The sequence below is a fragment of the Myotis nattereri genome, assembly GCF_964212035.1.
Source record: "Myotis nattereri genome assembly, chromosome: 3".
In the NCBI taxonomy this organism is placed as follows: Eukaryota; Metazoa; Chordata; class Mammalia; order Chiroptera; family Vespertilionidae; genus Myotis; species Myotis nattereri.
Window position 1 is genome coordinate 131,256,378 of NC_138077.1, and position 133,702 is coordinate 131,390,079.

Sequence of the window (133,702 nt, forward strand, 5' to 3'; positions counted from 1 at the left end):
AGGCAGGCGGGGAAGCTTTGGCTTCCTCAGTCACTAAAGCAAGCAAGCCTCATGTTAGATTCCAGCTGCCTGGCTGCTGGCCGCCATCTTGGCTGTCAGTTAATTTGCAAATCTCGCTGATTAGCCAATGGGAAGGGTAGCGGTCGTACTCCAATTACCATGTTTCTGTTTTATTAGATAGGATTATGCATATGTATATGAGCAGGTATTGTCTACAGATATTTTTAATCAACAACTTTATTTCTATTTGTTCCAAAGTGTTTCATTTAATGGTATATAATTCATTTACTAGAAACTATTGTTTTTGGCTATTATACATATACTGTTGGGGTGTATTCCTCTTATTTGTCTATATATTTAGGATAATTGCTTAGAATTTTTAAGACAGAAAAAAATAAGGTTCAAAAAGACGCCTCCATGACGACTTCAGGTACAGCTTCATGCCTGGCCAGGCCAGGGAGAGGCCTCTGGCTGGACCAGGCGCTGGCCCCTGAGCAGGCCCTTCCTCTGGCTCTGGAGTGCTCTGGAGCCCTGGAGGTGGACCTGGAGCAGGAGAAATGGACAGATTCACACACAGACCTGACGTTCCGTGCCTTGCCAAAGACAGGAAAGATGCCACTGCCTATAAGGGCACTGCGGCCCATGAATCTCCCCTCCCCAGATCACCTTCTCAGAATGCGTTTCCCTCACCTTCCAGCATGGCCTTGGTGGGCTCCAGATGCTCCAGCTCCATCCAAAGGAGCTGGGCGTGGCCCGCGTGGTGTGGGGCAGGGAAGTTGGCCTGCACTGAGGCTTGCTTCAGCTGGAACCAGGGGAAGCGGAGAGCCCGGCCAAAACCCTGCACCTGGTCGGGCCAGGTTCCCACCGTAGAAGCAATGGCTCTGGGGAGAGGTGGGTAGGCAGCCGAGTCAGAATCTTGGTCTTTGCTTACACACAGCCCTCCCAGGGCACCCTTGTTTGGGACCAGACCTCTGTGCCTGCCCCTGCCCATCTAGGGGACAGCTTCATGCCAGCCCCGACCCCTAAGTGGCTGTTCTGAGAGCAGCAGGCCTGGTGATTAAGCAACTTTCACACGGCACCTGTGTGAGTCTTTTCTTCCCACCGACAGTTCTGAATGTCCTGTCCCCTGCCCAGCCCTCCATACGCCTGGGCATCTGCACTGAGGGTTGGGACAGATGTGTGAGCAGGCCATTTTGAGCCTGGTGTTGGTGGTCAGGAGAGATGATTGTGGAGAGGGGCAGGCAGAGCAGGATGGGACTGGGGTAGGTTTGGATCTCTGGGGGACAATTCAGCCCACCCCTCTTCTTAGGTCCTGTGAGGCCAGGGGCCCATCCACAGTCCTCTTGGACCCCTGTCCTCCCAGAATAGAAGCCATCAGGGCTCAAGGATCCCTTGGGAATGAGAAGATGTGTAAGATCGTGGTTCTGCCAGGCCCTCCCCATGCATTGCCTTCATCCTGTGGACTCAAGAGGCCCTCCTTCTGGACCCAAAGACCACTCGCTTTTTGACTTGGTCCTGTGGTGTGTCACCCTGGTCATTATGAGGAGGTATGCCTCCAGATGTGGAGAAGACCTTGATGGCATCAGATCTGATGGGTGGGGGACAGGACCTGAGAATGATGGACAGTGTCACTGTCTGATTCACCGAGTGGAACTGGGGCCCAGGGATTGTGTCTCCTTGATTCTCCGAGTTATGCTAAGTGTCTCCAAAAGTGCCTACTTGTGGTAGGTGTTTAATACACATTGTCGAATACATGAACTCCAACGAGAACCATCCCAGATATATGAGTGGGCCTGTGGCCCCCTGCTCTCCCTAGTCTGCCAACACCAATGATGAGGACAGGGATCAGCTAAGTGGATTCCTGAACTCCTTGACTGGCTGTCTTCCATGTGCTTTTGCAAACTCAGAAATGTCACAGGCCAAGGAAAATATAAAAACTAACAGAATAAAATAAAATGAAAAAACAGAAATGCCACAGGCCACTGATGGGTCAGGCAGATGACTTTTCATGGGGGACAGAGAAATAATGGGCATGAACAACTATAGCCCATCCAGCAGCCCTTTCAGCAGAGCCAGGCAGCAGGTTGGCACCTGCCATGGCTCATCCCTACAGTAGTCTCTGCAAGAACCTTATGAGGTTTATCCTCCACCCCCCACCCCACTTTTCAGAAGAGCAAGCTGAGGCTCACAGAGATATGGTGACATTTTTAAGACACAGAGCTAGCAGTGCTCAGAATCACCACTGTGCCCAAGAAGGGGGAGTGTGCTCACCTATTATACAGCAGGTCCAGGAACTCTTGGGCTCTGGATAAGGCCGGGTGGATGGATATGAACGTGGTGGTGCGGGAGATGTTTCCACCCGGAAGAGCTGGTACCACCGACGCTGCCACCTTCCTCAGTGTGCCTTCCTGTAGGGCCCGCATCCTGTTAGCCTCACTCAGGTTGCGTGTTAATTCAGCTGCACACTGGGCGGGTCAAGGAGGGATCCGTCAGTGGCATCCCCGTGAATCATGAGGAGGATGAGGTCTGGAGCTCAGGCAGGAACTCTCAGACCCTTAGGGACGTGTGCCAGAGGAAGGACCAGGTTCTAGGTTTTAAAGGTACCACTTAAGTTTGGTGGACCGGGGATATTTATACAATTGTTACCTTCTAGTCATGTTGTTTTAGCTAAGGAGCAACAGACCTCCTTGTCTAAATAGTCTTTATGAATGAAGACCATTGTTCCAATGAGTTCTCTAGAAACATCTCCATTATATAGAGATGCGAGCCCAGAGGCTTAGGGATGGCAAATGGCAGCTCCAGGGCATGCTGGTCAGAACTGAAAACTGTCCCAAGCTAGGACTGCATGACATTCCCTCTTAGCTGCCTGAGACTTCTCTGCTTCTGACCTGGATGGAAAGGGCCTTGGGAACCTTATCCCTCCACGTTGGAGGACAGGGTACAGGGTAGACCCAGCCTACGAAAACCATTGTCTTCCAAAATGACAGTTCTGTTTCTTCCTTTTACATTAAAGGACATTTTTGGACCCTCATTATGGAGATCCCAGATTCAGCCAAGGGGCAAAGGCTTGATGAGTACAGACTGGAGAAAGTTGGAGTGCGAGCACATGACTCAGGAAGTAGCTAATCCATGTGGCTAGTGGAAAGCCGATGGGTAAGTCAAAGTACCCATGAGGCAATTGCCAGTAAAGGAACACTGTGATTGCCTTGAACAACCTGGTTTTGGATTGGTCAAAATTTAAATGAGTGAGAGATCCTTGGGCCAGATTGGGTGCTAGTCAGTGGCCATCATCACAAAACTGATGTTGGCAACATCACTGCTCCAGCCTTTTCCATTTGTAATCAGGCTGCAGCTCCTAAAATGTTACATGTGCACATCCTTCCATCTGGACTGGACGTCTATCTACAGCCGTATATCACAATATTATATCCATTGTGGTGTTAATTGTATTACCCAAATTCCATGACCTTGGAACTGCTAGAACTTGAGAATGTGCCTGTCCTTGAGTTCTAGTCTCTAAGCAAGCCATTCAGGTAAAGGGAATTCAGTGGTCTTGGTCTTAATCCAATATGACTAGTATACTTCGAAGAGAAGGGGAGGATATACGGAAGCAAAGAGGGGACTCTTTGTGGCACAGAGATAGAAGACACCCATCCACAAGCCCAGGAGAGACCCCCTCAGGAGGAACCAGCCCTGGTGACACTCTCATCTCTAACCTGTAGCCTCTGGAATTGTGAGAAAATGAATGTCTGCTGTTTATACCAACCAGTCTAGTTTGATGTTACAGCACCAGGAGGAAACTCATACAGTACATTTGGACAAACTTAAGTGTTTCTCACAGCACTGCCGGTGTGGTGCCTGAATTTAATTATGCCACTGTCTCACAGCACTGAAAGTCTGCATGGCAGTGGCAGAGGACCTCTGTGATTGGAGAAGGTCTGCAAGGACAGGATACCTGGGGCAGGTAGTTTAAACAACATAAAAAGGAAAATGTAAATGTGCTTGTGGCCTACTGTGAAATGAAACAACATATTTTTTCTCTCTAATATTCCTGCAAATATGTGTGGAGTGTCCTCCCATGTAGCTGGAGGGAGAAGCAGAACTCTAGATTCCTTTGTGCATGGGACTATGGGACACTCTAGGGCAGTGATTCTCAACCTTCTGGCCCTTTAAATACAGTTCCTCACATTGTGACCCAAGCATAAAATTATTTTCGTGGCTACTTCATAACTGTAATGTTGCTACTGTTATGAATCGTAATGTAAATATCTGATATGCAGGATGGTCTTAGGCGACCCCTGTGAAAGGGTCGTTCGACCACCAAAGGGGTCGCGACCCACAGGTTGAGAGCCACTGCTCTAGGGGCAGCCCAAGGAGGATCCTGGGGAGTCCTGATTTGAGTCTGGGTTCTGAGCACTACCAGGTCATCTCAGGGTGGTGGGTGAGGAGACACACTCCTCCCCCGCAACCACCACTGGCCAGCTCTTACCTCAGTCTGGCACCGGATGGTGTCTGTGGCCTGACGCACCTTCCCCTTGTCTAGGGAGATAGAAGAGTTGAACCCACCGATGAGCTCTTCCACAATGTCCTCTTTGGAGCTCTACAGAGACAGAGCCCGTCCCGGGCCAGTAGGCATTAGGAACCCTCCACCCAATCTGCGGTTCTATCTTACAGCAGCCCTGGCAACTCAGTCTGTTAGGACTCAATGAGGATGTTCCTGGCAGCCCTGCTGAACTAGCAGCAGAATTGTTCATAAGTTCCAACAGCACTGAAAGGCTGAATCACTGAGGAAAATTATGTCCTTTCTGAGGTGATACGGAGATGCAGAAGGTCATGACTGCTGACGTGGCCAGCCTGCAATGGTTTGCTGTGCTCTGTGAGATGACAAGTTGCACAGAAGTGTATCCAGTTCTTGTTCTTACCACCCAATCAAGTGTGATGATGTATAAGGCTCTGAGAAGGTCTCTGAAGACAGTTGTGCTGACTACACCACAGGATACCAGGGTCAGGTAATTCAAACCACTAAAGAGCAACATGCAGATGTGCTCATGTTCTACTGTGAAGTGAAACAACATACTTTTTTTCCCTAATATTCCTAAACTATGGGAGGAGAGTCTCTCCTACCATGTAGCTGGAAGGAGAAGAGGTCCAGAATCCTTTATACATAAACCTGTGGACACTCTAGTGGGAACACACTGGAGGAGTTCCCAGATTTGAGTCTGGGTTCTTGACCCTCCCTGGTCATCTTGGGTTCTGGGGTGTGGAGACCCCCCGAGGCCAATTCTCACCTCAGACCAGCACTGGCTGCTGTTGTTGGCCTGGTGCACCTGCACCCTGACCCGGCAGATGGTATAGTGGGGTCCATGGACCACCTCCTCAATGACATCCTCATTGGAGTTCTGCAAAAATAGAGCTGGGTATTGAGCCAGTAGGCATCCAGAACCTTCCATCTGTGGTCTCCTGTTATGGCAGACCTAGCAAACTGATACATTCTGTTAGGACACGGTGAGGATATTCCTGGAAGCCCTGTTGAACTGACAGAAGGATTGAATCATGTCAAGGTCCAACAGCACCAAAATGCTGGTGGGTAAGGCCACAGCTCCTAACTTGGCTGGCATACAATGGTTTGTCGTGCTCTGTGAGATGACAGGTTGCAGAGAAATGTGTCCGATACCTTCATTCCTCCCCATGCTTTTTTCTTTTTCCTTTCTTGTGTTTTTGTACAAACCACCCTGTCATGTATGATGATATGTAAGGGTTGGAAAAGTCATTCAAGGACAGTCGAGCTGACTGCTCCACAGGATACGTGGGGCAGGTAGTTAGACAATCATAATGAGCCAAATGCAAAGACAGCAATAATTTTTCTCTCTACCATTTCAATAAATATGTGAAGACTGTATTCCTACCCTACCAGGAACCTGGATGGGAGTATTGGAGGTATAGATGTCTTTGGGAGTGGGCCTCAGATTTGAGTCTGGGTTCTGGTCCCACCCAGTCATCCCAGGTCCTATTTGTGGAGCAGCTCTCACCTCAGCCTGGCACTGGATGGTGTTCCTGGCCTGACGTTCTTGTCCTTTGTACCGGTTGACAGCATAACTGAATGCCTCAACCAGCTCCTCTATGACATCCTCGTTGGAGCTCTACAAAGACAGAGCCCGGTGCCAGGCAAGGAGGCATCAGTGGCCTGCCTGGGCGTTGCCAGCTTAGGGAGATGCCCACCACAAATTCTGCTCCCCAGATCAGGCACAGAGGGGCATCTGCAAAGACCTCAGCCAGGGAAGGCATGAGATGACACCTTGTGGGCTCAAGATTAACAAGTGTGTGAGGAGCTTGGTACCCAGTGTTCATATTTCCATCCCACCAGCTATGAGTTGGGTATGAACATGATAGACCCACCAGGCTTCCAACCGCCAACAACCAGCTCCTGCCCAGGAAGAGTGCCCTTCATCCCCCACTTTCCCTCACCAGGCCCAACACACACAGGTATGTGGGATGAGGGGTCAGAGGCTGGGGCTGGCCTGGTAGGATCCCAGTTGGGGCCTGGCATGGATGGGCCAGCCATTGGTTACCTGAGGGCGCCTCCTGCCAGAGGGCGGGAGGTGTCCATGGTGATGCTTGCGCCAGACTCTACAGCAGAAATATCTCTCACTCTGGGCTTTCTTCTGCCCAGAGCCTCGGCACGAAGTCGGGAAGCAACAGAGAAACATCCTCCTCTCCTGACTGTCTGCAGTCAAGTGAACTAGACTTCTCTTTTCTGTTGGGATTCTGTCACCGAGGAAGTGAGGTCACTCTTTCTAGGTTCCATGACCTACGCCCCTTCCTCCAATCAGAGCAACCAAAAGCCCCCTCTGGGCTGTTGACCGTTGCCCCTCCTGGCCCATGTCATCTCCACACATGTGCATCAATACCCAACACAGCCCTTCCCACAGTTCCCTGGGCATGTCCCAGGTCCCCAGCTTGGAGGAGAAAGCTGAGTTCACACCTCCCTTTTCTTATGAGTTCTGTGCCCTAGGGAAGCCTTTGTGCCTCTCAGAGCCTCCCCAGTCTCCCTACCTGCACAATCAGAGTGATGCTAGACACCATGTCCTAAGGACCTCATCAGGTATGGATGAGATAATGCCTCTATCACAGCCTGTGGGCTGGCGTCCCATGAATCTGGTACACAGACATAGAAGTGGAAGCATTACAAGAAGGGGGGGGGGGTGGGTTGTAGCACGGAACATCTACCTAAACATGCCGGGGGGCGGGGGGGGCAGTGTGTGATCTTGGGGAAGTCACTGCCTATCTTGGCCTCATGTCTGCACCTTGAAGGGGTTAAAATGACAGGAAATTCAGATATTGTCATTTACTGACCTAAAACCTCCCAGTGGTCTCTTGTTAAATTTAGAATCAGACCCAGTGCCTCATGTCAGTCCATGTGGTGGGAGCCTTCACAGTGGCTTCTAGTGATTCCTGCCTCCTGGTGGGAACATCCTGTGCGTCCGCTGAGTGCTTAGCCCAGCCGTGGGCAAACTGCGGCCCGCGGGCCGGATCCGGCCCGTTTGAAATGAATAAAACTATTGAAAAAAAAGACCGTACCTTTTATGTAATGATGTTTACTTTGAATTTATATTAGTTCACACAAACACTCCATCCATGCTTTTGTTCCGGCCCTCCGGTCCAGTTTAAGAACCCATTGTGGCCCTCGAGTCAAAAAGTTTGCCCACCCCTGGCTTAGGAACTGGCTTTTGAACAGTTGAAAATACAGCCCAGGTGATGGGGTGTCATGTCCTATCATTCCTCTGTCATTCTTAAGTTTCCTTCCTTCCTCTAAGCCTCTGTTTCATTTTCTCTACGTATATCTCTGTTTGTCTGCCTGCCTGCCTGTCTGTCTGTCTTATCCGTAGAAGTAGGAGAGCAAGCACCCACGTTTTGAGCTGCCCTATGCAGAGACCTTATTGGAGAGAACTGAGGGAGTGCCCAGGACAACAGGCAGGAGCTAGAGCTCTCCTCGGGCTAACCTGCGTCCTGACACAAACCAGGCTGGTGACCTTGGGGCGAAATGTGTTCCTAGTTCAGCCTCAGTGGAAACATACTTCCTGCTTCACAGAGACCTTGGGGCAGAGGCACCCAGCCCAACCGTGCCCAGATGCCCGGTCCACAGAAGTTGTGAGGTGTTAGTAGTGTACAGGTGTAAGAGCATGTTGTTTTGCCTTAGTATGCCCATTTGACACGTGGCAATAATAAAAACATACCCTCTCTGAGGTCCTGGAGAATGTAAAAGAATTAATGTTTCAAAAATGCTGAGAACACGTGGCCTATCCCAAGGGTTGTGTCTACATGTTATAAGTCAGTTTAAAAATTCTTGTTACAGTGTCTAGAACAGTGGTTCTCAACCTTCCTAATGCCGCACCCTTTAATTCAGTTCCTCATGTTGTGGTGACCCCCAATTTCATTGTTACAAATTGAACATAATTAAAGCATAGCGATTAATCACAAAACAATATGTCATTATATATGTGTTTTCCGATGGTCTTAGGCGACCCCTGTGAAAGGGTCGTTCGACCACCAAAGGGGTTGCGACCCACAGGTTGAGAACCTCTGGTCTAGAAGGTCCTGAGGGTGTGAGCGAGCCAAGCCTTTTGCCTGTTAGGATGTAGGGACTGTTAACTATTAGACAACAGGCCCATAATGGAATCGTATGTGCTAACCCCTATGTCACCAACCCGAGACTTGATGACAGTTTTGGCTCTCTGAGGAATGGAATCTTCACCCAGTCCGTCAGCCTGATGTCCCTGCCATCCCTTAAAGCAGAGGGAGAGAATTTCCAACTTTCTTCAGACTTTTAACAAAGTCTCTGAGTGGCTGACAATAGTGATCTAATACAGTGAGGCCTTGACTTATGAGTGTCCTGTCCGCCGCGCTGAGACGCCTTGCACACTCCATGGACGCTGCCGGTGCCCCGCCCCACCCGCCGTGAGAGTCTTTGCTCATTTGGTCATGACACCGTAATGATATAGATATGTGGAAGAGTGCTTCTATACATCTCTCTATTCTATGCAATGTGACTTTAATAGGCAAGAATTTGTTAAATGAGAAAAAATATAGAGTCAAATTTAAAAATAGAATGATAATTAAAGTTATATGAAAATCCAGTATCTATATTGAGAAGGCTTTTTTTCTTACAGACAAAAAAGAAGTTATTTCAGGGAATTCTGGTGAAGATGGCTGAGTCGATGGATACTGTATTCACCTCCTGCCATGATCACATAAAAATTACAATTCAATTATAGAGCAACCAACCTAGAGAACTATCTGCAGACTAGCCGCACAGAAGTCCTATACCTAAGATTATAAAGAAGTCACATCAAGAATGTTAAAAGGGGCGGAGACTCAGAATGGGCTGGCTCCACTCCCACACGTGGCATTTGAGAAAACAGGGCTGTCTCAGTCGCAAAGGTCCCCTGTGAGAGCAAGGGGGCTCAGCTCCACCGCCTAGCCTGGAACCAGTGCCAGGAAGAGAGCCCCCAAAACATCTGGCTGTGAAAACCAGTGGGGATTCCATCTGTCCAGGTGGGATGGAGGGTGCTAGAAGCCCCAGGCATCCTCTGAAAGCAGCCGTGGGCAAACTACGGCCCCGCGGGGGTTTGAAATGAATAAAACTATTGAAAAAAAAAGACCGTACCCTTTTATGTAATGATGTTTACTTTGAATTTATATTAGTTCACACAAACACTCCATCCATGCTTTTGTTCCGGCCCTCCGGTCCAGTTTAAGAACTCATTGTGGCCCTCGAGTCAAAAAGTTTGCCCACCCCTGTCTTAAAGGATGCTTGAACAGACTCTAACTTACAGGCATTCACCCTGCATTTGGGCACAGGGCCAGCAACTCGGGGGCCACCAGAGACATACATAGAGAAACTGAGTTGTGTGGCTTCAGGGTAAGGGCTGGAGGGATATCTGCCATTGCCCGTGTTAAGCCCTCCCTCCACACAGCCAGATCTGAATCTACATTAGCCTGGTAAACTTCACTAGCTCCATCTTGATGACTCCCTGAGGCTCTGCCACACTGCAAAAACCCACAGGCCTGAGACAGGTGGCACTGAGGCTGATGCTGAGGGACCTCAGTCTCAGTACTAGTGCCAAATCTAAACATTAAGCTGATGAACAACATTCACCCCACCCTGGTGACCCCCTGGGACCCTGCCTACCCAACTTGCCAAGGATCCTTCAGTGGCTGAGCCTTAAAGGGAATCGATAGGCAGTGGCCGGCGTGGAGTGCCTGTGACTTTCGCTCACCTACCCCAGGCTCAGTATTGGTGGTAGTGGCTGTAGTTAGCAGCATGACCTCTCTCACATGCATCCAGGCCCAGAACAAGCAGTTACCAACCATGGATCACTCTGTAGCTCCTACCAGGTGGCCCCAAGTCAGTCACAGGCAGCTGCTGGTCCAGGCCTGCACCGTCTCCCAAGCAGCCCCAAACCAACACACCTTGCAGCTGGCCTTAGACCAAAACAGAGCACCACCCAATTAGCTCCATAAGCGACATACCACAAGCGACTGGGGCGAATCCTGATCCATGGGTCAGCACCTGCACAGAAGCTCATATATTGTTGGTTGTAGGCATTTCTCAAAATGAGTCCGCCTGAGGGTCAAACCCATCTGCTGATGTTCCAGCAACAAGACTCAACTAAAAAAGGGGGCAGCCCTGGCTGGTTTGGCTAAGTGGGTAGAGTGTCGGCCTGTGGACTGAAGGGTCCTAGGTTCGATTCCAATCAAGGGCACATTGAGCCCAGGTTGCAGGCTCAATCCCCAGTGGCGGGGGTTGTGGGGGGGGGGGGGGGCGGATAGGATGTGTGTGCAGGAGGCAGCCAATCAATGATTTTCTTCCATCATTGATGCTTCTATTTCTCCCTCTCTGAAATAAAAAATATAAAAATAAAAAAAAAACCCACACAAGGGATATCCCAGGGGCACCTGGCTCAGGTGACCAGGGAGAACATGCCACTGGATCCCATAGAACACCTACTACATAAGGCCTCCCTGCCAGGACTGGGAGACATAGCAGATTTATCTAATGCATAGAAACAAACACACAGAGGCAGTCAAAATGGGGAGACAAGGAAACATCCCAAATAAAAAGAGAAATCTCCAAAAAGAACTAAATAAAATGGAGACAAGCAATCTACCAGATATGGAGCTCAAAACACTGGTTATGCCCTAGCTGGTTTGGCTTAGTGGATAGAGCATCGGCCTGTGAACTGAAGGGCCCGGGGTTCAATTCCAGTTAAGGGCACATGCCTGGGTTGTGGGCTCAATCCCCAGTGGGGGACCTGCAGGAGGCAGCAAATCAGTGATTCTCTCTCATCATTGATGTTTCTATCTCTCTCCTCCCTCTTTGGAATCAATAATATATATACTAGAAGCCTGATGCATGAAATTTGTGCAAGGAGCTCAGCCCTCGCAGCCGCGGCAGCTTGCCTCGGCCCTTGCAGACCTGGCTTTGTCTGGAAGGTCCTCTGGAAGGTTGTTTGGCTGTCTGGTCTAATTAGCATATTATGCTTTTATTATTATAGATATAAAGATCACTTAAAAACACTGGTTACAAGGATGCTCAAGGAACTTAGCACTTCAACAAAGACACAGCAAGCATTTAAAAAGGGATATGGAAACCATAAATAAAACCAATCAGAAATGGAGAATACAAAACTGAAGTGAAGAATATCCTAGAAGGAATCAACAGCAGATGAAGCAGAGGTGATTTGGAAGACATGGTAGCAGAAAATACCAAATCAGAACAGCAAAAAGAAAAGGAGGATTTAAAACAGGCAATAATTTAGGGGTCCTCTGGGACAACATCAACCATAACAACATAGGCATCATAGGGGTGCTGGAAGGAGAAGAGAAGTGAAAGCAAGGGATTGAGAACCTGTTTGGAGAAATAATGACTGAAAGCTTTCCTAAACTGGTGAAGAAAATAGATATGTAAGTCCACAAAGCACAGAGAGTCCCAAATAAGATGAACCTACAGAGGCCCACATGAAGACACATCATAATTAAAATGCAAAGGTTAAAGACAAAGAGAAATTCTTAAAAGCAGCAAGGAAAAAATAGGAATGCAGCCTTCCCAGAGCTCACCTGAGGCGCAGGGCACTGCATTTCATGTGGGAGGGGCATCTTGTTCGGTGTCCTTGAGCACACGGAATGTGACCATCCATGGGCTTCATCTCTAAGGAGAGCATGGGGAGCTATTCAGTTAGGTGACCATGACTGAACACCATCAGAAGAGCTGTTGCCAGTGGCCCCTGGTCTCATCGGGAAGGGGCAAGGCCCTGGCCAGGCTGCACGCAAGGTCTCTTCCAGGAGAGGGGGCACATTTCCTTTCATAGTTGGTGAAGCAGCCAGGCCCTGAGAGGTTGATAGATGGTCCTCCTGCAGTTGGGAAGGTGGAGAACATGTGAACAGTACATGCACGTTCCCACATGGGTCCTGAGGTACCACCCAAACTTGAGTGCTCTTCCCTGTGGCTCCATGTCACAGCTGGGGGTGGGGCAAGACCTGGGAGAGTGGAGTGATCTCATGTTGGGGCTACTTACGGGTGTGGATGTGAATTCAGTTTTTCAAGCTCAAGACACCAGAGGATACTAATGTGGAAGTTAAAGGGAGGTGGATTTTAGTTTAATAAGAAAGCAACCCTTTGGTCCTGTGATGCTTGGTAGGAGGGTGCCCTGTGATGTGTGTACACGTGGATGGGCCGGGTCTTCTGAGCTGTGCATCGGCAGGTTCCTGTGTGGGGTGGGAGTCCACAGCTCTGGATCTACAGCCAGCATGGTGGTCAGTGGCCAGGGTCCCTCCTGGTTTCACTGCTGTGTTCTCCCTGAGTTTTCTCTGCATTGAACCCATCTGCATTCCCCACTCTCCATCCCATTTCTCCTGGGAGGGACTCTCTGTGATCACGACACACTGGTCTCTGAGTTATGGCCAGGTGCTGGTAGACACTTAAGAGCTCATGGGCCAGCCCCTCATGTCACACTGGGGAGGGGACATGGGTGGTGTGGGTTGCACAGCTAACTAGCTGTAGAGTTAGGCCTGTGTTGGAACCCAGGACCCCACGCCCTGCACCTGAGGCAGAAGGAATGCATCCTGCCTCCTCTGTGTCTAGGTTCAGTACCAACTGTACAGGACTGTGTCTGTGGTGGCGCCTGAGTTCACTGTGGATTTGGACTTCATTGTTCATGTGTTAAATTTAAAGCAGGTACCTCATTTCTTGGCTGATATTCAAAGGTTTGAGACCAAAACATGAGAGAAGACAAGTTGCTTTATGTTCACCTTTATTCATTTGCTTTGTTCAACCACTTAATTGAGGTACAACATGTAAAAAGATGTATATGTTAAATGTATACACTCATTGGATTGGGGAGAAACCATTGCCACCCCATCAAGGCCATAAACATCTCATTTCTTCCCAGAGTTCCTCCCACCCTCACTGTTATTTGAGTCTGTGACAAGAACACAACACAAGAGCAGGCTTCAAGTATATACAACACAGTATTGTTAGCGGTGGCATTAAGCCATATGGCAGGTTTCTAGAATTTCTTCATCCTGTTGATTTGTGTTACTTCTGTGCTTAATTTTTTTGAGAGTTTTATTATGAAACAATGTTAAATTTCTTCAAATGCTTTTTCTGCACCTATGGAGATAATCCTGTGATTTTATCATTATTTTGTTAATGTGTGTGTCCCATATATTGATTTGCACATCCAGGGAAAAATCCCAGCTACTGTGGTGTGTGATCTTTCTAACATGTTGTAGAATTGATTTCTAGCATTTTGTTGAGGATTTTTACATCAAAATTCATCAGGGATATTGGTGCGTCATTTTCTTTTCTTGTCGAGTCCTTTTCTTGCTGTGGTATCAGGGTGATGCTGACCTCCTATGAGTTTGGGAAAGTTCTGTTTTCTTCATTTTTTGTTGTTGTTGGTAATCCTCACCTGAGGATATTTTTGACATTGATTTTTAGAGAGTGTATAAGGGAGGGAGGAGAGAGAGAGAAACCACTTTTTTTTCAGCTAGAAAGATCAGGGGTTTACTGTGCCCCAGGGATACACAGAGAGTCCCACCTATATGTCTTAGATAGATACTAAAAGCTGATTTCAATGGTGTTGAATTACCCAGAGATTCTACTCTAATTCTATGTAGATGATTTACTTTTGTGCTCCAGAACATATTAACTCCCAACAGTACATGATTTACAACAGCTAGCCATAAAGGGACATAGGGTCTCAAAGGACAAGCTTTGATTCTGTTTATCTCAGGTAAAATCCCTTGTTTATCTAAAGATGGGCTGCTAATTAACCCGGAAAGACTCAGAAGAATAATATCCTTTCCTCTTCTAAAAATAATGAACAAACAATAGCAACAATAAAATAGCTTAGAGGGTTCCTGGATATGAGTAGAAACTGTCACAATTGTATTCCAAAATTTTTTATTAAAGGCCCAGCCTCTGTGTGTCTTCTTAAATCAAACTGACCTGATCCAATTCAGTGGAACCAAGAAGAAAAACATGCTGTAAAATCTCTAAAGAATTATCTTAAGCTCCTACTCTGGGACACCTTAATTATAAGCTTTCTAACTTTTTATACATGAATATAAAGGAAATGCTTTAGAAGCTTTAACTCAGAAACATAGAGATCATCATAGACCTATAGGATATTATGGTCAGTCAGCAATTAGACTCAGTAGTAGCCAAAGGGCTTCCCCCTGTAAGGCAGCCATGTTGTATAAACAAACAAAAAGTTGGTGTGGGCTCTCCTTTATCTTCCTCATTCTATTGAATCTCCACTGAATTCTCATCACACTCAACACTTCTGTGAATTGGCTCTTGCCTTCTGCACCTAATATTACTTTAACTCGATGTAACAGTCTTAACCCAGCAACTTTGCTACCTTCTTTGCAGGATGAAGACATCCACAGTCGTGTTTTGCTTACTGACCACCTTCTTGTTTCGATGAATGGCTTACAGGAAACCCTTATTGATAATATCGATGTAATTTGGTTTACAGATGAATTATTGAAACCTGAACATGGACATCACTGAGCTGGATATACAATAACTTCTGTGGTGGACATAATTGAAAGTTCTTATCTATGTGAAATAAGATCTGCCTAGCAAGCTGAATTAATAGCTCTAACTCAGGGTTGCCAATTGGCCAAAGATCCAATAGCCATTTCTTAAACCTCATTAGGACATCCCAAATAAGTTCACGAGTAGGAAACTAAGGCCCTGAGAGAAGACACATGGGCAGTCAGGGGGAAGAGAACTCAGAATTCACATTTCTCAATACTTACCCCAAATCACCAACTTCCTTATTGTAAAATGATGGTGACCTGATATTTCTAAAGCTCCTCAAATCAGTCAATCAATCTATCATCTATCATCTATCCATCCATCTATGATCTATCTCAACCGGGAGCTACATTGTAGTTTTTAGTTGGGGGCATACATTCATATAAGGAAGCATATTCCTTTGCTGATCCAGGAAGCACTTTTTAAATACTTTAAAAACCCATCCATGGTGTACACTCATTCACACACACCTTCCTCCCCACTCCCTATATTGTCAGGCAGGGAGTGAGAGTTATTTCCCAAATACATCATCCTGTAACACTCTGAACACCAACAAGCACCATGCTCGAATTTTCATGGCGTGGTCATGTTACTCCACTCCCTACAGAGTTTCACCCCCTAAATTGACTGGTGCAGGGACTCGGGGTGGGAGTGATGAGTGGGAGTACAGAACCGGACAGGGTCCCTAGTAGATGCCTTTCATCTCCAAGGAAGCAGAAACAGATGGTCTTCTCATCTCCTTGCTCCCTCCCCCTTACAGCCCCACAGGGGCTGATGGAATGCGTCTAAAGTCACACTTCTGACCTGACCGGTATGCCAAGTGGTTAAAGTGCCGACCTGCACAATAAAGGGTCATGGGTTTGATTCCCGGTCAAGGACAGGTACCTGGGTTGCAGGTTTGATCCCCGGTCACTGTAGGGGCACGGGTGGGAGGCATAACACTCTGGAAAGTATTTTGGCACACTACTTTAGTTAAAAACTAAACATGCAACTACAATATGATCCAGAAAATGGAAACTTATTTCCACACAAAACTTTGTGTAAATGTTTATAAAAGCTTTACTTGTAATAATGAAAACTGGAAACAACTAAGATGTCCTTCAGTGGGTAAATGACTAAACAAATTGTGGTATATCCATTCCATGGAACTTGGCTCATCAATAAAAAAGAATGAACTATTGATACACATAGCAAAATGATGGACCTCAGAGCATTATACTGAGTGAAATAAAAGGCAATCTCAAAAGACCACATACTGTATGATTCCAGTTATATAACACTGTCAAATAACACTGTAGAGATGGAGAACCGATGAATGGCCACCCGTGTTTAGGAATAGTGGAAGAGACAGGTGTGGGTGTGTATAATATAAGTACCTGATAATTAATTTTTTAAATTTTAATGTCAGCGGCTGACATTAAATTTTTTGTTGCTAAGGCATTCACTTCAAATCTGGAATAAACACTTCACCAGCTACACAACTAGATGAAGAGCTTCCCCCGCCATGAAGTTCCCCTTGTAGAAAGCCCTGGTTGACCTAATTGACAACTTGAGTGGCCCTATTTTTCCCTTTTGTCCCGTTAATTCCTGAAAGAGTGAACCTGAGAAAACCTAGGCACCACACCCTCAACCCCAGTGAAGGCAGAACCCCAGGTCTGCTCTCTCTCTCCCTTCCTCTTTCCCTCCCTCCCTGTGACCTCATCGTGTGGCCCTGGGTGTGCCTTGCAGCCGCCAGGGCTAGTCGGTAATAAGCCTTGTCTTTTCAGTTTCCTGATGGTTGTTGCTGAGCTGTGGTGTCTTATAATCACAGTAATAACCACAGGGCCAGTTCAGTCACAACACTGGCTCTGAGAGGAGAAATGTCTGGGGTTCACACCAGTAGTACAGGCCCCAGGGAGTGCCCCAGGCATTTCCAGCTCACAGCATCACTGTCCATGGGCTGAGACCAACACAGAGCAGTGTGACTGTAAAGGGGATCTTTGTGGTGATGGAACACTTCTGCCTTTTGATTGTAGTAGTGGTTACATGAATTTAAACATGTGATGAAGAGTATACACCGACACTACCCATATTAATTCCCTGGTTTTGTCATTGTACTGTAGTTGTGTAAGATGTTAAATGTTTGTAACTTCCTATTAAAATGTCAAAAACAAATATATTGTATGCAAACTATACTGCAATAAAGTTTATTTTTAAAAGTGATTTGTTAAATGTTTGGCAAAGTGCTATATAACAGTCTGAGTTCATGCTTTTGAACCAGAAAAAAAGTGCATCCGACCCTTTTATTTTCTTGCTTAATGTCAGAAAAATGTCTTAACCTCTCTGATTATCTGTTTTATCATATGTAAAATAGATATAATACTATCCATATTACAAGGTTGTTGTGAGGAAAATAATTTATATAGAGTACCTGGTTCCAGTAAGCATTCCACAGTTTTTACTTTTTCCTTTCCCTTACCCCATTATGAGATTTCTCATATAAAAGAATTCACAAATTATTTAACATATTCTTGTCAGGGTTCTCTATACTAGTGTTTAGAAATATAGCTATAGCAGACATTTCTCCTCTCAGATTCTCCCAGCCCTTACCCATTAAATTCACCTACCCCAGGAATTAATTGTGGTTTACCAGGGGTAATGCTAAGAGTTACCACCAGGTGGCAGGCCATCCTCAATTGAAGGATTAATTTGGTCACAGAAGTAATGAATGGTGAGCAACTATATTTACTAGTAGTTTATGAAGTCTTTCTGTTTCCTGCTGTGAGGAATTTCTGGAACAACCCAGTTTCTTCAGATCTTCTGCCCCTGAGGTTTTGGATGTGATTCAATAATGTATTCAGTTACATTTGGTTCAAGAGTTTATCAAACATTTATCAAACTCATATGACAGATACTGTGCAAAGGGCTAGGGCTAGAGCCATATTCAGTGTTCAGGATGGATGACACATTTACTTTTAGGTTATGTGTGTGTTTACTGCAAGGTGTGTTCCTATCAACTCCTCTTACATAAATTTATACAAGGTACTACAATACAAGGTATTGCAAAAAGTATGTTTTTCTTTGGTACCTAACTTCTACGACCTGGGCAAAGCTAAAATAGGTAGATGATGATAGATAGATAGATAGATAGATAGATAGATAGATAGATAGATAGATAATAGATAGAGAGAACCAAGTGAGCAAATGTAATTCAGTTGGATTTCAAGCCAACTGTTGCACCTTCTCAAGACAGCTGGGGTCATAGGGTAACCAACTGGTCTTTCCCAGTTTTAGTTATAAAGATCCCACATCAGTGAGACCCCTCAGTCCCAGGCACATGGGGATGGTTGGTCCCCCGACCTAGGGATGGCATTTCTCTTCCAGTCTGTGGGGATTTCAGGCTGGGAAATGGGAGTGGATTTCAGAATGACCTCTCATGGGTTGTCACTAAGCCTGTCTTGTCATGGGGCCTGCCAGCCAGGGCTTCAAGTCTAGCTGTCAAGCAGACCTAAAGCCACCATTAGAATCCTGGGACAGTGCCCACAATAAATCTGAGGCAGAAAAGCCTGGGAAAGTGCAGGAAGGTCAGAGGAAGGCCACTGAGGAAGTGGCATCTGAGCCTTCAAGTCCTGGGCAAGTTGCGGACGGAGGGACTAGCAAATCCCATGGCTCTGAGACAGGGAGGCGCCCAGTGCAGGGAACCACGCCTCGCTCAGTGTGGAGAACACGGGGAAGAAGGGTGGGGGTGCGTCTGGGAGGGTCGGCAGGGGCCAGTTAGGGTGTGGTCCTGTGGGTCTCTGCAAAAGAGTTTGGAATTTGTTCTCAGCAAAGAGAAGCCATAAGAGGGGGAAGGACACCGTCCACTTTGTGTTGTAACCGATTGCCCTGGCTGCTGTGGGGAGAATGGGCTAAGAGGGAGCAAGTGTGGAATGAAGAAGCCATTAGGAAGTGCCTGCTGTGTGAGTCAAGCTGCTAGTCCTGGGGGAGGCGGCCCAGGTGAGCATGGTGCCTGGTGCCGGGGACTACCCAGGTGCTTGCTGCACTCCCATACAGGTGCCCCCGAAATCTCAGGGCACGGCCCCTCTCCCTGCTTGAATTCCGACCTGGAGTTCAAGCCCCTGGCCACTCTGGTCTCCCTCCACCCAAGCATTTCCTCAGAGAGGCCTGTTTTCCTGGCCACCCCACTGGATAGGAACCTCTGTGCACCCATTCGGGCTCCCTCTGCTGCCACCCTTGTTTGCCTGCACCTTGTGGAAGCAATGACGTGAGGCTGGCCCCTGTGGGGGCCCGGAGGGCCATCTGCAGCACATGGCATCGCCCCGTGGGGCTCTCAAAGCCTGAACACAGCCTTCATTAGTGTGTGCTCCCTTAATGCATCAACCTCCCTCCCTGTCTCCTTTCCCTGCCCCTGTTTTCAGTAAACCTCCTCTTTTCAATCTGTTTTACTTCTTCTCTTGATTTCTGTATTGGGGCTGTGGGGGCAAGAACCCCATTTGCCAGTGATACAAACAGCTAACAAACACATATTCCAGGAACACTCTGCCTTAATCTGTTCAGTCTGCTAGACCAAAACACCACAGACCTGGCGACACAAACAACGGAAACTAAATTCTCACAGTTCTGGAGGCTAGAAGTCCCAGGTCAGGGTGCCAGCATGGCTGGGTGAGGGCCGTCTTCTTGGTTCATAGCCATCTCCTTCTCTCTGAGTCCTCACACGGTGGAAGGGCTAGAGCTCGCTGGGCATTAATCCTGTTCATCAGGGTACCATTCTCATGACCTAATCAGCTCTCAGAAGCCCACCTTTAATATCATAACATCGGTCATTAGGATTTCCACACATGAATGTTAGGGTGATACAAACATTCAGCTCACAGCAATAGGCTGTAGAGGGCCGCCTGGGAGGCACCTAGGCATTTTCTTATAATTATTGTCAGCTGAACTCAGAGCATAGGCAGAGCCACGCCCTGGGAACATGCTTCCCCAATAAGGCTGGACATGTTAATCAGGCAGGGGCGGAACTAGATATGTAAATCTAGGCCTTTAAAATAAACCTGCTGTGTGGCTCAGCCCGCCTTTTGCCGCCTCTCCACCAGAGAGGATGGCGCCCACCTGGCCCCAGCTTAAACTCTATTTCTGCGTCTTGGTCTTTCTTTAATTTCTTAATCCCCAGCTCCTCCACTCAGCAAATGGACTGTTTCCTTTTCCATGCGGGACATGGAAAAGAGAGAAAAAGCCCCCCACAATAGGCCGCCTGCATGGCAGGAGGAGCCTCTCCTTATTCCAAGGATCACCTCAACTGAGGTTCATCTCTCAACAGAGCTTAACAGATCATAAGGGAAACTCTCTTGTCCACAGCAGGACCAGCAAACTTCAAAGATGAGCAATAAGTGAGAAAGGCCACTTTGAAGGCCCCGAGAATGGAAGGCCAGAAATGGAAGACAGTGGAGGAAATAAGTCGTCCCTACATCCACTTTGGTTCTAAAATTAAAGGAATTCTGGTGTCTAGTAATAAGACTTGAAACCAATTTAAATTTATGCCAGGGAAATCATGTGGGGTTAGTTGCACAGAAGGTTGTACTTCAGAATAATCTCAGATGTGTAACAAGAACTGCTTTGGCTGAGGCAATTGGCATAAGTTGTGGCCATAGCTAGGTGCATTGCACTCAAACATCTGGAATACCAGTCCAGGCCCACCCTTTTTCCTATTCTTTGAGAATGAATTGAACAGTTAGTTTCTTTGATAAGAAACATATTGACTCAGAGTTTCATTTGTTTGCACTGTCTGTTAGGGAACCCAACACAGACCTCTCCTTCCTTACCACCCACGGGACTCAGAGAAACTGGCTGGGAAGTGGAACTTGCAGTAGACAAGTAAATCAGTAGACAGCAGGCTCCGAGAGAAAGCAAAGTGGTGGATTTCCCACAGCACTTGAGAAAGAAATGGGAGTCAGTTTTGCTTCCATATTCCAGGATGGGTGACCGCCAAGGAGACATCTGGGTTACACTTATTTCTAAGTCCTTCTCTTCATAAGCCCTCCATTGAGTTCAGATGATAAGGGATGTTTTATATTTCTGCCAATAAGGCTTCCAGATTAAGACCATAAAAACATTTTTACATAAATTGTTCTCAAATCATTCCCAGTTCCATATTGTCTTAGCTCCATCGTCTCAACTGAGGTGCATCATGTCAACTACCTGAGACTGTGGGAGACTATCACCCGCTGTGAAACGGGCCATCACTGTGCTTCTGAGGGTCCACATACAATTAGGCACTAATCGTGTCTCTTTGGTGACTATGAAGCTGGGTTCTTGGAATCTTGGCACTATTTTCCTCCTATGTAGCCCCAGGTTTGTCTTCTTCAGGGAATGAGGGCAGTGGTGCTATCGGCCCATTCTGTGTTTTGGGGTGAATATAAAGAGCAGACATTCAGAGGAGCTGACGGGAATTGTAACAAGGACTCTCTGACTTTTATTCTCATTACCGCTTCCTGCCCTAGTTCCTGTCTTTCCTCTACTTCAAGAGTCACCTACCTGCTGATGAAGATAATGTCAAAGCCACTGGCAGAAAGGTGAGCAGCCTCGTGCTTCACTCCACATCTCTTTGATGTTTCTTACGATGAGCACGCTCTGGTCTGAACCACTGGTCAGTGTCTTTGATGGCCCTCCTACCACACAGGTCTTCTCCATTTGAACTGTATCTCGAAGAGCCAAGCTGTGAGTGGATTCTCAGCTGCTCCCTGAAAACCAAGCATTCAAGAGAGAAATTCCCTGACCTGAATTTCCATAAATACATTCTGATCCACACTGTAGTTATTCTCATTTCCACTTCACAGTAAAACAACAACAACACATAGCCAGACTTCTAATTGGAGAGAAGACAGACCACCTAACGTGGAGAGAAGACAGACCACCCAAGGACCTCAGAACTCTAAACAAATGACAGAGTGGTGAATTTCCTCAGCTTTCTTTTTGCCTCACATATGCCAAACTTAGTAGAAGAAGCCAGCAACCTGGAAATACCATCAGGTATGAACAGCAGGAACAAAAGCCCAAACAAAAGCATGGACAGAAAACTAGCCTGGCCAGACAGAAGACTTTTACACAATAGCTGCTTTGCTCCAGCTGAATGCCACAGATCCTGTCTATAGCCTCCTCCCCAGTCATGCAAGCAAAGGTGGAGTGAGAAGCCTAGACTTCCACCTACACAAATATCTAATGGGGGTCCCAACATCAACCTCCCCAACTGCCTGGTGTGAGAGAGAGTTGAGTAGAGCGAGGACTTTCATCTTGGTTGGTAATGAGGCCTCCCGTCCACACAGTGTCAGTGAGACCATGTGGAGAGCCTCTAGTTACACCCCCATTGGCAGGAAAGAGACGCTTTCTCCCTCTCTGCCATGGTGGCTAGAGGAAGACGAATGAGAGCCAATGACTTTCATCAGCACCTAGCGCTAACAAAGCCTTTCCGTTTTCCACTGGGCCACTGGATTGATTTCCTTTGTGGCTCAGGCATTTTCTATTGTTATAACAGAATATGGTGGCTTTGTAGTGTGTCAACTTGGCTAGACTGAGCTACATTTCTCCGAATCCCTGCTCCTCTATGTTTCTTTTAGAGTGGGCCACAGAGAGTCCAGTGGGAGATTTGGAGGGCAGAGTAATGAGACTGCCACTTGGTAGTGAATTTGAGTTGTTGCCCCTCTGCCAACTAGGCTCCATGCTGGGGGGCAGCACCTAAGCCTGGGGCGGCTCCGCCCTTCTCTTATCCTCCCTGAGCTCCCCCTCCTGGTCAGGTGTGTGTGTAGCTCTGTGGCAAAGGCCAGGGGTGTGGGTAGCTCTGTGACACAGACCCTGGCTTCTGCAGCACACTCTCATCACCAAGGTGGAAGGCAATGACACTGCTGGGTTTCAGTCTGTCTTCCTGGGCTCCGGCTCATGCTGTGGTTCTGGTTTGCTCTTGATCTCCCCCACTCTACATCCATCCTCCCTTCCCAACTGCCTCCCCTGTGGACTTCAGTTTCAACATCAGACACGATGACGACAGCCTTCAGAGGCTGCTCAATCACTCCCACAACCACAATGTCAAATCCCTGCACATCCATATGCATCTCCCCTAGACCCTCTGCTTCTCCGAGTCTGGACCCTAAGACAGGGCAATATAGTCTTTTGTTACCACAAGGAGAAAGAACTTAAAATATACTTCAAAAGTATAATTATTCACACTTAACGATGTCATTTCAATTGTTGTTATTTTTTCTCAAGCCAGAAACAGTAGTAGATTGATGTTATGAGCTGATTGAGGAATAACTAGTGGTCTCAGCATTCACATTCAGTCTCCATGTAAACGATGTGAGCCTGTATAACAGTTATCATACATAGCGCTTTCTTATTGACTGTGATGGCTGTGTTTTCCCACTAGGAGGTGTCCACTATACCCAAGCTCCAAACCCTGGGGCAATGCATGGCACATGGGAGGCACTCAAGAATACTTGTTGAAAGAATGGCCACTCCCATTAGAATTGTGTTTACCTCTGGAATTTCCTTGAACAAAGTTCGTGCCTTGGCTATTTGGAGAATTGCTCACCCATCAAAACTAAGTTCAGGCATTACCTTCTTTAGGAAGTTTTCTTGGTAAGCTCTTTTCAATATTTCTATTATTTTATAACTAAAGTAGAGGCCTGGTGCACAAAATTCCTGCACTTGGGGGGGGGGGGGGCCTCAGCCCGGCCTATGTCCCCTGGGAGCCCTCAGAGGATGTCTGACTGACGGCTTAGGCCCGCTCCCCACAGGAAGTGTGCCTAAGCTGTCAGTTGAACATCCTTAGCATTGCTGTGGAGGCAGGAGAGGCTCCCGCCACCGCTGCTGCACTCACCAGCCACGAGCCAGGCTTTTGGCTGAGTGGTGCTCCCCCTGTGGGAGTGCACTGACCACCAGGGGGCAGCTCCTGTGTTGAGTGTCTGTCCCCTGGTGGTCAGTGTGCGTCATAGTGACCGATCATTCCACTGTTCGGTTGATTTGCATATTAGTCTTTTATCATATAGGACTAGAGGCCCGGTGCACAAAAATTTGTGCACTCAGCATTGGGGGGAGGGGGGTCCCTCAGCCCGGTCTGCACCCATTCACAGTCCAGGACCCCTTGGGGGATGTCCACCTGTCGATTTAGGCCCACTCCCTGGGGGATCAGGCCTGAGCTTGCAGTCAGACACCCTTCTGGCAGCCAGGGAGCCCTCGGGGGATGTCCAACTAAAGGCTTAGGCCCCCAAGGGGTCAGGTCTAAACCGTTAGTTGGACATTCTTAGTGCTGCCACAGAGGTGGGAGAGGCTCCTGCCACAACCTCTGCACTGGCCAGCCATGAGCCAGCTTCTGACTGAGTGGCACTCCCCATATGGAAGTGCACTGACCACCAGGGGGCAGCTCCTGCATTGAGGGTCTGCCCCCTGGTGGCCAGTGCGCATCATAGCAACCGGTCATTCTACCGTTCAGTCAATGTGCACATTAGCCTTTTATTATTATTATATAGGATGTCCCTATTTCCCCCCTTTTGCCCCCTCTACCCAGCTCTTGCCCCCCACTTCTCTCTGGCCATCACCATACTATTGTCTGTGTCCATGGGTTGTGCATATATTTTCTTTGGCTAATCCCTTCTTTAAATTCACTTCTTTAAATTTTTATTTTCAGATAAGTGCTTATAACTGCACTATTATATATTTTCTATTATATCATTTAGAATTAAGATAGTTTTTAATTGAACACTTGTAAATTTTAGCACAATTTAATAAATTATGCTAGAAGCAATCAGAAGAGTTTTCATGTAATGCAGATACATTTCAATTAATATTTTTTTAATTTTTAATTTTTTAATACTTTAATTTGAAATAATCTCATACATGTAAAATAAACTATAAAATACTACAGCATATTATATGTACCCTTCACCCAATTTCTTAGGTGTTAATAATGTAAACATAACCATTATACAACTAACAAAATTTGGAATATATTTTTCTTATAATCTCTTTAATGTTACTTAATCCATTTACTTTGTTTTTGTTAATCTTCACCCAAGGATATTTTTCCATTGAATTTTAGAGAGAGTGAAGGAAAAGGGAGAGACACACTGATTGGTTGCCTCCTGCACATGCTCTGATAGGGACTGGGGATCAAGCCAGCAACTGAGGTACATGCCCTTGACTGGAATCGAACCTGGGACCCTTCAGTCCACGGGCTAATGCTCTATCCACTGAGCAAAACAGGCTGAAGCTTAATTCATTTACTTTTAATCGATATGTGTCTTTATATTTAAAGTGGGTTTTGTTTTTGATTCACCCTCATAATCTGTCTTTTAATTGGTGCATTTATGCCACTGACTTTCAGGGTGCTTACTGATAGAGTTACTGCCATATCAGGCGGCTTCTGGGGCTTCTGGGGCCGGGCTGCCTCCCCGCCCGGGGTCTTAAGAGCATTTTTTTTTTTTTTTTTACAAATGAACACAGTGAGAAGTCACACACCTTGTTTTTTTTTTCTTTTAACTTTTTAACATGAGGCACAAAAGAAGATTCTCTTTGCATGCGCTGTTTTACAGCTACAGGCTGAGGGGAGAATGGCTTCCAGGGAGCAGCCTCGAGGCAGTCACGGCCCCCACCACCTGGGACGGAGGAAGGGGAGGCTGCAAAACGGCCTCGTCCGAGCTCAGCCGGACGCCTGCTCCAGGGTCTGCCCTGGACGTTCCCTGTGCCTACAGCCCGAAAGCGGGCTGAGCCCTCGAGGGAACCGTCTGCCCCAAGCCTTCCGTCTTGTCAGGGCTAAAGTCTCACTCTTCCTATCGTCCAAGTGTAGCAGCCGCTTAAAATCTAAGGGGTGACCCCAGAACCAAACCTCATCTGTATGAGGCCTGGCTGCCAGGGGGTGGGCATGACTTTAACAGCCAAGATGAGGGGAGGGGAATAAACTACGTGCAACTACAACATCTGAAGTAATATTTACATTTGCAAACCTGGGCCGGGAAGCTGGGAATGGCGTTGCAGCTGGGCGACCTGCCCTTTTCCTTCACTTGCCTGAAGCCGCACCTCCTCTGCCTTGCGCTCCTCTCCCACCGCTCGCATCCTGAGGTGAACACCCGGCCTCAGCACCTGTCTCTCCGGACGTAGCACCGCCCCCCGCTCTGAGCCACGCCCCTCTCCATATGCAAACATGGCACCGCCTTGTGCTTACCCACGCCCCCTGCCTTTTGGTACAGAAAATGGCGCCTCCCACCTTGGGCTTAAGCCTCCAGGCGAAGAGCTGCCTCCTGCTTCCCGACACGAGGCCGGATTGGGTCCCCAGGCGGCGATGCAGCCCGGCTTCTGGCTGGTCTTCTGGGGCCAGGCTGCGTCGCCACCTGGGGACCAGATCAGGTCCCTGGACAGTGACGCAGGCCGGCTTCTGGGTCTTCTCCGATCACCGATCACTGGCCGGTGATCGGTGATCGGAGAAGCCGGGCAGGGCAGGGAAGAGGCGGCTGCTGGCGTCCACCTCTTCCCTACCCCGCCCGGCTTCTCCAATCACTGGCCGGGGGGGGGGGGGGGGGGCAAAGGGGGCCCGGTTCTCTGACCATGGGCGGGGGGGCAGGGCAAACTGCCCAGGGCCGCCTTTGCCCTGCCACCCAGTTCTTGGCTGCTGCCTGGGTTTCCGATCACCGTCAGCAGCAGGCGACTTCTTCTGTCCTTCCCCTTTTGCCTCCCAGCATTGCGCCTATGTATGCAAATTAACCGCCATCTTTGTTGGCAGTTAATTTGCATATCACCCTGACTAGCCAATGGGAAGTGTAGCAAAGGTACGGTCAATTACCATGCTTGTCTATTATTAGATTAGATGTTTCTCCATCTACTTTACCAGACTATGGACTCTAAGGGCAGATATTTCATCTGGGTCACTTCTGTTCCCTAGTGTAATATACAGCACTAGACAAGGTAGATTCAATGAAATTTTCTTATTTACTTATATATTTTTAAATTGATTTGAGAGAGAAAAAGGAAGAAACATTGATGTGAGAGAGAAACATTGATTGGTTGCCTCCTGTATGAGCCCTGACCAGGGATTGAACCTGCAACCTGGGCATGTGCCCTGATGGGGAATCAAACCCTCAACCCTTTGGTGCACAGGACGATGCTCTAACCAACTGAGCCACACCAACCATGGCTCAGTGAATTTTTCAATTAAACATTACTACTTCCAGAATTTATCAAAGCCCCTTGGACTAAGTAGCTTTTAAAAAAAAAAGGCTAGTTGTATATGAAGTATGTTAGGTAGAGTGGTTAAGTCTTTCAGATAAATTTGCAACTACTAATATTTGTTACTAGGGTCATAGCCAACAGGAATGTTAAGTTCATTTCCCTCTTAGCATATGACATCAGCCTGGGCAAAACTGTGCAGTTTCTCCTTCTGATGTTCAGTGCTCAGGAGTCACAGATTAGGGGTCAGCTAGGTCAATGGCTGAAGGCAAAAGGCTTAGTGGTATCTGGGGCAAATACAAGAGCATAGGCACCATCTCAAGACTGTGTGCCCAGAGCTTGGAGGGCCCCTACCATGGTTGGGCTTCGCCTGAACACCAAACGGGACTTGGCCTCAGACTCAGTCATAATGGGCTCCCATGGGTTGCTTCCTAAGAGCCATAATGACTGCGTTTACAAACTGCTCAGTGAGCGCGTGGGTTTTAGATTTACTTGTCCTCCTGGTGTCACTCCAATGTTCTCTCAGCCCAGTTTCCCAAGACAGAAAATTGACATACAAATCAATAGCTTTTTTCCCCTCCATGACCGAGTCATGCTCACTGAAGGTCAAGGGATATCTTAGGCCTTAGGGGACTGTAGTTAGTCTTGGAAGAGTGATTAATTTGTGTGCCCTGGAGTGGAAATCTTCCTTAAATACACGAATGTAATTTAACTTGATTTTGAAGAAAGCCTGCTGAAATAAAAACACATACTGAATTTTTCCTTATATAAAGAAACTATGGAACTTATCTAGGTGAACATTTATCATGTATAAACAGCTTTTAATTTGCAATGATGGTTATTAGGCCTTGCCATTGAGACATAGAATTTATCTTTTATTCTTAAGCACAAAGTTTTAATGACTCGGTTCCACCCTGTTTAAAATAATGAAAGCCTACTCTGGCCAGGTGGCTCAACTGGTTGGAGTGTCATTCCGAGACACCAAGGTTGCAGGTTCAATCTCTGGTCGGGGCACATACAAGAAGCAACCAATGCATGCATAAAGTGGAACGATATTTCACTTTCTTCCTTCCCCTCTCTAAAATCAATAAATTAAAAAATATAATGAAAGCCCTTTAGGTTAAGAGAAGGCTCTTGAAAGTGTCCACTCTTGACTCCCATACCCTAGCTGCTATTCAGATCGTTAGCATGAAATTTTCCTTAATATATCCTGCCCACCATGCCTACTATTCAGGAATTTAAGCAACTTCATAAGCAGACTTTGAACACATCTTTTATAGCTATTTTTGGATTTGTGTCTTGTTCTCCTTAACATCACATTGAAAACTCTACTCTCTGCATTGACACTGCCAATCTTTGATCCTGCCCACAACCTTGACTTCAGTCTCTCCCAAGCTCCACCACGGTCAAGTCTCAGCTCATGTCCACTCCTGAATGCCTGTCTAGGCTCTAGCCCTGGGCTCCAGTATCATACAGTGTTGTCTGTGCCTAATACAGTCTCCTTAACCAACCTAGTGCTCCTTCCAGGTTGTTCTGTATAGCGGATTGTTTGTTATACCTTTACTAGTAGCCCTGCACATGAATCTGTGTGCCAGTAGCTCGCTGCCGCCTCCAGTAGCTCTCTGCCCAGCCCTCCTGTAGCTCCCCCTGCCCCACCTCACAGCTTGCTGCCCTGCCCCCTCCTGTAGCTCTGCGCCTGATGCCCTGCCCCCTCCTGTAGCTCTCTCCACCCACTTGTAGCTCGCTGCCCCACCCTCCTGCTGATCCGTCATCAGGTCCTTACAGGGTCAGTCGTTATGCTTCATGGCTTAACGACCATTTGCATATTACATCTTTATTATATCCTCTGCTTATCTAACTGGTCTTAGATTTTCCTTGCGAATGACTACTTTCTGAAATAGTTTAACTTGATGAGTACTATGTAATGGCAGTAATGTCACATAAAGAAAAGCTCATTGCTTATTGAAACGAAGGAGAAATTAAATGCCTAAAATGAATTGCTAAAATATTACTTTATTGTTTAAAAAATCCTGAAGAATAGGTCATTTGAAATCCCATGCAGACACACATTTTAACCAGGTAAGAAAAACCACAATATGCTTTACTTTAGTGTAAAAATCAATTTATTATACAACAATCATACAGAATGCTTTTTATCTATCTACAAAGAAAAATGGCTTCTCCTGCCTCCCTGGACACCCCAATCATGATACTATGTTCTTACGATATAAGTACCTTTAAAAGAAAACAACGAAGTGATAGTCTTATTTTCCAAATAAGGAACCCCCCCCCCCCCGAAACATCATGAGATGACATGGAAATATTAGAAAGAACCAGATGGTCTCTTACAAAGTGCTGCTCTGCCCGTCGCAGTGTATGCCATTCTGCCTTAAAATAAAAATATCTTTCCCATGGGAGTGGGGAGGACTTTGTCCCCCAATATGACAAGTAATACAACATATAATTTTGAAGGGAAGAAATGTCTATATGTAATTCCATTAAGTAAATGTTTTATTCTGTTAGTTTAAAAACTGGGTGAATTAACAGATATGCCTATAAGTGTTTTCATTCCTAGAAGAGGAAATTCATTTAGGAAAATCAGTTTTCCTTTTTTTTTTTTAAACAGATGACACAGATTTTTAAAAATAGTTTTGTTTTTAGGAAAATCACATTAAAAGTAAACGTGTTTTTTTTAAAGTTGTAACACTTCAATGACTCAATTTTTGTGGCTAAGATTTCATAGCTCTGTGTAATTTAATTGGCCCTTGAATGGTTTAAGGCTACAGGTGTTTATCAAGCTTTTCTAGGGCTAAAGGCCAATGGGAAATAAGCATCCTGAAACCTCCAACTAAACTGAGCTTGAAAGTGTCAACTACCCAAGCTCTCCCTTTGATCCGAGAGGTTCCCGCACCCTGCCCAGGGAGCACCTTGGCTGTGTCACTGCTGAACAGTGGCTGCTCCTTGCTCTGCACGTATGAGAGCACCTAGAACTGCAGCTATGGCAGAATAACAAGCTGAGTATGAATGACCAGTGCTGCCTTCTCTCATCTTCACCTGGAATGTACTTTGAGAGCAGATGTTAGCCCACGTCTGAGACCTAAAACTGATCTTGAGCTCAGTTGCTCAAGGGCTGTCTCCTTGGTCCAACTTGTGCTAGTCAGAGAGGAGCAGTAACAGTCATGCTCGAAGTTAGCCCTTGTTTTAAAATGAGATTTTAGGAGAGAACAATCTTTAACAAACACAGTTATAATGTGATGGAAGTGGGATTAAGCACCCTGGAGCAAGTCAGTATTAGAAAACTATTTAGAAAAATAAAGCTAAGGTAGGTGGGCATCAGCTTGAGATGTCTGTTCAACAGAAATGGGTCAACAAGTAGAGAAGGGAATGTTACAGTCCAACCCTTTCCCGGGGACCCTCATCTAAGCTCAGTCCCTGTCCACCAAGGGCCGGGATCCCAAGTGGGTAGTTTACATGAAAGGGAAGATAGGAAAGTCAGCACGACGTCAGTGTACAATGTCAGTACAAAAGTTAGTGCTTTTATTTTTTAAACAGGAAAAACACTTTAAAAACTAGAGCTCAGAAAAAAAAAAAAAAAAGGCCAAAAAGGGCAGCAAGGCACTCCCAGACAGGCTGGAGTGCGCTGGGGCAATGGTGACAATGCCTTCCTGGCACTAAAGCATTTGATGTCAACGTTATGACCTAAAACATTTCAAAAAGTAGGTGTAGGGGATAACAACACGTTCACAGGGTATAAATCATCATCAAGTCTTCAAAAAATACCCCTTTTCCGGTCTTGGTACAATGGACAGTGAGTAACTGCCCACACTGGAGCAGGACGGAACTGTCCAGTAACGACTTCTGTGCTTTTGTGCCGGGTTCTTGGTCCAGATTGCATTGCAGAGCCGGGAAAGGAGGGCTGAGTTTGCCAAATCGGCACTTTTTGGCCTGGCTCTTTACCAGCCCATGGCTCAGTGTTGAAATCTTTCTATCATCCTCCGATTTTTAGTTACCATTTTCAAAAATTTAACCTGCATAAGACTGATAGCAGGTATTAAGGAATAATATTCACAAACGGGTTCAATGTCTCTTCCCCCCAGAGCTCTGAGTTCTGATGTATGTACGTCCCAGTGGCGTATCCTTCTAAGGAAAAGGCAGACTGGACGTGAGCCCTTGCTCAGAAAGCAACAGGCAGCCAGGTCTAGCTCCTGCTTTTGAACACTGGGCACTGTGTCTGTCTATATCCTTACCGAGGCCACTGAACATGAGAGGTAGACACGAATAATCAAGGAAACCAAATTAAAACTGAGGAACAACTATTCAAAGCCCCTGAGCTATGAGGATTTGGCAGAGGATTTTTTTCTCAAGTTTCATTACCACATCACTATGTTGAAAGTTAGGAGTGGCTGTGGGAATCTGACAGGCACAGCCTAAAAGTTTTGTTAGATTTTCCATTTACAATCCTCTTTTAATATCTTCTGGGGTTGACCCCTAAAGGAACAGAGGTACTAATTCCTTTATGCACTGACAATTATTGCTTCATGTAGATTAGAACACACCCTGTATCTGGGAGAGAACTAACATTTTCTTTTAAACATTTTCATGAGAACAAACTGTTAACTTTTTATTTGAAGGCCTGCTGTGACAAACAGTGCCCTGCTCTCTGGCTGTGTGTGAGGCAGCGGAAGAGCTCCTGTGAGGGGCAGGCCTGGGGGAGGAGAGAAGGGGCGCCAGTGGGAGGGCTGCAGAGCTCACCTCAATGCTGACAGAAGCACTCAATTAACAGATTAACCTCATAGCAAGATATTAATACATTCTGGGTACAAATGATTTATAAACGCAAAGGAAGTTAGTGTATGCTAAAGCATATATAATGTTCAATTCAGTCCTTGCCTGAGAGCAAGCGGATCTGTTAGGCCATTATATATGCTGTGTCTGCTGTTGATATTACTGAGCCTTCTTGTTCATCACTCCGTTAGCTGCAGTGAAGTAGGCTTTGGAGAATCCATTCTTCACTTCTTTCCCTGCTGGTAACTCTTCTGTCTCTTTCTTCATTGGCTTTTTTCGGTATGTCTGTAGGATGTGTACATTTTGAAGAGAAAAGGAAAAGAAAAAGGATTCTTTAATAAGATGTCTCTATAGTGGCATATAGTCTAAAACAGTGTATGATTTTCTTGGGTACTGGGCTTCGTAATAAGAATTCTTATCTTTACTATGACTTTTAATTTTAAAGCTTCTGGATCTATAGTAGCAGGGACATAAGGTAGTGACAGCTCAGAAGTGCTGAGCTTCCCTGGGGCATGGGCAGCCCAGACAGCCTGCCTAGGGACGAGGAGCAGCAAGTGATGGCGCTGCAGCCATAAGAAAGGGCCCAAGAACAAATGTGGGGACTATAGTGAAGCTGTGAGAAACAGAGGGCTTATATTCTGCATGAAATGACTTCATGCATCAGTCAAAATCCATAGAATGTACAACACAAAGAGGGAATGTAAACCCTGGACTATCCTATCTAATAAAGAGGGAATATGCTAATTGACCCTCACACTATCACAAAGATGGCGGCACCCACAGCCAATAAGGAGGGAATATGCTAATTGACTGCCCCACCCCCAAAGATGGTGGTGCCCACAGCCAATAAGGAGGGAATATGCTAATTGACTGCCCCGCCCTCAAAGATGGCGACGCCCACAGCCACAAGATGGTGTGCCCAGTCCCTTCAGCCCCCCAGCTCCCCAGGGCCACCGAGGCGCAGGTAACCAGGGCTGGCCGAGGCTAGCGCTGTTGGCAGTGGCAGCAGCAGAGGTGTGATGGGAGCGTTGCCTTCCCATAATCGAAGGGTTGCCTCCCACCCCTGAGGGCTCCCGGACTGTGAGAGGGGGCAGGCTGGGCTGAGGGACCCCCGCTCCAGTGCATGAATTTTCATGCACTGGGCCTCTAGTAGTTAATAATGTATCAATATTGGCTCATCAATTGTAACAAATGCAACACAATACTAAATGTTAATAGGGGGAACTCAAGGGGTAGAGGGGTACGTAGGAATTCCGTACTATCTGCTCAGTTCTATAACCCTAAAACTACTAAAAGTAAGTCTATCAATTATTTTTTAAAAAAGCTTTTGGTTAAAAATAAAAATAGGGTGAAAATAGGACATTTGTATGAATTCTAATGAAAGGTTGTTTCTTTCACCTTATGAGCATAGTATTTATGTATTCTTGGATTAGCATTTAATTTATTCTGCATTAGTTGCTTACATAGAAAGCATATATATTTAATTGAGGTATAATTGATATACATTATCTTAGTTTATAGGTGTACAACATGATTCAATATTTGTTTATATTGTGAAATTATCACCACAATAAGTCTAGTTCACATCTATCACCACACAACTTTTTTCTTGTGATGAGAACATATATTTTTTAATCCTCACCTGAGGATATTTTTTCCATTGCTTTTTAGAGAGTGGAAGGGAGGGATGGAGGGTGAAGGAGAGAGAGAGAGAGAGAGAGAGAGAGAGAGAGAGAGAGAGAGAGAGAGAGAGAAGAGAAAGAGAGAGAGAGATCACAATGTGAGAGCGACACATCAATTGGTTGCCCCTGATCGAAACTGCAACTGAGGCATATGCCCTTGACCAGGAATCGAACCCAAGACCTTTCGGTGCTCAGGCCGACACTCTAACCACTGAGAACCACTGGCCAAGGCCTGTGATGAGAGCTTTTAAGATCTACCATCTTAGCAACTTACAAATATGCAACACAGTATTATTAACCATAGTCACCATGCTATACATCACATCCCCATGACTTAAGGACATAATTAAACAAAAATACAATTCAAGTGAAAAAGTAGTTATTTTAAAGTACTAGTACCTGGGACTTTGCTTAATTTGGGTTTTGGCATATCTTTGCTATTCTGACAAAATATCTAATCTCATCTCATTTTTATCTTTTTTATTTTTTAAAACAATGGTATTAAGGGTTAAGACTAAAAAAAATATACTCAGCTTTAAAAGACTAAGATTCAATTGAATCAAGTAGAGTTAAAGCTCTGAGTGCCATTGGCGACCCCTGCTGGGCTCTATGCTTCTCTTCAAATTTCAACATTCAGCCCCTTACTCCACCCCCCCCCCCGCTACCCCCCCCCCCCATGGCTTTGTTTGGTTCTATCAATGCCTATTTCTTTAGAAATTCTCAAAGGAAACTTTTATCTCTTATAACAGACAAAGCCTAGCCAGTCTACTTTCAGAAACACAAGAGCTGAAAAACTGTCCAAAGTTCAGTTCCCACAGTTGTACTTTGTATAAAACACTACGGGTTGACTTTCAGCAAATGCAAATTAAAAAATCAGAAAACACTTGTATGTCTGAAGAAGAAGAAAATATAAGCTGAATACAATTTCAAAAGTACTGTTTTGAATATAAATGTATGTTCTCATTTTTTTCATGAAGTTTTCTATTTCTCCAGCCCACAAAGGAGAGCAAATTAAACTTAAACCAGTCCGGCCAGTGTGTCTGAGTGGTTGAGCGTGAACCTATAAATCAGGAGGTCACAGTTGGATTCCCCATCAGGGCACATGCCCCGATAGTGGGCTCAATCCCAGTAGGGGGTGTGCAGGAGGCAGCCAAACAATGATTCTCATCACTGATGTTTCTATCTCTCTCTCCCTATCCCTTCCTCTCTGAAATAAAAATATATTAAAAAAATAAAAAACAAACAAACCTACAACCACCTGAGGCCTGTGCGGTTACCACTTTATCAGTTCTTGTATCACAGAGGTGCTTTGAAATTGCATTTTGAAGCTCTCCTCCCTTTAAATTGTTAATTAAAAAGAAAATAACACTTGTCCTGCCTGGGTAGCTCGTTGGATGGAGCGTCATCTGTGGACCAGGTGACGGTTCTGTGTAAGGTCGACGGTTCTATTCCTGGTCAGGGCACATACCTAGGTTGCGGGTCTGTCCGGGTCGGGATGTTTATGGAAGCAACCAATCGATGTTTCTCTTTCATATCAATGCCTCTCTCTCTCTCTCCTCTCTCCTCTCTCCTCTCCCCCCCTCTCTCCCCCTCTTCTTCAGTCTCTAAAAAAAAAAAAAATCAGTAAAAAACAAAAACATATCCTCAGGTGAAGATTAAAAAAAAAGAAAATGATACTCAAAAAAAGTCAATGTGACCTTTGCACACTCGTTGCCTGAAAATAATGCTTTCCAAGGGAACAGTGAGTCTATTCATCACAGTAGCTGATATGGAAACAACTTTTTAATATTAAACGCATTTAGCCCATGATTTTCTTCATTCACATAAATTTCCTGGATCCGTCTTATTGTATACAGTGTTTAACTTTTTGACTTCAGGCTTTGATAGCACAGTGCAACTGTAGGATACAAATGTATAATATCTGATAAAACTTTATATGTATACATTGAAAAATGTCTACAGAATGCCCACTCAACTGACACTGGATAAGTTCTCCTCTGAGGAGGACTTCCTCCGTTGGGAGGGAAGTTAGGGATGCAGGTTTCATTTTTACTTTGTGCATCTCTGTTATTTGGATTTATCAACAAACATGTGCTGCTATAATATTTAATCAGTGAAATGAAACAAATGTATAATGCAGAGGTGCACAGTCTCTTAGGCTTTACCACTGAACACTTACATTTAACTTACCTGGAAATAAAAATTTAAGAACAGGATGACTAGTGTAAGCATGTAAGAAGATTGGAAGATCAGACACCCGAAGGGGAAGCCACAGGGTTTCACGACAGCACTCATGGTGTGGGTGATGGTGAGCACGAACTGCACCTGGGAAGGGCAGGAAGGGCACCACGTGAGGGAGCCAGCCGAGCCACACACGGACCGCCGTGAAGTTTTGTACATCTAGAGATCAATTACTTTGACTCCTTAAATTGTGTAAGAATAAAACAAAAAACCGCTAAAGCAGCCTGCTATCCTATCCAGAAATGTTATTAGTAAGTAACTATAATTGCTCACTTAATTGCTCATTACTTTTCTCATGGAAAAGTAGCAGCTGAAATGATTTAACAACAACATTAATTTTAAAAGTATTGTCTACATTTCAAAGCAAGGAATAAGCTAATGACATACGCAAAGGACGTTTTAGCCTGCAAGGTTTCATTCTTAATAGGCCCTCTTTAGAGAAAAATAGGCATCTCTGTCACCTGTGGCAAAGCCGCTGACTTCTAGGAAGGCTGGGATTGCTGTGACCTTTCCCCAACCCATGCGAATATGTAGGAACTTCACATGAAAGGAGGGAGGGAGGACATACCAGTTGAGCCTGGGTGAGGTATTTCTTCCACCACAGATACTTGTGCATCGACGGAAACACAGACAGTCCGTAGTAGGAATACATAAGAATGTGGATAAAACTGTTCAGAGTGGGTCCAAAGAAACCTATGAAAGTACCACACAGGAATTACTGCTCTTCTAGAAAGCAGGACTGTTCATTCTTTGTCAAGTGAGATCCTTCCTGCTCATCATGAAGATGAATAACAATATGACACTAACATTCACACTGACAAACTCCCTGATTACTGTGCCATCACTCCAGGATTCAGCAAGTCACCTAATAGGACTAAGCTGCATAGTGCTTGGAGTGCCAACCAAACCGGTAATTCCTGTTGTGCAAAGGTTTTACTGTCCCTTTAACTCATTGCTGTCAGCTAATCAGGGAGAGAAAAAAATGTTAGCTTAAAGCCAATGACAGAAGTATCTGCTTTAGCTAAATCTTCGATAAGCCATCCTGATTGGAGAAAGAGAGCCTTCAGCCCTGGCCGGTTTGGCCCTAGGACTGAAACATCAGCGGGTTCGATTCCCGGACAAGGGCACACACCTCGGTTGCAGGCTCCATCCCTGGGCCTGGTCCAGGGCACTTGTGCGAGGCAAGGGAGGCAACCAATTGATTGTCTCTCTCACATTGATGAATGTTTGTTTCTCTCTCTCTCTCTTCCCCCTTCTCCCTTCTCTCCACTCTCTCTAAAAAAAAAAAAAAAAAAAAAAATCAATGGAAAAAATATCCTCGGGTAAGGATAAAAAAAGAAAAGAAAGAGAGCCTTCAGGACATGGTTGAAGAAGCTGCTCAAGAATCAAGGAAAATATGTTGCTCTTCATAATTAAGTTAATAAAATCTACCTGAAAGGAACCTAGGAACCAGGAGACGGTGGGGAAGGTGAGCGAATATGGGGGAGAAAGAAGAGCCAGCAGGATGGGGAAAGGCTGGGACTAAGAAGAGATGGATCAACTCATAACTCATGGACTAAAGGACAAAGACTATGTAAAATCCGATTTTAGGGCACCCGCTGTGCTAGCTGTGCTGAAGCACTCCCCCAGCCCCTGCCACAATCTTCACGACATCCTCCTACACTGCCACCAGCGTGGTGAATGGTGTTTCAGGACACCAAGGGAGAGGAACAGTTCTATGTTGGTCAACTAAGGGTCGAAAGGATGTAGCTGTAAGAGGGAAGATGTCAGAAGGGATTATTTGCTGGAAACAGGGAACTCACTATTTATTATGAGGCTTAACTCAATCAATATGTGTACAGTGTTTACTAGTGTTCACTTTGGGCTGGGTACTGTTCTGTGTGTGAGCTTGGGGTCCAGAGGGCTGGTCTGCGAGCCATCAATCCTATTAAAAGATACTGTGGAGCTACACGACCCCCTATTAGCTAAGTTCCCTTGGATATGCTACTTTGACTTGGTAAATTTTTATTTTTCTCACCTGGAAAATGGGTATAATAATAATTATCTCTTAAGGCTTGTGGTAGGATTGAGATGTTATAATACTATATAAACTAAAAGGCACTGGTTAATTAATTTAAATTCTCTAGCCTGGTTTCCCAGTCCTGGGTTAGAGATCTGGATAGATAAATGCAAAGCAACGAGTAAGGAACAAGAGGAGTAACACCATGCATCTAGTGCGTCAAGAAACACTGGCTGGAATAATTTGGTAGGGCACTTGAATTATATGAAAACACAAATACAGTTTCAGAGTACCAGGTACTCTGAGCTATATTAGTGATATTTTTTAGCCACCTGAGTTTTCATTTTCATCAATTAAAAATTTATTGCTGCTTATAATTTTTATAATATTCTAGATTGAAGAGAAATTGTCTCACACGTAGTATTTTATTCATAGGAATTCTATGTCTTTATACAGTGATTATTTGAGACTCGCTTTATTTTTTTTTTAATATATTTTATTGATTTTTTACAGAGAGGAAGGGAGACAGAGAGTCAGAAACATCGATGAGAGAGAAACATCAATCAGCCGCCTCCTGCACATCCCCCACTGGAGATGTGCCTGCAACCCAGGTACATGCCCCTGACTGGAATCGAACCCGGGACCTTCCAGTCCACAGGCTGACGCTCTATCCACTGAGCCAAACCAGTTTCGGCGAGACTCGCTTTATATGCTTAGTGATTTGTAATGAAACTGCTGACAATCATAAAAATAACCTGATCACTGTTCTTTGGTGTTGATTATAGTCTATATATTGATTACAGTGTAAGTCAATTATGGTCTCAATCACTGAACTCAAGAAACCAGATTCTGTCAGGCCAGGAGAGGTGGGGCAGCATCTCTCTCTGCTCATGGTACCCCAGCAACTCCCTTCTTCAGACTGTGGGGTGAGTTTGCATCTTCACAGTCACTGATGTAGCCCAAATATCCTTGGTGTTTTAAAAATTTCATCTCCACAAGATCCTAAATCCTAGCACAAGATAATTTTGACTTAAGTTTTAGCAATTCTGATTTTTCATAGAATATCCTTTAATTCTTGGGTATAAGACAATATCAGATACAAAGTACTGCTCTCTCTAACTCAGGGTTTCTCCAACTGCAGGTCATAACTGACCCATTAGTAAGTCAATGCAGTAAGATTGTCACCAACTTTTTGAAAAAGTGAAATAGAATTTGAAATAAAGGGACAGAAACAGGCTAAATATTGTCTCATGAAATTTTTGTTTCATTCAAAATATATAGATATGAATGAGTGCGTAAAACATATTATTGTAGTTCTTAGTAAACAAAACAAGCCAATACTCTGGTGGGTCAGCAACGTGGCTTTCATCTTTTTCAAAATGGAAAAACAAGCCCTAAAAGCTGAAATGACTCAATCTATACCACAGCCAAGCGGTGACTGAAAGGTGCCATTTCCTAGCATTTCTTCAGCCCCGGGTATTGGAGTAAAACCGCTCCAGCCAGGATATGTGCTTCTGGCCATTGGGCATTTGGTGCACGAAAAAGAAAACATTTTTAAAATTTAAGGTAACACCCAGACTTTGCCAGTATCAGAGACCAGAAACGAAGGGCCGCTGGCAAACATGCGCATTGCTGTGTGACAAAGCGGGCTATGCCATGGCCCCTCGTCCTCTCCTGACCTGCACGCAATGCTCAACACAGGAGACACGCTAGAGGCCTTGCAAGATCCATTACATAGAACTGAAAAAGTTAACAAAATCACTTACTTTGCCCACAAGGTATCCAGTTCAAAACACACCACCAGATGTTAAACATAGAGGCATGATGATATACATGAAGAAAAGTAATCTGACTGGTTTTTTTCCGCAAAACAAAGAAAATCGTGTCCAGGAACTCTATTAATTTGGAGAAGTAGTACCACCACAACACCTTGGCTACCTGTAAAAAATGTAAATGGGAAAAATAAAAGGTGAGCAATGAAAACGTGCCCGTGCTGCCCTCCCGCTCAGCATTCTGTGTCCTGCGCCCCACAGCATGCATTTCTGTCAGACTACCGAGAGAGCGTCTGCCTGGAGTCTCTGCCTCCATTGTTCCTTATTCCCAGCATTCCAACCTGCTCTAGTATCATCTTTCCAAAATTCGTGTCTGATCAAGCTACTTTCCTGCACCTACAGAACCAATGCATACTCTTTAAAAAAAAAATATTTTATTGATTTTTTACAGAGAGGAAGGGAGAGGGATAGAGAGTTAGAAACATCGATGAGAGAGAAACATCTATCAGCTGCCTCCTGCACACCTGCTACTGGGGATGTGCCCACAACCAAGGTACATGCCCTTGACCGGAATCGAATCTGGGACCCTTCAGTCTGCAGGCCGTCGCTCTATCCACTGAGCCAAACCGGATAGGGCTTCATACTCCTCTCAAAACCACCCTTCTCTGGAGCTCTACCTCTTTCCTTTCTCAGGCTGAATCAACTGCTTCTTCAAGTTTCCCCAACTATTTTATGCCTCTTTTAATAACCACATAAAGTATAGTCAGTGTTATGAATCTATCTTTCCCAAAAGACTGCCAATCACTTGAAGACAGAAACTGTCTTGCCTTTGCTCAGGGCCTCACACTCAACAGATCACTACTGTTGGTTACGGCTAGATTTCACTTGTTATCTATTCCTCTAATGTACATTTGTGTCTGCTAACATTATACTACCCGGGAGCAGCCCACGACTATTCCTTCCTTGCCTCTTCCTTAAACTAAAAGGTTCAAAATCAAGATGCTTTTCTTCCTCACTGGCAGTAGGTCGTGAGCACCACTTCCCTTCCCTCTGAGCCCCTCAGCACTCACATGCCAACATGAAAGGAGACGCTATATAACAGGAACTTTGAAATTAGGATACATGCTATCTATTCTCAGGAAGATAAGGTGCGGTGGCTTCTTATGTTTGAGGTAACAATAAATCTTCAAAATATTAATCCAAAAAAATTAAACCATAAATATAAATAATACATACATGCAACAATGACCTTTGGAGGACTGTAAAGTATCCCAATGTGTATTGGTCTGTGATGAGATATCAGAAATAAAATGGGTGTAGAGATATCGATATATCTTCCTTTTTTCTTTTTTGCATTTTTGCTTTGAAGGTGCTTTAAAAATGTACATGTTAAAGATTTTAATTAAAAGGATTTCCACCATCTCCCTCATTAATAACCCATGTTTTTTATTATGGAAATTTTCAAACATTCACAAGTGCAGGAAGAACAAGTATAATAAAATTTGTGGCATCTATCACTGAATTTCAATATGATTCCAAATTTGTTGAATCAATTCTATTTCCCACCACTTTTTTGGGGGGGAGGGGAGGATGAGTGCAGCATATAAGAAAATTCAAAGTATTATTTTATCTATAGAAACTACTGGTAGTGAGTTTTTTAGACATAACCACAGTGACATTATCTAATAAAATTAATATTTCCTTACTATCTTCTAATAGCCTTGTCCATGTTCAAACCTATCTCAAAAATGTCTCTTTATAAATGATCTGTTTAAATCAGGGTCCAAACAAGGTCCAGCTGCATTTGTTTGCTATGGTTCTTAAGTCTCTTCTAACCAATCACTCTCCCTTTCCTTGCTCTCCCCTTTTCTTTCATGTCTTTTATTCTTAAAAAAGTTAGATCAGCTGTTGTAGAGAATTCTAATAATATTATTATGGATTTGGATGACTGTTTTTTCCTGGTGTTATTTAACCTGTTTCTCCATCCCCCACATTTTCTGTAACTAGCTCTTAGAGGTTTGACTGGACTCAGGTTAAGTTGGGGGCAAGGTTCCTTCAAAGGTGGTTCTGTAAACTTCCTATCACATCAAGAGGGACATTATTTCTTTTTTTTCCTCTCTCTCTTTTTTAAAGTTTGTTCTTATTTATTACTCTTAGAAAATCCCATTTTTGACTGGACTCTGCCTTAGAGGTAGAAGCTCTCAGAGAAGGTAGCCCATGCCTCTTGGCAATCTGTTCCTGGAGTTTTTCTTTGGTCTCTTTCACTCGCTTGGCCAGAAATTTAGCATATTCTGCAGCCTCTTATTTTTCTTAGTACATTGTTTCTTCAGAGCCGACGTTGAAGGACACGTAGGGTAACAGGAAACTGAATCTCCGGTGCTTTGGTCTGAGGTTTCTAACCTTTTTTCTCACAACATATTGGTGGACATCATCTTCCTCAGAGAGACTGAAAAGTCTGCAGATTTCACTAGCTCTTTTGGGACCCAGGCGATGAGGCACAGTAGTATCAGAACAACCAGGAATAAATCTTTCTCCAGGAATATTTCTTTTGGTCATGTTTTACGATGATCAAGTTGAGAATTCAGATTGGCATCCATAAGGCAACCCTGAACAGATCTGCTCTCTCCCCCCAGTTCTTGGTCTATGACAGGAATGCCCCTTACTCGGCAGCCAGCAGACATGGCCAAAAGACACCTGCTTAATGGGGAAACCTTGTTTTTTCATCCCCACCACTAATTCACACCACATGCCCTTCCATTCTTCATCCAGAGTGTCAGCAGCAACTTCTGTGGCCATACGCTTCTGAGTTTGCGTTCATCGTCCACCTCAATGAGTCTCTGGCAGCCAGATGCTGGAAAAGAGGTGTTCAGCTTCATCCTGAAGCAGCGACCGCCTCTGAAGTCCACGAAAAAGAGGGGTATCATTTCTGGTTCTCCTGTACAGTGAGCTCAGGTGTTAACAGCCTAATCCAATCCTTACAAAGTTTCCATTCAACTTTCACCCAACAGTTTTATCATTTCCTCATCACTGCTGTCTGATCCATGACTTCAGGAGGTGTTCCAAATTGATGATTTCAATTCTCTTGCTCCTCATGCCTTTGCTCTTCTAGGAAGAACTCTTCCTCTTTGGAGATGCACACATGAAAGGCAAGAAAACTTGATTCTTTCCCTTTAATTTTTTTTCTACAATGAGTTGGTGTTTTGCAACCTTCAAAAAACAATGAGGGTTTTTTAGCATCATTTTAAGCTTGTGGTTTTTAAAATAAATTTAATATGTTTCAATCCACTGCAGTCGGTGTTCCTTTGGATACTCACCCTGCCCACATTCAGCAGAGGGAGTCCTGTCCAGGAGGTGCCTGGATCTTTGGTCGACCAGCAGCCTTGGCTATTCCCTGGCTCTCCGCCATGAGAGCTCCTGGATTCTCCCCATACACATTTCCCACCCAACCCAAAAGCTGTCTGATTCGCGAAGAACCCATCCCTTCTGGTGGAAAAGTATAGTATTTACAGAACACACTCTGGGGATTCTCTGCTCATTGTTCCTCACAGACTAACTAGGCCTTTTCTACAGAAAAATAAAAACATGTTTGTTTTAGAAAGAATCAAGTTAGTTCTGATAGTTCCAATTTGAATCTATGATTATGGTGTTTCATTTAAATTTCTTACTGATCTCTCCTTTCTTTTACGTTTAAATATTAGTTGTAATGATATTAACATTATTGTATAATTACTTTATCCTACTATGTACCTATAATAGTCTCAAAAAAGCAATACCAATATTTTTATTAATAGCAATAAAAAATTACTGAATACTGATAAGATATATCTTACTAGTGATGCCCAGTCAAAACACTGGATTTTAATGTTACTTGAAATAATTCTTCTTTGGCTGATTATGTCACCAACTTAATATATGGTATATTCATTTATTTTATTTTATTTCCAAATAAAATTTGGGAAGTTTCTTTTGGGAAGCTGCCCTGCTTTTTCATTTTTTTAGATTTAATTTTGTTTCATAATTATGTAAAACAGTTAATGGTTCCAAAGTCAAATGTAAGACAATGCACATTAAGAGAAGTCCAGCTTCTATCTTGTCCCCTCTTCATTGTTCCCTGCCCCAAAGGAAACCACTTTGTTCGCTTTTGGTTTATTCTGCCATTGTTTCCTTTAAAGACATGAGCAATACACACATGTATTCATATCATTGCTTGCACAAAAGGTACTACGCTGTACACAAGGGCTACACGGGCTGCTTGTCTTCATGTAGCCACACCCTGGAGGAGGTTCTGTAACCCTGCAGAGCCCCCTCACTCCATGACGAAAGAGGGCCATTTCGCGGGCATGGCACAATGTGTTCAGTCTGTCTCCCACGGTTGGCCATTTGAAAAGCATTTTTGCTAGCAAACATTTCTATTAGAACAGGCGTTCCTTTCTCATCTACCCCAGACCCCACTCCCATAGCTACGAGGAGGGAGCCTTCAGTTCTTTTTAGCAAGAAAGGTTGCAGGTGGCGAGCTGCTCCTCATGACTCACCCGGACATCGGCTTCCCCGGCACTGGCAAGATCCTGACACTGCAGGTTGTAGCCTCCTTCCCAACTGGAGAGAATAAGCTGCCAAAGAAACAAGAAAGGTGAGGGATCAACACAGGAATTTGGATAAAAACAATTTCCCATTCATGTTCCTAGTTGGCATCTACTTAAGGTTTGAGTAAAACTTCCCAGAACTTGACTTTGCTTTAGATCCTGTCCTTAAACACTTATTGTCAAAGAGTTTAATTCTTGCTGTGAACTGATACCAATGGTTACAGTCCTTACAGAAGTTAATGTAATCTACTTCTAACATTTTTTGTTTTTAAATTAAATCTAAAAAAGAAACAGAATTTAGCTATCATTTGAGTAAAAAAATATTTTGTGTAAGGAATTACCTGGTCATATATTTCCACAAATGAAATGTAGAATTAAATATAAATAAATGTGAGGAAACTACACCATCCTATCTAATAAAAGAGAAACATGGTAATTGGCGTACGACCACTACCCTTCCCATTGGCTAATCAGGGCTATATGCAAATTAACTGCCAGCCAAGATGGCCGCCGGCAGCCAGGCAGCTTGAAACTAACATGAGGCTTGCTTGCTTCAGTGACGGAGGACTCCAACATTCCCTGCTTGCCTTGCTGGCCTCTGACCTGCAGTTTGAAACATTGTAACAAATATAGAAGCTAAACAAAACCCCAGAAACCTGCTTTCAGCGAGCCGGGATCTCAGAGCTGGAGTTATACATTGTTTTGATTATAGAACCCAAACAAACCAGGTACCTGCTTTCAGCAGCAGAGGCCTCAGAGCTGGAGCCAGAGCTAGAGCTGGCCCAGAACAAAACAAAAAAAGAAAAAAAGGACAGGTTGGGAGCTTCAGTCACTCGCCAGACTGAAAACAGCCCTCAGCCCCTCACCCAGGCTGGCCAGGCACCCCAGTGGGGACCCCCACCCTGAAGGGTGTGTGACCAGCTGCAAACAGCCATCATTACCTCATCCAGGTGGCCAGGCACCCCAGTGGGGACCCCCACCCTGATCCAGGACACCCTTCAGGGCAAACCAGTCAGCCCCACCCATGCACCAGGCCTCTATCCTATATAGTAAAAGGGTAATATGCCTCCCAGCACTGGGATCAGCAGAGCCGCGAGGCCTCCCAGCACCGGGATCAGCCTGACAGGGGGCAGGGCCACAACCTCCCTATCCGCCCTGCTCTGTTCGTGACAGGGGAAGACGCCCCATCTCCTGATCAGCCCTGCTCTGTGCCTGATACGGGGGAGCTCCCCAACCCCCTGCGGCTCTGTGTATGACAGGGGGTGGGGCCACAACCTCCCTATCTGCCCTGCTCTGTTCATAACAGGGGAAGGTGCCCCAACCTCCTGATCAGCCCTGCTCTGTGCCTGACACAGGGGAGCTCCCCAACCCCCTGACCACCCTGCAGCTCTGTGTGTGACAGGGTTCGGCGCCCCAATCTGCTCCCCCCCCCCCCGCCACGGGCCCTGCTCTGTGTGTGACAGGGTAGAGCCATAACCTCCCCATCGGCCCTGCCTTGAGTGTGAGAGTGGCAGCGCCCCAACACCCTGATCGGCCCTGCTCTGTGGGTGATAGAGGGCGGCGCCCCAACCCCCTGATCCGCCCTGCTCTGTGTGTGACAGGGGGCGGTGCGCCAACTCCCCTATCGCCCCTACTCTGTGAGTGACAGGGGGGAGCTCCTCAACCCCCTGATCGACCATGCTCTGTGCATGACAGGGTAAGGAGCCCCAATCCCCTGATGGGCCCTGCTCTGTGCATGATGGGGGTGGCGCCGTAACCTCCCCATCGACCCTGCCTTGAGTGTGACAGGGGGCGGTGCCCCAACCCCCGAATCGGCCCTACCCTGAGCGTGACTGAGGGTGGCATCGCAACCTCCCGATCCGCCCTGCTCTGTGCATGACAGGGGGCGGCGCCCCAACTTCCCAATCGGCCCTGCTCTGAGCCCGACCAGGGGCTGCACCTAGGGATTGGGCCTGCCCTCTGCCACCTGGGAGCAGGCCTAAGCCAGCAGGTCGTTATCTCCCGAGGGGTCCCAGACTGCGAGAGGGCACAGGCCAGGCTGAGGGACCCCCTCTTCGCCCCGAGTGCACAAATTTTTGTGCACCGGGCCTCTAGTAATTTTAATAATACTCTAAATTGGTATAGAACATTTATCTTAATTGATCATCTCAATAATTTTATGAAGTACGTATTTAGAATCATTTTACAGATATGAAAACCAGGGCTCAGGAGAGTTCTTATGCCACTTCTTCATTAATCTATGCTACGTGGTAATCAAGCATTTGTGTGACTATAATTGATTAATGTCCATATTTCCCTAGCTCAAAATAAAAAAAGCTCCATGAAATCTATGCTTTTTTTTCATTCATCTTTGTATCTATAGTCCCCTGTTAAATGCCTACCACATAAAAAATCCTCAGTAAATACACAAGTAAATTACATAACTAGAAAGTAGAACAATGCTTGGAATTCAGGCCTTTTAATTCCTTATCTAGTGTTCTTTCCACAAAAAAGGTTTTTTATTCTTTGTGGAAAATTCTACAGAAGAGTTTTTCTCCCTTCTTTCCACTATTACCAAAGAAAGTTAAAATTCTAAAATATTGCCCTAACCGGTTTGGCTCAGTGGATAGAGCGCCGGCCTGTGGACTGAAGGGTCCCAGGTTCGATTCCGGTCAAGGGCATGTACCTTGGTTGTGGGCACATCCCCTGTAGGAGGTGTGCAGGAGGCAGCTGATCGATGTTTCTCTCATTGATGTTTCTAACTCTCTATTCCTTTCCCTTCCTCTCTGTGAAAAATCAATAAAATACATATTTTCAATAAAAAAATTCTAAAATATAAGGCATTTGGCTTTGATTTACACAAGGTATTATATACAAAAGCTTTCTCTCTGCTGCTTATTAGAAATGTGTAAAGGCAGAGAAATGTCAAACTATATACACAGAGCAGGAGGGACAAGATATTAATGAACTGAATATTTAAAAGAGATGAGCACTAAAAACATATATATATTAGTATATAAAAGTCTAAGCGACTGTCCGATTGACCCTTCGACTGGTAGCTATGCTGCACAATGACCACCAGGGGGCAGACGCTCTGACTGGTAGCTATGACATGCACTGACCACCAGGGTGCAGATGCTCAAAATGCAGGAGCTGCCGAGCTGCGGCGATGGCAGTGGCGGTTCTCGGGTGATGTACCTGGAACCAGAAAGGAGGGAGCCTGATTCTGGGGTGCATCACCTGAGAACCACCCTCTTGCAATCTGGGACCCCTGGGGGATGTCAGAGAGCCAGTTTCGGCCCGATCCCCGCAGGCCAGAATGAGGGGCCCCACCAGTGCATGAATCCGTGCATCGACCCTAGTTTATAATATTTTAGAATCTTTGTTTTTATTCTACTATCTTGACTTACCGCTTTCCCTCTAATCAAAGCACTTTTCAGTTAACATCATAATTACAGATTACCAGGATAAATAGATCCAGTGAAAGGAAAAAAAGACTGAATTTTCCTGATGGGATCTATTTATTACAAATCACCCTCCACAGTCCCTAAAGTTTTATGCACTTGGTGCTCAAGTGGAAACCAGTGACGGGCTACAGAAGATCTAAGGATACTTAAAAGTATAGGTGAATTTTTGTGTATTAGTGCATTTTTCAAACAGGAAAGCTGTTTAACACTGTGCAGAAAGGCTAATTAATATCCTCTATTCATATCCTCTACAGGCTACAGTTCTGTAGAAAGGAGCTCTAGTCTCTCCACTGTACCCTAACAAGATAGCAGTGGAGAGGACACACCATATCCTGTACCCTGCGACATTTCCTGCTTCAGTTAGATTTATCCAGGCCACCCCCATCCCTGTATCACCTCTGTAGAACTACCTGACAATTTAAGAGCTAACAGCAGAATTAAGCAGCCAAGCTACAGGAGGCTCTGCCTCGCCCTGAACCATTCCTAACCCACAAGCTGGGTTGGTGTGCAGGAGCCATCCAACCTATGTGCTGAAGAAAACCAGGCTGTCAAACAGGTTTAGCCTTCAGGAGGCGAGGGCCACTCCAAAGTACGGCTAGAATCCACGGGCTTCTCCCCACCTCCATCACCTTAATCCAAGCCACTAGCACCTGTTGACTGTTGTACTGCAATCGTATCCGAACTGGACTCTGCTTCTATTCTTGCCCCACAACTCACTCTCATGTCCATTTTCCAAGTAGCAACCAGAATAATCTATTTTAAAAGGGAGATCATATCGTTCCCTTCATTAAAATCCCCCAGTGGCTTTCCATTATACTTAGAATAAAAGTCAAATGCCTTACAAGGCCCTATTTGATATGTCACATCCCACCTCATCTTGAATCATTCTCTCCTGTCTCCTGTGTCCTTGCTACATTGTTTATTTTTATGGTCCTTGAACACCAAGCCTGTCACCGCCTCAAGAACTTGACACTTGCTGTTCCTCCTACATGAACATACTCTCCCCAGATCTTTAGATGCCTGGCTTACGTTCATCAGTTAGTCTCAGCCCAAATATCACCTCCTCCCAGAGGCATTCTTGCCTACCACCGGCCATCACCCTTCAATGCACTAGGGCAGTGACTGTCAACCTTTCTCATCTCATGGCACACATACATTACTAAAATTCTGCAACACACCAAAAAATAGATATTTTTTGCTGATTGACAAAAAATAGGTATAATTTTGAATCATTCACACCAGATGGCTATTGTTGTCTTGGTTGTTACAATTTTTTTATTTGACAATCTTTATTTCAAATCTTTTATTTGAAAAGAGGCCAGTGCCCCTCACTAAATAGTTGGGTACGGCATTTTTAAAAAATATATTTTTATTGATATCAGAGAGGAAGGGAGAGGGCGAGAGAGATAGAAACATCAATGATGAAAATCATTGATTGGCTGCCTCCTGCACATCCCCCACTGGGGACCAAGCCCGCACCTAGAATGTGCCCGTGATCGGAATTGAACCTGGGACCCTTTGATCCATAGGCCGACACTCTATCCACTGAGCCAAGCCAGCTAGGGTGGTACTGCATGTTTTAAAAATTCTCTCGGCACACCAGTTGAAACTCGCTGCAATAGGCAAAGGCTCTATTCTAGAATCAAGAATAGAATCTGACACAGGGAAGGAACTCAATACATATTTGTTGAAAGAATTAATAATTTTAGCAATAATTTCCTAGACTAAGCAAACATCTGGTCTGGGCATAACAAATCAGCAAGGTTAATGCAACTTATCATTCGACTGGTATCTATTAAATGTATCCCAAACTTATCAAAGAAAAGACCTTATGCCCATCCTGAAAGAGGTTATAATCGGAGGAGTTGAGGAGGTGGCAACTGATAGTAGAGATACAAAAGTGTGAGAAGAGAAAATGGATAAAATTTGTAGCAGGAAACTAGCTCCGTGCAGAAGTTCTCCCTAAGAAACCATTTACTTGGTTGTTCTTGTTTCTGTTGATGGTGACTGATGTTCACTTTAAAATGTACACAGCCTTTTCACACTTACTGACTCCTGCTGTTCTCCTCTGTGAGCACTTGTGTGCAGAACCCATCTCTATCCGCTCCATCTCTATCCCCCCCCCGGCTAGTACACTTTGCACCATGTGCTCACTGAACGAACTGATAACCATCTCACTCATGAGCACCCTTGGACAAGTACCACATCTCCATTTCAGAGAGAAATTGCCTAAAGTCCAGAAGGCCTGAGGGCTTCCTCTAAATGATAGCGGAAGTGACAGATGACATGAATTCCGATCTCCTGACTCCACCACAGGAGCTCCGGGAGGTGTTGGAGCTGCCCTTCTAATACAGCTGCACCCTGTGACAACAATCCAATTGGAGTATCTTCCCCTTGGTTATACAGGGGTAAACTACTACCTCACAAGCTCATCCCTGAACTAAAATTCACCTAGCAGAGAACCTAAAACAAAACTTCCCCTTTTAGGGTTAGGTAAATCGGTAAGCACCTACGTATGTAATTTTAGATCTGTCAGCATGGCTTTCCTCACCCCAAACCCCACCCATCTTCTGCTCTCTGACTGATGCCCCAAACTCCATTATTAGTTTTATTACAGTCATTTTAGGTAATGGTTGTTTACCATTATTAGAATGGTGAATTTCAGACTAATGTACATACTAAAATCCATAGGTGAGACAACCTGTTTTTTAGCAAGGATTTATTATTATTATTTTTTAGTTCAAGGATACAAGGAAGGCAGCTATACTTGTGCCATAAACAGCCATTTATAATTTATATGAATGATTTTATCCTAACTTTTCCTTAAAAAAATATTTTATGTTTATCTCTGTCCCTCCTCCTGTCTCTCTCCCTCCCCCTCCCTCTGTTGGTCAGGACTTAGGTTGTATAGGCAGGACAAATGTTTTGTTTTGTTTTTTGTAAAATACCTGGGTTTGGCACTTTACAAAGGCATGGGAAGCACATGCTGTAATGAGGGCAGCTAGAGCTGAGCCGAGAAGAAGTCAGTTCTGAGAAACAGCTATCCCAGGGTCAGCAGACCTAAGATGTGGGAAGTATTCTTTAGGGGACGATGTACTTGTATTTCAGTCAAACTAACTGCATTTGGTATTTAATTTAAAAAATGCTCTGTTACTCAATAGCTGTCTATTCTCAGGCAAATCATGTAACTTTCCTAAGTCACAGTATCATCTATATATACAAAGAGCCAGGGGCTGTCACATCTGAAACAACCGAACTTGGACGACCGAACAGGCTGTATGGGGAGACCAGGCCGGCAGGGGGGTTAGTGAGGGACAACCAAACAACTGAGCAGCAGGCTGCGTGGGGGAGCAGTGAGGGATGACCAGGCCAGCAGCGGGCCCAGTTGGTGGCAACCAGGCCGGCAGGGGGGGCAGTGAGGGGCAACCAGGCCAGAAGAGGGGGGCAGTGAGGGGTGACCAAGCCGGTGGGGGAGGGGGCAGTTGGGGGCAACCAGGCCAGCAGAGAGGGCTTAAAGGGGTGACTAGGCAAGCAGGCAGGTGAGTGATTAGGAGCCAGCAGTCCAGGATTGTGAGAGGGATGGCCAACTGCCAGTTTATTTTTATTATTTTTATTTTTTTTAATTCCCGTTTTTATTTTTTTAATTAAATTTTTATTGTTCAGATTATTACAGTCGTTCGTCTTTTTTCTCCCCATAGCTCCCCTCTACCCAGTTCCCATCCCACCCTCTGCCCTTACCTCCATTCCACTGTCCTCATCCATAGGTGTACGATTTTTGTCCAGTCTCTTCCCACACCCCTCCCCCCCCCCCCCCCCCCACGAGAATAGTCAGTCCACTCCCTATCTTTCTTTTCTTAATATATTTTATTTCTTTAAATATATTTTATTGATTTTTTACAGAGAGGACGGGAGAGAGATAGAGATTTAGAAACATCGATGAGAGAGAAACATCGATCAGCTGCCTCCTGCACACTTCCTACTGCAACCAAGGTACATGCCCTTGATGGGAATCGGACCCACGACCCCCCAGTCGGTAGGCCGACGCTCTATCCACTGAGCCAAACAGACCAGGGCAGTCCACTCCCTTTCTATGCCCCTGATTCTATTATATTCACCAGTTTATTCTGTTCATCAGATTATTTATTCACTTGATTTTTAGATTCACTTGTTGATAGATGTGTATTTGTTGTTCATAATTTGTATCTTTACCTTTTTCTTCTTCTTTCTCTTCTTAAAGGATACCTTTCAGCATTTCATATAATACTGGTTTGGTGGTGATGAACTCCTTTAGCTTTTCCTTATCTGTGAAGCTCTTTATCTGACCTTCAATTCTGAATGATAGCTTTGCTAGATAAAGTAATCTTGGTTGTAGGTTCTTGGCACTCATCACTTTGAAAATTTCTTGCCACTCCCTTCTGGCCTGCATAGTTTCTGTTGAGAAATCAGCTGACAGTCGTATGGGTACTCCCTTGTAGGTAACTGACTGTTTTTCTCTTGCTGCTTTTAAGATTCTCTCTTTGTCTTTTGCTCTTGGCATTTTAATTATGATGTGTCTTGGTGTGGTCCTCTTTGGATTCCTTTTGTTTGGGGTTCTATGCACTTCCTGGACTTGTAAGTCTATTTCTTTCACCAGGTGGGGGAAGTTTTCTGTCATTATTTCTTCAAATAGGTTTTTAATATCTTGTTCTCTCTCTTCTCCTGGCACCCCCATAATTCGGATGTTGGTACGCTTGAAGTTATCCCAGAGGCTCCATACACCATCTTCATATTTTTGAATTCTTTTTTCTTTTTGTTTTTCTGGTTGGGTGTTTTTTGCTTCTTCGTATTTCAAATCTTTGACTTGATTCTTGAGATCCTCCAGTCTGCTGTTGGAACTCTATATAATATTCTTTATTTCAGTCAGTGTATGCTTAATTTCTAGTTGGTCCTTTTTCATAACCTCGAGGGTCTCACTAGATTTCTTGAGGGTTTCACTAAATTTATCGGCAGTTTCTAGAAAATTCTTGAAAAACGTTATAAGTGTGGTTTTGAACTCTATATCCAGTAGTTTGCTTTCCTCCATTTCTGTCATTTGTGACCTGTGTCTTTGTCTCCGCATTTGTTATGCTTCCCTGTGTTGGTAGAGTGGCTTTGTGTGCTAGGTGTCCTATAGGGCCCAGTGGCTCAGCCTCCCCAATTACCTGAGGTGGACACTCTTGGTGCACCCCTTTGTGGGCTTTGTGCACAGTCTTCTTGTAGTTAAGCCTTTATTGTTGTAGGTATCACTGGGAGGAATAGACCTCCAGGCCAATTGGCTGTGAGAATCAGCTGTGTCTACAGTGGGAGAACTTCTGTGTTGGAGACACCCTTCTGGGGCAAGACTTGCTTCAGTGGGGCTTTGGTGCTCACTGAGTCTTCCCCCTGAGTGTGTCCCTTTTGGATGTGAGGAGTTGTAATCTGGATGGTCCCACTCTGACCACTGGGTACACTGGCTCTTGGAACTAAGGAGGTGCTAATTTAGCCTCTGCCTGAGGCTACCCAGCAGGAGTTATGGAGAGATCTGCAGATTCCTCTTCTTTGTTTGGGGTTTGGAGGTGCCCAGATGAGGCCCAGCTGTGAAGCAATGCAAGCTGCTGTGGGGCCTTGGGCCTTCTTTTGGAAGTTCAGGGTCTCTCTGACCCAGCTGCAGTTTGTTAGGTAATTTTCAGATTGCAAATGGCCAGGCCTTTCATATGCAAAAGCCTCTTTGCACAGCTTGGGTGGGACAGGGTCTCAGGGGATCAACAGGGTGGAGCAAAAAGCTATGGCTGCTCCTCAGTCCTACCCTAAGAGGCCCCGAGTCTAAGTGTCCCGGTAATCGCTGCAAGCACCTCTGAGAGAAAGCTGCCCTCGAATTCCGACCAATGCCAGACAGTCCAGTTTCTCCCCGTATGAGTCTGGGTCCCCAGAGACTCACCTGGAACTGGAGTTCAGAGCAGTCAGGAGCTTGTGTCTCCCCCTCGATTGAAAAAGACAACCGTGTCCTCAGTTTCCAGCCCTTTCCATGTGCACCATGTCCTCAGCTGACAGCCCTTTCCATGTGGGCCTTCGTACCTCTGCACTTTACTTCTGCACCTTCTTTGAGTCTCAGTGTGCTTTTCTCTTTCCTTCTAGTTGTAGAATTTCCACTCAGCCAGCCTTCCTGTGGTTCTGGATGATGTCCGTTTTATCTTTTAGTTGTATTTTTGAAGTAGTTGTGTGAGGCAGCAATTTCCGGTGTTTACCTATGCTGTCATCTTGGTTTCTCTCCCAACTGCCAGTTTAAACCAGCAGCCAGACATCCCCTGAGGGGTCCCGGATTGAGAGAGTGCATGCCTGAATTTTGTGCACTGGGCCTCTAATAATCCATAAAAGGAGAAAATTATTACATATGATTTTTAAACACCCATTCAGATCTAAACTGTGATTTTAAATTACAATGGAAGAGTAAGGACTAAAGAAATAGGCCTAAATTTGGATAAGAAAAGTTCAAGTCAGAAACAAGACTTAGGGGCTTTTGGTAGGAATGCTATCAGGTGCAGGAACAGGTACCTGGGACCTGAAAGCAGCCTGAGAAGCTCTGGGAGGCTGGGTGGGCTTGCCCTTAAATGCCTCCCAATGACGGGAATAGTGGTGGGACAGGGCCAGGTTAGGTGCCCCGGCACTTACCTCCACCAGCATGTACATGGAGAGAAGTGTGATGCCGAGGTTGTACAAGGTGAGGATGCTCCTCAGGGAGAGAGCAGGCCTGTTCTTCATGCATTTGTTACCCAGCCATATTGAAAGCAGATACATGACAGTAAGAGAGAAGGTAGGGAGGTAAGAGTCCAACATGAACCATCCTCTGACTCGAGAATCTGAAAAGAAACAGACAGTGAGAATCCTGCAGAGAAACACCGCTCAGTTATAAGGTACTAGTGTCCTGGTGCATGGATTCACGCACATTGAAAGGAAATTAATTAGAAGAAATATTTTAATATCGCTATTCACATCTTGCTAATGAAAAGAAAATAGGATTCTACCGAGTCTCCTATCTACCTGCTCCAGGACTTCTGTGAGGATCAAATGAGGGGAATGGGAAAATGCTTCACAGACATTTGGTTAAACTGTAAAATGTTTGTACCTGGCTATAAAGCAAGACAGGTTCGTGGACTGAAGAAACTCCAAGGATGTTAGTCGCTAGGAAAAGGAATCTGATCGTTGCTATGTGACATCAATACCCGGTGCCCACAGTGATTATTTCCGGGCTGGGCTGTGGGCCACATTTTGTGCCATGTGGTCTTGGCAGCATTGGCTACGATTTGGTGGGGTGTCGCTCCAAGGTGATGGTGGGGCCTGTGTCCCACTTGGGGAAAGCCTAGTGTTGGTTTGCCAGTGCCAGGTCGGTGGTGCTGTTTATTTTTAACTAGAGGCCCGGTGCACGAATTTGGGCACAGGTGGGGGCAGCCCAGCCCGCCCCAATGGGGGACAATAGGTCAGGCCAGCTGGAGGAGGGGCAGTGAGCAGTTGGCTGGCTAGCTCCGCCCCCTGGTTGAACTCCTGGTTGAGGGGAAAATTTGCATATTAGCCTTTTATTATATAGGTCTAGAGGCCCGGTGCAAAAAAATTTGTGCACTCGGGAGGGGGAAGAGGGGGTCCCTCAGCCTGGCCTGTGCCCTCTCGCAGTCTGGGACCCCTCGGGAGATAACGACCTGCTGGCTTAGGCCTGCTCCCGGATGGCAGAGGGTAGGCCCAATCCCTAGGTGCAGCCCCTGGTCGGGCTCAGAGCAGGGCCGATTGCGGAGTTGGGGCGCCGCCCCCTGTCATGCACAGAGCAGGGCGGATCGGGAGGTTGCAATGCCACCCCCAGTCATGCTCAGGGTGGGGCCGATTGGGGGGTTGGGGCACCGCCCCCTGTCACACTCAAGACAGGGTCGATGGGGAGGTTGCGGCGCCACCCCGTCACGCACAGAGAAGGGCCAATCTGGGGGTTGGGGCACTGCCCCCTGTCATGCACAGAGCAGGGACCATCAGGGGGTTGAGGAGCTCCCCCCTGTCACTCAGAGAGTAGGGCTGATAGGGGAGTTGGGACACCGCCTCCTGTCATACACAGAGCAGGGCGGATCAGGGGGTTGGGGCGCCGCCCTCTATCACCCACAGAGCAGGGCCGATCAGGGGGTTGGGGCGCCGCCACTCTCACACTCAGGGCAAGGCCGATGGGGAGGTTATGGCTCTACCCCATCACACACAGAGCAGGGCCCATGGTGGGGGGGGGGGGTTGGGGCGCCGCACCCTGTCACACACAGTACAGGGCCGATCAGGGGGTTGGGGCGCCGCACCCTGTCACACACAGAGCCGCAGGGCGATCAGAGGTTGGGGAGCTCCCCCGTATCAGGCACAGAGCAGGGCTGATCAGGAGGTTGTGGCGCCTTCCCCTGTCAGGAACAGAGCAGGGCCGATAGGGAGGTTGTGGCTCCGCCCCCTGTCACACACAGAGCTGCAGGGTGATCAGGGGGTTTGGGCGCTGCCCCCTGTCATGCTGATCCTGGTGCCGGGAGGCCTCTCGGCTCCCCTGATCCCGGTGCTGGGAGGCATATTACCCTTTTACTATATAGGGTAGAGGCCTGGTGCATGGGTGGGGCCGGCTGGTTTGCCCTGAAGGGTGTCCCGGATCAGGGTGGGGGTCCCCACTGGGGTGCCTGGCCAGCCTGGGTGAGGGGCTGAGGGCTGTTTGCAGCTGGTCACACACCCTTCAGGGTGGGGGTCCCTACTGGGGTGCCTGGCCAGCCTGGGTGAGGGGCTGAGGGCTGTTTGCAGCTGGTCACACACCCTTCAGGGTGGGGGTCCCCACTGGGGTGCCTGGCCAGCCTGGGTGAGGGGCTGAGGGCTGTTTGCAGCTGGTCACACACCCTTCAGGGTGGGGGTCCCCACTGGGGTGCCTGGCCAGTCTGGGTGAGGGGCTGAGGGCTGTTTTCAGGCTGGCGGGTGACGGAAACTCCCAACCGCTCCTTTTTTTCTTTCTTTTTTTTTTAATTCTGGGCCAGCTTTAGCTCTGAGGCTCCAGCTCTTAGGCCTCTGCTGCTGAAAGTAGGTATCTGGTTTGTTTCGTTTCGAAACAATGTATAACTCCAGCTCTGACTCCGGCTCTGAGATCCCAGCTCGCTGAAAGCAGGTTTCTGGGGTTTTTTTTAGCTTCTATATTTGTTACAATGTTTCAAACTGCAGGCTCAGAGGCCGGCAAGGCAGGGGGGAACGTTGGAATCCTCCGTCACTGAAGCAAGCAAGCCTCATGCTAGTTTCAAGCTGCCTGGCTGCCGGCCGCCATCTTCGCTGACAGTTAATTTGCATATCTCCCTGATTAGCCAATGGGAAGGGTAGCGGTCGCACGCCAATTACCATGTTTCTCTTTTATTAGGTTAGATGGCCAGTGCACGTCATGGCAGCTCCTGCATTGAGCGTCTGTCCCCTGGTGGTCAGTGTGCATCATGGCCACTGGTCGGATGGATAGACACTTAGCCTTTTATATATAAACACGAGAGGCCCGGTGCACAAAAATTTGTGCACTCGGGGGGGAGGAGGGGGTACTTCAGCCCGGCCTGTGCCCTCTCGCAGTCTGGGACCCCTCGGGAGATAACGACCTGCTGGCTTAGGCCTGCTCCTGGGTGGCAGAGGGCAGGCCCAATCCCTAGGTGCAGCCCCTGGTCGGGCTCAGAGCAGGGCCGATTGCGGAGTTGGGGTGCCGCCCCCTGTCATGCACAGAGCAGGGTGGATTGGGAGGTTCCAATGCCACCCTCAGTCACACTCAGGGTAGGGCCGATTGGGGGGTTGGGGCACCGCCCCGTCACACTCAAGACAGGGTCGATGGGGAGGTTGTGGCACCACCCCCTGTCACGCACAGAGCAGGGCCCATCAGGGGGTTGAGGAGCTCCCCCCTGTCACTCACAGAGTAGGGGCGATAGGGGAGTTGGCGCACCACCCCCTGTCATACACAGAGCAGGGCGGATCAGGGGGTTGGGGCACCGCCCTCTATCACCCACAGAGCAGGGCCGATCAGGGGGTTGGGGTGCCGCCACTCTCACACTCAGGGCAGGGCCGATGGGGAGGTTATGGCTCTACCCCGTCACACACAGAGCAGGGCCTGTGGGGTGGGGGGGTTGGGGCGCCGCACCCTGTCACACACAGAGCCGCAGGGTGATCAGGGGGTTGGGGAGCTCCCCCCTATCAGGCACAGAGCAGGGCTGATCAGGGGCTTGGAGCATCTTCCCCTGTCACGAACAGAGCAGGGTGGATAGGGAGGTTGTGGCCCTGCCCCCTGTCACACACAGAGCCGCAGGGCAATCAGGGGGTTTGGGTGCTGCCCCCTGTCATGCTGATCCCGGTGCTGGGAGGCATATTATCCTTTTACTATATAGAATAGAGGCCTGGTGCATGGGTGGGGGCCAGCTGGTTTGCCCTGAAGGGTGTCCTGGATCAGTTTGGGGGTCCCCACTGGGGTGCCTGGCCAGTCTGGGTGAGGGGCTGAGGGCTGTTTTCAGGCTGGGACTGAAGCTCCCAACTGCTCCTTTTTTCCTTTTTTTTTTTTTTTTATTCTGGGCCAGCTTTCGCTCTGAGGCTTGGCTCCAGCTCTGAGGCCTCAGCTGCTGAAAACAGGTATCTGGTTTGTTTCGGTTCTATAATCGAAACTCTGTATCAACTCCAGCTCTGAGATCCCAGCTCTCTGAAAGCTGGTTTCTGGGGTTTTGTTTAGCTTCTATATTTGTTACAATGTTTTTTAAACTGCAAGCTCAGAGGCCGGCAAGGCAGGTGGGGAACGTTGCAGTCCTCTGTCACTGAAGCAAGCAAGCCTCATGTTAGTTTCAAGCTGCCTGGCTGCTGGCTGCCATCTTGGCTGGCAGTTAATTTGCATATCACCCTGATTAGCCAATGGGAAGGGTAGCGGTTGTACGCCAATTACCATGTTTCTCTTTTATTAGATAGGACTAGAGGCCCAGTGCATGAAATTCGTGCACTGGGGGTGGGCGGGGCAGGTGTCCCTCAGCCCAGTCTGCACCTTCTCCAATCTGGGACCCCTTGGAGGATGTCCAACTGCTGGTTTAGGCCCAATCCCACAGGCATTTGGACATCCCTCTCACAATCCTGGACTGCTGGCTCCTACCCACTCACCTGCCTGCCTGACTGATTGCCCCTAACCACTTCTGTGCCAGCCTGATCACCCCATATCCACTCCCCTGCCAGCTTCATTGACACTGAACTGCTCCCCTGCCAGCCCAATTGTCCCCAACTGCCCTCCCCTGCAGGCCTGGTCACCTCCAACTGCCCTTCCCTGCCGGCCATCTTGTGACAATGAGGGGGTGGCCATCTTGTGACAACATGGGGGTAGCTATCTTGTGATGATGTGGGAGCGGCCATCTTGTGATGTGAGGGTGTGAGGGTCAATTTGCACATTACCTCTTTATTATATAGGATATACTGGCACAGACATTCCGGTGGTACATACCAAATACAGCAGGAGACACTGTGATGCAGCATTAAGGAACTGAAGGACAGGAAAATTAACAAATGTGAGAAGTAACAGTCCTTGAATGTCTACTTTGAAATAATTACTATGTTTATTTAATCAGTAAATATGAAGTATGTTTGCCACTTTATGGGTAAAAACACAGCTCAGAAAGCTTTATTAACCTGCCAAAGGCCATACAATAGTCGGCAGCAGAGTCAGAATTTGAATTCACGCCTGATGCCCAGCCCGCCATACCTTGCTGCTGCCTCCTAGGGAGAAGTCTGGAGGGGACAGGAGAGAAAGCTTATTGACACTGTGTCCTATTTCCTAAAACCCATGCTGGCCAGAACTTGCCCTGGATCACTGTGCAGCAACCAAGAGTGGGTTTAAGTTCAGCTGATCCAAAGAGATCAATGAGATTTCAGAATGACAAGCATGAGAGCTGAGCTAATGAAGGCAAAACCTTGGAGCTGATGATTCAGAACTGAGAGCAGAAAATAAAGCAAGCACCCAAAGCTTGACCAGGGACTAGGAGTACAAACAGCCAGGAGGCAAGAACCTAGGTACATCAAGTGTCCCTTACTCTGGAGAGTGAAAATTTAAAAACCTAAATAAAACATACATAATAGCCCTGGCCAGTGTGGCCGAGTTGTTTGGAGCATCTTCCCGTACACCAGAATGTTTCAGGTTTGATTCCAGGTCAGGGCTTGTAGGGGAGGCAACTGACTGATGTTTCAGTCTCACATCAAGGTTTTTCTCTCTCTCTCTCCCTCTCCCTTCCTCTTTCTCTAAAATACATAAAAACATATCCTCTGGTGAGGATTAAAAAAACAACACACACATATAATAGAGCTATAATATAATGAGTAACACCTGAAAATAATTATGGACATAAAATGATTTTTGTTCTTTATATTGTTCTTTTTTGTTGTTTAAATAAAGAAAATTATTTAGCCCATGATTATAAAAATGGCCTGCTGTAAAGAGTTGTAAGGAGCTGGTTTCTCCAGAGATAATGCCCTTTTCTTGATCTCTGTGGTTCCCTCAGCCTCAGTCTCTCTTTCTGTGCTACCCACCCTGTCCACCAGCCCCTCTTTAAACCACCACCCTCCAGAGTGCCACTTCTAAGGAAAGTGTCTTTTCAAGCTCTGTCCCATCACTTATCCTGCAAACTTTCCCCTTTTGTAGTAAGGATAAAAGGTAAGAAAGGGGCATGCAGGTGACGAACAGGCAGTACCTTTCCGAGACTAGCTCGTCATTATTGGTCATAAAAGGCTTTGCTCTGCGCCACTTTCTAACTTGTATCTCAGCATCTAAGGCCCTGACTTCTGAAGGAAGCTACTTCCTACTGCTCTTTCATAACACAGCTCCTCATCAGCATCAAATAATCACCACTTCATAATTCAGGTTAGTATGGCTATAATACTATTATAACTAACATGTACTGAGCACTAATTCTGTGGCAGACACTGTTCTAAAAGCCTTTTACATGCATTAACTTAACTCTCTATCCATCTTATTATATAGGTGATAATATTTGTGTGGGAAACTGTTTATTGCCTTCACTATCTGATAAGCATAGACAGAGAACTCCCCGAACCCCCCCGAAGGCTGGGTGCCTTTGAAGCCCTAGCAAAGCTCCGAGCTAGGCGCCACCTCTGTTTGTCCAGACAGTGGTAGCTGAAACTACTCCCCCATTTATTATTATGTAAATCCTTGCTGATGGGCTAGTCTGCTTGTTACTAGGGGGTCACCTGCCTAAGGGCTATGCTATGGGTGCATCCCAGTTCAATAAAAGCTTGGTGAGGCCTGAGCACAGAGGAAGTCCTTCGGGACTTGCCGCCTGGTCCCCCAATATTGCAAAATTATCTCGTGTCTTTTTCTCTCATTTGCTCCTCTTTCAGATACTGAACCCTACTCCACGCAGAACGTGGAAGGAGTCTCACTCAACAATTTGTAATAGCTTTACTGAGATATAATTCTGACACAGAATCCTATAAATATTTAATATGTACAATGTGATGAGTTTGGACACACGCACACACTGGTGATGCCATTATCATAATCAGGATAACAGACACAAGGTGACATTGTTACCCCCAGTTTACACCTGAGAAAAATTGAGCTATAGAGGGTAAAAAATTAACTTGCACTAAACTGCTACCCTTCCTCCTACTATGGTTGAATTGTGGTCCCTAAAAAGACATGCTCCAAGTCCTAACTCCTCATATCTGTGATTGTGAGCTTATTTGGAAATTAGGTCTTTGCAGATGTAATCAAGTTAAGATGAGGCCACAGTGGATTAGGGTGGGCCCTGACCAGGTGACTGGTGTCTTTAAAAGAGGAGGTTTGGATTCAGGGACACTCTGAAGATGAAGCAGAAATTGGAGCGATGCAGCTACAAGCCATGGAAGGCCAAGTATTGCTGGCAATCCCCAGAAGTGAGGAGAGAGGTGGAACAGATCCTTCCCTAGAACCTCGGAGGGAACACAGCCATGCCAACATCTTGATTTGAAACCTGTAGCATCCAGAACTGGGAGAGAATAAACTGCTGTGTGGTAAGCCATGCAGTCTGTGGTACTTTGTTACTGCAGCCATAGAAAACTAATACCCATGGTTTACTTTATGGCTCTCCAATGGTTTCAGATGTGCTTTTACCTTCTCAACTACAGTATATGCTCCACGAGACAAAGACTAGATCTTATATTTCAATTGTCTCATAACTTACATCCATGTAGTGCTGAGTTGAGAGGAAATATCCTATATAATAAAAGGCTAATATGCAAAATGACCATCACACCCTCACACAAGATGGCTGCCCCATGTGGTCAAAGATGGCCAGCAGGGGCGGGCAGTTGGGAGCGATTGGGCCAGCAGGGGAGCAGTTAGGCATCGATCAGGCTGGCAGGGGAGTGGTTAGGGGGTGATCAGGCTGGCAGGCAGAAGTGGTTAGGGACAATCAGGCAGGCAGGTAGGTGAGCGGTTGGGAGCCAGCAGTCCAGGATTGTGAAAGGGATCCCAGATTGGAGAGGGTGCAGGCTGGGCTGAGGGACACCACTCCCACGCGCCCCCCCCCCCCCGGCCCAATGCACAAATTTCATGCGCCGGGCCTCTAGTACTAATATATAATTAAATGTATACTAATTGGCATACTGAGTCAAGAACATATTGCAAACCTAATACAGCACCTGAAGTTTTTGTTTCCTTATGTCATAGTCCTAGAAATATTTGTCAAAATTGTGACAGAAGATCATAACTGATCTAACTAAAATATGGGAGCAAATACCTGTTGGAATATTAGTATCTTTGGGACTTGAGAGGTGTTAGCTCTTCATCTGTGTCAGGTATTTGCCCAACATCTTCTGACGGTACTGATATGGTGTAGGTAAACTGAGAGAAGACCTGGGGATACTTCGAAGCTTACCAGGTGGCTGTCAGCCAACTTAAATTTGTGCCACCTTTAGGAAGGCGACAGGGATTCATGATGGTCTAGATGTCATTGTGGGGGTCAACTGATCCAGTTGTCAAATGCCAATCTTAAGTCTCTTTGCTACAAAGGAAACTTCCATAAAAATAACCACAGCTGAGTAAATGACTGTAATACTATCCTTAACTGATCCCACAGTCATATAATTCCAGATCACCATGATCTTACCAATGGCAAAGTTCAGTGTGAAGCTGGCTCAGAGAGACTGTTATTTAACTCTCCAGTGGGAGTGTCAACTACTAGTAGAAAGCCACTGTCACCAAGAAGCCTGCATGTGTAAGTTAGGCATCATGCCCTCTACACTACCCACTATAGCTGTAAGCAGAGACATATTAACTGAGTAGGTTGCAGACACGGTGTCCCACCCTGCCTGTCCCACGGGGTCATGACAAGGATGAAAAGGAAAAAGCAAAACAGAACCAAAGACTATGGGAAAGTATTTTTTAATGTTCTATACAATCACAGGGTATCAATTCAATAAAACTATATAGTCATTCACTTAGAACAGAAACTGGAGAGTGGTCTAAATAATCTCTAAGTGATTCTGTTTAAAGATTTTGAGAAACAGAAAATCTCTTTATCCCCTCTCCCCTCACCAATAGTGCTGAGGAAAAAATTTGCAGATTTTTTTCACAGCTTTGTGATACAGCAAGGCTCAAGTGAAACAAAACATGTTGTTTAAAATTTGTTCATTTATTTGCAAAATAGATAGTGCCTACTGTGTTCTTGGAGCTGCAATAAGCACTGGAGAGAACAGTCATAGTTCCTGACCTCATGGGAGAAAGAGCTATTAATAACAATAAGGCTGTTTATGAAGGAAATAAACAGACTGAAATAGAGTATAATAAGAAGCCTACTTTAGATTGGCAAATTCCCTGACATCTTTGTTAGAGAAAAAGGGAGCATTTAAGCTGATAACCCGAAGTATGAGAAGGAGCTCACTATATTAGAGGAGGAATGAGGAGGAATTCTAGGCTCAAGGAACAGCGTATGAAAGAATTTTATATATTTGAGAAAGTAAAAGACTTCAGAGGTCAAAGTGATGGGGAAGTAGCACTGAGTGCTGGAGAGAGCTGGGGCTAGATATACAAGGGTGTGCAGTCCATGCAAGAAAGCTGGCTTTTACCTGAAAGGGCCCTGAGTGTTAAGCTAGAGCGCCACATCCTAGGACTTAGGCTTTTAAAGTAGTATTCCAGCTGATACTTAAAAAGTGATTGGAAGGGGGAGACTAGTTAGGATAACTTACAACCACTCAGTGCTGAACTGAGAGGGAAGAGTCAGTAAGGATACATCGACTGGCACGTTGCAGCAGTCATAGAGACTGGTGACGGAGGCATGACTGAGCGTTTAGAAGCTCAACCTAAGGGGCCTGGGCAGAGAACGCTCAGAGAGCAAGGGCAGAAAGACTATCTATGACCGCATGTGAGGAAGGTAGAAGGTGAGTGGACAGTACAGCCAGGAGAGAAGCAGCATACATTTAGAAGGAAAGCTACTACCTACTTTGGTAGCCAGAGAGACACCAAAGGAAAACATTGCACGCACTCCAGTTCTGCTTCCTGCTCCCAGAACTTTAATCCCAGGAGAAAGGGGGCCTTTGGATGTTCTGGGAGAAGGATGTCAAAGGTGAGAGAGGTTAAGTCTCTAAACAATAGGTACCCTACTATTTTCAAGACACTGGAACTGACATAATCCTCTTCTATAACAAAATACTGTGTTCCTTCCCCATTAAGTTCTCGAGTAACTCACTCACCTCGAGGTCCAAACATATTGACCAAAAAAGCATTGATTTCATCATCAAAGGCCTTTAGAAGCTCCTGAAAAGATAAAGAAAACAATGATTAAAGTGGGGTTTTTTTGGTTGTTTTTTTTTTTTTTTTTGGAAACTCAAAACAAACCACTATTAACAATGTGCAGTTAGGAGAATCTCCAAGGGTCCTGGGCTCAAGGACGTTTGACTGCAAAGATTTCGGGAAACTGAACCAGTAAATGTAGCCACATTTCTCACATGCTTCGAAAGATGTAGAAGCAAGCAATTCCTCTTTCATTTCCTTAGGCAAGAATAATTCTGAAAAACAGGCATGGTACATTTAAACATTGTAGGGTTGTTGGCCTTAATTCCACTTGCCTCTACAATGCTTAGAGGTATAAGCAGTTCCATAAGTAACTTCCATTGTTGCAGTTAACGGAAGTTGTGTGCAAGCAACAGGGAAGTCTACACCTACAGGATACAGTGTAATTTCTAAATGAAAATTCAGTTGAATTGTATTTCACGTAGCTGATTCTAAAGCTTTAAAGGGCACTTCCTTTCCAAATAAGGAAATTAAGCATTACAGTGATTTTTTCTATTATCTTTACATTTTGTTTTCAAAACTTTTTCATACATTAACATCTATTTAATATTACAATAAACAGTGTCACTAGGGTACAAAGATTAATTATTGCCACTTTAACTGGATTCAGATTGGGACTAGAGAATTTCTGCTAAGAATCTTAAGGTTGATAAACCAGTTTCTGGCACTAGATTCAGCTCCTATTCATGCTGGTCTGCTATAATACCGTTCAAAATATCTGCTGAGGTGTCCTCTACCCCTCTCAAGCGAAGCAAACTAGAGACAGAGTACTCCCCAACGTTCCTAGGAAAGGGATCTTTGATGAGGACTCTGGGCCCATGGGTTGGCCCCTGACTATATGTGAGTTGAGTGTGAAGGCCTTCAGTTCATATAGAACATTCTCTATTATCAATAGCTGGACTGCAGTCAAGAGCATGTCATTCTCAAAGAAAATGTAAGTGCCAGAGAGGAAAATTAATTTACTGGTATCTGAAGAGAAGGTGTACATGTTTAGTGACTGGCACATACCATTTGGGTCTATTCCTTATTCAGATCCTGAGAGAAATTTCAAGGAAACTTAGGTTGTTGGAAATTTAGGAAGAAGGATGAGGATTAGAGACTAACATTCATTAGTACCTACGACTTCTGGCCAGTGTATTAGGAACTTCATTATTCCCTGGTATCGATATAAAGAGTATCTGGGATAAACAAAGCTTGTAGGTTTTTTTTTTTGTTTCTTTTGTATGTGTGTGTTTTTGTTGTTGTTGTTAATCGTTATCCGAGGACACTTTTTCACTGATTTTTAGGGAGAATGGAAGGAAAGGTTGGAGGGGGAGAGAGAAACATCAATGTGAGAGAAACATGTCAATTGGTTGCCTCCTGCACGAACCCTGACCAGGGCCGTGGCTGGGGAGGAGCCTGCAGCTAAGGTACGTGCCCTTGGCCAGAATTGAACCCAGGACCCCTTTGGTCCACAAGCCGACACTCTATCCACTGAGCCAAACTGGCTAGGACAAAGCTTGAAGTTTTTTTTCTCTCTCTCTCTTTTTTTTTTTAAAGCTTGAAGTTTTTAAAGTGTTTTTATCTTTGGCTTCTATGAAGGGCATCTCAGGAGACCTCTAGGCTTGAAGATCAGTTACCTAACATAGTGTGACAGAGTAACTTTTGTTGCCCTTAGAATAGGGCAACTCTGTCTAGATGACTAATTCTTGAGCAAAACCTTACTGACGTACCCACCTTCATAACAAATACCAATGAAATCTCTCTTTCATTGCCACACCTACCCACAAATATTTAAACATTTTCAGTTTGTTTGCTAAGGTTCAAAATCCATTTTCCAACATCTGTAAATCTAAGAACACTCTAATTAAAGGTCACAAAGATTTTATTCTTTCTATAATCTTGCAAAAACGTATTCACAGCAGAAGAAGAGCGGAAACAAAAGTAAATGAGGGGAACCATGAAGAGAGAGCAGAGTGAAGAAAACGAATGAGAAGGGGCATTCCATTCTTTCAGTCATTAATTCACTGACTCACTGACCAGTTATTTAAACATTACTGTGCTGCCAGCTCCATGTTAGATGCTGAAATACAAAGTCAGATGAGATGGGTCCTTATCTTTACACAGGATAATAGATAATAAAATCTACAATTACCTTGTGTCTTAAGTATGATGAGAAAGGTTTAAAGGAATGTGCTGTAAGAACCCAGAGGAAGGAAATACCATTCAGTCATAGAAAAGAAGGAAATCTTGTCATTTTGACAACATGAATAGACCTTGAGGGCATTATGCTAAGTGAAAAAAATAAGTCAGAGAAAGACAAATACTGTATGGTCTTACTTACATATGAAAAAAAAAAAACACCTCAGAGGACAGGCTGGTGGTTGCCAGAGGTGGGGCAGTGGTGGGGGTCATAATGGGTGAAGGTGGCCTTAAGGTACACATGTCCAGTTATAAAATACATAAATCATGAAGATGTACAGTAGAGTGACTAAGGTCATACCCTGTGGTATATCTGCAAGTTGCTAAGAGCAGATCTTCAAAGTTCTCATCACAAGAAACAATATTTGTAACTATGTATATAACTAGACTTATTGCGGTGGTCATTTCGCAATATAGAAAAATATCAAATCATTATGTTGTACACATGAAACAAAAAAGAGAACATAGCGGCAGGACATTTAATTCAGATCTCTTAAAAGGAGAAGCCTCCCAGGAAAATTGCTGCTGCTGCCGCGTTCGGAAAGAGCCCAGCATCATCCAGATGGAGAGGAAACGGAGCAGCTGAGGGCGAAGGGTCAGCGCATGCGCACACACGGAGACGGGGCTGGGGAAACGCTTATGGCCAGGTCTCTGGGGGCCTGTATGACAGAAACAAAGCCAATGCTGGGAAAATCAGAAACCTGACAACATTACTTCTTTATTTCTGGGTTACTTAATACAGTTAGTAAGAATGTAATGTAAAAAGACAATGGTGAGATGAGATCGGATCAAAATTTACCCTGGCTTGGTAAAACGTAAGTATGAGTATGGAGTTTGGGTAGTGGTAGTCAGCTAAGGATGAATGCTTAGCAAAGATGATGAGACGAGCTTGGGTAATGCATTAGTAGCTACACACTGGATTCTATAGTATTTGTAAATGCAAAAGCATGCAGGGCAAGCTCTCAAGTCTAACCCCATAACCTAGGAGCTAAGCAAAACCAATGAACCACCTGCAGCACTTCCTTCAACCAGCATCTTTAACAGTTGTTGTGTACATAGTACTTCGCTGGACATATGACGAAAAAAAGAACACAGTGGTTGATTCTAAAGCTTATAGACAAATTGGGAAAGTGATAAATACAAACAAAATAGAAAACAGTCGAGAAGAAAGAGACATACAGAACTGCCACAATGATGGAAGATGCAGTAGGAGGGATGACTTACAATGGGTTTTGAAGATGGTCAGAATTTGGATAGATTAGAAGGGAGAGGAATAGTACTGCCCTTGGACCTTGGCAAGGGGTGATCTCCTGAGCTCCATACTTTAGATGGCCCCACTCTGGTCATCCTTTGGCCATCCCCCTCCACAAAGGGAAACATCCTTTGAACCCAGGGAAATGCCTGCGTATGGCCACAGCTTCCCACCTCCAGACTATGTTCCAAGTACCCCGGGTCACAGAATTCTCTGCCAAACAACTCTCTGAGCCCACTTCCAGAACAACTTTAGTGATTTCTCCTTGCCCACTTGGTGAAGTAAGTCCATGTCCTATGACTGTGGATTCAATTTGTGACTATGTACAGCAATAGGTGAAGGAGAGAAAGATTGGAAGCCAGTTGGGCCTTAGTTGTGTATCCCTGATTGTCTACCACATTTGGTGATAATGTAAAATGGTACGTCTACTTGGAAAATAGTTGAGCAGTTTTGTGAAAATAAACATTCCACTTTTGGGTGTTTACCCAAGAGAAAATAAAGCATCTACCCATGCAAAGACCTGTTTACAAATATTCATGGCAGCTTTCTTTGTAATATCTAAAAATGGAAACCTCCCAATTACCCATAAACAGGTGAATGGATAAACAAATTGTGGTACAGTCATACAAAGAAATACTACTCAGTAACAGACAGGAATGAACTATTGATGCACATGAATAGATCTCAAAATTTGATGTTGCATTAAAGAAGCCAGACAGAAAAAAAGAATACATATTATGTTTCCATTTACATTAAATTCTAGAAAATACAAAGTTATCTACATGACAGAAAGCAAATCCTGGTGGCTGGGGATCTCCAGGGGAGGGGAACAGAATATCCTTCAAAAGTGATGGTGAGATAAGGATATTTTCACATATGCACAAGCCAGCAGAACTGCACCACAAAGTATGCTATAGATGTTCTTCATGCCCAAGGGAAATGATTCTACAGAAAATAATCAAGAGCACCAGAAATGGCTCTCTATCATTGAAGAGTCATAATTCAGAGCAAGCTGGCCTCCAGCCACCTTATCACATCAGCCGTAAATGCGATCATCTCTTCCTCCATGCTCATCCTATTCAGTAGCAGCGATCCATAACATCTGGGTGATGTCCTATACCTGCTCCTTCTACCTGGCCATGTGACATGCAACTTCCAACACCGATAGATTGGATCTACAGGTACTCCCCGCCTCAGAGAATACTCGGGAAACAGGACAGCCATGAAGGTTTTGGTTGGGACTTCCAACCAGCTCTAAGTGGAGTGCAACATAAAGCAGAGGCATTTAATCGGAGGCCATTTCCTGGTCTGTTCTTGAAGGTACAAACTCTGTAATCACTGTGGGGGCGGCCTCATCCTGAACATCTTGATAACCCACGATTTTCTTTAGCAAAGGCAGTCTCTCAATCAGAATCCTTAGCATTGTGATTAAATAAATTCCACCATGCTTTCTCTGATCTTTAAATGACAGGACTCCAGATTCAGTTTTTTCCCTTTCCTCCTTCCCTTCCTCTCTTCTGTTACTTTCCTTGTTCCCTTTCTTACCTCCTTCCACTCCTTTCTTTCCTCCCTTTCTTCCTTCATTCCACCTTTCCCTTCCTCTTTTCACTTCCCTTACTTCCTTCCTTTCCTCCCTCCTTCACTCACTCATCCTTCTTGGCATTCCTTCTTTTATTTATGTTTTAAGTATTTTGTGGTTTTTAGTATTTATCTACCATGGGCATTTAAAAATCCAGTGATTAGATATCTTGTCCTATTTTGTTGATGTCGTTTTATAGACTATTTAAAAAATATTTTTCAATCAAAACAGTTATTTCCCACCACCAACTCCCCTTTTCACTGCTTTTTAAAATGAGCAAAAGCCATTAAGATGACAAAACTGAGTTAAGTTTGGAAGAAGTCATAGTATCAAAATCCTTAACATTCTTTTTTAGAAATCTATTTCAGAGAAAACGAAATCTGAAGTGCTCAATGACAGCAGCTCAGGAAATGGGATCTGACCAGCTCTGTAATATATCATATTTCACACTCACCAGACATAGCTCTGAAAATCTCCCAGGAACTCCAGGGTCAAGACTGAGACACAAGAACATGGAATCTCCCCTCGGGGCAAGGGCCACAGACTAGAGAGCCATCCCTCAGTGGGTCTCCACGCTATTCCCAGGGCTCGGGATGGATGTCCGCTACTGAAAGCTCTCTGGTAGACTCCTGAGGGGCTGTTCCCAGCCAGTCTCTCATGAATCTGAAATGTGTTCACAATTGTGAGTGCAACTAGGTGTACAGAATGACTAAATGTGGGCATAAAAAATTCTTTGCTTTCTTGCAGCTGACTTTACACAATGTATTCATTCACATTTAACAGATACCCCTAAACTGCCTTTGTGAGGTCTACCCACTCAACATCTCGACCTCTCACTACTGTACTCTAGAGGGAGCAAGAGACTAAGTTAGACAGAGTGTAGGCAATAGGGAATTATTATTCATTTATGGAAACTCTAAATCTTATAGAGTAATTTTCATAAGATTGAAAGTAAGGTATTGAAGAATCTGTGGGAACATTTATACTTGGTTACCACATCTTCAGACAGATATAAACTGAAGAAGAACAATATGCTACCCCCGAAATGCCACTTTTTAAATTAAAGTTACTTAAGAAACAGCAGGTGCAGGAAGAACACACTGACCCTCCTTCTCCCCTGAAGGCAGGAAACAAATCTCTTCCTGTACTAGGAGGGTAGCTGGCATCCTTATTGCCAGAGACAGGGAATTCAGGGCAAGAAGGCAGTATAAACAAACCTTGTTACTTCTTCACCAATTTACTACCGCAAGCCCAAACTCTTTGTCTTGCCAATTCTTCACAAATTTATTGTTTCCTTGTCTAAAGGGTATAAAAGCTGCCTGCTTTGGATACTTTTTTGAGTCTCATAATTTTTGTAATTTTTATGGCGCTCCCATTCAATTAATTTTTTTTCTTCCTGTTCATTTCTGTTATGTCAATTTAATTATTAGGACAGCCAAAGAACCTAGAAAGAAAAAAAAAAGGAAAAGTTTTCTGACCCTACAAAATGAACTAACCACAATGTTGGGTAATAATAGCTCCTGTTTATCAAGGTAATATGTGCCAGGCATTTGAGATATATTTGCTATGATTTTTACAACAGCTTTGCAAATTGGGTATTGTTCCCAGTTTACAGATGTGAAAATTGAGACTGCAAGCTCCAGTGGCACCACTGTGTGAAATGTGAACTAAATAAAGTTCAGTAACAATTAATCAGTGTTTTTATGACTGCATATTGAAAGGTTTCAGGGCTGGACAGCAGAGGAAGGGCACATGTATATATTTCTTGTGCTATAGTCCATCTCAGGATCCTCAGCTGATGAAGAAAGTGGGGCTGCTTATATTTGCACTCTGGGTAATGCTGACACTGTAGGACAACATAGTCATTATAATTAATACTATATTGTATATTTGAAAGTTGCTAAAGTCTTAAAAGTTCTCATAACAAGAAAACATCCATAATCACACATAGTTAGTTAACTAGACTTACTGGGGTTATTGTTCCCCAGTACATAGAAATATTGAATCATTATGGTGTACATCTGAAACCGATATAATGTTATATCTCAATTTAAAAAAACACCTCAGAGCAAATTCTGACTAGAAGGACATGTCTTTAACTTGGTAAAGATACCAAAAACTGACAGCAAACATTTTATTTAATGTCAAAACTTCAGCTGCATTCTCTAAAAAAACTGAAAATAAGGCAAGGATGTGGACTTTCATTGCTATGTCTAATGTGTACTGAAGATACTGGCCAATACTATGAAGAATGAAAAACAAAAGATACAGGTATTGGAAGGGGAGAGATAATATATTTCTTTTTGCTAACAATAGAATCATCAACTTAAAACAACCAAGAGAATCAACAAATAAACTGTCAGACCTAATAAGAATTCAGCGAGATTACTAGACACAGGACTAAAAAACCCATTATCATCTTTCTACGTTAGCAATAACCAATTAAAAACCAATAGTAACAAAACTGTAAAAATCTAGAAGTTAACCAATAATGCATAAATTCTTCATAGAGAAAACTTTAAAATTCTATAAAAGACATAGACAATGGTATAAATAAATGCAAAGACATTTTGTATTTTTTTCTGAATAAAGATGTCAATTCTCTTCAAGTTAATCTATACATTTAATATAATTCCTATCAAAATTTTAGTGAGCCTCTTAAATAACTTTATCTACTTACTCTAAAAAAAATTTTAAATTTAAATTCTTTATTGTTGAAAGTATTACATATATCTCCTTTTTCCCCCACTGACCTCTCCCTGGCCAATCCCAACCCCCAGCACTCTAAAATTTTTTGAAATGATCCAGCAATTCCACTTCTGGGTATATGTTCAAAGAAAATGAAATCTGGAAGAGATATCCGCACCTCATGTTCACTGCAGCATTGTTTACAACAGCCAAGACATGGATAGGACCTAAGTGTCCACTGACAGATGAATGGGTAAAGAAACTATAGTATGTCTATACAATGGAAGATCATTCAGCAATCAAAAAAGAAGGAAATCCTTCAATTTCCAACAAATCGGATGAGCCTTGAGGAAATTATGCTAAGTGAAGTAAGTCAGAGAAAGACAAATATGTGGGCTGGAAAAAAGTCAAAGTCAGAGAAGGAGAGAGTAGAGTGCCCTGCAGATGTTCTTCCTTTTGTCTGGATGGTTCCTAATCATTTTTTGGTTTTCCCTGACAACTCTCCTTTTCCCAAACTTGTCAAGATCCTCTATACCTGGCACACACTAGACTGTAACTCAATAAAGCATTTGGAGAATGCATTTAGTAATGAATAAATTTGCCAAAATCATACTAATACCAGGAATGGGGCTAGCAAACTTCAGGTGTCCACTTTTGACCTCTTTTTCCTTTGATACTTTGATAGTATTTGTCTTTATATATACACACTAGTGGCCCCGCGAATTCATGCACACTGAAAAGAAATTAATTAGAAGAAATATTTCATGCACTAGAGGCCCAGTGCATGAAATTCATGCGGGGGGGAGGGGATCCCTCAACCCAGCCTGCACCCTCTCCAATCCAGGACCCCTCGGGGGATATCGGACATCCCTCTCACAACCCAGGACCACTGGCTCCTAACTGCTCAACTGCCTGATCGCCCCTAACTGCCTCCCCCTGCTGGCCTGGTCACCCCCAACTGCCCCCCTGATGGCCTGGTTGCCCCACGCAGCCTGCTGTTCGGTCATTTGGTTGCCCCTCACTGTCCCCCCGCCAGCCTGGTTGCCCTACGCAGCCTGTTCAGTAGTCTGGTCGCCTCTCACTGCCCCCCCCCCCACCGCTGGCCTGCACCCCCTGCCAGCCTGGTCGCCCCACGCAGCCCGCTGCTCAGTCATTTGGTCATCCCTCACTAACCCCCATGCTGGCCTGGTCGCCCCACGCAGCCTGTTCGATCATCCATTTGGTTGTTTCAGTTGCAATGGTCACTTAGGCTTTTATATATATAGACTGCTATTTGTCCTTTCTCTATAATAGAAGTATCAACCAAATTCATGATTGACAATGACAGACATGACAGGTGGAAACACATGCATGCGACTGGTGCCAGCGAGAGTTTTATGTGTATCACGCATATGTGAGTCAACTTAGCCTTTAATAGATATAGAATAAACTTGCTTAATTAGACCTGCTTTCTGATTTAGCTAAACTTTTTACAGCCCAGTGAAGCACCCCAACTTCTTTTTCAGGTAATTGTCAGCAACACAGCAGTAAATATTAACACGAAGCAGATTATTATTGTAGATCACGCAGGGAGAACAAAAGGTAAAATATTGAACTGCAGCAGTGTTTGACTATTTTCTGTGCAGTGAGAAAACCTGAAGTCATTTTTAAGGTCCACCATTTCTTCTTTTCAGTCAGGTCAAGTTTCTAAGCTTTCTAAATCTCCATTTTCTGGCTAATGAAAAGAAAATAGGATTCTACTGAGTCTCCTATCTACCTACTCCAGGACTTCTGAGAAGATCAAACGAGATGAGGCATGTGAAAATGCTTCAGACATTTGGTTACAGTGTGAAATGTTTCCACCTGGCTATAAAGTAAGTCGTGTTCCTGGGCTGAAGAAACTGCAAGGAGGCTAGTCGCTAGGGAGAGGAAGCTGGGCATTGCTACGTGATGTCATTACCTGGATGGTCGGACACTTAGCATATTATCCTTTTCTACACACACTCACACACAAACACACACACAATCTTTTTATTGATTTCAGAAAGAAAGAGAGGGAGAGAGAGATAGAAACATCAATGGGAGAGAATCATTGATCAGTTGACTTCTGCAAACCCTACACGGGGCCAAGCCCGGGTTGTGGGAATATAACCACGACCTCCTGGTTCATAGGCTGACACTCAACTACTGAGCCACACCGGCCGAGCTGATACTCATCTTTGACAGGTTTAGAGTGCTTCCAGGATTATGTATATATGAATATATACATGGCAAATAAAGAGCATTGGGGAGTAGGAAGAGAGGACAGAGACACTAAAGAGCTTTGTTAAATTATAACTGTACTTTAAAGAAGAGGGATAATGAGACAGCAGTAATTCCAAAAATGGAGAGCCTTGGCTCAGCAGAAACCAACTAGTAGAACACTTAAAATATCTTTTTTTTTTAGATTTTAAGAGAAAAATACCAATGTTTAAAATTACCAATTTCAATCATGTATTTTATTTTTTTTCAATCATGTATTTTAAATAGTTTTCTAATATGCCAGAGGGAGTGCACACATTCAGCCACCTGCTATAACTATACAGCATGAGATGTCTTCAGAATTTTCTGCAAAATGGTGGGGCAGTCTACTAGTACTTCATGCTAGAGCCTGAGCAACATCTTGGGAGGGAGCCCACCTAAGGAGATGCACTGATGCAGTGGTCAGATACTGACAAGGATGTCTCAGTAACAAAGCTTTGGACATGAGAGGAATAACGTTCAGAGGGTAAAAAGCTTATTGCTTGACATTCTTCATGGCTAGTGATACCTGTGAGTAGTGATGAAAAAGAATGGGATGCACTTAAATTGATATGATACTAGAGGCCCGGTGCACAAAAATTTGTGCACTCGGGGGGGGGGGGGTTCTCAGCCTGGCCTGTGCCCTCTCACAGTCTGGGACCCCTTGGGGGATGACCACCTGCTGGTTTAGGCCCGCTCCCTGGGGAATTGGGCCTAAGCTGGCAGTCAGACATCAATCTGGCAGCCCGGGAGCCCTCGGGGGATGTCCACTTGCCAGCGGGGAGCAGGCCTAAGCTGCAGTCTGACATCCTTAGCACTGATGAGGAGGTGGGAGAGGCTCCCACCACCACCGCTGTACTGGCAGCTGTCAGCTTGGCTTGTGGCTGAGCAGAGCTCTCCCTGTGGGAGCGCACTGATCACCAGGGGGCAGCCCCTGCATTGAGCGTCTGCCCCCTGGTGGTCAGTGTGTGTCATAGTGACCAGTCATTCCCAGTCTTTCTGCTGTTAAGGTCAGTTTGCATATTACCCTTTTATTATATAGGATAGAGGCCTGGTGCATGGGTGGGGGCTGGCTGGTTTGCCCTGAAGGGTGTCCCAGATCAGGGTGGGGGTCCCGCTGGGGTGCCTGGCCAGCCTGGGTGAGGGGCTTATGGGTGTTTGCAGGCTGGTCACACCCCCTTCAGGATGGGGGTCCCCACTGGGGTGCCTGGCCAGCCTGGGTGAGGGGCTGATGGCTGTTTTCAGGCTGGTCAAGCCCCCCCCAGTGGGGACCCTCACTCCATGGAGGTTTGGCCAGCCTGGGTGAGGGGCTGATGGCTGTTTTCAGGCTGGCCACACCCCCTTTAGGGTGGGGGGTCCCCACTGGGGTGCCTGGACAGTCTGGGTGAGGGGCTGAGGGCCGTTTTCAGGCTGGCCAAACCCCCTGGCAACAGAAGCTCCCAGCCTCTCCTTTTTTTCTTTTTATTCTGGGATTTATTTACCTTCTATAATTGAAACTTTGTTGCCTTCAGTGGAGCTCAGAGCTGGCCGGGAAGCTTGGCTTCCTCCATCACTGGAGCAATCAAGCCTTCTGCTCGCTTCAGCTCTGTGGCTGCTGGCTGCCATCTTGGTTGGGTTAATTTGCATATAGTTGCTCTGATTGGCTGGTGGGCGTGGCTTAAGGCATAGCAAAGGTACAGTCAATTTACATGTTTGTCTTTTATTAGTGTAGATTGGGGTTGCAAGAGAAGCTTTATGTGATCTCAACAGAAAAGAAGAGACAGGTATTCTCCTCAACTTTTGCACAAAATCCTGTGTGGAATCTGGTTCCTGCATGCTCCTCTGCATCCACAGTGGTGCCCAGCACAGTCCAGGATACCTGATAAAAGCAACTGTGACCCTCTGCCAAGCAGCAGTGCTCAGCAGGCTATCAGCACTCCACACGTATACTGCAACATCAGCCTCACCCAGCGAGAGGGTATCTGAACAAGAGAAAAGAACTATCTGCACAAATGTATGAACTAACCGACCAGTTATTCATGAACAACCCATAAGAAGTCCTGAAAAGACTGTCTGGGTATGAGTATATGTTATGGGTAGAGCATAGTGCAGGGAATTTGTGAGGAGGTAGGGAAAGAACCTCCCTGACACACAAAACGTATACTAGTATATACAAAGTACAGTGAGCTACTGCTTAGATCTGTCCCCGGTTAACAAAGATATGAGTCAAGTATATCTGACTTAAGTCTCAAAAACAGATTTTAAACACTTTAAAATGTATCCACATAGCTTAAATGATTTGTAAATCTATTAGTTACATAGAAATTTATTAAGTTTAAGGAAACTGAAATCTTACTAAACAAATACGTATTCTTAATAATGAGTATTAGTTTCTTCCCAATCATTTTGCAAGTTATGGCCTTCTCTCCAAGAGTATGGAAATAAAATCCAAAAACATTTCTTTATAACATTCTGTTCTCATTAAAAGATATTAAATAACTTGCCTTAATTCCATGTGAGTAAAAATGAAATCCGCTGTACAGAAAAACAAAACGTGTCCATTTCAAAATTAGAAAATAAAGTCATTCAGTGACTCAATACTAAATATTTGAGGAACAAAAAAGGCTAACAAGGCTGCTAAGGGCGCAATTCAAGATATTTGTAATGATCATTACAACTTCTACTTCCACAGGAAGTAGGGAGTGAATACAAAACTCCTTGGAGATTTAATCCAAAGCCAGATAGCTCTATTCAGGACACACTGGAACTGTACCAGTTTTTGAATTTGGGGACATGGCGGAGAATAAAGCTCTTTCACAATTAACCACAGTGATGAAAGGAGATTCTGTTTGTATGTGCTTTGGTTATCAAGTACTGACCAGAGGGGAAGCAGGTTGGCTATTCTGCATGTACAAGTGGTATCCTTTTCAATGGGAAAACAAAGGAAAGCTTTTAATGATTTCTTGGAAAAAAACATGTGCCAGGTTTTATTTCTAACCTTTTAAGCAATTATCATACCTATCTAGTCTATTTCTATATATTCTAGTTTACCTATTCTAAAATATTTACAGTATTTTAGTATATTCATGGTAAAATAAAAAATATTCTTTTACTGCTAATACAAAGCAAGAGACAATCTGTGAGTCATACGGATAGGCTATTTTATATTTTCTTTCTTTCAAGTTAATAAGCCATCCAACATAGGGATTCACTGAGCAGTCCAGATTATTTCCCTGGTGAATGAAATTATCACATACTTTTTTTTTTTCGACAGCGCATTATCATAAAGTGACAGTTGATCTATACTTCACTGCTTAGTCTTAAGAGGTAAAAGAAAATCATACCTTTCCCTTAGCATTTTAATCCAGATAATGTCAAATCAGATTGAACATCCTTAGCAGGCTCTAAGAGGAAAAGAAATCATCAAATGGCGAAATGCAGCCTGAGCTGTGTAAAGTGGCCTTTTTTGATGGCCACTTGAATTTTATGAGTTTTGGTATTTGGATATCATGTTATTTTTAAATATCTTCTGGGATATCACCATAATTCATGTTAATTAATTCATCAACACTCAATCATCAGCCCAAGTGGTCTCCCAATATACTGGACTGATAGAAAAAAAACAAATTTATGGGAGGGAAGGAGCGGAAAGAAAGAGCTGACAAGTATTATCTATTTTACAGATAGGAAGAGGCAGAGACAAAAACAATTTATTACCATTATACACCACTTGTGACTAAGCCCATTGCCTTTGCCAAAATATTGCATCAAAAGACAATAATGTAAATGTAAGTCTCTGACCCCCATTTTTTTAAAAAATTATCATTGCATGTCACAATCTGCTCTGGGTTCCTCTTGACTACTGTTTTGAATTCTGCTAAATGAGCACTTTTATGAAGTACTACTATCCTTTTTTCTTATTGATAAATCATTTCTACACGATGGAAAATAGAAAGCATTCTGTTGTATTCTCTCAATTTTCTTTCAAGTGCTAAATAATAGAGGTTTCAAGCCCTTCCCCCTTCATCCCTTCCAACCAGACAGCTGTTTCATTCTTTGCCTATATAAAACTTTTGAAGCTACTACTGGAAATAAATATAAAACAATAATAAAGTGATAACTAAATTAACAATTTTTAGCTTAATACATGGTGCCAATATCTGAAGTATGTAGAGCTGATGCATAATTTGGAAATGAACTGGGCAGATAGAACTGAAATCAGTGAAACTGAAATCTTCAGCCTTTTAAATTAACACAGTAATTTCTGTTTGGTAAGTTAGGTTACTTCAGTGATTTCATTGTTCAATGATTTTTTAGTTCAACTGCATGTAAGCAAGTTATTCTTTTGAATGCTTATCTTCAGTGTAATTCTTAGCAGGGTATAAGAAACATGTTAAAGTGAATAAATGTCTACTTAAAACAATATAAATAAAAATTAAAATGGACTTAGAACACAACCATTTTGTCATATAAATAATTTAAGAGAATATTAGCAAATTTTCTTTTAAAAGCAAGTATGGGAGGTAGCCAACCAATGTTGCTCACATGGCTGTTTCTCTCTCTCTTCTCTCTTTCTCCACTCCACCTCCCCTCCCTCTAAAAAAAGTCAATGGAAAAAATATCCTCGGGTGAGGATTAACAACAAAAAGTGTGTACATCAATCTATCCTTCTGTTAGAAACTAGTTGACTTCTAGAAAATAAAGAACCATACACAAAGTGTATTAATTGTTCTTTTCATGATCTAATAATTGTAAAATATTTTCTTGGAAGAAGTCTTTACCTAGTTTTAGCCTTTCAGCACTCAAAGATAATTTTTTTTCTTTTAAATATAGATTTTAGAATTGTATCATTATAGAGAATGTTAACTACTATAGCTAATGCATCTATAAACCATTTATAGTGTTTTCTCTCCTAACCTCTAAAAAAGAAAGGATAATTCAGTAACACTATTGGGCAGTGACTCTGGGCAGGAGAAGGAGTGGGTGAGAAACACTTCTGAGTTTTAAGATACAGATGTTTTCAGGAAGATACAGTGGAAAGAGAAATTGCAATAGTTATGAGAGCATGGCTTCCACTTTGTTAGTGATCTCACTTGATTAGTGGAATTTATCGTTTCTCAAATAATGGCCGAAATTAGTCTCAGAAAATAAAGACTTAAATTTTACTGGTCTGATCATGTGAAAATACATGTGTGTTGAATTTAAAACATATTACAAAAGTTAAAGGAGATGTTAGACTATGAGTTTTTTGTTTGTTTTTCAAAGGAGAAAGTCTCATTTGCGTAACTTTAACATAACCCTTCGGATGAAAATGTAAATGACTCCTGAGGCCCATAGCAATCTGGGCAAGAAGGTCAGATAATGCTGAGCAGGGCTCCCAAGATCCAACTGGGCAGCATGTGGCAGGAAATCCTTTGTGATCCTTCTTGGCTGTAACAGGAGGGACAAGGCAACTCATACATTAATCCTGAACTTGGGAAAGAAGTATTATATTACAGATCTCTGGGACAACCACCAAGAAACTGATTCTTAAATAGAGAGCCTCCTTTGTTTCACTAGACAAACTAGGAATTGTGGGGAAATGGAAGCTCTTTATTAGTATTTCTTTATGTCCACTGTCTCATTAGTATACACTCTTAAGTCCACCAAGAGACTTATTAGGTAGCAGCTGGTAAAAATCAGAGGGGAAAACCTTACAATAATAAATTATATATTTTTAATTCACTACTTTCCCTAACTCTTCCCTTTGAAGGACTGGAGTGAGGATCAGTCTTATTTTCACCTTCTTGTTCATTCCAGCTTGCTATTCCTTTAGCCTCTGAAATACTCTAATTCAGGAGTCACTTAAACATATTCACAGAGAAAGCTATATAACTCAATGACAACGATGGTTATTTTAGCTTTTAGAATAAAACATATTCATGTCACACCCATATGGGTAGCTTGCGTGAACTTACCAGGATGACTGAAAAGAAACTCAGTATTATATGGGGGGCAGAAGTAGCTTTCCATCTATGAGTATGCAAAACAGAGTTTATTCTTGTATTATTATTTATAAACTAGAGGCCCGATGCACAAAATTCGTGCAAGAGTAGGCCTTCCATCCCCCAGCACCTGGGACCTGGGCTTCCCTTGCAGCCCAGCCTTCGTCTGGAAGGTAGTCCAGTCTAATTAGTATATTATGCTTTTATTATAGATTACTGTATTCTTTTCCATACAAACTGTAAACCTACTTTTGCCCCACTCTGTATATTAATTAAAAACCCTTTTTAACCAAAATGGACTTTCCCAATTCCCTGGAATCTCTAGAAGGGAATGCCAGTACATTTAGCCACTGTAAAGATTACTACTTCACTACCAAGTCACTAATCATCATAGTAAGGCTGAAAGCACCAGAATGTAAATTAAGAAACTCAGGTGCATCTTGACTCTGAAACAAGTTTTGTGGCTTAGAACCTTATTTACGAGGGTGGGGTGGGGGATGGGGATGACAAGCTCTCTTCTTATGATGACTGAATTAACTGCTGTTGACTTGTCATTTACCTAGAAACAAAGATTTTTATAAGACAAGTATTATAAATATGACATTAATACGCTCAGGATGATCAACTATGTTTTAGAATCAGTAAAATAAATATACTTTGGTGCTGTTATTTATGTGATTCCAGCATGATCACTGGATTAATATGAAATTTTGTCATTGGCCATACTCTTCACTCATACAAAAGCCTCTATATGTACTCAGCTTATGAAAAATTGAAGAAGTAACAGGATTTATTGACAGTTTACACGCTGTAGTCTAGTGGACAAAAAAAGGGACCACATATTACACCTGATAAGCTCAGGAGGGGCCCGCATGGCAGGCTTACAAACCTAGAGTCCAAAGTAACCATACAGAGTGGTCTGAATGTAAAAATTCTTCACTAAGAGATGGTCACAGTTATGTCCTAGGCCTATAGCTTCCTTGACAAAGGTCAATCTTTAATTTTGGAATTGTCTATTGTCTTTGTGTATCTAAGATAACATACCTTTGCAATGTCAGAGTAATCTTTTCCAGATCTCTTGAAGGCACATTGCAGGCACCAGAGCATGAGACCACACTGTTGTTGCTCATATACCATCTTATATGCTGCAAATGTTAATTATTAACAATCCTGTACCCACCAATGTAAAAGAAGAATTGATGGGGAATTCAAGAAGTTAAAATTTTTAGCTTTATTTATAGTTAACTAGAGGCCTGGTGCATGAGATTCGTGCATTGGGGGGGGGGGGGGGTTCCTCAGCCCTGCCTGTGCCCTCTTACAGTCCAGGACCCCTCGGAGGATGTCCGCCTGCCAGCTTAGATTATTTACTCTAAGCTGGCAGTTAGACATCACTCTCACAGTCCGGGCCTCTCACAGTTCGGGACCCCTCGCTCCTTACCGCCCACCTGCAGCGGAGGCGGGAGAGGCTCCTGCCAACACTGCTGTGCTCGCCAGCCGTGAGCCCGGCTTCTGGTTCAGCGGTGCTCGCTCAGCCAGAAGCCGGGCTCACTGCTCCTTAGAGTGCACTGACCACCAGGGGGAAGCTCCTGTGTTGAGCGTCTGCCCCCTGGTGGTCAGTGTGCTTCCTAGTGACCAGTCGTCCTGCCATTCAGTCGATTTGCATATTAGCCTTTTATTATATAGGATAGGCTTGGTAATTAATGCATTTAGAAAGTTAGTATTCCAGGAACCTTTGTGTCTGTCCCAAGAAGACTGGAAATGATCAAAATGGTATCTGAGCTCTTGGTTGATGTGGCTCAGTTGGTTGAACACTGTCCCACGCACCAGAAGGTCACTGGTTTGATTCCTGATCGGGCACATGCACCTGGTTGTGGATGTGATCCTCAGTAGGGGGCATGAAGGAGGCAGCTGATGTGCTTCTCCCTCCCTCCCTCTCCCTCTCCCTTCCTCTTTCTCTAAAATCAATAAAACATATATTTTTTTAAAATGGTATCTGAGCCATTGTGCTCCAGGGAGAGAATGTCTGCTACCCAGGATGCAGATAAAGGGATGCTAGGAAAATCACCAGACTGCAGCTTTTATCTGATTATCCTGTTTCCCTGAATTCCAAATTCTTTACCTACTCTTCTTCTCCTTATAAAAATGGTCGGCTTGAGATAAAATGTAAGACTGTCCTTAGAGCACATAACCCACCATCTTCTTAGATCTCTGCCATCTGAATAAAGTGCCCATTAAGATTCAGTTCTTATCTCACTTATTGGTTCTGGTAGTGACAGGTACCATGAATGCCAACTTTTCTCGTTTCATATTCTGGCCACTCTGGTGGGATAGCTTCAGGACTCTCCAGTGTTTGGCAGAGAGTCCCATTGGTTGCCTGGACTGGGGGGCCCTGGAGTGTGGATTCGGAGACTCCCCAGCATCTGCCAAGTGATTTCATTTGGGAACTCTCTCCAACCCTTCACCTTCAATAAAAGATGTTTTTATTGATTTCAGAGAGGAAAGGAAAGGGAGAGAAAGACAGAAAGATTGATCAGGAGATACACCAATCAACTGCCTCCCACAAGAGGGGGATTGAACTGGCAACCAGGGCATGTGCCGTGGCCGGGAATCAAATGGGTGACCTCCTGGTGCATGGGACACTGCTCAACCATGTGAACCACACCGGCAGGGCTGCCTTCACTTTCAGTTGAATTGCTGTGCTTTCTGGTTCAGGATTACAGTCCCGGGTTATGACTTAGGTCAGTCAGCAGGAATTAAGGTCCCTTCTGGTTTGGTTTGTGTGATCTTACAGAGCTCCATCAGGTAGGATGGGGGGAAGAGCCTCCATTCCGGGAAATAGCCCTTTCGGGCATGTTTTGGCTTATAAAACTATGACTACAAAGAAAATGATTTTTACCAGATGTGGTGTGTTTTCTGCCTCCAGATGGTATAACTAGGGTGTAATATTTTATTGGCCTAAAGAAATTAAATACTTACATAGATTAATAAGCAGGACCCTGTGGTCTGCACAAAATATTAATATTAAAACCAGTTTAAGTTTTATTGACATCTTTTAAAGTCACTGCCATAAAATATGTGTTTGTTTTACCCAGGTTTACAATAAGTTTATGTTATGATCTTTTGGTTAAGTTTGGCAACCTTCCCAAAGTTTAAATTTTAAGAGACTTTTTTAAACTGAGAAATAACTTTGAAGTATTCCAATGGGGGCCTGGAATACCTTAAAGATTTGTTCTTTCTCCTTAAAAAAGAGAGGCGTTGTTTTTTGTTTTTGTTTTGTTTTGTTTTGTTTTTTGTTTTTTGTTTTTTTTTTCAAAAAACCCCACAAAACTAATTAGGCCTATTTAATATGCTTGAAATCGCATGGGAAGTTTTGCCCAATGAAATAATAATAACTATGTTCTATTTGGATACATATATTTTTCATGAAAATGGATATTCTAGAAATTCCAGTCTGCTCTAGGAAAGAACTTGCAAAGATTCAGAGACAAGTTCAAACACCAGGCAAGCCAAGAGTGATGGTTATTGTCATACTGCTTGGTTTATGTATAATCTGGACTCAGGAAAGTGCTGGCTGCTGAATGGCTCTTTAAATTACTATACTATACTATACTATACTATACTATACTATACTATACTATACTATACTATACTATACTCAATCAGAGTTGTTTGGTCAAAGATTAGGGAAATAGGATGAAATACCTATGTGCAAGCTTTAATGGCTTTACATAATCAAGATGCAGGATTAAAAGGAAATAGATTAATGGCCCAGAGAAAAGGGAATTTGCCTGTGGTAGAGAGCAGAAGCCCAGAAGACAGGGACCAGGAAGATCTGGATGTTATGACTACTGTGAGCATGGTCAGGGTTCCCACGGCCCCTCCAGCCCTGGGGCTGGGGGGTCTTCTTCCTTACTCAGCTACGAGAGCCAGAGGAGGTGAGCCTGAACTGGTCTCTCTGTCCTAAACCCACCAGGGAACCAAATTCGGCAGAGGACAAGCCCCTACTGGACAGGGCAAAACCCTCTGTGAAGACTTCCAATGGAGGAGGCTAGAGGGCCGGCCTGCAGGATATTATTTTCTACATTAGATCTGTTAAACAGAAGTCTTTTTTTTAAAAAATATTTTTTATTGATTAAGATATTACATATGTGTACCCTCTACCCCCCCTCCCCCCCGCTCATCCCCTCACCCCCCCGTTGTCCGTGTCCATTGGTTAGGCCTATATGCTTGCATATAAGTCCTTTGGTTGATCTTTCCCCCTTGCCCCCACCCTCCCCTACCTTCCCTCCAAGGCCCGACCGTCCAATCAAAGCCTCTCCGTCTCTGGATCAGTCCTTGTTCATCAGTTTATGTTGTTCATTATATTCCACAAATAAGTGAGATCTTGTGGTATTTATCCGCTCTCCAGTTCCATCGATGCTGTGGCAAATGGTAAGAGTTCCTTTTTCTTCTTCCTCTTCTTAAAGAATACCTTTCAGCATTTCATATAATGCTGGTTTGGTGGTGATGAACTCCTTTAGCTTTTTCTTATCCATGAAGCTCTTTATCTGACCTTCCATTCTGAATGATAGCTTTGCTGGATAAAGTAATCTTGGTTGCAGGTTCTTGCTATTCATCTCTTTGAATATTTCTTGCCACTCTCTTCTGGCCTGCATGGTTTCTGTTGAGAAATCAGCTGACAGTCAGATGGGTACTCCCTTGTAGGTAACTGACTGTCTTTCTCTTGCTGCTTTTAAGATTCTCTCTTTATCTTTTGCTCTTGGCATTTTAATTATGATGTGTCTTGGTGTGGTCCTCTTTGGATTCCTTTTGTTTGGGGTTCTCTGTGCTTCCTGGACTTGTAAGTCCATTTCTTTCACCAGGTGGGGGAAGTTTTCTGTCATTATTTCTTCAAAAAGGTTTTCAATATCTTGCCCTCTCTCTCCTTCTGGTACCCCTATAATTCTGATGTTGGTACGCTTGAAGTTGTCCCAGAGGTTCCTTACACTATCTTCATATTTTTTGAATCTCTTTTCTTTTTTCTTTTTCGGTTGGGTATTTTTTGTTTCTTTGTATTTCAAATCTTTGACTTGATTCTTGGGATCCTCTTGTCTGCTGTTGGATCTCTGTAAATTATTCTTTATTTCAGTCAGTGTATGCTTAATTTCTAGTTGGTCCTTTTTCATGTCCTCCATGGTCTCACTATACTCCTTGAGGGATTCATTAAATTTATCGGCGGTTTCCATAAAATTCTTGACAAACCTTATAAACGTGGCCTTGAACTCTATATCCAGTCGTCTGCCCTCCTCCGTTTCTGCCAATTGTGACCTGTTTCTTTGTCTCCGCATTTTGGCTGCTTCCCTTTGTTGATAGAGTGGCCCTGCGCGCCAGGTGTCCTGTAGGGCCCAGTGGCTCAGCCTCCCCAGTTACCTGGGGTGGACACTCTTGGTGCACTCTTGGTGCCTTGGTTGTTGTAGGATCACTGGGAGGAATTGACCTCCAGGCCAATTGGCTGTGGGAATCAGCTGTGTCTGAAGTGGGAGAATGGTCCCCCTCTGACCACTGGGTATAGTGGCTCCTGGATCTAAGGAGATGCTAATTCAGCCCCTGCCTGAGGCCACACAGCCGGAGCCACGAAGAGGCTCAGCTGTGAAGCAATGCAAGCCGCTGCGGGGCCTTGGGCCTTCTCTTGGAAGTTCCGGGTCTGCCTCGCTGGGCTGTAGTTAGGTACATTCACATGCAAAAGCCTCTGCCGCAGCCTGGGTGGGGCGGGGTCTCAGGGAGTCAAAAGGGCAGAGAAAGAAGCTATGGCTGATTCTCCGCGCCCGGAGTCGCGCGTCTCAGTGTCCCGGTAACGGCTGCAAGCACCTCTGAGGGAAATCCGCCCTCAAGTTCGCCCGCTGCCGCCTGACAGACCAGCCTCTCCCCGTATGAGTCCTGGGTCCCCAGAGACTTCCCGGAACCGGAGTTCAGAGCAGTCGGGAGCTTGTGATTCAAAAAGACAGCCGCGTCCTCAGGTGCCACCCCCTTTCCGCGCACGCGAGCCGCCGCCGTACCTCTGCACTCAGCCTCCGCAGCTCCTCTGGCTCTCAGCGTGCTTTTCTTGTCTTCTAGTTGTAGAAATTACACTCAGCCAGCCTTCCTGTTGTTCTGGGCGATGTTTGCTCCGTCCTTTGGGATATTTTTCAATTGTTGTGGGAGGCGACCATTTCCCGGTGTTTATCTATGCCGCCATCTTAGTTTCTCCTAAACACAAGTCTTATAGGGATGATTCTACTAAAATGACTGACTTGGTTGCATCAATTTTTGCCACCCACCATCCTAATTGGGAAGATGCACAAACCTTACTGAATATTTTGCTTATGGGGGAATGAGTGGAAGTTGGTATTGGATAAGGCAAATGAAAAGGCTCGGAGATTGCACCAAGAAAATCCAGATGGGGCTCCTGACCCCATTAAGGCAATATCATTACCTGAGCCCAACTGGGACCCTAATGAGAATGGCCTTACTCTCTCAGAACATTATAAGAGGTACATCCCTGAGGAACTGAAGAAAGAAGTCCCTAAGCAGAAAAACAAAGCCAGGGAGGGCTAAACAAACCTCCCCTGTTAAAGTCAGAGGCAGGGACTGCCAATAAGAGGCAGTATCCCTTGTGGAAAGAGACCCTAGAAGGAATATGCCAGATGATTCATGAAAGGCAGGATGTTGCCATTAGAGTCCTCACCACAGGCTTAGTGACATTCCACAACCCATCCCACACTTGTCAAAGAAACCGGATCACTCTGTCCAGGGGTGGCCAGCCTGCTTGAGAGCTATGGCAGCCGCCTGTGAGCTTTTACAGGAAGCTGGAGAGTTTTCCTTGGGGCAGCCTATCGCCATGCATGCACCCCACCAAGGGCTGACCCTGCTAGAGCAAAAAGGCAATTTGTGGCTCACTGCTGGAAGAATGGTGGTAACAAGCAATTCTCAGCAATCCCAATGTCTCCCTCAAAACTGTAAGTGAAATCCTGCTTCCATTCTCCTGACTCGGCCGCGCTAATGCACGCCTGTGCTGAAATAATTGTAGCAGAAATGATTTACAGGACCAGCCTCTAGAAGAGACAGACTATATGCAGATGGAAGCAGTTATGTGGACAAAAGAAACATAAGGCTGGATATGCGGTTGTGACTCTTGAAGGAATAGCAGAGGCCAAGGCCTTATCAACAGTAACTTCTGCTGAGAAAGCTGGACTGACTGCACTGGTGAGGGCACTAGAACTGTCGCACCAAGAGAGGGAATATATATACTGACTCGAGGGATGCTTTCCTAATTTTGCATGCACATGGCTCCCTTTGTTAAAGAGGACTATTAACCTCCAATGAGAAGGAAATTAAGCATGCAGCAGGTATTTTAAAGTTATTAGAAGCTGTCCAGGTACCTTTACAGGTGGCAGCTACGTCTTCCCCGGCATCAGAAAGAGGACACTAAAGTGGCTAAAGGAAACAATCTGGCTGATTGAGCAGTGAAAGAGGGGGCTAAAGGAACATTTATAATGCCTTTGGTACCTCTTCTAGACTTGTCACAATTTAACCCTGAACATTCGACTGCAGACTTAGAGAAAGCTAAGAGCTGGGGTTTTTGGTGAAGAAAATCCCAATGGTGAATAGAGAAAGAATAAGAAAGGAGTTATTGTACTTGCTGAATATTTAGTAGAGCCAATCTGGAAGCATTTCTATGAGGCCACTCATTATGAAAGGAAATTATTAACCACCATATTACACGTGGTTATTTCCTATAATTTCTAAAGCCATATGTAAGGTAATAGGGAGATGTGTTATGTGCCAACAACCCCAACACAGTACCCTACCAAAAGAAAGAAGTGATGAAACCAAGAGCTGGTTATTTGAAAGGATAAACAAGATTGATGAACCTCTAGCCAGGCTCACCAAGAAGCAAAGAGAGAGGACCCAAATAAACAAAATCAGAAATTGTAGAGGTGAAATAACAACAGACCCCACAGAAATACAAATGATTATTAAAAAATACTATGGACAGCTCTACTCCAACAAACTAGACAACCTGGAGGAAATGGACATATTCCTAGAAAAATACAACCTTCCAAAACTCAATCAGGAAGAATCTACAAATCTCAATAGGCAAATAACTATGGAAGAAATTGAAGCAGTCATCAAAAAGCTTCCAGCAAACAAAAGCCCGGGGCCAGATGTCTTCACAGGGGAGTTTTACCAAACATTCAAGGAAGAACTAAAACCTATCCTCCTCAGACTATATTCCAAAAAATTCAAGAGGAAGGAACACTTCCAAGCTCATTCTATGAAGCCAGCATCACCCTCATACCAAAAACAGATAAAGACAACACAATGAAAGAGAATTACAGGCCAATATCCCTCATGAACATAGATGCCAAAATCCTCAACAAAATCTTAGCAAATCGGATCCAGCAGTACATCAGAAAGATCATACACCATGACCAAGTAGGATTTATCCCAGGGATGCAAGGATGGTACAATATCCGCAAATCAATAACGTGATACATCACATAAACAAATTGAGAGAAAAAAACCACATAGTCATATCAATTGATGCAGAAAAAGCATTTGACAAAATTCAACACCCATTTTTGATAAAAACTCTCAGCAAGGTGGGAATTGAAGGATCATACCTCAACATAATAAAAGCCATATATGACAAACCCACAGCCAACATCATACTCAATGGACAAAAACTAATACCATTTCCCCTAAGAACAGGAACAAGACAGGGATGCCCACTCTCACCACTCCTGTTCGACATAGTACTGGAAGTACTAGCCATTGCGATTAGACAAGAAGAAGAAATAAAAGGCATCCAAATTGGAAAAGAAGTAAAACTGTCCTTATTCGCAGATGACATGATATTGTACATAAAAAACCCTAAAGACTCCATCAAAAAACTATTAGACTTAATAAATGAATTCAGCAATGTAGCAGGATACAAAATCAGCGCCAAGAAATCTATGGCATTGCTATACACCAATAGTGAACTTACAGAAACAGAGACTAAAAAAGAAATCCCATTTACCATCACACCAAAAAAATTAAGATACCTAGGAATAAACCTACCTAAAGAGGTAAAAGACCTCTACTCAGAAAACTACAGGACATTGAAAAAAGAGATAGAAGAAGACATAAACAGATGGAAGAACATACCATGTTTGTGGATTGGTAGAATCAACATCATTAAAATGTCCATACTACCCAAAGCAATCTATAAATTCAACGCACTTCCCATTAAAATACCAACAGCATATTTCACAGGCCTAGAACGAACTCTCCAAAAATTCATCTGGAATAAAAAAAGACCCCAAATAGCTGCAGCGATCCTGAGAAAGAACAAAGTAGGTGGGCTCTCAATACCTGATATCAAGCTGTATTACAAAGCCAAAGTTCTCAAAACTGCTTGGTACTGGCACAAAAACAGACATATAGATCAAAGGAATAGAACAGAGAATCCAGAAATTGACCTGAACCAATATGCTCAATTAATATTTGACAAAGGAGACAAGAACATACAATGAAGTCAAGACAGTCTCTTCAATAAATGGTGTTGGGAAAATTGGACAGATATATGCAAAAAATGAAACTAGACCACCAACTTACACCACACACAAAAATAAACTCAAAATGGATAAAGAACTTAAATGTAAGACGTGAAACCATAAAAATACTAGAGGAATCCAAAGGCAACAAAATCTGAAGCAATTTCTTCACCGATACAGCTCCTAGGGCATTGGAAACTAAAGAGAAAATAAACAAATGGGACTACATCAAAATAAAAAGCTTCTGCACAGCAAAAGAAACCATCAACAAAACAAGAAGAAAGCTCACTGCATGGGAGAACATATTTGCCAATGTTATCACCGATAAGGGTTTAATCTCCAACATTTATAGGGAACTCATACATCTTAACAAAACAATCCAATCAAAAAATGGGCAAAGGACCTAAATAGACACTTTTCAAAAGAGGACATTCAGAAAGCCAAGAGACATATGAAAACATGCTCAAAGTCACTAATCATCTGAGAGATGCAAATCAAAACGAGGTATCATCTCACACCTGTCAGAATGGCTATCATACACAAATCAACAAACAACAAGTGCTGGAGAGGATGTGGAGAAAAGGGAACACTCGTGCACTGCTGGTGGGAATGCAGACTGGTGCAGCCACTATGGAAGACAGTATGGAGTTTCCTCAAAAAGTTAAAAATGGCCGAAACCGGTTTGGCTCAGTGGATAGAGCGTCGGCCTGCGGACTGAAGGGTCCCAGGTTTGATTCTGGTCATGGGCATGTACCTTGGTTGCGGGCACATCCCCAGTAGGAAATGTGCAGGAGGCAGCTGATCGATGTTTCTCTCTCATCGATGTTTCTGGCTCTCTATCTCTCTCCCTTTCTCTCTGTAAAAAATCAATAAAATATATTAAAAAAAAAAAAAGTTAAAAATGGAACTCCCATTTGACCCAGTGATCCCACTTCTAGGAATATATCCCAAGAAAACAGAAACACCAATCAGAAAGGATATATGTACCCCTATGTTCATAGCAGCACAATTTACCATAGCGAAGATCTGGAAACAGCCTAAGTACCCATTAGCAGATGAATGGATTAGAAAACTGTGGTACATCTACACAATGGAATACTATGCTGCTGTAAAAAAAGAAGGAATTCTTACCATTAGCAACAGCATGGATGGAACTGGAGATCATTAGGCTAAGTGAAATAAGCCAGTCAATGAAAGGAAAATACCACATGATCTCACTCATTTATGGATAATGAAGACCATTATAAACTGATGAACAATAATAGATACAGACACAGAGCAGCATCGAACAGACTGTCAAACTACAGCAGGAAGGCTGGGGAGGGTTGGGGGGCGGGAGATGGGGTAAGAGATCAACTGAAGGACTTGTATGCATGCATATAAGCATAAGCAATTGACATAAGACACTGGGGAATAGGGGAGGCTGGAGGAATGTCAAGGCGCGGGGGGGGGGGAGGGGAGGGGGGGAAGGGTGAAGGAGACATATGTAATACTCTTTGTAATACTTTAAGCCAGCCGTGGGCAAACTATGGCCCGCGGGCCGGATCCGGCCTGTTTGAAATGAATAAAACTAAAAAAAAAAAGACCATACCCTTTTATGTAATGATGTTTACTTTGAATTTATATCAGTTCACACTAACACTCCATCCATGCTTTTGTTCCGGCCCCCCGGTCCAGTTTAAGAACCCATTGTGGCCCTCGAGTCAAAAAGTTTGCCCACCCCTGCTTTAAGCAATAAAACAAAATTTAAAAAAAGAAAGAAAGAAGTGGAACAATACCAAGGACAATACCCATTTGAGGACTGGCAAACAGACTTTACACCAATGAAGGGTCCGAAGGTGGAAATATTTGCTAGTCTTTGTTGATGCCTGTTCAGGATGGGGAAAAGCCTATCCTACTAGAACTGAGAAATCCTCGAGGTAGTGAAAGCCTTTCTGAAGGAAATGATTCCATCTTTGGCCTACCTGGCAGCATACAGAGCTATAACAGACCTGCTTTTGTTTTAGGAATTATACAGAAGGTTAGTAAATTTTTAGGAATCAAGTGGAGACTCCATATGGCATGGAGACCTCTGGCTTCTGGGAAGGTAGAAAAGATGAATCACACCTTGAAGAAAAATATAACCAAACTATGTCAAGAAACTCATCTCCACTGGGATCAAGTTTTACCTGTTGCCCTGCTCAGGATAAGGGCTCCTCAAAGTGGGATTCAATTGAGTCCTTATGAAATTGCATATGGGCAACCATTTTAGGCTATTGTTGGGGTGGGAGATATGTATGTAGATAAAGAAGTGAAGGTAAAGAACTATTTAAAAAACAACAATGCTATACCATCTCACATTTGTCAGAATGGCTATCATCAACAAATCAACAAATGACAAGTGCTGGAGAGGATGTGGAGAAAAAGGAACCCTCATGCACTGCTGATGGGAATTCAGACTGGTGCAGCCACTATGGAAAACAGTATAAAGTTTCCTCAAAAAGTTAAAAATGGAACTCCCATTTGACCCAGTGATCCCACTTCTAGGAATATATCCCAAGAAATCAGAAACACTAATCAGAAAGGATATATGCACCCCTATGCTCATAGCAGCACAATTTACAATAGCTAAGATCTGGAAACAGCCTAAGTGCCCATCAGCAGATGAGTGGATTAAAAACTGGTACATCTACACAATGGAATACTATGCTGCTATAAAAAAGAAGGAATTCTTACCATTTGCAACAGCATGGATGGAACTGGAGAGCATTATGCTAAGTGAAATAAGCCAGTCGAAGAAAGATAAATATCACATCACCTCACTCATATCCTATCTAATAATAGACAAACATGGTAATTGACTATACCTTTGCTATGCCTCCCATTGGCTAATCAGCACGATATGCAAATTAACCGCCAACAAAGATGGCAGCTAATTTGCATACTGCAGGCAGGGCGGGTCAGCACCATCCTGCCTGCCCCGCCACCATCCGGGCCTGGTATTTGCCACCTGGGACGGTGGGGTGGGACAGAGCCATCCCGCCTGCCCTGCCGCCATCCGGGCCTGCTATCTTCGACCTGGCCTGCCTGGGCGCCCGTGTGCGACCCGACCCGGGCGGCCAGGCGGGGCAAAGGATCGGCCGGCCTGCTCTGGGAATCCTCAAAAAATCCTGGAATGAGGCCTAGAAATCAGGATTTTTTAAAGATTCCCAGGTGATTCTAATGTGCGGCCAAGGTTGAGAACCACTGGCTTATAGGAAGGCTGTATCATCCTGCCCATCAGATAGTGATTATTTTTAGCCAATCCTGTGTCTTGTGTGTGGGGAGGCGGTCACTTAAGGCTATTGCTAAAACAGGTAGCATGGCATTCAGTGTGGTTTGTTGCAAATAATGGTAGTTTCACAAGGATTCTGGTCTTTGCCCTGACAGTAAGTAGCTGCAAATAATGGAAGTTTCACAAGGGTGCTAATCTTGGCTCTGACACTAAATAGCTGCATAACATTGCCATCTACAATAATAAAAACATAATATGCAAATCAACCAAATGACTGAACAGCAGAACGACTGTCTGGATGATCTTCCAGATGACCATGCTATGACATGCACTGGCACCAGGCCAGCCAAGGCGGATGCGATGCAATTGGTCAGCGGGCCCCACCATCACACTAGATCGCCCCACAGAGGGAGGCTCAGGCCACCGGCCAGTGATGCTGTGGTGGGTGTGTGGGGCTGGCCAGCAATCGCCCTCAGTGGGAGGCCCAGGCCAGCCAAGCGATCGCACCCCAGGCATGTCGCCCAGAGAGGGAGGCAACCAGTGGCGGGAGAGAGGAGGGCAGTGTAGTACAGATGGCAAGCAGTGGCAGGGGCAGGAAAGTCCCGATAGGCCGTGATCACCAGCCAGGCCTAGGGACCCTACCCGAGGGGTCACGGATTGTGAGAGGGCACAGGCCAGGCTGAGAAACACCCCGGCCCCCGTGTACAAATTTTGTGCACCAGGCCTCTAGTATTCTATAAAAGGAGAAAAATAATCCTGACTTCACAATATTGTGAAGATTAAATGATGTCATGTTTGGAAAAGCATCTAAGACAGGCCTGTTACTAAGTAGAAACTTACTAGACATCCATTCAGTGTCCTGCATTTTTAAACTCCAATTCAGTGGCATATCACCATATCCTTATATCTCCCACTGCCGTCATACTTGGAAAATTTCTAGAGAGGCAACATTATACATTATCTTTTCTTTAATCAGTGCTTGTCTCAATAGTGATCTTTTTTTTTTTTAATCAGCAGTGGTGTAAAAAGGAGAGTAGCAAAATTACAGTTTGAGGTGTAACACTGGAAATGGATCCAAAAGATATTTGACATAAATATTTTCAAAGACAACACTGGGTAAACAAGGGACTAGAGAAAGAAAAGTGAGAGTATAGGACATGCAGTGGGTTCAGAAGCTTTTCATAACTGATGTTTGATTAGGAAACACAAATATTTATGGTATATAATTTGAGTAAAAATGCTTTCCTTTTATGCTTTCCCCAACTTGCCTCAGTTTCCCTATCTGCAAAAAGGAAATGACAGTACCAACTCCAAAGGTTGCAGGGAGGATCCGTGAATACAGGAAAGGTTTTTACAACAGTACCTGGGACGTACTAAGAATTCAATAAGTGTTATTAAATGTTGCTAATTGCTATTATTGTTAGTATTTGCTATGCTGCTTCCACACATGGGAAAAGACCCTTATTCCTCTAACTGATGTTGAGAATGACAAACACGCCCGTCTACATTGTCCTTTAGTTCTCTAAAACCGCACAGATGCTCAGTCTGACCTCGTAAGGCCTTTCAAATGTTCAATCAACCAAGAAGAAAGGATTAGGGGTTAAGAAAACAGTAGAAGGCCCCCCTGTCCCTCATGTGCTACACCTACCAGATCTCTGACCTGAGACTCTAATGCAGATCCCAAATCTAAACTTATCTTAACTTGGGAAAAAAATGTAAAGGCATAAAAATGTAGAGAATAAATATATCACACATGTTCAAAATTGGGTCATATTTGTTTCAAATATTTTAATATTAATTCCATAAATATCTTTGAATATACCTACTAGGTGCTGGGAACTGAGAAATAAAATCTAACTGATAAACTTGTCATTCCCTTTGTCTATCTCCCTAATCCTGTGTCCCGAGTTCCCTCATCAGATATAACTATTGTAATAAATTTGATGTCAAGCCCTCCTGTCCAGATTTTTATACATCTACATTCACAACAAAAACAGCAGTTTTGTACATGTGTACACATATACCGGTATATAAATTACATCATATTTATCTTTCTGCAGCTTGACCTACCATGTTGTTACTAGTTCATTTACTGTAACTGCTGTATCATACCCCATCATGTTATGGAGTATATTGTTATATATCTATTTCCTTACTGATATTTTAGGTTGCTCCAGTTTTTTGCTATTACAAAAAATGTTGCTTTTATACTAATCTCCTTGTGTTTATAAGTGAGAATTTCTCTGGGAATAAATCTAGTTGTGAAATTGCTATGTTGTTTGAGAAATATACTTTTAATTTTAGTAAAAACTACCATATTGCTCTAAAATTTTCATGGGACTCTGTCAGAATTTTAAATTTTGCCAAGTTCATGGGTGTGGGATGGTTTTGATTTGCAGTTCCTTATTACTACTGCAGTGGTCCATGTCTGTAAAATGTTTATTGGCTGTGCAGATTTCCTCTTCAGTGAGCTGCCATTTAATAACTCTTATCCATGCTTCCGGTGGATTGCCTGTCTTCTGTTTATTGATTTTAAAAGTTATTTGTATATATAACAACCTATATTGCTATATAGATTGCAAATACCTTCTTTTAGTCTGCTGCCTTTTTTTTAAATCTCCACCTATGGTGTCTTCTGTCATCTCAAAATTTTAAATTTTGATATGGTCAAACCTGTCACTTTTATGGTCTGTTTTTTCAGTCTTGCTGCAAATGCCTAGGGCAGTGGTCGGCAAACTGCAGCTCGTGAACCACATGTGGCTCTTTGACCCCTTGAGTGTGGCTCTTCCACAAAATACTGACTTCTGCGCATGGGCCACGAAGTTTCAATCGCACTGTATGTGCATGCCCGCATGTGGTATTTTGTGGTATTTTGTGGAAGAGCCACACTCAAGGGGCCAAAGAGCCACATGTGGCTCACAAGCCTCAGTTTGCCGACCACAGGCCTAGGGTATCAGAAAAGACAATTGGTATAATGAAGCAAGCAATGGGGTAGAAGACAAGAGACATAGGTAGAAAGTGGGTCTGAATCTCCAATCCACCACTCACTTAGTTGTATGACTACTAGTAAATAATAAAATCTCTGAGTCTCAGTTTCCTCAAACATGAGAAAGCTAATTTACACATCTGTCCATTTACCCAACAAGTATTCTTTAAGTATCTATGACATGCCGGTCCATCCTAGTGTTGGAATTACAGTGGAAAATATGATATTCAACATTCTTGCCCTTATAGAGCTTACATTGCAGTGGGAGAGATAGCTTCAGATGCAATACTATTCAAAATTTAACTGATCCATACAATTATCAGTTGGTCCAGAGCCTTCAGAAATGTATTATTGAACACCTAATCTATACTAGGCTCTGTGAAAACATGACCTTGTCTATATATTGCTCATAGTATATTGTTCCTCAAATACATCTGCTATTGCTTTCTGGGTCCTTAACCACTTATTTCCTTAAATGGAATGTTCTGCTCAATTCTACATTCCTCCCTTTTCCTTCATATCAAAATCCAACCTATTCAGATTCAGCATTGATCCCAACTGCTTCATGAAGCATACAATAACATTTTTGCCAGGAAGTAGTCCCTCACTCCTTTGAGCTCCCTGAGCACTATTCAACTTCGTGTGAACTTGATTCCTGGCGTGCAGACTTCTAGGCCCCTCACTCAGAGGTCCTGAGTCAGTAGGTCTGGCTTCCCCGTCTGGGAATGTGCGCTGATACATGTCTAATTCCTGAGTTCATGCTCCTTCTGCCCAGGCTGCCTCTCAGACAGCTGTTTGGATCTTTTCTCCTCTCCCTGAACTGACAGCTTTTGAATACTCCAGTGTCACAACAGACAGAGTCTTGATCTCAGCTTTATCAATCCCGATGATTTTGGCTCTTTAATTACCAACCACCGCCTGGCCCTAACCAATTCTTGGAATGATAAAGAAGTAAAAGAGTTTAGTGTCAGCTTTCTTCTTCTTCTTTTTTTTTTGTAATGGCATCATTAGTCACTTTATTAGACTAAGTTTTTATGTTGGATAAAATGATACACACATAAAAGCACGTTTACTGCCCTGAGTGCCTTGAAGGCTCAGCTACTGCCGACTGACAGCGCCTGGTCACTCAGTAACTGCCTGTTATTGAGCATGTGCTGATTAAATCAATGAGTATATTTAATCAAAAGTTTACTGAGGCAATATACAGGGTGTCCTAAAAAATGTATACACACTTTAACAGCTGACAGCTCAATTTTGAAAATGAAATATATTTTAATCACTGCTTTTATAATTATTCAAAGTGTGTGTATACATTTTTTTTTTGGGGGGGGGAATACCCTGTATTTTCGTGTCTCCTTGGTATCACTCTTATAAAATCTGGTATTCTATGTAGAGAGTATAATTCTTTCCTTCAAAAGAAATAGTGCAAACAATTAATTCCAAACTTTGTACTAAGGACTTATGACTATTACATACCTTATCCAAAGTGAGCACCAATAAGATTAGTGTTTTCAGAAATAGAATACAGCCGGAACATTTCCATTTACTTTTTAAATTGTAAAAAGAAGCCCTGGCAGGGTGGTTCAGTTGGTTGAGCGTCGTCCTGTACACCAAAAAGGTGGCAGGTTCGATTCTCGGTCAGGGCACATACCTAGGTTGTGAGTTTGATCCCCAGTCAGCGTATGTAAAAAAGGCATCTGATGGATGTTTCTCTCTCATATCAATGTTTCTCTCTCTCTCTCTCTTCCTCAAAAAAAAAATCAATAAACATATCCTCAGGTGAGGATTTTAAAAAATGTAAAAAGAAAAAAAGGATGGTATAGTAAACCTCACTTACAAAAGGGACATGGCAGTACTTTAGTAGCAGCAGCAGGACCTTTAAGGGGGTGATGTAATAACCAGACTACTGTTTAATGAAGAGCAGGGCTTACACAACAGTGAAACTGCTCTGGGCTGGTGAGTTTGAAGCAGACTTCAGGCAATAAATCTAAAAAACAAACAAACGTGTGATACATGCCATTTCCTTTTAGGAATCTGAATAGAGAAAGGGCCAAAGGAAAGCAGATAATGCCTTTCTTAAAACTATAAAAGAACAGCAATGACAATTCCCTAGCCTATGGAGAGAGGGAGGTGAAATAGCCTCTAAGTGCCATTTTGCCTAGGGCAGTGGTCAGCAAACGGCGGCTCGCGAGCCACATGCGGCTCTTTGGCCCCTTGAGTGTGGCTCTTCCACAAAATACCACGTGCGGGCGCGCATGTACAGTGCGATTGAAACTTCGTGGCCCATGCACAGAAGTCAGTATTTTGTGACTAGGGGAAAGTTCAGCCTAGAGATGTGTCACTGAACAATGCAAACAAAAATCTGTCTTCTCAGAGTTGGCATTCAGGTAGGAAGGGACAAACAAGATCGCATAATAAGTAAATTATTAGAAGATTCCAAGCGTTATGTAAATGAGTACGTATTCAGGTTATAAGTGTTACGGGGGGGGGCGGGGGGAAGAGAGCTGTGTAAGAGCTGATGTGTGAATGTGGGAGAGCAGGTTATAGTTTTAAATAGAGGGGTTAAGGTAGGTCTGATTAAGAATGAATTAAGCAGACAGTGGTACAGCTCTCTAAGGGAAGATCCAGCCAGTGTGATGGTCAGCCCCATTTGATTGACAAAATGATCTTACAAAAAACACCCCATTGTGCAGGTGAATAAAGTGTCTCAAAGTGACTGAAGGGAATAGAGCTAGTCTATATATATAAAACCCTCATAAGCAAATAGACTGAACGGTGGAACACCCAAACAACCGGTCACTATGACGTGTACTGACCACCAGGGGGCACTGCGGAACATGGCGGGCATCGGCCGCAGTGGAATGGTGGAGCAGGTGAGTGGGGGTGCCAGACCAAGGCGGGGCACCGGTCGCCATCATTGGGGCAAGCCTCTGGTGGTTACTGAAAATCTTTGCTCCCATGCACCACGGTCCCGCCGGGCACTTGCACCTGCTGCCGATGCCAGCCCTGCTCGCACCCGCTGCCCGTGCTGGAGCTGCCGCTTGCACCCGCTACCAGTCCCCAGGCCCCAATCACTCAGCCCCGTCAGCTGGTGCGAGGTGTGGCTGCCTGCTCCGATCCCCCGAGGACTTCTCCACCTCCACCTACTCCTGAGGGTTAATCAGAGCTGGCAGCCCCCTCTCACACCCACTGCCAGCACCAACCCCACTCGCACCTGCTGCTGACCCCAATCGCCCCTGAGGGCTTCTCCTCCTCCCCCTGCTACTGAGGGGCGATCAGGGCAGCAACCGGGGCCGGGTGCGGAGAATGGGCTGAGATCCGCCCGTGCCCACCACAGCCCCGCAGCCGACAGTTCCTTTCAAGGTGCACTGGGCCCCTAGTTAATAATAAAGCCAGGACTAGAAACCAGGTTTCCTGACTTTCAGTCCATTCTTTTGTTTTGTGCCTGTTTACTAGGTACAGAGAAAGTTCTGTTTCCTATAAAGCACTGAGTAAATGTCAAGTGTCATACTGTTGTGGTTGTTGCTATCATTATTATTATTATTAATCAGGTACTCTATTTCTTCAAAGTAGATAAAGTTCAAATAGTTCATTTCCCCTTTCCAAGTTTTATTTTTTTCCTTCCTTTGTGCTTCTTTATTTGGGTGGATCATTTTAACATCAGATTATCAGTTAAAGTAATTATACTTCTTAGCTATCTGATAAAGAAAAGGTGTTTAACATATTCATAAACTATAAAATAGAAAGCATTCGTGACAACATGAAAAAGGGCTGATGAAAGAGTGGAGAGAACGTGGAGCCCAGTGAGTCAGAGGGAGAGAACTACATTTGTCAAGAAGGGCAGGGGGAGAATCTTTGGACATAATAGGAGACTAGAGCCCCCAGCATTAAGTTACTGCATGAAAATGATGAACCTAGCCTTGAAAAAAATAACCAAGTAAACAAGTTAAAAACAATGAGATCACAAAAGAGGAAACCTGTAGGAAAGGTAGGAATCGTAGAGAGGGGGCTGGAGAGGAAAGGAGAAGAGATTTAAAGATATTTTCAGGTAAAAATATGAGAATATTATACAATAAACAACATAAAAGAAAAAAGAGAGTACGAATCACATTTCAGACACAGTAGACTTGAGAGCTGGTGGAATTACTAACAGCAAAAGGGAACAGAGAGGCGAGTCTGAAAGATGAGCTTCCTTTTCGTAATGCGAGGTTTAGGGTGGCAGTGAGTTCTCCCGAGTGGAAAGGGCCTAACAGATAAGAGGTAAATTTGAAAGCTGCGAAGAAAGAGGTAAATTAGAGCTGTTTGGTCCAATACAGTAGCTCCTCACCACATGTGGCTATGGAGCACTTGAAATTGTGGCTAGCATGAACTGAATGTGCTGTAAGTAGAAATATACACCAGATTTTGAAGATTTCAGATAAAAAAGAAAATACCTCGCTAACATTTTTCACACTGATTACATGTTGAAATAATATGTGCATGAATTGAGTTAAATGAAATATATTAAAAATCAATTTCATATCTTTTGACTTTTTAATGCAGTGGTTCTCAACCTGTGGGTCGCGACCCCTTTGGCGGTCGAATGACCCTTTCACAGGGGTCGCCTAAGATCATCCTGCATATCAGATATTCACATTACGATTCCTAACAGTAGCAACATTACAGTTATGAAGTAGCAACGAAAATAATTTTATGGTTGGGTCACAACATGAGGAACTGTATTTAAAGGGCCGGAAGGTTGAGAACCACTGTTTTCATGTGACTACTAAAAATTTAAAAATTACTATGTGGCTTGCATTCTATTTCTACTGGACACTGCTGATATAGATGTGTATCAGCATCACATAAGGGAAGAGAACTTAGGTGAATCACAGACATCATTCTGAGGTCTCTCAACTGAAAACAGATGTGGGAGAAAAAGAACACATCATTATAATAGTTAATATTTATTTACTGAGCACTCAAAGCATTGTTTTTTTAAAACATTGAATTGCTTTTCCTTTTTTTAAAAAAATATTTTTATTGATCTCAGAGAGGAATGGAGGGGAGGGAGAGAGAGATAGAAACATCAATGATGAGAGAAATCACAGATTGGCTGCCTCCTGCATGCCCTCCACTGGGTATCAAGCCTGCAACCCAGACATGTGCCCCTGACTGGAATCAAATCCCAGACCCTTCAGTCCACAGGCCAACGCTCTACCCACTGAGCCAAACCAGCCAGGGCAGCATTATGTTTTTTAAAAATGCATTATCTTATTTGTTTCTCCCAATAACCTTAGAAATATTGCAGTCTTCTTTTATAAAAGAAAAAACTGAGACCTAAAGAAGTTAACTGCCCAAAGTCACAGTTAAATGTTGGCCTTGGGATTCAAACTCATGACTGACCCCAAATCTGAAGCTCTAAATTGCCACATCATCAATTCCAGAACAATTTATACTCTGCAATGGTTAAATTGTTAGATTTTTAAATGGTTGTATTTAAACTAACAATTTATTAGAATGGTTCATTGTCATCTGCAATGACTAAATTGTTAGATTTTTAAATGGTTATATTTAAACTAACGATTTATTAGAATGGTTCATTGTCATCTGCAATGACTAAATTGTTAGATTTTTAAATGGTTATATTTAAACTAACAATTTATTAGAATGGTTCATTGTCAGAGTCAGTGATATACCAGCGATGTCCTAAAGTTCGATTAAGAAAATATACAAATGTGTAAATGTGTAACTTTAGAATTATGATAAGCTACTGATGTTGGCATATTTTCACCATGCTGGGCCTAAATAAGAGTTTCCAGGGCAACTTCTTGCCCTTTATCAATATCTGCTCTTAAAAACCCAAACCCAGCCCTAGCCAGTTTGGCTCAGTGGATAGAGCATCAGCCTGCAGACTCAAGGGTCCCAGGTTCGATTCCGGTCAAGGGCATGTACCTTGGTTGCGGGCACATCCCCAGAAGGGAGTGTGCAGGAGGCAGCTGATCGATGTTTCTCTCTCATCGATGTTTCTAACTCTCTATCCCTCTCCCTCCCTCCCTGTAAAAAGTCAATAAAATATATTAAAAAAAAACAAACAAACAAAAAAACCCCAAACCCATCAAGTTAGATGGTACAATGGAGATGATTGTGGACACAATCCTGGACGACAGGGCCCTGTTTTCTGTATATAACTAGATAGATGACATGGACCCACTTAAATTTTAAACAATGTCTTTCAAACTATAAAAGTATCTGAAGCTCCCAAACTGTGATTTAACTGCTTTGGAGAAAACCGGATTAATTTGCAACATTTTGTTGAAGAAACAAAAATTAAGCTTAACCAACTGGAAAATTTTAAAATGGATTTTGTATTCCTTGAAAATGCAACACTTTAAAGAAATAGAAAAAATGGCTTGATTCTTTGACTGGAATCATAACATAGCAAAATCTCCTAGAAATATAAATTGGACTAAAAAAAATAAGGTGTTTTTAATTTATGTTTGTTTGGTTGATTTTAATTTCAAATACAAACTTACCTTCCTTTGCTTTTTACTTGTAATTTCTACCACCTATCTGACTAAACAGCAATCATAGCACTGCTGCACTTGTACAGTGATGGCTATAATTATACCATTTTCAGAAACTTGCCCATGTAAATTTTATCAAGCAGTTTGGCTCAAATTATATATATACAAACACCCATGTCCATAGGCTTAACACAAAGATTGCCATCAATTTACATTATGGAAATGGAAAACCAAAAGGGAATTTCAAGGGAAGAATCTGTTTTGGAGTAAAACTATTTAGTACAGACATTGTGAGAGTGTTCATGTCGAACATGAATCCAAAGGGGTATCTCTCTCAACTGACCCACTGATTTATGACTTTCACCCCAGACCCTGTATTTTTAAAAAAATAGTGAGATGACTTGGATTTAAAAATAGCTCCTCTGAAGACTCAAAAGTTACTGAGAAATGCTTATCTACAGAGAAGTACCACAACTGTATAGAGCAGAGCTTGTAAGAGCTTGCCCTTAGTTTTGGCTCTTTCAGATTAATTCCCACAACTCTTCCATACAATTAGGGGGTTGTCCTTGGACTTGTTGGCTTACTCGTTACAATTCATAATAAGTTGAAACAAAGGTTCAGACCTGGAAGGAGAGAGCCAGTTAGCCCTAAAAATGATTTGTCCACGGAGGGGTCAAGGTGTCCAGAGCATGAAGTTGACAGACCCAGGCATAAATGATGGCCACCCAATACTCCTTTCACTGAGGGCCACCAAATCCACGCTCTTCTTTCCAAGAATGTCCCTCCTCTCAAACTTCACTTGCGACTCTCATCAAGTGTCAGTTGGGTAGATAATCCTTATAGTTGCATAGCTGCTTCCCATTTGCACATTTGCATAAAGTATGCTGCTTTATTGGGTTAATTTAAAAAAATATATATTGAGCACTTACTATGTGCCAGGCACTGTTGCAGCTACTAGAAATATAGCAGTGAAGAACATGACAACAATCTCAGTAATACTGAAACTTACATTCTGGTGGGGAGCATATTCAATCAACAAGATAAACAAAATCTACAGTGAGTTAAATATTAGATGAAGAAAAAATGAAGCAGTTCAGGGGAATATGAACTGTGGTGAACGGGGTGGGAAAGGTTGGCATTTTAGATAAAGTGGACTGAAAAAAGGCTTCAGATAGAATCAGATACATAGTGTGCACCTGCACGGGTAGAGCGGGCAAAAATCTAGGACTGATTAGTGTCAGCTGGAGTGGGGGACGAAGAGCGGATGAGCATATTTTACCAGCCCCGAAGTGGCGAGGAAACCATATGGGAGGGAGGAGAGAAGCCAAGATAAAATACGGACCACCGGAGACAAACGTGGTCTCCGCGTTTTGCCTGGGGCTGGTGTTGGAGCGCGGCACCACACACTTAATCTTTTCTAGCCACAGAACCAGGCTGTGCCGCCAAAACCTCCAGGCAGGTCATGGGACACGGACAGGCACGATCCCCCCACCCCGCGCCCCGCCACCACCTCCTCTCTCCCCAGGCGCGGAGCTCCTGTCCGGCAGAGCCCCGTGCTGGCCGGGGACCGGGGCGGAGAGTTGCTGAAAGAACACACCGGCACACGAATGGAAACCTGCCCGACCCCGCCGTGCAAAGCCAGGGAGGCGCGGGCCAGCGCGCTGACACACCCCCGGGACGGCGGGCACGGCGCGGGGAGACCTGAGTCCAACCGTTTAGAGCCCAGACCCCAGAATTTCCCGACGCGGGGTCGGCACCGCGCGAGGGAAACGCCGTTCGCCACGCCGGGAGCGGAGGGCGGAGGGCGCGAGCGTGTGCGGGAGACAGCCGGGGCGAGGGAGGCTGGGGGCGGCCGCGGGCATGGCTGCGGGAGCGTGTGCGGAGGGAGGAGAGGGCGGTTTCGTCGGGCGTTCCGGGCGCCGGCCGGCCGCGTGCACCCCACGGGGGGCTGACGCGAGCGGGCGCCTCGAGGGGCCGGGACGGGGCCGCGGACCCGGACCAAGTGCCCGCGACCCGCCGGCCCCCCGACAGCGACGGATTCCAGCGGTCGAACCCGCAGCTCCCGCACGGCCACCCGCTCGGCCCCTTCCCGCCCAGCGCGTCGTCCGGGAGAGAAAGAAAGAAAGAGCGGCGGCGGCGGCGCGCGGCCCCACTCACCATGATCCGCGGCGGCGGCGCAGCGACCCCGGCGGGCGATGCGCTGTCCAGGGTAGCCGGCGTCCTCTGCCCGCGCTCCCGGGCGCCGCGCTCCCTACCCACCCACACCCACGTCCAGCGCACGCACGCCGCCCCGCGCCTCCCCGCCCCCTCGGGCTCGCGCCACTCCAGCGCGGCGCTCCGAGCCGCAGGGCCGTTTCGGGCGCCCGCCGCTCTCCGCCCCCTCCCCTGGCCGGGGCCTCGCCCGCCGCCTCGCGAGGGGGCTGGGGAGGGGCGGGGCTGGCCGGGCGGCCGCTCGGGGCGGCCTCGCGCGCCCCCTCGCGAGTGCCCGGCTTCTCCCGCTCGACCGCGGCGCCCCCTGCCGGGCGGGCGGTGCTTTGCAGGCTCAGCGGGCGCCCGCCGGCTGGAGGGCTCCACGTTCAGAGTCCGCTCCCTGGGAGGCTGCGATGACTGCTGGGAGCAGTGGGAGGACGGACGGGGATGTAGACCGTCAGGGCACTGGTCCTGCTGTTAGCTGGGCTCCGTGGCTTTCAAGCTCACGTTCAAGGGAGAATGCTCTTGCTCATGCAGATTTGCGGGTGTAGGTGGTTTAGAAAGACGAATTAGTGGGGTTCCTTTAGGGATGAGGTCAGCAGTGGGTCAGTCTGAGCAGGAGATTCCGTTTCTGGCACTACGCTTGCCTCCAGATTCCAGGGGCTAATGCCGCCAATGGTTATTTTACCACTTATTTGTGAACAGAGAGTATGGGATTTTAGATCTTGGGCTTTAAATTCCTTCCTTCCTTCCTCTCTCTTCTCTTCTCTTCTCTTCTCTTCTCTTCTCTTCTCTTCTCTTCTCTTCTCTTCTCTTTTCTTCTTCTTCTTCTTCTTCTTCTTCTTCTTCTTCTTCTTCTTCTTCTTTCTCTCTCTCTCTCTCTCTCTCTCTCTCTCTCTCTCTCTCTCTCTCTCTTGCTTATTTATTTACTAAAGTCCTGGTACATGAATTTGTGCACAGGTGGGGGCCTGTCGGCCCTACCCAATCGGGGCTGATAGGGCCTGGCTGGCTGCAGGGGGAGCACAGGCAGTTGGCCAGTTGGCCCCACCCCCTGGTCAAACTCCTGGTCGAACTCCTGGTCAAGGGGACAATTTGCATACTAGCTTTTATGATGTAGGATTTATTTACTAGAGGCCTGGTTCACAAATTCGTGCATGGGTGGGGTCCTGAAGGGGGGGGTGCTATCGGCCCTCTGAGTGGGCAGTGGGATGCTTTGCCACCCGGGATCCGGATCTGTCCCACTGATGTTCGTGCGGTTGTTGGAGAGCCACCTGGTGACCGCTTTTATATCCTTTCTTCCTTGTGGAGCATCTAGGGAGGGGAAGCAGCTGAAATGCCTGAGGCCAACTTACAAGGAGGCCAGGAGCTTGGTTCATCAGTGCCTGGCCCGTTCTCCGGAGATTGGACCTGGAGGACTACTGAGGGAGTGAGTGGCTGCCACCAGGCTGGTGGGCCGCCAGGATGGGTTGGTCAGCTGAGCGTGCTCCTGCTGTGGAAGCACTCTGACCACAAGGGTGCATCTCCTGCATTAAGCATCTGCCCCTTGGTGGTCAGTGGGTGTCATAGCAACTGGTAATTCTGCCATCAGTCGCTTAGGCTTTTATATATATACTAGGGGCCCAGTGCACAAAAATTTGTGCACTCGGGGGGGGAGGGGGGTCCCTCAGCCTGGCCTGTGCCCTCTAGCAGTCTGGGACCCCTCGGGAGATAACAACCTGCGGGCTTAGGCCTGCTCCCGGGTGGCAGAGGGCAGGCCCAATCCCTAGATGCAGCCCCTGGTCGGGCTCAGAGCAGGGCTGATTGGGGAGTTGGGGCGCCGCCCCCTGTCATACACAGAGCAGGGCGATCGGGAGGTTGTGATTCCACCCTCAGTCACGCTCAGGGTATGGCCGATTGGGGGGTTGGGGCACCGCCCCCTGTCACACTCAAGGCAGGGTCGATGGGGAGGTTGCAGCGCCACCCCCTGTCACTCACAGAGCAGGGCCCATCAGGGGGTTGGGGCGCCGCACCCTGTCACACACAGAGCCGCAGGGTGATCAGGGGGTTTGGGCACTGCCCCCTGTCATGCTGATCCTGGTGCCGGGAGGCATATTACCCTTTTACTATATAGGGTAGAGGCCTGGTGCATGGGTGGGTGCCAGCTGGTTTGCCCTGAAGGGTGTCCTGGATCAGGGTGGGGGTCCCCACTGGAGTGCCTGGCCAGCCTGGGTGAGGGGATGATGACTGTTTGCAGCTGGTCACACATCCTTCAGGGTGGGGGTCCCCACTGGGGTGCCTGGCCAGCCTGGGTGAGGGGATGATGGCTGTTTGCAGCTGGTCACACACCCTTCAGGGTGGGGGTCCCCACTGGGGTGCCTGGCCAGTCTGGGTGAGGAGCTGAGGGCTGTTTTCAGGCTGGGGGTGACTGAAGCTCCCAACCGCTCCTTTTTTTCTTTTTTCTTTTTTTTTATTCTGGGCCAGCTTTAGCTTTGAGGCTTGACTCCAGCTCTTAGACCTCTGCTGCTGAAAGTAGGTTTCTGGCCTTTGCTTACAATGTTGCCATCCTGCTGGCTGAAGCCCGGCAGGTTTCTGGGGTTTTGTTTAGCTTCTATGTTTGTTACATAGTTGCTTGCAGCTCAGAGGCCTGTAGCAGCAGGCGGGGAACGTTGGAGTCCTCTGTCACTGAAGCAAGCAAGCCTCATGTTAGTTTCAAGCTGCCTGGCTGCCAGTCGCCATCTTGGCTGACAGTTAATTTGCATATCGCCCTGATTAGCCATTGGGAAGGGTAGCAGTCGTACGCCAATTACCATGTTTCTCTTTTATTAGATAGGATAGATTTTTGTCACCTAAGGAGAAGATGTTGGGAAAAGTAAGAGTGTTACATGACCTTTCCTTAAGAATGTGTATTTGTTTTATGTGGCCAGTGTGGTAAACTGAAATGCAAGCAAAGTAGACATGTTTATTGGTGGCGGGAACATCACATCTGGATGTGCACAGAGGAACTTGCAACATAAACGGAGTATTCCACACTTGAAGTGATGCAGAGGTATTTGTAGTTTTGTAAAGTAACAGAGTGAATAAACAAGGTGCCATTTCTGTCTTTTTTAAATACACTTTTATTTTATTTTTTAAAATAATTCTCTATTGTTGAAAATATTACATATGTCCCCTTTTTGCCCCATTGACCCCCTCCAGCCCACCCTCACCCCAGGCCTTCAGCACTCTATTGTCTATGTCCATGGGTTATGCATGTCTAAGTCTTAATTGTCATATAATCACCTAATATTTAGAGTTTTCTATAGTTAGAGTGCTAAACATGTGCATATGGTTAACCTTAGACCACAAATAGGTAGATATTTGTTAACCAAGTCTTATAAAATCTCACTACCTGTGAGCTCAGGAGCCAGTCCTTCCACATACTGGCATTGTGATATTGGATTAGTTATTTAACCTCTGTGTGCTCCAGTTTCCTGATCTATAAAATGGGGGCAAAAATGGCACACAACGTATTGTTGCTAGGATTACATTAACATGAGTAAAACACTAGAAAAACTTCTGGTGCAAGAGTACTAATTATTAATATTGTTATTGATCTGATGCCCTTAGGAATCAGAAAGTGATATTCTATTTAATGCTGGCATCCTATACAATAAAAGGCTAATATGCAAATAGACTGAAAGGCAGAACAACTGGAACAACTGAACAACCTGTTGCTATGACGTGCGCTGACCACCAGGGGCCATGTGTGGAACATGGCGGGTGTCAGCTGCGGTGGGATGGTGGAGCAAGTGAGCAAGGGCACCAAACCAAGGTGGGGTGCTGGTCGCTGTCATGGGCATGAGCCTCTGGTGGTTACTGAAAATTCTTTGCTCCCACACACCGCAGTCCCGCCTGGTGCTTGCACCTGCTGCTGGTGCCCAGCACCAGTCCTGATTGCTCAGCACCATCAGCAGGTGCAAGTGGCGGCTCCCTGCACTGATTGGCCCTGAGGGCTTCTCCACCTCCCCCTGCTCCTGAGGGGCGATCGGGGCAGCAGCCATGCTCACACCTGCTGATGGTGCCAGCCTCACTTGCACCCGCTGCTGGCACTGTCCCCAGTTGCTCTGTGCCATCAGCAGGTGTAAGCGGGGCCGGCATCGTCAGCGCGTGGGAGCTGCGGCGGGAGCGGGGCTGCCCACAGACAGGGGCATGGTGGGAGGGGCCAGGTGGGGGCACGGAGGATGGGCCGAGACCCATCCCTCTGTCTACTGCAGCCTCGTGGCCCACAGTTCCTTTCAAGGTGCACGAATTCATGCACTGGGCCCCTAGTCTTTTTATAAAAAGTGTCCATATGACCCAAACTAAGTATACAGTTTGATACTAGTTTCATTCATTCATTAACTTTGCTCATTCAATAATATTTGAGTGCGTCCTATGCCAGACATTGTAGTAAGACCTGGGGATACAGTGACAAATGTACAAACATGGCCCCTGCCTTCATAATCTGTGATGATCCATATTATGAAATCCAGCGAATGGAAGGAAATTCACCCAAATATTAACTGTTTATTTCCCCAAATAAGAGTGTTATGAAATTAGTTTTCTCCTTTTAATTTTCCTGATTTTTTAAAACATATTTTATACCTTTAAAGCCATAAAAATAGTTTCCACATGCTTTGGATATTAAACTAGCAAATACAGGATCTGAATTTCACTGTGTCATTAATCTGATGTAGTAGCATGTGAATTCTTAATCTGGATAGTGATCCTCAGCCATTTTTATGTGTAAATTGTACCTGAGGATTTAAATGCTGGAAACCAAGATCAACAGAAATTAATATAAATGTGAGGAGTCTGGCAGAAGGCTGACCAGGACTCCTTTTGATATTCACAGGGTGAATATTTACATTTTATTACCTGCTGCTGACTCAATGGCCTAAAGCAAACTCCCCCAAAACCTGACAATCTTACTGTTTAGTAAACATTACCATTGATATGTCTGTTTTCATTCCTAAAGGCAATTGTGTATTCTAGTAAATAAAAGCAGCTGGGAACAGGAGACTCAGGGATAACTTGACTGCTATGGTTGAGTTTTCCTCTGGTTTCCCCCAGTATCAAAATTAATATTTCATCTTGTGTGTCATTTGTGCGTCAGCTCTTCCTCCAAGCCTTTGAACCCCGAAAGCCATGCTGGCCGTGGACTTTCACATTTAAACAATGCAGACACCTTGGACTCATCCAGTTGATCGCTGGTGCAGGCTAGGAATACAAATTTTTAACAAGTATCACAAATAATGCTGATGCAGGCAGGTGGCCCATGGACTACATTTTAGAACACAAGACTATCATCTACTTAGGGAAAGTGTTAGTCTATCTTTTTAACAAAATTAAAGGGGCAGGAAGTATGACAACCAGCCTCTAAGCACCCTGCTGTTTGCTTGCAGGAATTGTACCATTGATGTTATCTATACCTTGCAAAGCATATCAGGTTAACATGTGGAAGAAATTCTTAAGATTTGAACTATCCCTATACTCCCCCCTGCCATTGAGCCTGATAATCATTGTTTTACATTTATCTAAGAATGTATAGCAACCCACAGGGCCAGAAGGAGGTCTAAAATGTCACCTATATCTTACCTATTTCTTAAAATACTATTTTATGGCTTTCCTTGTCACTACAATAAAGGAAAAAGATGGTCAGAGGGTATTTTTTTCCACCAATATTTCATTAAATAGAAAAGGGAAGTTGTTCTTCCTCTATAAATACAGAACTGGGATAGTACCTTAATGTTCTAAGCAGATGTAACATGAATTCCCTCTTATTTATCAATAAAATATTTTACTATGCCATCAACATGATTTTATAATGTTTTCTTTATTATTTGTTCTTTTGTACGGATTGCACAAAAGCTGGAATCTACTTGTGTTTCTTAGCTGTAGGCAAAACTGCTTTGAGGACATGTGTCAGTTATCGTGCCACGATAACAGAATTATAGCCTAATCATGTATTAGAAATAGAGATCTCTTTTCTATGTTTATATTTTATAGGTGAAGGAAGGTTATCTCAGAGAAGTTAGAGATGACCAGCCACTAATAGATCATAGCCTAATGCATGATCTACTGACCCCTGGTCCAGTGTTCTCATTGTCACTCCTGCCTCTAGAAACGGACTCTGGAAGTCACATCCTTCCCTTGGGCATATACTTTGCCTCTGTGTAAAGAAAGCTCTGTACCTATAAGCTTAAAAAGGAATAAAGCCAGCCCTAATTGGTTTGGCTCAGTGTATAGAGCGTCAGCCTGCAGACTGAAGGGTCCCAGGTTCGATTCTGGTCAAGGGCATGTACCTTGGTTGCGGGCACATCCCCAGTAGGGGATGTGAAGGAGGCAGCTGATCGATGTTTCTAACTCTCTATCCTTCTCCCTTCCTCTCTGTAAAAAATCAATAAAACATATATATTTTTAAAAGGAATAAAGCCATATGACTTGGGTTACCCTCAACAAATTTAGTGCACCTTTTTATTCAATACTAACAGGGCTAAGGATTTATACTGTATAAGTTTATGTCATTTAAGCCATATATGTATCTGCTTTTCATTGGGATGGAATAACAAGTGGATAATCATTATCTTGAATTAATCAAGATAAAAATCCTTTACTTTAAAATATTTACTGAGTACTATGTTCCAGTAGAATGTTCTAGAGCAGGGGTTGGCAGACTACAGCAACGGGCCAAATCTGGCCGGCTACCTGCTTATTTCGTGTTTTTTTTTTTTTTTAATATATTGTTATTGATTTCAGAGAGGAAGGGAGAGGAAGAGAGATAGAAACATCAATGATGAGAAAGAATCATTGATTGGTTGCCTCCTGCGTGCCCCCTACTGGGGATGGAGCCCACAACCCCAGGCATGTGCTCTGACCAGGAATGAAACTGTGACCTCCTAGTTCATAGGTAGATGCTCAACCACTGAGTCACACTGGCCAGGCCAGCTGCCATTTACGTTTTTGTAAATAAAATTTTATTAAAACACAGCCCATATCCATATATTTCCATATTTTCTTTGGCAGCTTTCACATTGCAATGGCACAGCTGAGAAGTTCTGACAGAAACTGTATGGTCTGCAAATCCTCAAATATCGACTGTTTGACCCTTTATTAGGAAGATGTATGATCTCTGTAGAATCTAGATCAGGGGTGGGCAAACTTTTTGACTCAAGGGCCACAATGGGTTCTTAAACTGGAGCGGAGGGCCGGAACAAAAGCATGGATGGAGTGTTTGTGTGAACTAATATAAATTCAAAGTAAACATCATTACATAAAAGGGTACGGTCTTTTTTTTTTTTTTTAGTTTTATTCATTTCAAATGGGCTGGATCCAGCCTGTGGGCTGTAGTTTGCCCACGGCTGATCTAGATGTTATGAATAGGCTTTGAGCAATATAGATAAATCCTGTTCTTTTATGAAGCTTACTAGAGGCCCAGTGCATGAAATTTATGCACTTGGGAGGGGGTGTCCCTCAGCCCAGCCTGTGTCCTCTCACAGTCTGGGAGCCCTCGAGGGATGTCCAACTGATGGCTTAGGCCCGCTCACCATGAGGAACGGGCCTAAGCCATTAGTTGGGCATCTTTAGTGCTGCCATGGAGGCAGGAGAGGCTCCCGCTACCACCAGGGTGCTCACCAGCTATGAGCCCGGCTTCTGGCTGAGTGGTGCTTCCCCTGTGGGAGTGCACTGACCAGCAGAGGGCAACTCTGCATTGAGTGTCTGTCCCCTAGTGGTCAGTGAGCATCATAGCAACCAGTCGTTCCATCATCGGGCTAAAACTGGCTCTCTGACATCCCCCAAGGGGTCCCAGATTGCGAGAGGGTGCAGGCAAGGCCAAGGGACCCCACTGGTGCATGATCGGGGCTGAAGAGGGACCACAGGAGGGCTCCAGGGTATTCCCGGCCTGTCTTGTTCAGTCATGATCGGCTGGACCCCAGCAGCAAGCTAATCTACTGGTTGGAGCATCTGCCCCCTGGTGGTCAGGGCACGTCATAGTGAGAGGTTGAGCGGCTTTAGCATATCATTAACCTATTACGCTTTGATTGGTTGAATGGCTGGCTGGACACTTAGCATATTAGGCATTTATTATATAGGATACTTTAATGGGAAGGAAGAAGACAATAAACAAAATAATTTTAGATAGAGAAGTATCATGAAAAATCCTCTATAATAAAAGGCTAATATGCAAGTCAACCAGAATGATTGGTCGTATGACACACACTGACCGCCAGGAGGCAGACTCTCAATGCAGGAGCTGCCCCCTGGTGGTCAGTGCGCTCTGTGGGAGTGCCGCTCAGCCAGAAGCCAGGCTCATGGCTGGCAAGTGCAGTGGCAGTGGAGGGGAGCCTCTCCCGCCTCTGTAGCAGTTGGACATCCCCCAAGGGCTCCTGGAGCACGAGAGTGTGCAGGTTGGGCTGAGGGACAGCCCCCCCACCCCCCGAGGTCACGAATTTTGTACACGGGGCCTCTAGTAGGATTATGATAGAAGTTGATGTGGTGGGAAGATGCAATTTAGACAGGACACTCAGGAAAGGCCTCTCTAAGCAGATGGTAGGTGACCTGAGATATCCATGGTAAAACAAGCCAGCTGTAAAGCCATGAGAAAATCTAAGGGAAATCTTTCTAGGTGGAAAAACAGCAAGTGAAAATGCACTGAGATGGAAAAACTGGGCTTGTTGGAGGAAAGGAAGGTGACTGTTATGGCTGGACATGTGAGTCAGGGGTTGTAGTTGGATGCAAGACCATATTTCTCTCACCCACTCTTGTGAATAGAGATCCATGGCCGTCAGCCTCTACCTTGATGCCCTACCTTTGAGATGTTAACAATGTGAATGTATTTGATGATTAAATTTGCATGAACACATAAAATGTAATAGATTGCTCCCTGACTTTTTCCTTACTTTAGACTGATTTCTCCTGCATTTTTGAGGACCTCAGCCCTAGGGAACCTGGTACTACATGCTCATGTGATGTCCGCTGGTCAGCTGCAGCCTACCTAGTTCAAGGAACTCCAGCGGGCCATCACTTCATACTCTTATAACCATATGACTTTCCCTCTTTTTGTTATGCTCATTTTATAGAACTTATTTATGCGAAGCATTCATTCACTTTACCACTTTGTCTTTCTTGTGTGCTGTTTTAGTTAAATTACATTTATTTTTTAATATTCTTTTTAAAAAAGATTTTTTATTGATTTCTAGAATAAGAGAGAAAAAGAGAGGGAGAGAAGAAGGGAGGGAGGGGGAGAGAGGAAGAGAGAGAGAGAGAGAGAGAGAGAGAGAGAGAGAGAGAGAGAGAGAGAGAGAGACATCAATGTGAGAGCGAAACATTGGTCGGCTGCCTCCTGTACACCCCGTACCGAGGATAGAGTTTGAAACGCAGGCATGTGCCCTGACCAGGAATCAAACCAGCAACATTTTTGGTGCATGGGATGACACCCAACCAGCTGAGACATACCTGCCAGGGCTTCCTTTTAATATTCTTTTAAAAATCATTTTGTAAATGTCAAGTGGCACAAGCATACAATGGTACATCAGTTCACATGGAAGGTGAGGTGTCACAGTTCCTCCAGGCAACCTGAGAGCATCTTCCCGCCCCATGCCATAGAGTGCTGCTCCTTTCTCAGGTGTACCCTTGGAGATTAACCCGAGGCAGTAGTCCTCCAGCCTGTTTTTGTTATAAACCTACCACACTGAACTTGAGGCCCAGAAATAAACTGAGAAAAGTGAGAAATTGCTGATTAAAATCCAACCATTTAGGTTTCATGGAGGGACACGTTGCATGGACTCCCCTTGCCCATTCCCCCTGTAAGTGTAAGCGTGTGTGTCAAGGAAAGAGGGATGTGTAGTCACACATCTTTCTCTGCCAGAAATATTCATGTCTGGGGTGGGAGTGGTAGGAGTAGAGACTATGTCCTCATAATTAATCATTCTGAAGTTTCTGATCTTGTGACCAGCGGTAAAATTTGGTCAGAAATAGTTGATCTATAACAAATCATGTGTAAAACATTGTTGTAAATTATTGAGATGTTAACAATGTGAATGTATTTGATGATTAAATTTGCATGAACACATAAAATGTAATAGATTGCTCCCTGACTTTTTCCTTACTTTAGACTGACTTCTCCTGAATATTCTTTCCATCCTCATCCAGAAAAAAATACAGTCAACAATAAAATCATATATGTCAACAAAAAACTACTCAAAATTTTTGTTGATTCCACCAAAATGAAAGTAAGGAATTTGAATCTTTCAAGATGACAGGCTAATAAAAAAAGCAGAAGAGTATAGTTTTATTAAAGATTAATATATTATATTTGTTTTCTTTGTAATTCAGTGAATAAAAATTCCTGAATAGTTAACATTTTATTTTACCATAATATCTGTGAATGAGCCTCTGAAGCAGGTATAGCCTCTGAACCTAAATGACTTTTAGAAGTTTGAAAGTCTTTTACTCGACACAAGTTTCAACCATGTGCATTGTTGCAACCCAAGCAACTTCTTCAATATCTGGGAAAAGACCAAAGAAATCCTAAGATTAATCCAGAAGTCATAGCAGGTAGCCTCAGTTTATAACCTCATCATTCTTTTAGCTCATCATTTTTTATATGTAGCATTTGCAGTTAACTATTGGATATCTCTATATATAAAAGCTTAAGCAACTGTTATGACTGAATGACTGGAATGACTGGAATTACTGGTCAACCAGTCGCTATGATATGCACTGACCACCAGGGGGCAGATGCTCAATGCAGGAGCTGCCTCCTGGTGGTCAGTGTGCTCCCACAGCCAACCTTCCCCAGCAGGCAAACCTCCTGTGGCCCCTCCCCCCATCTGGCAGGCCCTGTCCTGCAGGCCCCAGCTGGCCTGGCCCTGATTGAACTGGGTGAGACATCCCAATAGGCCCTGATCACTGGCCAGGCCCAGGGACCCCACCCATGCACGAATTTCATGTACTGGGCCTTTAGTCTGATATAAACATGTTAAGTGGCTTAGAATAGTAGCTCATGTAATCCTCACAATAGTTCTGTGACCAGCCCCACTGTACAGACGAGGAAACTGAGGCTCAAAGAGATTAGGTAATACACTGTATAAAAATCCAAAAATGTTTTAACATTACAATTGATGCATCTTTTAAGTCTCTTTTAATCTCTACTTCCCCCTCCATCTCTTTTATTTTCTTGCAATTTATCTGCTTGTACTATAGAATTTCCCACAGTCTGGAATTTGTTAATGGCATCCCCAGGGTAAAGGTTAACATGTGCTTCTGACCTCTGTGCTTTGTAAATTTGTAACTAGTTCTAAAGGCTTGGGATTCAGACTGGAAATTTTTTGGCAAGAAAACTTTCATAGGTGGTATTGTGTGTTTCCATCGGGGGCACATAATATCTTATTGTTATTCTTTGTGGTGTTTAGGCATCAGTTGGTGCTCAGTGCCTATATCCAGTGATTCATTAGGGCTTGCAAAATTGTGCTATTCAATCTCTATCATTCCTTCTCCATTTATTAGCTTATTTATTTCCAGAAACTTTCCTTTGTATACTCTTTGGTTAGTCACTGCACAGTTTGGATAAGAAAGTCAGAATAAATAACAGTTTTAAAATGAAACATTAGATCAGTAGCAATGCAGAAATTCAGGGAGAAAGGTGAATATTTTGATATGGAGATAAGAACATGTAGGATTTGGAAATACTGAGGCTAGCTGCCAATATCAACAATGTCGCATTAATTGTTGTTGCCCAATTTGTTTTTTTACATCTACCATGTTCTATCTGAAAATAGAGTGACTTTCAAAGACTTTTTAAAATTTACATAAGCTCTGAAAAGAAAAAAATTAACTAAAAGCTTTATGTAATGTTATTGGTCCTTTTCATGAGACAGGTCAGAATTCAAGAGGAGAATGAGTGTGAATAATTTTTGAGTAAAATATTACATGGTTCTTTCATTAAACTAGTTGAATAGAAAAGTATATATGACAATAATTTTGATATAGTCTGGCACCATTCTATAACTAGCTCTTAAAGGTAATTTATAATTAATTTGGTGATACAAATACTTCAGTTTACATGAGAATTTTACTTAAGATGTTTGTCACATAGTAGACATTCAATTTACATTTAAGACAGACCTACCTTTATTTTTTTAATCTCATGCCACCTAAGGTTTTCAGACATTTTAGTGATAATCTCATTAGATTCAAAAGTCTTTGAAAAGTTATATTAATACTATTAACAGGGAAATGTAATCCCTGAGCAAATGCTAACTTAATGATATCCTATATAATAAAAGCCTAATATGCAAATTGCCCCCTTGACCGGGAGTTCGACCGGGGTGGGGGCTGGCTGGCCAACCGCTCATGGCACCTCCCCATGGCCAGTCCTGCCTCGGCCGGGGGCAGCAGCAGGCAGCTGGGGGAAGGGAGGCTCTGGCCGGCAGCCGGCAGCTGGCAGTTGCTAGGGACCCTACCCGTGTACGAATTTCATGCACTGGGCCTCTAGTAATTTATATAAGCATTAGAGGCCCAGTGCACAAATTCATGCACCAGTGGGGTCCCTCAGCCTGGCCTGAGGTATTGGGCTGAAACCAGCTCTCTGATATCCCCCAAGGGGTCCCACATTGCGAGAGGGTGCAGGCCAGGCTGAGGGACCCCATCAGTGCACGATTGGGGCCGGGGAGGGACACAGGAGGTTGGCCAGCGGGGGTGGGGGGGGTGGGGGGGCGGGGGGGGGACCACAGGAGGGCTCCAGGGCATGCCCGGCACATCTTGGTCCTGATCAGCCAGACCCCAGCAGCAAGCTAACCTACCAGTTGAAGTGTCTGCCCCCTGGTGGTCAGTGCACATCATAGCGACTGGTCGACCAGTCAACTGTCTGCTCCCTGGTGGTCAGTGCATGTCCTAGTGAGCGGTTGGGCGGCCTTAGCATATCATTAGCATATTATGCTTTGATTGGTTGAATGGATGACCGGATGACTGGACACGTAGCATATTAGGCTTTTAGTGTTTAGGATTATCATGAAAAATATGGTCATTACTCTTGCAAGGCCTGCACTTGGGAGACATAGTTCCAGCCATTTTCTATTAAGCATGATGGCTGTGTTAGGTGTTCGTATTTCATAACATTATGTCCATGTTTCTGATAGGAGAGCTGGACATGGCACGAGCAGTGAAGAAACCTCACCAAGGGGCCTGTAGAATTCTAATATTAGTTGCAATTCAGGAAAGTAGGAATTCACTTCTAGGAAACTTACAAGTTAGAGCATGAGATAAAGTTACCTAGCAAGTGTGCAGCCAAGTAACATTTCTGTTTTTGTTTTGTTAATCCTCATCTGAGGATATTTTTCCCATTGATTTTTAGAGAGAGCAGAAGGGAGGGGTAGAGACAGAAAGAAGCATAGATGTGAGAGAGACACATTGATTGGTTGCCCCCTCCCTCCCAGGGCCTAGGGATTGAGCCTGCAACTGAGGTACATGCTCTTGACCGGAATCAAACCCAAGACCCTTCAGTTGGTGCTCTAACCACTGAGCAAACTGGCTAGGGCCAAGTAACATTTCCTATTACCAATGAAAGAAGTAAAATTTAACTCCTTTTCACTTTTCTGTGTTTTTTTGTTGTTTTTAAAAAGACACATCAATTTACATGTGCTTATGCTGATCATCTATCCTCCCTGCATTGAAACAGAATGAAGTGTGGTGATGCTTTTAGTTGAATTTGTACTCACCTGCTCTTTTACATTAAGGTCTGCAACAGCATTAAAAGGCATGACACCACCCTGGCCAGGTAGGTACTCAATTGGTTAGAGCGTTGTCCTGGTAACCAAGGTTGTGGGTTCCATCTCTGGTCTGGCACATACAAGAAGCAACCAATGAATGCATAAATAAGTGGAATAACAAATTTCTCTCTCTCTCTTTCTAAAAAATCAATTTTAAAAAAGGCAATACACCAATAACTCGAATTCTTTGTGCAACAATTTGCATCATTTCTAGTAAACTGAAGTCACTAAATTCTTGAACTTTGGCACACAGTAGTCACTAAGGACCCCACTTTGGAGGATGACCTCTTTTACCATGCTCCCCTCCCCCATACTCACTTGACCTCCAAACTCTCTAGTAAGTACTATATAGCTTTGGATAGTGCTAAATGAACTTCTGCTGCTGACTATACTGTTTATCCTCCAAACTAAGCTGTATCCAGTAGCCAGACTATCTCTTGACACTTCAGCATGCTCTCTCAGCCGTACTCAGAGCATACAAATAAATGCAAAGGACTCACCACCTTTGGAATTCCTTAAACAAACAGTTTAAAACAAACTGATGTCCTTTGGAACTGGCTGAGGGGCAGGTCAATAACCTTTACTCCACTTCAGGAAAAAAGGAAAAACAGGGGGAAAAACACCCAAACTATGTTTTAATGAGACTAGTTAAGATCCTTTATTCTCCCAGAAGATAGGTTGCAAACCAAATTTAAAATATGAAATAATGGAGAACAAGAGAGAAGCACATGATTTCAGAGGTTTCTAAAGGTCCTCTAAAAAAGTCTTCATGAAAAAGGTAATAACAGCTTTTAATTCTTAGCTATTTTCTGCAAATGAGGATTGCTGAGGAAATAAGCTGTTAGCATTGAAAAAAGCAGAAACTCCCATGACAGCCAAGTTGTAGTGGGGCGGTCTTTTCATACACAGAGCCTGTTAGGGTCGTTAATGGATGTTCATCGCACTGTTTGTCTAGTAGTACTATCTGGAACTCACTGATAGTATCAAAAGCCAAATTGAGAGAGGAATTTTTGTGCAAATTTGTCATTTTTGTAATCTTATCTGTTTAAATTCACCCCTGCATTAAGCCAGATCTTTGGAAAGCTGAGGACCTGGGCCAAATAAAATTGACCCCCACTAAAAATGGATCGACTCCAAAGAACTTTGCACAATACCATCATTTGATGTTAAGATATACCATAACAGCCCTGGCTGGTGTGGCTCAGTTGGTTGGGTGTCATCCTGTGCAAGGAGAGGTCACTAGTTGATTCCAGGTTAGGGCACATGCCCAGCTTCTGGGCTTGATCCCCAGTGCAGGTGAGCAAGAAGCAGCTGATCGATGTTTTTCAATCTCTCTTCCTTTCCTTTCCTTCCTCTCTAAAATCAACAAAAGCATATTTTAAAATAATAATAATAAATAAACAAAAGCTAGAAATATTTTTAAAAAGAAATATCATAACAGGCAGCATTGTGAGATACTTTTTTATCTGAATGTACCTAAGTTTTAAAAAATTACTTGCCCTACTAGGAGGGACCTGAGATAGGCATACTCACAAAGTATTTTTAAATGGCTTTAGTATGTGTTTTTGTATATATTTCTTTTATACATACCATAATGCTATAATTTAATAGAATAATTTTCACTTGCTCTAGTTACTAGAATAATCATCAAAATGACTTCTAAAGAGTTAATCAAGTAGGAAAGACCAAACCTCATTCATTCATTCATCCATCTATTCAACAGGTTTTTCTGAGAACTTTTCATGTGTGTACTTGCCACCAGCACGTTTCTTCAGTAGAGTATCTTCAAATCTTTTGCCCATTTTTAATTGGGTTATTTTTATTATTATTGAGTTTTGAGAGTCCTTAATATGTTCTGGATATAAGTTCTTTATTAGTTATGCATAGTGCAAATATTTTCTTCTGGCCTACAGCTTATTTTTTCTTAAAAGAGCCTTTCAGAGTTTTTAATTTTAATGTTCAACTTTTAATTAAAAAATATGAATTGTGCTTTTGGTGTTTGTTGTATATAAGAAATATTTGCCTTGGGAGGAGGGAATAGGGGGAGATGTGGGAGGTATAGGGAGGATAAATTGTGATGGGGAAAAATAAAATAAATATATATTTGCCTTCCCGAAGTCACAAAAATTTCTTGCTATATTTTCTTCTAGAAATTTTGTAGTTTTATGTTTATTTTATGCCTATGTGGTTCATTTTCAGTTAGTTCTTGTGTTTGGTTCAAGGGAAGAATAAAAGTTTGTGTGATTTGTTTGTTTTTGCACATGCAATCATTCCAGCACCATTTGTTGAAAAGACTTTCTTATCTTTGAGTTGACTTTGTACCTTTGTCAAAAATCAATTGACTGTCTATGTGTGGGTCTGTTTCTGGACTTTCTATTCCGCTCCATTGATCTATGTATTTATCCTTTCACCAGTACCAGGTTGTCTTGATTACTGTTTTCTTTAGGATAAGTTTTGAAATCAAGTTTTGTAAGTTTTCCACTTTCTCTTTCAAAATTGTTTTGGCTATTCCAGCTAAATTTTAGAATCAGCTTTCCATATAAGTTTTAGAATCAGCTTATCAACATTCCTTCAAAGTTTTTGCAGAATGTTTGATTGGGATTGTGTTGAATCTGTAGATCAATTTTGAGAGAATTGACATCTTAATAATATTGTTTTTCAACCCATGAACTAGTATTTCTGTTGTGCTGTTGTTGGCATACATTTTTCTTTTATATATACACACACACCACTAGAGGCCCGGTGCACGAATTCGTGCACAGGTGGGGTCCCTTGGCCTGGCTGGCGATCAGGGACAGCCAGCCGGGGGTGGGGGGTGGGGGGGGGAGGGACTGTGGGAGGTTGGCTGTGGGAGCGCACTGACCACCAGGGGGCAGCTCCTGCATTGAGCATCTGCCCCCCTGGTGGTCAGTGCACATCATAGCGACCAGTCAACCGGCTGTTTGGTCAACTGGTTGTAATGGTCACTTAGGCTTTATATATATAGATAATGCTATAATTTAACAATTTATTGCTACTATTTTTTGCTTTAGATAATCAATTATCTTTTAGAGCAATTAAAAACAAAATATCTCTTATGTTTTACTTTTGGTTGAACCTTTCTGGAGATCATTTCTTTGTGTAGATCCAATTTTCTGTCAAGGGTCATATTCCTATGCCTGTAGAACTTACTTGACCTTTTTGGTATTCTGTGTGGAATAGGTCTTCTGGTAATGAATTCACTTAGTTTTTCTCATATTTATGTGAAATTTTAAATATTGTACCTGAGGTAGATGTTGTTGTTCATCCTTTTTTTCCCATAAGTACATCAAGAGCTGAAATCAATTTCCCTTCCCTTAAACCTGGGCTGTTTTGTGACTTGATGTGGCCAGTAAATATAGTTGTAGTAATCACATTCCAGTTCTGAGTCTAGCCTTTATTGACTGGCAGGTTCTGCATTTGCTCAAGGAAACCAGACACCTGGATGCAAAGAAGCTAAAGCATGCTGCTGAAATATGAGACACCATGTTAAGAGGAAAAAAAAACACATGGAGGAACACCAAGCACTGGGCATGTAAGTGAAGCCCTCTGGGACCTTCCATCCCAGCCCAGCTATCTGCTAAATTCAGGTGAGAGAGTGAATGTCAACTGATTCTACACAGAGCACAGAGTCCAGATAGAATTGCTCTCCCTCCACTGATGTGCCACTGAGTAAGAGTGAAACACTTAAAATTCCATAGGGCTAGGCCTACTTTTTAGTTTAGGATGATTAGTTCTTTACTAGCTGATTGTGTGGACTAGTAATAACAATTTTTCTCTGTACAGTCAACTAATAGAAGTTTGAAAATATAGTTCAAACCTCTCTTCAGTTACATTCACCAAGGCTTCAGATATTCAGGATCTACTAACATTTTTATTCAATTAAAAAAAAAAATCTTGCAGCCCTGGCCGGGTAGCTCAGTTGGTTAGAGAATTGTCCCAATATGCCAAAGTTGTGAGTTTGATTCTCTGTCTTCCTCAGACTGGTAACTGGTAGATAGAATAATGAGGAGAAAGTTGACTTGCTAAAATACAAAAATAAAATACCCACTATCAGAAAGTCTTTATTAAGGATATGAAAAAATCCAGTCTTTGTACTTCAGATGGAATAAATAAGGTTTTCTTTTCTTTTTTCTTTTTTGTGAGGGTTTTTGCTATTGACCAACATTTACTATTATTCATGTCCACTTATTCCCCCAGTTCCTGCAAGTGTTGGCTTCAGCCAGCCAATTGTGTTTCTGGACCTACTCCAGGCTACAGAGCCTTGCCGCCTTGCTCAAAGCGACACTTCCTCTTTTGCCCAGGTTGTGACCATATCCAGTGACTGGTCAAGTGAGGATAGAAAGGCCCAGTTCCCTTGACCTAATTCAGGACCACTCTGAAGGGCATCCTGCCCCTGAGTGCCCAATAGGATTGAATGAATCCTTCTCCCCCGGCCTAGTCCTGCTTCCTTCATTCCCTCACAGATGCTGATTCCCAGTGCACCCCCAGGAAATTTTCTTCATCTCAGAGACTGCTTCCCACGGGGGAACCGACCCATGAATATATTCAGAGAGCTAAATTTTTAGAGCATTGTTAGAGCATTGTCCCAATATGCCAAGGTTGATGAATGAAACTGCCATGCACCCATTATCCAGCTTCAGTAATTAGCAACTGACAGCCAGGTTTTGTTTCATCCAAACCTTCACTTGCTTCCCCCAGTCCCACACTTGCTTATTTTGAAGCAAACACCAGATATTATAAATCTTAATTAGTGAATGTATCAACATGTATCTCTAAAAAATAAGAACTCTTCTTTTTTAATATATTTTTATTGATTTCAGAGAGGAAGGCACGGGGATAGAAACATCAGCGATGAGAGAGAATCATTGATGGGCTGCCTCCTGTATGCCCCCTAGTGGGGATCAAGCCCACAACTAGGGCACGTGCCCTTGACTAGAATCGAACCCAGGACCCTTCAGTCCACAGGCTGAAGCTCTACCCACCTTGCCAAACCAGCCAGGGCAAGAACTCTTCTTCTTTCTCGTTTTTTTAAAAAAATAAATTTTATTGATTTTTTACAGAGAGGAAGGGAGAGGAATTGAGAGTTAGAAACATTGATGAGAGAGAAACATCAATCAGCTGCCTCCTGCACACCTCCTACTGGGGATGTGCCTGCAACCAAGGTACATGCCCTTGACTGGAATCAAACCTGGGACCCTTCAGTCCGCAGGCCGATGCTCTATCCACTGAGCCAAACCGGTTAGGGCAAGAATTCTTCTTTTTAATAACCACAACTTCAATGCAATTATCACATCTCAAAAATTAATAAAAATTTCTTAATACCAACAAAATTGGTGTTCAGTTAATTTCAGTTAGGATCTATGTAAGGTCCCCACACATTGCAACTGATTGATACATCTTAATTATCTTTGGGTCCACAGATTCTCTTTCTCTCATCCATTTTTAAACAGTATACTTTTGGACTTTTATGGTTATTGTGCTTGAAGCCATGGGAGCTTGTGGGAATGTGCATGATACTAACAAAAAGGTCTTTTGAGGCCTTTTTATGAGCCAAGCACTATGGCAAGTGCTTTGCATATTTTATCTCATTTAATCCTTAAAACAGCCATTGATTTAGGTATTAGCAGCCCTATTTTATAAACAGAAAGCTAAGGGTTAGGGAGATGAAATAATTTGCTTGGAACAGAGCTGAGATTCAGAACCAGGTAACTGATTCCAAAGTCCATGTTCTTCATTCACATCTAGGCTATACTGTCTGGGTAAATGCATTAGGAAAAATTAATGCCATCCTGAATATGGGCTTTATTTATTTTTAAAATATATTTTTTATAGATTTCAGAGAGGAAGGGAGAGGGAGAGAGAGATAGAAATTTCAATGATGAGAGAGAATCATTGATTGACTGCCTCCTGCCTGTCCCCCACTGGGGATCGAGCCAGCAACCTGGGCTTGTGCCCTGACCTGGAATTGAACCATGACTTGGTTCATAGGTCGATGCTCAACCACTGAGCCATGCTGGTTAGGCTGGGCTTTATTTTTATTGGTACCTTTATGGATGTTTGAGATATATCTTAGATTAACAAAGGAAATTGAATGCCATCATAAAATGTCCATGTTGCCCATCTAAATAAACAGGTATGTATTGAGCACCTTCTGTGTACAAAGAACTGGATGGGAGCTGAGCAAAATCAGCAGAAAAATTATATTTGATCAATGCTTCTAAATGCTCACAACCCAGAGGTGAGGGTGAAGAACACAGACAAATACACAAGCAGATGCAATGGAAAGAGGACTGTGGTGAGCGCTATCATAGAACTACTGATAAAAAGTGATGCAGAAGAGAGAGAGAGAGAGAGAGAGAGAGAGAGAGAGAGAGAGAGAGAGAGAGAGAGAATTCTAATTCGGGGGGATTAGAAAAAGTTGTTGGAGAACATGGAAGCTGAAAGGCCCTTGAATGATAAATAGGATGTTAGTGAACAGAGCTTAGATGGATGGAAAGTGAAGATGATGAATATTAAAATGTAATGCCACATTCTGATGAGGTTTATTTGCGGCTTCTTTTTCCCCCTGTTGATTCTCTGGAAATGCACAAAGTATTCTTTGCAGCTTTCTCCACAACTCAGCAGCTTGCACCATAGGCAAGAGGGGCTAACACTTCACCCACCTCCAGCAGGACCCAGGTTGGGGTGGCATGTTGACCATCCATAACTGCCAATTGTCTCTTTGCCAGTCCCTTTTAAAAGGCCTGGGGTTGTTTTTGAATGACTAGTGGCCACGGTCCCTGTGGTCCCTGCCGCCATTCATCTCACCAGACTGCTTCTGACCTAACGCTTCCTTAGGCTTTGTCGAGGTCAGGCAGCTTGCCAGCCCCAGCTTGGCAGAAGCCTCGGTTCCTGAGATAACTAGCTTTGTGCCTCTCTGATTACAACCTGATTACAACCCTGGATTGTTCTTGGGGAGCAGTGAGGGCTATCAGTGCAGGAGGCGGTCAAACCCCGGGTGCTTAGCGGAGATCCATCTGAGATTTTTTAAGTCTGTTACATTGAGAAAAGAAGCTCTTCTTTCCAGTGCTTTACAGGACTATTCCATTTTACATCTTTTTTAGAGACACCTGTTTCTCTGGCTTTCTGCGGTTAAGCAAAAAGGGAATGCTGAGTGGCAAATTTTTCATTTTTATTTTGTCACCCATCAGCAGCAAAAGCTTAACCTCTGGCTGCCTGAACCTTTCCCCTAAGACCAATTGTTCCCTTCCCATCTCTGTACGCACACAGCAGTTATTGTGTGTCTCAGAAAAGACAAATAGGCTTCAATAGTAATCGAAGAAAAACCTGAGTAGAGAAGTAAATCTAATATTCACTGCTCCCCTCCAAACCGTATATGACAATAAATGTAAAAGCCAAAGGCAAAATATGTTAATTATCCATGCAACAGTTCTTACAACTAGGGAAGAAAGTTGGGTTAATAATACAGCCTACAGACCCTTACTTGGAAGATATAATGATAACTTCAAAATCAGCATTTCTATATTATAATGACGTATTATTATTATATTGGTTGTATGTGGTAGTTACTAGTCTATCCTTCAAATATTTCTGGTTTTCCTCCCAGATGCACCATCCATACTAATAATAGAAGAATATGCAAATTGGTCAGCACACCCTCACACAATGACTGAACATCAGGCTGCGTGGGGCAACCAGGCTGTGGGGGGGGCAGTGAGGGGCGACCAAACGACCGAACAGTAGGCTGTGTGGGATGACCAGGCAGGCGGGGGGGTAGTGAGGGGCAACCAGCCGGCAGAGGGGGGCAGTGAGGTGTGACCAGGCCAGCAGGGTGGGGGGGGGGGCAGTTAGGAGCGATCAGGCCGGCAAGCAGAGGTGGTTAGGGGTGACCAGGCTGGTGGCAGGGGGCAGTTAGGGGCAATCAGGCAGGCAAGCAGGTGAGTGGTTAGGAGCCAGTGGTCCTGGATTGTAAGAGGAATGTCCGACTGGCAGTTTATGACTGATCCCCAGGCTCGGGCCTAAACAGGCATTCGGACATCCCCCAATGGGTCCCGGATTGGAGAGGGTGCAGGCTGGGCTGAGGGTACCCCCCCCTCCCCGTGCATGAATTTCGTGCACTGGGCCTCCAGTAGTAGTATATTTCCAGAACTCTACAAGTTAGGTGTGGCCAAGTAATTTGCTTTAGTTAAGAAACTGTGTGCAGGTAGTGGATGCCACCTCCAGACAAGCTTTGGGAGCCAATGCATGATGCCCCATGCTTTTCTTTCCCTCTGCTATGGGGACTGGTGACTGTGACTGGTGACTGTCAAGGTGGTCAACCTCGTTCCTCTAATGATAACAATACTGGGCAGAGGCCCCAGCCAACTATATGATGGACATGAAACATGAGCTAGAAAATAAATTTTTGCTGTTTAAGTTACTGAAACTGAGGTTGTTACCATGGTATTGCCTTGACTTGCTTGACTGATACACAGGGTTTCTTAAAAGCTTCTGAGGATTAAACAAATGAGCCTCCAGATAACCTTTTATATCTAAAATAACCTTTTTGGCTTGATGAGAGTGATAAAATATCTACTGCAAATTTGAGGGACTAACGATAATTTTGCCAGACTTCCTTAAAAGCTCATTTTCCAATCTCCTGGTAACTAACATAATATCTAATATATTACATATAATATATGTAATACATCACCCTACAACAAGTTTGCTTTTCCCGCCGGGGAATATTAACTAAAAGCTTTATAAAGTGTCAAGGCAACATGAAGTGCCCTTGTATTTAAGATTTAATATTAAAAATTTCACATATTAAAAATTTTGGTTCTAAGATTCCCATGCCCATATTGTATAAGACTAGTCCTTTTAAGATACATTTGCTTTAAGAACTTGATGCTCAAGACTGAATAGGCAAATCTATTAGTTAACTAAACAAACTTTTGCTAGGCTTCACTGTGCCAAATTTCTATTTTAGCGCCCTCTGCTGGAATAATGTGCACCTCTGATAAATATAGGTGATTTTTGACGTGTGCTTTTCAAGTATAGACTGAAGAATGTCTTACTTATAATCTGTACTAAAAGAATTTTCTCCTTTAAGCAAACATCTTTTTGGCCAACTATTAATCTACAATTGGTATTTGTCTCCTGCAGATGCTATAGAAGAATACAGATGCACATGCATTTATGTATGTATAATTTACACATTCACAATGTTAAAATGTACTAAGTACAAATTAGAAATTTGTAACACCATAATCCCCTGCCCCATGCCCACACATGCCTGTGCTTGCCAGTGTCCAACTCTCTACAATGCCTTCTGATTTATATGCCAAATCTCAGTCCAAATATGTCATTCATTCAATAAACTATATGACAGGCACAGTGCTAAGGGCAGGAGTTCCATTTTGAGCTAAAAGGATGTTAAATCTGTCTTCAGGGAATTTATAGTCTTATTGGGCAGCAGAATTTCACCAAAAGAAGAGATCAATAAGTGTTTAATTATGAACTATGAGATGTGCTTTGAAAGGGTATGGTTTTCTGTGAGTAACAGAGAGAGCTAACTTAGGTTGATTAAGTCAGAAAGCAGTAACTGAGCTGAGATAAACTGTGTCAATAGACAGGTGCTAACCAGATGAAGAGCAGGATGGGTGGGAGGAGGAAGAGTATTCTAGGCCTGAAAGCAACAAGTTGAGAGGAAGCCTGCATGGTCCCAGGAGTGAAAGACAGCAAGGTTCCAGTGAAGAGATCAACGGGAAAGGGAAGGGAGGGAAGGCAGAGCCAGACCCAAGGGCTTTGTGTGTCATAGGAGGTAGTTTTGCTCTTGTACTTAAGAATTATGGGAGCTGGTGAAAAGGGGGACTGGAGGGTAGGGTAGATGCTATAGGCAGGACACCATCAGCTCTGTGTTTCTAAACAAAATTACTCCTCTGGGTTTTTGAGCAGAAATAACTAATTGGATATAACAAGTGGTTTCTTTTAGACCCTAGAATTGAACCTAGTGCCTGAGCATGACATTGAGTTCTCTACAACTAGGCACTATCTATCCTTTCAATCTCACTATTCCATAGGTTCTATCAATTGGTGTTTATTGTTCCCTGAGAACATCATCATGCTCACTTGAAATGCCCTTTCTTTATCTCTTCTCCTTTCTCCACCTATAGAAATGCCATTTATTTTTAGAAGACCAATGAAAAACCACCTCCTTTGGGAACATTTCTCTGAGTCTCTCAAAATGAATTCTGCTTTCTCGACACCCTCTTAACATAAAATCTGCATTTCTACATGTTTTATCTCTCTCCCATGACATTGTAAAAAAAACAAGAGGACAATATTCTCTTCATCTTTGTACTCCATCCCCATAATTCCTAGATCACTGGAATAAATAAATGCATTTTAAAGTAAAATTTCTCTAAACAATTCATTGTATCCCCTAATAAATTTCATTAAATCTACCATAGACACAAACTAAGAAGGATATGTCCACACACATAAATCCATTTAGATGGGCACTCCTAAGAGCAGAATGGGCAAAAGGTTAATGTTTTGCTTGGGTTGAGAGAGAGTATAGCAGAAAATATATAGAGAAAGAGAAAGGAGGGGTGAGAAGGAATAAGGAGGTGAATTACAGCAGATGGGCAAGCAGGTTAGAGACGGGGTAGTAGGTGACCAGAGAATGAAGACATAAATAACCATGCTTATCTATAAAGCTGAAGTCTTGCTTCACAAAACTTACATCTTTCGCATACATTTACACTGAGTTGGAAGAACACATTTGTAATAGTCTCAAAGAAACTATTATACATACATACATACTACATACATACATATATATACATAGGTATATACAAAAATGTACACCGATTCATATGTACACACACACAACTTTTACTTACTATTCTCCCTTGTCATTTTATAGTTTTGGGAAAAACTCTATTAAATCTAATTTGATGATGTTGTTCCCCTTGCTAATACCTAAGTTTGATTGTAGGGAGGCAAAGGATGAGATCAGTGCATAAGTATCAGCTATGGATCTTGCAGATCCTGACTGAGTCAACTTGGGTGGGCCCTGAACTTCTCTTTGGGTGCTGCTGAGTCTGCTGGCCTGTGTACCACACTTTGAGTAGCAATAGACTGATGATTTCTGTTAGTTCTTCGACAAAAATTTTTTGTTGGAAAAATTCTCCACTTTTGGAGGTATTCACCTGTAAACCACCTATAAATCACTTATGCTTAAGCTATATAGTTTTAGATGAAAACAAAATAAGACATTGCAAGGCCAAGGATTCAAAAGTTAAGTAGCGATCTTAAATATAATCTAGAGATATTTTATTGATTTTTTTTACAGAGAGGAAGGGAGAGGGATTGAGAGTTAGAAACATTGATGAGAGAGAAACATCAATCAGCTGCCTCCTGCACGCCCCCTACTGGGGATGTGTCCGCAACCAAGGTACATGCCCTTGACTGGAATCGAACCTGGGACCCTTCAGTCCACAGGCCAACACTCTATCCACTGAACCAAACCAGTTAGGGCTAAAGTTATTCTTAAGGCAACAAAAGCTGTCGAAGTAAGTTGTAAGTGCTAGACTTGAAATTTTAAAGGTGCACTTAAGACCAGATGTACAACCGTTGTTGAGTGAAGGTTTGGTCCCAGTCTCACCGGAATATAGACTAGATCAGTAGATATCAAAGTTTTTTGTTTGCAATTTACAGTAAGAAATGTATTTTAGGTTGTGATCATGTACAAAATAAAAGTTTCATAAATAAGACAACATCTTACTCTATGAAATATGCTCTGATATTTTTTATTCTATTCATTCACTAAAAATGCTTTTCACAACTCATGAATGCATGGTGGCTTGAAGTTTGAAATATCTGAACTAGAGGACACTTTCAGCTTTTTTTCTTTTTCTTTTTGGTCACTATTCATCAAAAGGAAGTCATGAGACTATGTTGCATTGTCTTTCTTATGGTGGAGATGGAATGTTGGAAGGTGGGCTTCCAGGGTAGGCTGGATGGCAGAAAAGACCTGCTATGTCTTCCAGGAGCCATGTATATTGTAGGTGCCAGTTCTTTGATTCTCCCCAATGTACAGCATAACTATGTTTGATTCCTGGAGTTTTATGGAGGCAATCTGGAGTATCCCCCACCCCTTTCCCAACAATAACCACTTACCTTTTACTTGAGCAGGCAGAATAGGAGAATGGTTAGGAGCATGGCCTCGGGGCTGACTCTCTGGGTCTGAATCTTGACTCTCCCTTTTATTAGGTATGTTAATTTGGTTAGTCATTTACCCTCTTGTGCTTCAGCTTCCTCATCTATAAAATGAAAATAATAGCCCTGACTGGAGTGGGCCAGCTAGTTGGGCACCCTCCTGTGCACCGAAAAGTTGCCAGTTCAATTCCTGGTAAAGGCACATGCCTGGGTTGTAGGTTTGATCATCAATTGGGGTACATGGGGGAGGCAACCAATCTCTCTCTCTCTCTCTCTCTCTCTCTCTCTCTCTCTCTCTCTCTGTCTCCCCCTCTCCTTTCCCCTCTCTCTAAATCAATAAAAACATATTTTAAAAAACTGCTAAAATGGAAATAATAATTCCTACCTAATAGAATTGAGATGACAATTAAATGAGCTAACAGTAGGATGTTAGGTCGAAAGGGGGTCCAGGAGCTGATGCATGCCTCCGTCGGGCAGATGGTGCCCTTCCTAGAATCCGTAACAGGCCAGTGCACCAGGTAGATGGTGACGCAGATACCCGTCCGGCCCTGGAATTCCTAACAGGTCAGCTACCAGACAGATGACGACACCTGGAAACCATGACGACCCCCCCACCCCACCCCCCGAACTCCCACAGCTCATGCTCCCCTGCCCTCACTGAGCAGCTGTATAAAAAAATGCCCCTACTCCCTCTCGGCGTGACTCCACTGGCCCAACCCCAGGACCTGTGGACCTCGCCTGGGAGCGCAGAATAAATTCCCCTCCTTCAATCTGCCTGACTCTCTGACTGTTTCCTGCGCCGGGAACCTCACATAGACAAGTTCTACTACAGGAATGTTATTAGCCACTGTTAGCCAGACTTTAATTAAGTTACAATGTAAACTTTGAGCTTAACTTTACATTTTCATGATAAGGAGGAAAAATACTCTATTGATAAGTACATTCTAAGCCAGTGATGGCGAACCTTTTGAGCTCTGAGTGTCAGCATTTTGAAAAACCCTAACTTAACTCTGGTGCCGTGTCACATATAGAAATTTTTTGATATTTGCAAACATAGTAAAACAAAGACTTATATTTTTGATATTTATTTTATATATTTAAATGCCATTTAACAAAGAAAAATCAACCCAAAAAATGAGTTCGCGTGTCACCTCTGACACGCGTGTCATAGGTTCACCATCACTGTTCTAAGCAGTAGTCTGAAAATAGTGGCTTGAACTGCAATATTAAATACAATTAAAGTGTTTCTGGTAATCCCCAAATGCAAGCTTTCCCCAGTCCTGATTCAAATGGATATGAAATAACTTAGTTATTGAACTGATTAACTTCCTAAAACTAAACTGGGGGGAAAAGAAATTAAAATCTTTGTATTAGAAAATAAAAATCCAGTAAAGCACCACATTTCCTTGGAAATGTAAGAGGCTTTATTGTTCGAAAGGAGGGATGCAGATTCCATTCTGTGTATCACCAATGAAAACATAACATGATTTAGTAATTTTTTCTTTTTGATTAGTGCCTCCCTTCCCCCATTGTTACCTAATTTGTGTGTGTGTGTGTGTGTGAGTTAGAGTTTGCTATGGTACCTTAGAAATAAGATAGGTTGAGCTGCTAAAGGAAATAAATATGATTATGTTATAGACCAAATGTTTGCCTCCCCCAAGTTCATATGTTGAAATCCTAACCCTCAATATAATGGTATTCGGAGGTGAGGCCTTTGGAAATAATTAGGACATGAGGGTAGAGCCCTCAGAAATGGGATTAGTACCCTGGTATAAGGAACCCTGAAAATCAATCTCTCTCTCTCTCTCTCTCTCTCTCTCTCTCTCTCTCTCTCTCTCCTTCTCCCTCTCCCTCTCTCTCTCCTTCTCCCTCTCCCTCTCTCTCTCCTTCTCCTTCTCCTGCCAAGTGAGGACACAATGAGAACTTGGCCTTCTATAAACCAGGAAGTGTTTCTTACCAGACACTGAATCTGCTGGTGCCTTCATCTTGGACTTCCAGCCTTCAGAACTGTGAGAAATAAATGTTTGTTATTTAAGCTGCACAGTTTATGGCGTTTTTGTTGTAGCTGCGTTTTATGGCACAGACAATATCCACTATAAATGTTCAACCTATTAAGTTGTGAAAATAATAATATAGCTATCTCTTAAAATTCTAAATTAGTTTAACTTTTCCTTATAACACTAACAAATTAAACTAGCCAGCTACAATAAAAACTTTTATACATATGGTCTACAATTAAATATTCTACCTGTTATGGGAATAGTTAGCCCAAGAGGGAAAATGAGTAGCAGCTGTATGTGCTTTCTTGCTCACAACAGTTGTTGCTATCTGTGTAGATGAAAAATCCATTAATACAGTTAGTTGTTTAAGTTGTTATTGGGAAAATGGTGTGTGTTCAGTGCGTAACTGTAATTTAACCAAACCACTTCCAAGACATAAGCCATATTTTTGTGGATTTCCATCAGTTTAAAATGAGAGTAGAGGATAGTAGTGTATTTGAAATAAAAATATTTTTCCAAATAAGGTCTGAAAGGAAAGTTTGAACTCTTCTCCCTGGTTTCTCACTCCTGTTAGTCAGAAAGCTCACCTTTCTTAGTGATATCTCTCCCCTTCCATCCCTCTGCCCTCCCTGTGCGCTTGCCTAGGACTTTGTTAGCCTGCATCTGCACCCCTGTGGCCTCCTGAAG

General features: G+C 44.0%; 1 protein-coding gene and 1 pseudogene across 2 annotated transcripts; both read right to left on the reverse strand.

Moving 5' to 3' along the window:
- Positions 1 to 29,403: 29,403 nt before the first annotated feature.
- On the reverse strand, positions 29,404 to 105,089 carry ELOVL2 (ELOVL fatty acid elongase 2). The gene is made up of 8 exons (XM_081085608.1): positions 104,992 to 105,089; positions 64,511 to 64,574; positions 54,464 to 54,651; positions 44,301 to 44,378; positions 39,763 to 39,934; positions 36,566 to 36,690; positions 35,947 to 36,081; positions 29,404 to 32,359 (listed from the first exon to the last, which is right to left on the reverse strand). The coding sequence occupies exons 1-8, from the start codon at positions 104,992 to 104,994 to the stop codon at positions 32,234 to 32,236; spliced, it is 891 nt and encodes a 296-aa protein (XP_080941734.1). The 5' UTR covers positions 104,995 to 105,089; the 3' UTR covers positions 29,404 to 32,233.
- On the reverse strand, positions 41,896 to 42,644 carry LOC308516908 (small ribosomal subunit protein eS6-like; annotated as a pseudogene). The gene has a single exon. The product of its transcript is annotated as a small ribosomal subunit protein eS6-like (transcript).
- Positions 105,090 to 133,702: the final 28,613 nt, after the last annotated feature.

Coding starts and splice junctions, on each gene's coding strand:
- ELOVL2 (XM_081085608.1), bottom strand. Junction 54,652..64,510: donor CAATATGTTTGGACCTCGAG/GTGAGTGAGTTA, acceptor GTTTCTTTTCAG/ATTCTCGAGTCAGAGGATGG. Junction 44,379..54,463: donor CCATGTACATGCTGGTGGAG/GTAAGTGCCGGG, acceptor TTTCTTTGGCAG/CTTATTCTCTCCAGTTGGGA.